Below are 144,179 nucleotides of genomic sequence, written 5' to 3'. Positions count from 1 at the left end.
CCATCCACTTACTGCTGCGAGTGTCCGGAACGAGATGGCATATGGACATGAGCTTTCTGGCTGCGTCTCTGCTGATGCCTGCTTGATCAAAGACACGAAGCATCTCCTCCGTAAACAGCTGGAAATCAGAGCAATTGGGTCCCTGTCTCTGCCAGATGGCTGTTGCCCAAGCTCGTGCCTTACCAGCTAACAAGGTTATCACAAAAGTGATCTTGCGGCGATCCATAGTGTAGGTGGTAGGCTGGAGCTCAAAGGTGAGTTGGCACTGGGTAAGGAACTCCCAGCACTCACCATGCTACCTCTGTGGTGCAGGAAGGCTGGGTTCGCGAGGTGAAGGAGACAGCATGGTGGGAGGCACTGGAGCGGGAGCAGGATCAGGAGATGCGGGCAGAGGAGTCAGCTGTGCCAGGGTTTTCCCAATTTGCTGAAGCAGTACCTCGTGGCAAGCAAGGGCCTCACATTGGCTTGCGAGCATTCGTCCATGAGCATCCATGGTCGCTCTGAAGCATGTCAAAGCTGCCATAATACCCTGAAGGTTGGCCGGGTAGACAGTTGAAGCAGCCTCTGCTGAGTCGGTCATGACGGAGTCTTTCTGTTAGGGTTTTGCTGGGAGTCGAACCCGGGTCACTGGTGTGATAATCCAGCAAACCCCCACTAGGCCACCAGGGGGATGACTCAAGTGCAGAGGCGTGAGGCGAAAGTAGAGTATCAAAAACAATTTATTTACAATATAAACAATCCACGGCCAAAAAACAAAAGTATAATCCAAAAGCTCAGAAGATATAAGGGAAAATAAAAAATATCCAAAAGTTCAAAGTCCAAAAAATGAGAAAAGAAAAGGCAAAATACAAACGCTCAGAAGATCTCAAAAATGGTAAACACAAAGTCCAAAAAGGTCCAAAAGAAAGCAAAGTACAAAAAACACAAAGACACAGGCAAGGAACATGGGACAGAGGGAACTAGCACTAATAGCATAGCATAAAGACTCAGTGACAAGGGAACAGAGGAGTATTTATACACAAACTCATAAAGGAACAGGGCGGGGCAGGAAACAGGCAATCAAGACAAACACAAAACACAGTGGCGGCCTCTAGAGGACAAAACAAACATGACAAGATAAACATAACAGCGGCCTCTAGAGGCCAAAACAGTCCCAGTCCTAACAGAGAGTAATCTTTGGTGCCATATAAACCTTAAAGTATGCAAGTTAAATTCATTAAGAATTTAAGATATTTGAGTCAATCACATGCTAATTTTTTGTTTGTTTGTTTTATTGGGGGGGGGGGTGTCAGTGTAGTTTATAAACTGATTTGGAATCCTTTCAACTGAAGAAACTGAACAGGGGAAATATTGTTTGAGACCTGAATGTCCCACAGGCAGAGTGACACAAGGAGCATGTGGTGCTTGAGTAATGATCTACCATGCCTCAGATTAAATCACTGTGATGAAAGAGAGAAAGAGAATAGCAGAGACCAGTCTAACAGAAAGGTTCAAGGAGACTAGTGTGTCTGTGACTAGTCTTCACTGAAGTAATAAAACGTAAGATCTGCCAAAAGTAATAAAATTTGGTGTGCAGCCTTTCTTCAGTCATACTGACTATAGATTGTGTCAATATCATAGAATTTGAGATCTCATTTAAGGAATCTTGGGCAGAATGGTCATGCGTGTGTGACGGCTGTGTTCTTATCGCTGCTCAGATGTGGTGATTAAAAAAATGGGCCAACGCCGGAGTACCTCACTGTGGCTTTATTTCCCGTCTGCATTCACAAAATAAACATTCGTTTCATGAGAATGACAATCGCGACTGCACTCAAATCTCCAGCAGACTAGAGCTCTGACTGGCGAAGCATATCGGTTTACTAATGCTCAAATCAAGCATACAAAACGACTTTCAGCAAAAGAAACCAGAGCCTTTCATAATAAGGAAACTTAAGAAATATGCAAAAGAAATTCACATACAGAGTTGGCTGATACAGTATAGATTTCACAGCACGGCAGTGAGAGTTCTTATATCTTTGAATCTTAACAAATTCTTTAACCTTTACATTGTGCTTTAACAATGTACCTGCATTCACAAAATAAACAGTTGCATGAGAATGGCAATCGCGACTGCACTCAAATCTACAAAGAAATGTAAAAAGAAAAGTCAAGAGAAAGCAAGCATTCGCCCCATTGCGCATAGCTAACATAACGTGTTTCCCTCCAAAAAAAAAAATACATGTATCTTAGATAAAACATTAACTTGTCACTACTACAGCGCTACTTTCCAAGGATATCAGTGATGCAACTTTTGCAGAAACATATGCATCCAAAGTTTTACAATTATATGAGCTCTTTTATTAAAAATATGAAGTTATTCACAGAGCGCTCCGACGCCCAGCTTACCTCCAGCAAACTAGAGCTCTGACTGGAGAGTACGGGAAGCGCAAGAGCTCAAAAAAAAAATATACATAGAAGTGATAGTAAATTACAATTGCAGCCACGAAGCCTCTTATTTAACCTGGAGTGAATAGGTACAACTTGAAAACCTTTATAGCACGTAAAAACCAGCAAGATAGAAAAATAGAGATTACAATATCTTAAGTATACAGTAATTTTGGATGAATTCACTTTATCTAAATAGGGTTCTTTTTAACTCCGTTACACATGCAGCTCTTCAAATCAATTAGTAATACTTCATAATGGATTATTCATTGCTAATAATACTCAAGACAAGTCTAAGTTACCTTTGCCAAGGGACTGACACAACCCCATACCATGACAGACCCTGGCTTTTGGACTTATTGCTGGTAACAGTCTGGGCGGTACCTTTTGTTTTTGGTCCAGAGCATGCAACATTCATTGCTTACGAAAAAGCCCTGGACTACTGAATAGTCTGACCACAATGCACATTTCCACTGTGTGATGGTCCATCCCAGATGCCTCCAAGCTCAAGTCGACAGCACTTCTGGACATGGTGGTGTAGTGGTTAGCACGGTCGCCTCACAGCAAGAAGGTTCCGGGTTCGAACCTAGTGGCCGGCGAGGGCCTTTCTGTGTGGAGTTTGCATATTCTCCCCATGTCTGCGTGGGTTTCCTCCGGGTGTGCCGGTTTCCCCCACAATCCAAAGACATGCAGTTAGGTTGACGTGGGGCGGCCTTGGGCTGAGGTGCCCTTGAGCAAGGTCCCTGACTGCTCCCCAGGCGCTCTGGTGTGGCTGCACACTGCTCTGGGTGTGTGTGCGCGTGTTCACTTCTTCAGATGGGTTAAATGCAGAGGATGAATTTCACTGTGCTTGAAGTGTGCATGTGACAAATAAAAAAGGTTTCTAAGGCTTCCTTTTTGCACAGTAAAGTGCACTGGTATTTGTGGATGTACCGGTAACACCATATTGTAGTTCTTGACAAAGGTTTGCCAAAGTAATCCTGAGCCCATGTGGTTACATCAGCTATAGATGACTGACGGTTCTTGATGCAGTGCCGTCTGAGGGCTCAGAGATCACGGGTGTTCAGCTAAGGCTTGTGCCCTTGCCCTTTGCATACTGGAATTGCAACCAGATTCCTTGAATCATTTAATGATATTATGCACTGTAGAAGGTGAACTATCCAAATCTCATCATCGTGGGCAGCACGGTGGTGTAGTGGTTAGCATGGTCGCCTCACAGCAAGAAGGTTCTGGGTTTGAACCTAGCGGCTGGCAAGGGCCTTTCTGTGTGGAGTTTACATGTTCTCCCCATATCTGCGTGGGTTTCCTCCGGGTACTCCAGTTTCCCCCACAATCCAAAAGACATGCAGGTTAGGTTAACATGGGACAGCCTTGGGCTGAGGCAAAGAACTAGAGACCAGAGGTTTAAGCTGTGGAACATGGTGTGGATTCGTCGCGTGGTAGTGCCAGTCTGACGGAACATGGGTTGATTACCTTTTTGATGAGGAAGGGTCCTAGGTACCTGGGAGCCAGCTTGCGGGAGACAGTTTTGAGTGGCAGATGACATGTGGAGAGCATGACTCATTGCCCTACCCGGTAAGTGGGCGCCTTAGAGTGGCGTTTGTCGGCCTGCCTCTTGGATGCGAATGAGTTTTCTCCGGGCCAATGCCCACGTCCTCCTGCAGCAGTGTATGAAGGTCTGGGCTGAGGGTACGGTGACCTCCTCTTGGTTGAGGAAGAGTGGTGATTGGTAACCTAGGGAGCACTGGAAGGGTGAGAGACCTGTGGCAGATGAAGGAAGTGTGTTAGGAGTGTACTCGATCCAAGGTAGGTACTTACTCCAAGAACTGGCATCCCTGGATGCCATGCACCTGAGTGTAACCTCCAAAGCCTGGTTCGCCCATTCTGCCTGGCTGTTGGTCTGTGGGTGGAAGCCTGAGGTGAGACTACAGGCAGCCCTGATGAGTTTGCAGAAGGCCCTACAGAACTGTGCAGTGAACTGAGGGCCCCGGTCAGAAACGATGTCGGTGGGTAGTCCATGTAGGTGGAAGATGTGGTGGACGAGTGATTCTGCGGTTTCTTTGATTGAGGGGAGCTTGGGCAGAGGAATGAAATGGACAGTCTTGGAGAAATGGTCAATGACAGTGAGGATGCATGTGTTGCCACCTGAATTGGGGAGTCCTGTGACGAAGTCCAGGGCGATGTGAGACCAAGGTCAGGAGGGGTCTTAGCAAGCCGGCAGGGGGTCGATTGGTTGTCTTGTTCTGGGAGCATGTGTTGTAGGCTGCCACAAACTCCTGGACATCCTCCTTGATGGATGGCCACCAAAAGCACTGCTGGATGAGTGCCAGGGTTCGGGCGGCTCCTGGATGACAGGCCAGCTTGGAGCCATGACCTCACTGCAGCACCTGGGTTCGCACAGGACAGGGAACAAACAAATGGTTAGGAGGAATGTTGTTGGGGTTACCTTCACCAGGGTCCTGCTCCAGGGCCTTCTGCACGAGTGTCTCAATCTCTAGAATGGCGGCTCCCACCAAGCAGCGTGGATGAAAGATGGTCTCGGGCGGCTTAGACTCCTCTTGGTGGGAAGAAAACATCCTGGACAGGGCGTCAGGTTTGCCATTCTTGGAGCCTGGGTGGTAGGAGAGCATGAAGTTGAACCGGGAGAAGAAGAGAGACCAACGGGCTTGACGGGAATTAAGGTGTTTGGTGGGCTTGAGATACTCCAGATTCTTATGGTCAGTCCAGACTAGGAAGGGGAGCTCTGACCCCTCGAGCCAGTGCCTCCACTCTTCCAAGGCTAGTTTCACAGCCAGTATTTCTCGGTCGCTGATGTCATAATTCTGTTTGGCTGGGGATAGCCAGCGGGAGAAGGAGCATGGGTGGACCTTGTCATCACTGGCCCTCTAGGATAGTATAGCTCCGACCCCTGACTCGGAAGTGTCAACTGCTTGGTATCGGGTATGGTGAGAATGAGTGTTGTGGTAAACCTGTGCTTGAGCGTGGAAAAGGCTTTCTGTGCTTCCTCCCCCCACTTGAATTGGGTCTTGGTCAAGGTCAGGGCTGAGAGAGGTCTGGCCACTGTGCTGAAGTTGCGAATAAAGCGCCTGTAGAAGTTGGCGAATCCTAGGAAGCGCTGGAGCTCTCATCTCGAAGATTGGGTGGGCCAATCGGCAACTGCCTCGAGCTTGAGGGGGTCCATCTGGATCCTTGCCAGGGAGATGATGAATCCCAGAAATGAGACAGAGCTCTGGTGAAATTCGCTCTTTTCCACCTTGACGAACAACTTGTTCTCTAGCAGGTGCTGGAGGACCTGCTGGATGTGACCCCGATGTTCCTCCAGGGAGTGGGAGAAGATCAGGATGTCATCCAGTTACATGAAAATTAAGATGTTTAGGAAGTCCCTTAAGACATCGTTAATGAGTGCCTGGAAGACTGCGGGCGCGTTGGTCAGGCCGAAAGGGACCACGAGGTACTCGCAGTGACCAGTGGTGATGTTAAAGGCCATCTTCCACTAGTCCCCCTCCCTGACCCTGATGAGATGGTATGCATTGCGTAAATCTAGCTTGGTGAATACCTTGGCTCCCTGGAGTAGTTCAAAGGCCATGGTCATGAGCGGTAGTGGGTAGCGGTTCTTGACCATGATGGCATTGAGACCCCGATAGTCAATGCAGGGGCAGAATGACTTGTCCTTTTCCACGAAGAATCCTGCCCCTGCTGGGGAAGAGGAAGAACGGATGATCCCATCTGCCAAAGATTCGGAGATGTACTTCTCCATGGCTTGCCTTTCGACAGGATGGAGAGAGTAGAGTCGTCCTTTGGGTGGCATTGTCCCGGGTAGGAGGTCGATTCCACAGTCATAGGGTCTGTGAGGAGGGAGGGACACTGCTTGGGTCTTGCTGAAAACAAGTTTGAGATCCAGATATTCCAAAGGCACGTGAGAGAGGTCAGGGAACTCACTGGCTGAAGGCTGCGGTAGTTTGGCGGGAGGCAGAGCAGAGTTCAGATGGAAAGCTAGGCAGTACTGGCTCCAGCCTAGGATGGTGTTGTCAGCCCAGTTAAGGTGGGGGTTGTGCTGCATTAACCATGGTAATTCTAGGACGATGGGTATGTGCGGGTTGTTCATGATGTGAAACTGGATGGTTTTAGTGGTTACTGGAAATCCTTAGGGTGAGCGGGGCAGTAAGGTGGGTGATGCTGGTCAAGCTGGTGCCATTGAGTGTCAGGACAGTGAGAGGGACTTCAAGAGCAAGTAGCGGGATTCCCAGAAGCTTGGCAGTGGCGGAGCAGATCAGGTTCCTTTCCACCACTGAGTCGACGAGGGCCTGGAGGTGGTGATGCTGGTTGTCACGGATAATGATGACAGGAAGTAACGGACGATTAGCAGGGGACTGGTTCCAAGTGTTGCCCACCAGGGCCCCTTGATTCACTGGTGGGCTCATCCTTTTAGCAGGCAGGCTCGGCAGATGTGTCCCAGCTGACCACAGTAGAAGCAGGCCCCCATGCTCCGCCGGCAATGTCGTTCCTCCACTGACACCTGAACCCGGTCTACCTGCATGGGTTCGACGGACATGGCGGGAGGTGGAGAGGAGATGAATCTGGGGTGGTTCTTCTCTCTCCTCCATTGCTGGATCCAAGCGTCGATGCAGTTGGCGAGGTCCATGAGGCTGGAGAGGTCTGACAGCAGTTCCCACGATACCAACTCGTCCTTGATGGCGGAGGACAAGCCATGCAGGAACGCATCGATCTGGGCATTCTTGTTCCAAACGCACGAAGCTGCCAACGTCCGGAACTCGATGGCATAATCCGAGGTAGACCGGGACCCCTGCCGCAACTCCATGAGCTCTCTGGCCACCTCCCAGCCAGACAGAGAGCAGTCGAAAGTTCGTCTCATCTCCTTGGAGAAATCCTTGAAACTGGAACAAAAGGGTGCATTGGCATCCCAGACCACAGTTCCCCACTCTCTGGCCTTCCCAGTGAGGATCGTTATTGTATATGCTACTCGGGAGCATTCTGTGGGGAAGGCTAGAGGTTACAGCTCTAGGATCAACGAACATTGAGACAAAAATGATCTGCAAGTACCTGGTTCTCCATTGTAGGGCTGAGGTGCTGGAAGTCTAGGTTTGTGGAGAAAGGCAGTGGCAGGAGCTGAAGTAGGAGACGGCTGAGCAGAGGTAGGCATGGCTTGACAATGTTGCATCTGCGTGGTGTGAAGGTTGAGTGCGTTGGACAGGGTGGCGAGGTTCTGGGTAATTTGTTGTAGGTCTTGTTGGTGGGTTCCGAGGAGAGTCCCTTGCTGCTGGATGGCCGTTCTCAGATGGGCGAGTTCCGCTGGATCCATGTTGGCCAGAACGTACTGTTAGGGCTGGTGGAGGTATGGTGAAGTTAGGATCCAAAAACAGAACACAGACAGTAATCCAATAAATAAGTTGATTTAATACAGGGAAGAAAGGGTGTGGCAAAAGATAAACAAACAGGACCAAAAACAAATAGCAAAAATAGTCCGGGCAAAATGAGAACAAACAACTTGACAAAAACATGAGACAGGCAAAGACAAAAATGCTAGCACAAAAAAACAAACAAGAAAAGACCCTTAGTGCAAGAAACCATGAACCAGAAATAACCCTTAGTGCAAAAACCATGAACCAGAAATAACCCTTAGTGCAAAAAACCAAGAACCAGAAAAATGCTAGTGCAAAAACCATGGACAAGAGAAAATCGCTAGAGAGGAAAATCATGAGGAGCAAGAGAGGCACAGAAACAGCTAGAGAAGCAAACGAGACGTTTTGGCAAAAACAGAGTCTGAGAATGGCCTTTAAATAAGCAGCAGTGAAAACCAGGAAGTGAGTACAAGGGAGAAGGAATTCCTGTCCCGGATCCGGATCGGCGCTGGCGTGAGAGATCCGTAATCTCCAGAGTAGATGTCCGGGGCAGAGCATGACAAAGTTAATTCAAAAAGATAAAATTTCATATTCTATATCCATTTCATGAAAAGTGAAATAGTTGAAGCCTTTTGTTGTTGTCGTTGTTTAAATTTTGATGATTATGGCTTGTAGCTCTTGAAAATCAGAAATCTAGTATCTCAAATTATTAAAATATTTCCTAAGCTCAATCAAAAAGGATTTACAATACAGGAATGTCCAACTTCTGAAAATAATGTTCATTTATACACTCAATACTTGGTTGGGGCTCCTTTACCACGTATTACTGCATCAATGCGGCGTGGCATGGAGGCGATCAGCCTGTGGCATTGCAGAGGTGTTATTGAAGCCCAGGTTGCTTTGATAGCAGCCTTCAGCTCATCTGTAGTTTTGGGTCAGGTGTTTACCATCTTCCTCTTGACAATACCTCATAGATTCTCTCTGGGGTTCAGGTCAGGCGAGTTGGCTGGCCAATCAAGCACAGTAATATCATGGTCAGTAAACCATTTGGTAATAGTTTTGGCACTGTGGACAGGTGCTAAGTCCTAGTGGAAAATAAAATCAGCATTTTCCAAAAAGCTTCTCAGCTGATGGAAGCATGAAGTGCTCTAAAATCTCCTGGTAGATGGTTGCATTGACTTTGGACTTGATAAAACACAGTGGACCAACACCAGCATATGATATGGCACCCCAAATCATCACGGACTGCAGAAACTTCACACTGGGCTTCAAACACCTTGGATTCTGTGCCTCTCCACTCTTCCTCCAGACTCTAGGATCTTGATTTCCAAACTGAGCAACAGTCCAGTTCTTTCTCTCCTTAGCCCAGGTAAGATGCTTCTGACGTTGTCTCTGGTTCAGGAGTGGCTTGATATTAGGAATGCAACAGTTGTAGCCCCTTTCCTGAAGATGTCTGTGTGTGGTGGCTCTTGATGCACTGACATCAGCCTCAGTCCACTCCTTGTGATGCTCTCCCAAATTCTTGAATCATTTTCTTGACAGTCATCTCAAGGCTGTGAGGATTTAGAATTTACAATTCACAAGTTATTATTCACTTTTAAGGACTTTTGAGTAGCAGTCAAACGTTTGCCTATTCCATCTGATTTCACTAAGCGCAATGGCACTCAGCGAAAATTGCACTCTGCTCAGGCAAGTCTGCACAGAAATATGCACACTGACATTAAGGATGCATATTATCAGGTTAGCATGATCACAACACTATTGTTATGTATGATGTAATGCTAAAACATTATTACTAAAATGATGCATATCTGTATATTAAAGGTCAGAAAATTTTTTGTTTCAGACTCATTTGTTATATGCTGCAATTTGGCATTCACTTGTGAGTAACCATTTACACATCGAACTGATAGCTTAATGATATTAGGTTAATTTAGTAGGCTAGCACAGATAGCACTGGCAATCGCTGCACACTCCAACAATCTCACACCAAAAGAACATTAGTGGTTAAAGTAGAAATAAGCACTTCCCTGGACATTTATGTGTATGTTTTACCAACTTTAACAGGGTATTATTTTCTGTTCTTCTTGTTGTGAATACAAGAAAGCTTTTGACAAGAAAAAAGCAAAGCATCTTTGTCTGAGCGAGTTTCCTAATCATGCAGAGGGACGAGGGATCAGCAGTGAATATCATTGTGAAATCTTCTGGAAGATCCCAAAATGTCCTTATTAAAGCAGAATTCCTCTCTGAGTTTATTGAAGGATTGCTGGACCACATTTAAGTTGTGTATCATGGCCTACTATACTTAAAGCTTCAACAATAAGCAAAAATGAGTCTTCTCAGCCAGTGTGCTAAAAAAAAAAAAAGCAGCATGAATAAAAATACTTACATGAGCCTGAATTCTTCAAAGTCTTCCTTGGATACACACATGGATTTGGAGTTAGCTAATGATCTTCTGATATGTATCCGTGTAAAACAAGTCCATTTCAGTAGTGTTTATTTAGTTTTTGTGGTTGTTCTTTTTAAGAATTGTGTACTTCAGCGGGCGGCACGGTGGTGTAGTGGTTAGCGCTGTCGCCTCACAGCAAGAAGGTCCTGGGTTCGAGCCCCGGGGCCGGCGAGGGCCTTTCTGTGTGGAGTTTGCATGTTCTCCCCGTGTCCGCGTGGGTTTCCTCCGGGTGCTCCGGTTTCCCCCACAGTCCAAAGACATGCAGGTTAGGTTAACTGGTGACTCTAAATTGACCGTAGGTGTGAATGTGAGTGTGAATGGTTGTCTGTGTCTATGTGTCAGCCCTGTGATGACCTGGCGACTTGTCCAGGGTGTACCCCGCCTTTCGCCCGTAGTCAGCTGGGATAGGCTTCAGCTTGCCTGCGACCCTGTAGAAGGATAAAGCGGCTAGAGATGATGAGATGAGATGAGATGTGTACTTCAGCTGGGATGAAAAAGATTTTTAGAAAAAAAGAATTTCTTCAATATTGTATAGTTTCTTTTCTTCAGCACAAAGCATTAATCGTGGTGCTCACAGAGAATAGAACCACTCCCAACACATAAAAGGATCAGCTCTGATTAACATTAATTATGTAGCAAATATTGTGTTCCATTAAATTTCTCTTTAAGCAAATTTGTCAAGCCATCAGGTTTATTCTTCCACCCCCAACCAACCTGTCTACTGCATATAGCCTCTGTCATTTTAGAACAGAAATGTATTCTCATGCCAAATTGATCTGACTGCCACATTTGCTTGAAGTGCTAGCTCATCCAATGACAAGGTCAAAATAAAAGTGAATGTAAGAGAAATCTCCAATGAAGAAATACCAAGGTCTGATTTGTATTGATAAACTGGCAGTGTAGGATATGGGGTAATGCAATGGCTTTCCTTATATATCACTATAATTCTCAATAATTAGGTAAGGCTAGGTAATTACAGAGAAGCCAGTAAGAGTACGCTAGATATTTAAAGTATCCAACCAAAAAATTCCCACCCCCTCCCTTTAGACCTCCCTCCAAAGCCACTCCTCCAAAACACATGAATGCACACTGCCTGATTACTGCTGGAGGATGAGTCAACAAGCAAGAATGTTGGGGGGAAGCGTAGTGCATCATTGTCATATCCAGCTACCTCATATCTCATTCACATGGAAGAAAGCACCAAACATTATCATAATGAATGTAAACAATGGATTTGATGAATCAATAAGTACTATTGTTCGTACTCACAGATGTCGACTATCTTGCTAGATTTATCAATATGTCTGCAATATGCCTGCCTAGCCTTGTGGAAGACTCCGGTGATGCGCAATGAGTGCACAGGCAGACTACGTGCAGCAGTCCTCTCAATAACTGCCGGCAACCGGCGATTTTGCCACCTACAAACGCTCCATTGTTGGCTACTCACAGTGGGTTTTCAAAGAATTGAAATTCATAAGTTTTTACTTCATAATTTATACTTCATAAAAATAAAATTTTCCCCCATCTACGGTATTTTTATAAGACATTCTTTTATTCACTCAAAAATCGGTTGTTTTGGACAGTAGGCCTAAGAATTCTGTTTGGGTATGTGGACAGCCTAGACTTGACAGATATATTGCGGTATGCGTGCACGTGCGTTATGTGTAACTGTGGTGTTCATCCGGGGCTGTTCAACACTACGTTAGGCTTACAAAAAGCTGAAAAATGTCGGGGAAGCGCCAGGCAAACATCAGCAACTTTTTCGCTGCAAAAAGGTCGAAAACACAAGGTAATAAGACTGTGACAGGTCCTCCAGTGTTTGCTGTAAACATGTAACAAACCATGCTTGGAAAGTGACTATTTCTTTTTTATTTTCTCCAGCTTCTGGGAGAAACATTGGAGCGATAACCGATCTAGGTTAACATGCAGCGCTTCGCTGTAGGGCCTATAGTATCTGGCCCCGCACATTTTTGCAAATTAATATAGCATATGGATAGTTAGCCATTCCATATGTAGTCCATTGTGTGTGTGTATCAGGGTTAAAAACGTCCTTTGCTGTATTAAAATGATGTATGTCGGTCATTTTGTTAGGCCTAACGTTACATGTTTGGACAATGATTAACTCAAGTTAGTGGTGAAGTGCTAGCTATTAACTGTGGTAAGCAGGCCTAATTATGTATGCTTTATCGTGGGCCGTCATTAAGTGTCATTTATTTGTATGCGGCCCCCGGAACAAGCATATGATGATGATATCAAATCCAATACCAGCAACCTGTTAAGACCGGGATTAATGTGATCGTCTTTTGTCACTCTTCAAAATAAATAAAACTTGATAATTTTGTGAATGTTTTTATTGTTTATGAGGTCCCTGAGCATCTTAGCATGTTGTTTTGGCTTCTTAATGTAGTTTATAATGATTTATAGCCTGTATCAGGTAGATCTAATGTCTGCTTGTATACGTATAAAGATGCCTTTTATCATGTTGGAAAATGTTTAGAAATGAATCCTTGTTAGTTTTAAAAGCTTTTAATTTTCCGGTGACCGCAAATACTAGCCTAAGGCCGATATATTAAAGTCAAAATGGCGCGAAATTGTTAAACACACCCAGACCAGAGCTTGTACAAGAAGTAAAGGGGATTACAGTGATGATGAGGACTTTGATGGCTTCTGAACAATTTCCAATATTAGATCATAAATATTTTTATGAATGCTATAAGCTGTGTGATTGTGAATATGATATTTACTAAAGTTCTGTTAGAACATTTGGGCGGCACGGTGGTGTAGTGGTTAGCGCTGTCGCCTCACAGCAAGAAGGTCCGGGTTCGAGCCCCGTGGCCGGCGAGGGCCTTTCTGTGCGGAGTTTGCATGTTCTCCCCGTGTCCGCGTGGGTTTCCTCCGGGTGCTCCGGTTTCCCCCACAGTCCAAAGACATGCAGGTTAGGTTAACTGGTGACTCTAAATTGACCGTAGGTGTGAGTGTGAATGGTTGTCTGTGTCTATGTGTCAGCCCTGCGATGACCTGGCGACTTGTCCAGGGTGTACCCCGCCTTTCGCCCATAGTCAGCTGGGATAGGCTCCAGCTTGCCTGCAACCCTGTAGAACAGGATAAAGCGGCTAGAGATAATGAGATGAGATAATAGTTTGAAATACAAATGATGTACAGTATTTGTCACTTTTTCTAAGTTCTAATGAATAACTGATTGAAATTGTATTCTTGTGTCAGTCTTTATTTTTAAAATTTATATTTTTACATATTAACACGGGCGGCACGGTGGTGTAGTGGTTAGCGCTGTCGCCTCACAGCAAGAAGGTCCTGGGTTCGAGCCCCAGGGCCGGCGAGGGCCTTTCTGTGCGGAGTTTGCATGTTCTCCCCGTGTCCGCGTGGGTTTCCTCCGGGTGCTCCGGTTTCCCCCACAGTCCAAAGACATGCAGGTTAGGTTAACTGGTGACTCTAAATTGACCGTAGGTGTGAATGTGAGTGTGAATGGTTGTCTGTGTCTATGTGTCAGCCCTGTGATGACCTGGCGACTTGTCCAGGGTGTACCCCGCCTTTCGCCCGTAGTCAGCTGGGATAGGCTCCAGCTTGCCTGCGACCCTGTAGAAGGATAAAGCGGCTAGAGATAATGAGATGAGATGAGATATTAACACACTAAATGATCTTCAGATTTTTGTATCCAAATTTTGCATTCAGGATCACTCAGAATTCACCATTTAACATCTACATTTTCAAAATTTTCCAGGGGAGGACCCCCGGACCCCCCTCTTTTTTATACATCGCGGCGGTGGCTGACGCAGCCTCCGCTCAGCTTACACTTAACCTCTGCCTACTACTCTTTGTTACTTGCCCCTTTCTCAGAAATATGTTGAGAGGGCTGGTGCAGGCAGGCAGGTAAGTACGTAGAAAAGCAGGTAGGCCATCTATTCATTCCATTCAGATCGGATGAAATGATTGGCTGGGGATTGGATTTTTTTTTCCTTTTTATTATCAGAACATTTAATTTATTCATTACTGTCAGGATGTAAGGAGAATTTCTAGAAATATAACAAAAAGTGCTTCTAAAAAATTACCTAACCTTGCTTTAGCCTTGGCTAAGTACTGAATAAGCAGCACATCTTTTGTTGTAGGATTACTGATAAAACCTCCATGTGAGAATGTGCATAGATGTCAATGCAAGTACCTTCTGGAAGTCAGATATCCCAGTATGATTCTGCAGAAGTACAACCCCGATTCCAAAAAAAGGTGGGACACTGTGTAAAACATAAATAAAAACAGAATGTGAAGATTTGCAAATCTTGGAAACCCTATATCTCATTGAAAATAGTACAAAGACAACATATCAAATATTGAAACTGAGAAATTTTATTGTTTTTTGAAAAATATATGCTCATTTTGAATTTGAAGTCTGCAACACATTTCAGAAAAATTGGGACAGGGGCAACAAAAGACTGAAAAAGTTGTGTAATGCTAAAAAAAACCTAATCTGGTTATTTGGCAACAGGTCTGTAACATGATTGGGTATAAAAAGAGCATCCCAGAGAGGCTGAGTCTCTCAGAAGTAAAGATGGGGAGGGGTTCAGCGCTCTGTGAAAGACTGCATGGGCAAACAGTGCAACAGTTTAGGAATAACATTCCTCAATGTAAAATTGCAAAGAATTTGAGGATCACATCATCTATGGTACAAAATATCATTAAAAGATTCAGAGAATCTGGGGAAATCTCTGTATGCAAGAGACAAGGCTGAAAACTGACATTGGATGCCTGTGATCTTCAGGCCCTCAGGCAACACTACATTAAAATCAGACATGTGTCTGTAGTGGAAATCACTGTATGGGCTCAGGAACACATCAGAAAACCATTGTCTATGAAAATTTATTACTGCATCCACAAATGCAAGTTTAAACCATATATAAACAATATCCAGAAACACTGCCACCACCTCTGGGCCTGAGCTCTTTTACAATGGACTGAGGCAAAGTGGAAAATTGTCCCGAGGTTTGATGAATCAAAATTAGAAATTCTTTTTAGAAATCATGGACACCACACCCTCCAGGCTAAAGAGGAGAGGGACCATCTGGCTTGATATCAGTGCACAGTTCAAAAGCCAGCATCTGTGATGGTATGAGGATGCATTAGTGCATGTGAGATGGGTAGCTTGTATGTCTGGGAAGGCATCATTAATGCTGAATGATATACACTGTACACGTTTCAGAGCAATATTCTGCCATCCAGACAAAATCTTTTTCAGGGAAGGCCTTTTTTCTTTCAGCAAGGCAATGCCAAACTGCTTTCTAAACATATTAAAACTGCATGGCTCCATAGTAAAAGAGTCTGGGTGCTAAATTGGCCTGCCTGTGGTCCAGGCCTATCTCCCATTTAAAACATTTGCCACATTATGAAGCGTAAAATATGACAACGGAGACGCCAGACTGTTGAGCAACTGAAATTGTATATCAGGCAAGAATGGGACAACATTCCTCTTTCAAAACTACAGTAATTGTTCTCCTCAGTTCCCAAATGTTTACAGAGTGTTATTAAAAGTAGAGGTGATGCAACACAGTGGTAAACATGCCCCTGTCCCAACTTTTTTGAAGTGTATTGCTGGCATCAAATTCAAAATGAACATATATTTTTCAAAAAACAATAAAATTTCTCAGTTTCAACATTTGATATGTTGTCTTTCTACTATTTTCAATAAAATATAGGGTTTCCATGATTTGCAAATTCCCGCATTCTGTTTTTATTTACAGTTTACACAGTTTCCCAACTTTTTTGGAATTGGGATTGTATCTTATAACAAACTAATACAATCCCCACAAAACACACACATATGCACACATTCTTATTGAGCTGTAACTGTGGTGTGATTAATTATTTGGACAAAGACAGTATCTTTTTTTTTTTTTTAATCGACCTCTTGGTGATAAAATTGCAGAATAAATTAGGAGGAATAGGATCCTGGATCAGTGCTCCTTTATGAACACAGGTCCTGTACAAATCAAATTTTTTTTATTCAATGCAAACCACAATAATGTAGAAAACAGATTAAGACGAGGAAGAAGACAACAGCTCGGTCAGTGACTGGCACCACACACAAAAGCTAACATTGACTCAGCCTGTCCTGGATGGATTAGTTTTCACAGCATTCGACACAATTCTGTCGTGAACTGACAGTGGAGCCAGTTCTACTGGTGAATGGTAGTGGGGGAAAAAAAGAAAAAAAAAAGCCTTCTCCCAGACACTGCATTGTCACCCTTACACACAATCTGACAGCTAGCAGATGTGTGAACAGAGTGCTATTCACTATTATCTTTCCTCATCAGCAGTTGATCTTGTTTTGCGATTCCTCCTAAATGTCTGTCTCAGCTCAATTACTAGTATGCTATGCAACTGAATATAAAAGTTCATTGTGATGGAAATTGAGATTAAGTTCAGCTTCATGTAATTAATATGGAGTTGTTAGGGATTTTTTTTAATGCCAGTGGTTTATTTCCATTCTTCTCTCAGTTGTGTGTTCGCTGATAATTAGCTTAGCCAGGGTAAGACAGCAGTTGCCACAGCTGTCTTAATTAGTCAGAGAATCGCATTCTTCAGAAGTAACACTTTGCCAACGAAAGCAGCAGAGATCAGTTCTATCTTTACACTCATTAAACACCCTCTGTGCACTTATATTAATCACCCTTAGCACACAATCACATATACAGTGGTGCTTGAAAGTTTGTGAACCCTTTAGAATTTTCTATATTTCTGCACAAATATGACCTAAAACATCATCAGATTTTCACACAAGTCCTCAGAGTAGATAAAGAGAACCCAGTTAAACAAATGAGACAAAAACATTATACTTGGTCATTTATTTATTGAGGAAAATGATCCAATATTACATATCTGTGAGTGGCAAAAGTATGTGAACCTCTAGGATTAGCACTTAATTTGAAGGTGAAATTAGAGTCAGGTGTTTTCAATCAATGGGATGACAATCAGGTGTGAGTGGGCACCCTGTTTTATTTAAAGAACAGGGATCTGTCAGAGTCTGATCTTCACAACACATGTTTGTGGAAGTGTATCATGGCACGAATAAAGGAGATTTCTGAGGACCTCAGAAAAAGTGTTGCTGATGCTCATCAGGCTGGAAAAGGTTACAAAACCATCTCTAAAGAGTTTGGACTCCACCAATCCACAGTCAGACAGATTGTGTACAAATGGAGGAAATTCAAGACCATTGTTACCCTCCCCAGGAGTGGGCGACCAACAAAGATCACTCCACGAGCAAGGCATGTAGCAGTCGGCAAGGTCACAAAGGACCCCAGGGTAACTTCTAAGCAATTGAAGGCCTCTCTCACATTGGCTAATGTTAATGTTTATGCGTCCACCATCAGGAGAACACTGAACAACAATGGTGTGCATGGCAGGGTTGCAAGGAAAAAGCCACTGCTCTCCAAAAAGAACATTGCTGCTCGTCTGCAGTTTGCTAAAGATCACGTGGACAAGCCAGAAGGCTATTGGAAAAATGTTTTGTGGACAGATGAGACCAAAATAGAACTTTTTGGTTTAAATGAGAAACGTTATGTTTGGAGAAAGGAAAACACTGCATTCCAGCATAAGAACCTTATCCCATCTGTGAAACATGGTGGTGGTAGTATCATGGTTTGGGCCTGTTTTGATGCATCTGGGCCAGAACAGCTTGCCATCATTGATGGAACAATGAATTCTGAATTATACCAGCAAATTCTAAAGGAAAATGTCAGGACATCTGTCCATGAACTGAATCTCAAGAGAAGGTGGGTCATGCAGCCAGACAACGACCCTAAGCACACAAGTCATTCTACCAAAGAATGGTTAAAGAAGAATAAAGTTAATGTTTTGGAATGGCCAAGTCAAAGTCCTGACCTTAATCCAATCGAAATGTTGTGGAAGGACCTGAAGCGAGCAGTTCATGTGAGGAAACCCACCAACATCCCAGAGTTGCAGCTGTTCTGTACAGAGGAATGGGCTAAAATTCCTCCAAGCCGGTGTGCAGGACTGATCAACAGTTACCGGAAACATTTAGTTGCAGTTATTGCTGCACAAGGGGGTCACACCAGATACTGAAAGCAAAGGTTCACATACTTTTGCCACTCACAGATATATACTATTGAATCATTTTCCACAATAAATAAATGACCAAGTATAATATTTTTGTCTCATTTGTTTAACTGGGTTCTCTTTATCTACTTTTAAGACTTGTGTGAAAATCTGATGATGTTTTCGGTCATATTTATGCAGAAATATAGAAAATTCTAAAGGGTTCACAAACTTTCAAGCACCACTGTACGTGTATATGAGGGATGTAATGTAGAGTCACTATCTGTATTCAGGTTAAAACCTATAGTAGGTGTTGATTAGTCATATATATATATATGATCATATATATGTATGATTTTGAACTGGTTCGCCATTTTCACAACTTGCATCAAGTCAACAGGAAAACACTGGGAGTGACGTCATCCAAGTGAAATATCGGAAAATATGTCACTCAGATCTGGGATGTATTTCATATGAAAAATACGAGTTTTTCAAAACAAGAAGATAAACTTCATATCTTCAAACCAATGTGTAATTTTCTTTTTATTATATAGACACATTCACAAGCAAAAAGTCCACAAGTGAATAAAAACAATTCATCAATATCCTCATGAATGAGGATGTTGGAAAATATTTTACTCAGTGTTCTGGATGTAGTATAAGTGGCATATATCCCAGTAAAACACTCGAGTGAGTGAGTGTGTGTGTGTATATATATATATATATATATATATATATATATATATATATATATATATATATATATATATATAGGTAGAAATGCCAGCATTGCCTTCATGGTATGTGAGTTCTGGTTCTGACAGTTCCTCAAACTCAACTGCATCTCTTGAGTTTATCACTGGGCTCAACTGGAGATGTGTGTGGAACTGGTAGTTGTTGTTGTTTTTGGGGGTTTGTTTGTTTGTTTGTTTGTTTGTTTGTTTGTTTGTTTGTTTGTCAGTATCCCAGTCATACATTATTATTTTGGTTTGTACAAGCCAACAATATTTTTGAACAAATATAGTTGGTTCAGTTTTATTTCTAATTCTGTATTTATTAAAATTATAAACAACCAAGTAGCCTAATTTCAAATCAGTTCAGTTGGCTCCTTTGATCTCGAAAGATCATGGTGATCTGTGCCAGGGGTCATCCATCAGTTGTCGAGTTGCAGCGCCTAGTATGACTGTATAGGCCGATGAGTGAGCCGCAAGGTCTGCTACAGTTGCTGCAGGTGAAGTTGCTTGGTCGGGTGTCAATACTGTCTGCAGTCTCCACTGTCGTCAGAGCCTCCTCTCCCCCCGCCGGGTCTCTCTCCTTTCCTTGGCTTCCCCAACAACGGCCTTGGTGGTGGACCGCCAGCCGGCGCGGTCTGAGGCCGCCGTCTCCAGGTCTACAGGGTCGAAGCCGCCTGCCCTCAGGTCATGCTTGCACACGTCCTTATAGCATAGTGCGGGTCATCCTGTGGGTCTGGAGCCTGTGGCCAGCTCACCATACAGCACGTCCTTTGGGATGCAGCCGTCGTCCATGCGGCTGACGTGGCCTAGCCAGCGCAGGCATCTCTGGGTCAGCATGGCAAACATGCTGAGCATCCCAGCCTTGGCCAGGACATCAGTATTGGTGACACAGTCCTGCCAGGTGATGCCCAGAAGTTTTCTGAGACAGCGCATGTGGAAGGTGTTCAGTCTGCGTTCTTGGCGGGAGTAGAGGGTCCATGCTTCGCTTCCATAGAGGAGAGTGCTCAGCACACAGGCCTGATACACTCTCATTTTGGTGTTGTCCCAGACTCTCTTCGCAAGATGGGCCATTGCTGTTACTGCTTTGCCAATCCGCACGCTCAGCTTGGGGTCGAGAGAGAGGTTGCTGGAGATGGTGGAGCCCAGGTAGGTGAACCTATCCACCACTTCGAGGGTGTGGTTGCTGATGGTGATGTGGGGAGCTCTGCTGATGTCCTGGCCCATGATGTTGGTCTTCTTCAGGCTTATAGTGAGCCTGAACTTGTTGCAGGGGTCTGCGAAGCAGGTGATGAGTCGCTGTAGCGCTTCCTCAGTGTGGGCGGTGAGGGCGGCATCGTCTGCGAAGAGTATCTCTCTGATGAGGACCTTCCGCACCTTCGCCTTTGCTCGGAGGTGTGCCAGGTTGAAGAGGGCCCTGTCACTCCTGATGTGGAGGAAGATGCTGTCTTCGGACTGTCGGAAGGTGTGGCGCAACAGCAGGGAGAAGAAAATGCTGAAGAGAGTTGGAGTAAGGACGCACCCCTGCTTGACACCGCTCTTGATTGGGAAGGGGTCCAAGGATGATCCGTCATACTGAACAGTGCCGCTCATGTTGTCATGGAAGGACGTGATCATCCTCAGGAGCTTGGGGGGGACATCCAATCCGGTGTAGGAGGGTGAAGAGTCCTTCTCTGCTGACCAAGTCAAACACCTTGGTCAGGTCGATGAAGGCAATGAGCAAGGGTCATCTCTGCTCACGGCACTTCTCCTGTCGCTGTCTCAGGGAGAAAACCATGTCGATGGTTGATCTGCCCGCTCTAAAGCCATACTGTGCCTCTGGGTACACCCACTCGGCAAGGAGCTGCAGTCTGTTGAGGACAATGCTGGTGAAGGCTTTGCCGACAATGCTGAGGAGCGAGATACCACGATAGTTGCTGTAATCGCTGCGGTCCCCTTTGTTCTTGTACAGCGTGATGATCTTGGCATCATGGATGTCCTGGGGTACTGTCCCTTCCTCCCAGCACTGTAGCAGAAGCTCGTGTAGGCGGCCCAAGAGGGCGCTTTCCTTGCCGGCTTTGATAACTTCAGGCGGGATGCCATCGCTGGAGCTTTACCACAGGCTAGTGAGTCGATGGCCTTGCTGAGCTCCTTGATGGTGGGTGGGGTGTCCAGCTCCTCCATGATGGACAATGGGGTGGTCTCTTCAATGGCCATGTGTGTGACGGTGTTCTCCCTGGAGTAGAGCTCCTAGGAATGCTCCGCCCACCTCTCCATCTGTTTGCTGCGGTCAGTAATGACTTGCCCAGAGGCAGATTTGAGGGGAGCAGTCTTGATGATGCCTGGACCAAAAGCTTTCTTCATGCCATCGTACATGGCTCGGACATTGCCAAGGTCTGCCAATACCTGGATGTCCTGGCACAACTTCAACCAGCACTGGTTGGTGTATCTCCTGGTGGTCCGCTGGGCATTGCTTCGGGCTGTGCGTAAAGCAGCAAGCGTCTTCGCTGAGGGCTCTCTATTGTAAGCGAGGAGAGCAGCTCGCTTGGCAGCAATGGCAGGCTCTATCTCGACAATCCCTGCCTCGAACCAGTCCTCATTCCTCCTCTCTCTCTTCCCAAAGGTGTCCATGGCAGACCGGTACACAGCGTCATGGATGTAGTTCCACTACGATGTGGCACTGTTGGTGGGGCAATCCTCGAGGGCACCGTCGGTGACTCTGGCGAAGCGCTCGCGCAGTTCAGGCATTGACGTCCTAACTGTATTGATACGGGGATGACCCTTCTGCCTGGAGTGGTGGATTTGTTTGGGGCGAAGACATACCTTGCTGACAACCAGGGAGTGGTCGGTGTTGCAGTCGGCACTGTGGTAGCTGCATGTGACGAGCACCTGGTTCAGTAGGGATCTTCTGGTAATGATGAAGTCCAACTGGTGCCAGTGATGGGACCTGGGGTGCCTCCAGGACACCCTGTGGTGAGGCTTGGTGGAGAAGAAGGTGTTGGTGAGGCAGAGGTCATGGTAGGAGCAGAGCTCAAGCAGTTGCTGGCCGTTCTCGTTGAGCTTGCCGATGCTAAAGCGACCAATGCAGCAGGGATCAGGAGCTGTGGTCTGCACCTGCTCAGGAATTGAAGTCACAGAGCAGGAACAGGTGCTCCTTTGTGGGAATCTTTTGAATCCTGGCCTCGAGCTCCTCGTAGAATGCATCCTTAGCCTCAGCTGTAGAGCAGAGTGTGGGGGCATAGACGCTAAGAATGTTCGCTGGTCCAGAGGAGGTTGCGAGGCGGAGGAAGAGGATTCATGCTGATCCCGCAGAAGGTGGTTCGATTGAGGACAGGAGCGAGTTTCGCACTGCGAAACCTACACCGTAGAGTCGGTGCTCATGTGGCTCCTGCCCCTGCCAGAAGAATGTGTAATTCTTCTCCTTGAGGCTACCATTGGAGGGGAGCCTTGTCTCCTCATCTCCTAATTTCAAATCACCGCACCCATAACCATGCAATTATTAATGATGCTTTAAATCATGGAGAGACTCATATTTATGTTAAAAAATGGATTTTCTTTGTCTTGCTGCCCTGCATATCTGACCACTCACATGTACCCACTTGAAAGTAATAACATCTTGCTTGTGCAAGTTTTGTGTTGTGTTCTGTGGGATCCCAGTGCACCCCTCTAGTCTCAACCAGATGCCATGTCAAATTCTTTGATTCGCCCTCTAAAAAAAAAAAAAGAGTAGTGTGACTCCTATTCTTATGTGTATACATCTCAGTTTATAACATGTCGTCTGTTCATTCCAGAACATGTATTCATATTTGGTTACATACATACAGTTAGGTGATATTGGGCATACCTAACAACCTGTGTCTCTCCCCCCCCCCCCACACATCTCTTCCCTCTGTCTGTCCTTCTCTGAGTTACATGTCAATCCTGAGACATCAGTGGTGCTGACCTCTTCTGCTCCTCGGACTCGCCTGATCCATCCTGATGCCCTACGTCTGGCTGGAGTTTCATCTCCTGTGTCCTGTGGAGGACGGCCCCATACGGACAGTCGAAAGTCGCACTTGTAACATGGCTCTGGACACTTACAGGAATACATTTGTCTGAGGACTACAGCTGACTTGCTAACTTTAGGACTGCAGCTGTCATTAACAGTTTGACACTCAAGTTTCCATCAATGAAAAGTTTATAACATCAGCAAAACAGACTTTATGTTAACACTATAATGATTTTCCTGGTTTAACAGTTATACTTTGTGACTATATAGGCCACAGTTATAGAAGTAAGTTATTTATAATCATGCTGTCTGTTGTTGCCCAAATGAGGATGGGTTCCCTTTTGAGTCTGGTTCCCCTCGAGGTTTCTTCATGTCGACTGAGGGAGTTTTTCCTTGCCACTGTTGCCACAGGCTTGCTCATTAGGGATAAATTAGGGATAAAATTAGCTCATCTTTTTAAAGTCTTTAAAGCTGCTTTGCAACAATGTCTGTTGTAAAAAGCGCTATTCAAATAAACTTCACTTGACTGGACATTCCTAATACAGTCACATACTGTATATATACACACTGTGTATACACATACTGTATATATAATTATGGATTTATGCCTTGCAATCCTCCAAATGTGCTTTATATCATCACACATATTGATCCAAATAATTGTGTAAAAGCAATCTGAATTATACTTTATGGGTGGGAAAATTTAAACGGTATTTACCATTTCCCCATTTCATTTGTTTTATTGTTCATTAAACAGTGATCTCTTTTGACAATGCAAAGTGTGAATGTCTTTCTGCAAAAGTAATGTGCTTCTGGAGAAGCACTGTCAGGAAAATGGAGGACATGCTTTGTAGAGCATTTGGCTTCTACTCATCAGTCAAACCAGTGTGTGCTGTAGGAGATGGATGCCCAAGCACATCATCCATGTCCATCAGCCATGTCACTTCCTATTCCACCAAAAGAACTGAGAAAACCAAGAACCTGACAGAAAGATCATATGTTTGTAGGAGAAGCAGAGTGAAAACAACAAGAAAACAGGCATATGCTGGATATCAGTACTCCATTTGCAACAAATATTTCAAAGCAAAGCTCTTTATTTATGATTGCTAAATACAGTTGAAGTAAGCTCCATGTAATATTTATCCTAGTGGAAATATATGGTCAGTAATGTAACTCCAACACCTCCAAAGTGGCCATGTTTATCAAATAGGTCACAGAAATATTCATCTCTTTAAAAATCGCCAGTAGTAAAGAAGAAAAAATATAAAACAGGATGTCAGGATTAAAACTAGCCTCTACTAAAAGAAAAACATTCATTTTGATATGTTTCATTTGCACTACTGTTGTTATAGCAGCAGGAAAGAGAATAAGAAAGAAAAGCAGACCCACCACAGGAATCTATTAGAAAACCTAACAGACCAGGAGACACCAAACAAGTATTTCATTAAAAGAGAAACCTAGAAAAACATTTACTTTCAAATGCTGTACACACAAAATGTGCCCTACATCCCAAGCATATACTGTATATTGTTTTGATATGAAATAAAAGCCTCAAACCTTTATGAAAGCAAACATTTAAGAACACATTCCAGACAGATATACATACTGTTCATTCAGGACACAATTCCTCTGTGTGATTAAATGTATCTGGGAGTGTTTTTTATTCCACTAGACAATACTGTATCACATGGGAACAAACCAGTAGGTAAAAATACCCAGCTAATGGGGTTGCACAAGTCAGTCAGTTGCACAATCTATCCAAGCCTGGATAGATTGGATAGGGTTGCATCAGGAAGGGCATCCGGTGTAAAAAAAACGATGCCAAATCAAATATGCAGATTATGATGATCTGCTGTAGTGACCCCTAATGGGAGCAGCTGAAAGAAGAAGAAGAAGGAGAAGAAGAAGAAGAAGAAGAAGAAGAAGAAGAAGAAGAGAACATATCAGTGGTCACACATTTTTGGAATTATTTCCCTTGTCAAGTGCCCATGCTGCATTTGGTTAACCCTCTTGCCAGGGTACTAAAAGGACCAAACAAGGATTTAAGGGTGGAGCTATACTGGAGACTATCTTTGTTCTAATGGCTTTAGGAGTAATATCACAAATTTTATTAGCTCATCCAGCTAACAGGCGATGAGCTTATGCCATCGTTTGTTGTCTGTCATCCATCGTCCATCGTCCATCCAGCATCGTCCACATTTCACGAAAATTGCTTCTTCTCCCTCAGTTCTTCACTGATTTTGAGTCTTTCTGGCATGAAGGTAGGGGTACCTAATGTGCATATGACTTCTACCCAGATTTTCTTAATTACAGTTATTAAAGAAGATATGGACTAATTAAGGGCGGCACGGTGGTGTAGTGGTTAGCGCTGTCGCCTCACAGCAAGAAGGTCCGGGTTCGAGCCCCGTGGCCGGTGAGGACCTTTCTTTGCGGAGTTTGCATGTTCTCCCCGTGTCCGCGTGGGTTTCCTCCGGGTGCTCTGGTTTCCCCCACAGTCCAAAGACATGCAGGTTAGGTTAACTGGTGACGCTAAATTGACCGTAGGTGTGAATGTGAGTGTGAATGGTTGTCTGTGTCTATGTGTCAGCCCTGTGATGACCTGGCGACTTGTCCAGGGTGTACCCCGCCTTTCACCCGTAGTCAGCTGGGATAGGCTCCAGCTTGCCTGCGACCCTGTAGAACAGGATAAAGCGGCTAGAGATAATGAGATGAGATGAGATGGACTAATTAAGCCTTAATGAGCAGTTCAACAACAACAACAAAAAAAAAAAATCGCTTCTTCTCGGTCAGTTCTTCGCCATTTTGGATTCTTTCTGGCAAATCAGTAGGTATTCCTGGGGTGTATACAGCTTCTGTATATAGCTTGTATATAGCTTGCAACATTTATTATGTAAGGTGGCCCACTTTACACTGCAAAAAATGATATCTTAGCAAGTGAAAATATCTTGAATAGTTGAAACGATCTAGCATTTCCTATTAGAAGAATACAAGACACCAATTCTGAGATTATGAAATCTAGTTCTACATTGCAACCAACTTATTCTAAGATGTCTTATCAAGTAAAAATATCTGTCCATGCAGCAAGATAATTTCACTAGTATTAAGTAATTTTCTCCTCAAATTCAGTTTTCAAATTTTTGCAGTGTAGATCGTTCCTTCTGGACTACACAGGGCCAGAGTGAGCTATGCCGTCATTGATGGTCTCGTTATGAAATGTTATGTTAAAAGTGACTGATGTCAAGAAAAAATCTAAAATATGATCCATGTGAAATCTTTGCATGACTTGAATGACATATGAATTAATGATTTGAAGTACAAAAGATGTATTATTCACTACCTATGCTGACTAAGTCAAGTCATAAAATAACAGAGATGTAGTATTTTCAGAATTATTATGGTATTGCTACACTCAAATATATTTGGATCACTCACAGCCATCACTGTATGCCAACAAATGCACTATGTCTCTACTTCTAGGAGCTCTGTGAGGTACAGTTTAATATAAATACATGTGAAATTGTTCATGCTCTTCTCTTGCTCCCAGCCTGCAAGCTCTATGGATAACTGACCAGGGTACGGAGATGGAACTGCACTGTCTGGCATCCATCCATTATCTGTAGCCACTTATCCTATGCAGGGTTGCAGGCAAGCTGGAGCCTATCCCAGCTGACTATGGACGAGAGGCGGGGTACACCCTGGACAAGCCGCCAGATCATCACAGGGCTGACATGTAGAGACAAACAACCATTCACACTCACATTCACAACTACAGTCAATTTAGAGCCACCAGTTAGCCAAACCTGCATGTCTTTGGACTGTGGGGGAAACCGGAGCACCCAGTGTAAACCCACACAGACATGGGGAGAACATGCAAACTCCACACAGAAAGGCCCCTGTCAGCCACTGGACTCGAACCCAGAACCTTCTTGCTGTGAGGCAACAGTGCTAACCACTACACCACCATGACTGTCTGACAGAAAAGAACAATTTGTTTCTGCAGACCTACTCACTTTTGTATGGTTGCTACCATTTTTCATGAAACACATAAAAAGAGATGGCTGAGATGTAAGGATGACTCACAGGGGGGGGAAACAGTTTCTATAAAGAACTAACTTCTGTTTGACTTTTAAACATCCACCTGTGAAATTCTGGGTTAGAAGATATCTCACTCATCAAAGGAAGACTTAAAAGCTGTGTATATTGATTGACAGTCCAGTTTCATGTGGATATGAGCATAGATGCACATATCTGTAAATCTGAGTGTCCCTGAACTGATCCAGATTAATGGAGGGACGTGCCATATTGACTTGCAGCTACATATGAGACATGGGTTTTTCTCATTATCCCAACATCGGCTGCCATACAGACACAGTGCCAGATCCATGATTACAGGGATTTAGTGGGTCAGAGGAGGTTAGATAGAGCATGTGTGTCAACAAGAAAACCTCATTCCTCTGTGAGGATTGCTTATATTTAACAAGACCTTTCTATCATGTTTTCCTGACTTTCTTTATATCATTTGTTCACTTTTTACACTGTTCCTTTATTTCTTCCTTTGTTTCCTCCATGTACTGCCCTCCCTACTGACCACTTTCTCGAAATATTCTTTGCACTAGTCTTGTCAAGATTTATCCAGCCTTGTCTTGTCTGAGAGCTGTAGCCTTGCATTTCTGCAGAGTAAAATGTGTTAACAGTGAAGATGCCTCAGTAGTGCTCTGTCTATCAAGCAGCTTGTGTGTCATGTGTGTCTCATAGTTCAGTGCATCCCAAGTTACAGAACACACTATAATGCCAACGATAACTCTATTTTCAACTCATCAGCACCAGACAGAAATAAAATATTTGTGTGTCATTCTCATTTAACTGTGTTTTAAGGAAACAGTAATGCTTGGTAACTGGCCTAGCATGATCATTAATATCAACATTGGTCAAATGTGAATATATAAATGTGCTTATTTATTCAGGGTATTTCGAGATATAGTAGAGAAAAGCTGGTGATCTGTTCTTGCTGAGAGTGTGTGAGAGATAGAGGAGGAGGCTCTGGTTTAAATAAGGGGTTTCACCAGCTACTCATTAAGCTGTAAGTTTCAGGATCATGTATGCTTTAATTACAATAATCAATACTGTTGATATGGCAGGATTGTCTTGTCTGATTATTTTCTCCCCATGGCTGCTTAGTGCTCCTAAGCAATATTTTCCCAACAAGAACAGCCTGTAAAGCCTCTAAAATAAAGCATCGTTCTGTTTAAGCTGAGGCAATCAGTGCACGATTTTCTCCAAGCTATTTCCCAATTAAAATTTACTTTCTCTCTCTCACTCACTCACTCTCTCTCTCTCACACACACACACACACACACACACATGCACCCAATCAAACTGATATATCTCTCACAATGGAGGCTTCACATTTGTTGTTATTGTTCTTCCCCCCCCCCAATATGTTATTTGCATGGGCGGCATGGTGATGTAGTGGTTAGCACTGTCGCCTCACAGTAAGAAGGTCCTGGGTTCGAGCCCAGCGGTCGACGACGGCCTTTCTGTGTGGAGTTTGCATGTTCTCTCCGTGTCTGCGTGGGTTTCCTCCGGGTGCTCTGGTTTCCCCCACAGTCCAAAGACATGGAGGTTAGGCTAATTGGTGACTCTAAATTGACCGTAGGTATGAATGGTTGTTTGTGTCTATGGCTACGTTTACACTAGACCGTATCTGTCTCGTTTTCTTCGCGGATGCACTGTCCGTTTACATTAACCCCCCTGAAAAAGCGGGGAAACGGGAATCCGCCAGCGTCCACGTATTCAATCTAGATCGTATCAGCTCCGGTGCTGTGTAAACATTGAGATACGCGAATACGCTGTGCTGAGCTCTAGCTGGCGTCTCATTGGACAACGTCACTGTGACATCCACCTTCCTGATTCGCTGGCGTTGGTCATGTGACGCGACTGCTGAAAAACGGCGCAGACTTCCGCCTTGTATCACCTTTCATTAAAGAGTATAAAAGTATGAAAATACTGCAAATACTGATGCAAATACTGCCCATTGTGTAGTTATGATTGTCTTTAGGCTTGCCATCCTTCCACTTGCAAGTAATAAGTGATATGCGCTGGGATCTCACACACAGCGGCTCAGTCCCGAATCGTGGCTTGTTCACTTCACTCGCGCGCTGTGTGAGCTGCGCAGGGCCGGAGTGCGCACCCTCCAGAGGGCACTCGCTGTTCAGGGCGGAGTGATTTGGAGCGCAGGATGCCTGCGGAGCCGAGCGTATCCGCGTATTGGTGTTGCTGTGTGCACGGCTAACGGTTTTAGTGTAAACGCGAATCGTTTTAAGAACGTTAATCTGATGATCCGCTGATTCGACGTAATGTAAACGTAGCCTATGTGTCAGCCCTATGATGACCTGGCGACTTGTCCAGGGTGTACCCCGCCTTTCGCCCATAGTCAGCTGGGATAGGATCCAGCTTGCCTGCGACCCTGTAGAACAGGATAAGCAGCTACAGATAATGGATGGATGGATGTTATTTTCATGTTCTCAACAACAAAATTTCAGCTACATGGACTTAATGAGACATGTCATTACCAGGGTTGTCTACCTCATAGTATCTAATATCTAGTAATAATGTCTCACACAGGAAATTCAAAACTTAGCATACTGATTAATCTTTCAAGTGAAGTGTGTAAAAAGGGATCATTATGAGGGCAACCAGCTGAAGTGTCCAATGTATAAATCATCTTCAGGCTAATTAAAGTATAAATCTCAGAGCTTGTTTCTAACAGTTGGAAACATACAGTACAAATAAGGAAATCTTTACTCAGTTATCATATTTATTTATTTCTCTAATGCATATATTGCAGTAATGGCAGATACTTTGATACTTTATGTTTTGCCTGACTGCAAGGTGATAAACCATTACTCGACATAAGGACTCTCATTAAGTAAGTAACGGAGAAGTGATTTTTACATTGACTGAATGTGAAATATATTCTGTAGCTCTTCATCTTCTTCACGTTCCTTCCTCTGGTCGAGGGTGGGATGTGATGAAACGCCATTCTTTCCGGTTTTGTGCTTTTCATACTGCCTATGTGTAAGTCATGCCGGTCCATTCTCTGATGTTCGTAACCCATGATATTCTGGGCCGGCCTCGACCTTGCCTGCTGTTTATCTGGCCTTCCAGTAGAGTACAATGGAGGCTGTCATCTCTAAGTATATGACCAAAGTACTTGAGTTTTCTCTCTTTAATTACTTTCAGAAGCATTTGCTTAGCACCTACACACTTCAACACATCCTCATTTGTTACTTTTTCAGTCCAAGAACTCTTATTCATATATCTGTAAGCCCACATCTCAAAGGCCTCAAGTCTTTTTTTTCATCCATCCATTATCTGTAGCCGATTATCCTGTCCTACAGGGTTGCAGGCAAGCTGGAGCCTATCCACACCCTGAATGAGTCTCCAGGTCATCGCAGGGCTGACACAAAGACACAGACAACAATTCACACTCACATTCACACCTATGATCAATTTATAGCCACCAATTAACCTAACCTGCATGTCTTTGGACTGTGGGGGAAACCAGAACACCCGAAGGAAACCCACGCAGATATGGGGAGAACATGCAAACTCCACACAGAAAGGCCCTCATTGGCTGCTGGGCTCGAACCCAGGACCTTCTTACTGTGCGGAAACAGTGCTAACTACTACACCGCCGTGCAGCCCTCTTTTTTTCCATTTGGTTATTTATTATTGTCCATGTTTCGGCTCCATATAAACGTGTAGACCAAATATAACACTTTAATAATCTCTTTCTTGTCTCTAAGCCAATTCTATGTGAAGTAAGGGTTGTCTGTATTTTGTTAAAAGACACCTCTTGCTATTTCTATTCTCCTTGCTATTTCTTTCTCACATTTGGCATCTGTGGTTATGAGCTCTTCATAAGGAAAAAAAGTATAAATATACTTTTGAAAAACTGACATAAGTATCTCATTCTCATTATCTCTAGCCGCTTTATCCTGTTCTACAGGGTCGCAGGCAAGCTGGAGCCTATCCCAGCTGACTACGGGCGAAAGGCGGGGTACACCCTGGACAAGTCGCCAGGTCATCACAGGGCTGACACATAGACACAGACAACCATTCACACTCACATTCACACCTACGGTCAATTTAGAGCCACCAATTAACCTAACCTGCATGTCTTTGGACTGTGGGGGAAACCAGAACACCCGAAGGAAACCCACGCAGATATGGGGAGAACATGCAAATGCCACAAAGAAAGGCCCTCGTTGGCCGCTGGGCTCGAACCCAGGACCTTCTTACTGTGCGGAAACAGTGCTAACCACTACACCGTCGTGCAGCCCTCTTTTTTTCCCATTTGGTTATTTATTATTGTCCATGTTTCGGCTCCATATAAACGTGTAGACCAAATATAACACTTCAATAATCTCTTTCTTGTCTCTAAGCCAATTCTATGTGAAGTAAGGGTTGTCTGTATTTTGTTAAAGACACCTCTTGCTATTTCTTTCTCACATTTGGCATCTGTGGTTATGAGCTCTTCATAAGGAAAAAAAAAAGTATAAATATACTTTTGAAAAACTGACATAAGTAGATACCTAATAATACATATATAGCACAATATAAAGCATGAAATAGACAGACTTTATCTTTAAATTCAAAAATGGTCGGTTAAATAAATCAGGTTGTTTAAAATGTTCAAAATGGGTGACAAATACTGTAATTGAATCTGTGCATGTCCTGGATGCATCTCAGAATAAATCATTGTGGCTGTGGGAGGCATGTGGTGCTGAATTCTCTCTGATCAAGACAAAACACGCTCTGCACTCCTGTTGTGTCTCTGCTCCTGTGCCACTCCGCATGATGTCAAATGTTAGTACTGTGCTACTAACATAAGACCAGTGGGGGAGCCATGGGTGCAGCCAGACACTGTGGTTTAATGCCTGTAACACAGTCATGCAGTCTGCTCCTTAAACGGTTCACAATACAGCACCACAACAGCTTCCTAGTCTTTATCTATATAGTTTTATGACCCAAGTGCTCTTCTAGCAATCACAAATTCTTTTCTACTACTGAGATTTCATTATTTGATTGTGCAATGAAGTGCTGAAAACTGAAGATGATCTCTGCTTGAGGAAAATGGTTACTTCACCATTTTACTCAGCCTGATGGAAGCCTGATTTATTTCTCTTCCTGATGTCTGCTGACACACTACTGACAGCCATGTACACAGCTGGCTGCCACTGAATCTCCCCCATGCTGGGTCTCCCCCCTGTAGCACAGTTAATCAGAGTAAACCATGATGTTCCTCTTGAGACTAGTGTACTATTTCAATCAATTTGGCTGCCATATAGGAGCCCTTAAAGGAACAACACTGGATAAATATATTTTTATTTTCAGTACTATAAAAATACTAATTAGCATCTAAATATTTTTTATATCCCTGTTAAGTGTTATATTACCACAAGGTGACCACCTTGTTAACACTTTATTTGAATTCATGACTGAACTTATACTTGATAGTATCCATACAGGTATTTTCAGTAAAGGAAACAAAAACATTCTGCAGATTTATACTGCATCATTTAATTTACATTGGCTGTCCTCCAGTTCAGACGAGTGTTGTCAGGGGACTGAATACTGAATTTAATTTAATAGGTTTTATTGATTTCTCTCAGACACTGTTCTCTTGAAAGTTATTTGTGCCGATGTTGAAAAATAAACTGTGTGGCGCCTAAAAAAATGTAATGACTGGATCATTTCTGACATATCAATGTTTCAGTGTAGGTTTCATCCTCATATAGAGCCTTTCACAGCTGACGTCATCAAAAATTGCACGTGCGCTTAAGTGGTGTTGTTCCCCAGCCATTCTGGCTGACACAGACAAAGTAGCAAGCATTTAAAATTGAATAAAAACTGTTTCCAGCATCAAAATGTCTGGTTGTTGTGTATACGGTTGTCAGAATCGATAGTCCACCGGCGGACTCAAGTTTTACAGGATTCCAACAGGATCACGACCATTTCAGAGCAACCAGCAGCATCTGTGGCTGCAAGCGATTAAATGTGTTGACTGGAATGAGGACACAATCAAAAATGCTCACGTCTACAATGCCCACTTTATATCAGATAAAGTTATCTATCTATCTATCTATCTATCTATCTATCTATCTATCTATCTATCTATCTATCTATCTATCTATCTAAGTTACAGGGACAAGGCATATGATTTTTGATAAGCTAAGGAGAGTAATAGTCTAAGTTAAATTTGAAAGGACAGTAACACAGAAGCATAATTCATGTTTGCATAACAACTATATCATAGAGCTCTGAACCACAAGCCCACAACACCAAATAATAGGCTACTTACCCTGCCATACAGGTGCAATTCATTGTGAGGACGTCGTTTTCTCATTTGTTGATTATAACCCAAGCCTCATACATGAATATTCAGCCACTTCCTAGCGTCTTCAACCCACTCATTAATAGCACACAGATCTGGAAGTCGGTCACCATTTGTCAGTCAACTCGTTGAGGTAATATTCCTGATCTTTTGTTGTTAATCCCCTTGCATAGCTTGACAAGCTGTTGATCTCTGCCATGCTTCCATTGCCAAAATGTGCACGTTCCATGCATACATCATCCTTGTGTACAAATTGTGAACGGGTCTATAACTGGTCCTGTGTCTGGGAGAAGTCAGAAACCGTGTCATTCTGCAACATGTCTAGGGGTTTTGATGGTACTGTGGAGAGGATGCATAAATGGAGGCTGGATAGCTAGACTAGCATCTCAGTTAGCCTAGGTAAGATTTGCTCCATGATCTCAGGGCATGGCATCAAACATGGCACAGTGGGGTCACATGCTAGCCATACTCTGCCATACACTTTTGCTTTTAGTGTCATTCCACCTACCAAGTCAAACCATATACATTATTCATTTGAACTGAGCATCTGTAGTTTTTTACACCTCAAAGTAATAAATGTTTATTTGGATACCTCCCCCTGGTATACATTTACACCTTCCTCACTGCATCCTCACTACTAGCATAATGCTAAATAATAAACTATTATGGAATTCATAGCACAGTGGTGTAGTGGTTAGCACTGTCACCTCACAGCAAAAAGGTCCTGGGTTTGAGCCCAGCGGCCGATGAGGGTTTTTCTGTGTGGAGTTTGCATGTTCTCCCCGTGTCTGTGTGGGTTTCCTCCGGGTGCTCCGGTTTCCCCCACAGTCCAAAGACATGCAGGTTAGGTTAACTGGTGACTCTAAATTGACCGTAGGTGTGAATGTGAGTGTGAATGGTTGTTTGTCTCTATGTGTCAGCCCTGCGATGACCTGGCGACTTGTCCAGGGTGTACCCCACCTCTCGCTTGTAGTCAGCTGGCATAGGCTCCAGCTTGCCTGCGACCCTGCACAGGATAAGCGGCTACAGATAATGGATGGATGGATGGATGGATGGATGGATGGATGGATATTATGGAATTCCTAAATATAGGACATTTATTTGCCATTCAAATAGTAATAGGTATATAATATTTGGTCAATGTATATACAGGTTACCAAAAAAGTAAGGTGAACTGAATCACAGATGAAGTTGTGAATTGACACTGTTGCAGTTGTAGCTTAAAGAAGATCCTTGGGGTTTTGTTGTTGTTGTTGTTGTTGTACATTTCTGCATACATTTTAGCTATTTGAATTTGGTGCATAAAAATCAATTCATGAATAATTCAATCCATGGCATTACACAAAATATTTTATAGGCACAGTTCTGCATTTATTTGTCTTTATATAATACCTTACACATTTTGTTCCCTTGTGTTTCATTCCATTTTATAGTACGAGCTGCATTCTTCATTCATAGTGCTCATCTAATACATTTTAAGAGTTCAGGGCAAGTATAGCAACCCATTCATAAAATTTCACATTTGTTTCTACTTCATTGGTTAAGTTATTAAATTATATACATTTAATATTTGTTTTTATGTGCTAGAGTTCAATCCTGTGCGAACAGCCTACTGAACCTACTGAGGTTCACAAATGGCACATGTCTACACTTGTTAGAAATTATCTACTGGCATGGTGTATTTTAAGGATATTATTTCATGACCCCCTGGGACTGCTGCATTTGCAGCATGTGTTTGTTTGCACCATGTGCACCTTCATTGCCATGGAGCTCCCTTTTGCTCCAAGCCTACACCTAATGCACATGTACACAGGGACCAAGACACACATTCCCAGTATCTTTGTAGGTCCTATAATATGGTAGGCTCAATCTACTATATAGGTTGGAATTGTGGTGCTAATGGTGAATTAGGAAATCTTAAGATAGATAATAAGGTATATATTCCAAAATTTCATTATTCTCATTAAAACGTGGCTGTTATGTTTTTACTGTAGTTCTTTGCACCACTACTAAAAAAAAAAATCTAAGGTCACACACAATATCAGTATTTAATCCTTCATGGCCACTATATTAATCCCTTCTTTAGACATCATTTTAATACATTATAATAAGAGCAGCACATTTTAAAAAATGCTTTTGCCTGATTTTGCCCCAACTATGTTTAATATGAATTTGATTAATAACCCTGTCACTATACCTATCAGTTACACAATACAAACTACTAATGTACAATTAGTGCACATACAGTCCCAATTTGACCCATTTGCCTTCCCCTATGCCTACCTATAAACTCAAAGTCTATTGTATATGTATGTGTATAGTCCTCTCTAAAGGTAGTGGAACAGCAAGACTAATTATACATTAACAACATTTGGATTTGAGATCAAAAGATGAGCACGAGATGATAGATCAGAATTGTAGCTTTCATTTCCTTGGTATTTACTTTTAAATTTAAATTTGTTCAAAGTTGTTCAACACCTCTAGATGTAAATATCAGGATATGAAATCTGAAATTCTGATCTATTGCCTCATATCCGTCTTTTAAACAACTTAGAACATGGCACCTTTTGTTTGAACCCACCCATTTTTCAATTGATTAAAAATATTGGAACAAATGACACGTGTTTCTTGTTACCCATGTGTGCCGTGTTAGGTTGATCATTTGAACAGTTCATACCTCCGAGTGTCTACTCTTGGTTTGAGCCATGAGTCTCACTTGTGAAGACCGCGCTTGTTAAAAAGGATAAACCAACATTCAGACCAGAGAGCTGCCTATAGGGGCAAAGCAAATTTTAAAGCTGAGCAAAAAAGGAAAAATTGATCACAGTAATTGCACAGTCATTGGGCATAGCCTGTTCTGTAAAAGAAAGAAATCACTGGTGTACTAACAACCAGACATCAAACAGGTCAACCAAGGTTAAATAACAGCAGTTGATGACAGAAACATTGTGAGAGCCGTGAAGAAAAAAAACCACAAAACAATCAATGACATCACCAACCTCAGGGCAGGGGTGACGGTATCACAATCCACATTTCGAAGAAGACCTTGAAAGCAGAAATATAGAGGCCATACCACAAACAACTAATCAGCAGAAAAAAATCAGAAGGACAGACTGGAATTAACAAAGAAATACAGAGAAGAGCCACAAAAAGTTCTGGAACCAAAATTAACCTCTACCAAAGTAGAGAAAAGGCCAAATTGTGGAGAAAGAAAGGATCTGCTCGCGATCCAAAAACATACAAGCTTATGTCAAGTGTAGTGGAAGTCATGTGATATCTTGGGCTTACATGGATGCTTTTGGAATGGGCTTAATAATCTTTATTGATGATGTAACTCATGATGGTAGCAGCAAAATGAACTCAGAAGCCTACAGACACATTCTGTCTGCTAAATTACAGTGAAAATGCATCCAAACTAATTGGGAGGAACCTGTAGAAAGACAATGACCCTAAAACACACTGCCAACACAACAAAGGATTTCAGCAGTCGAAATCTCATCTCATCTCATTATCTCTAGCCACTTTATCCTGTTCTACAGGATCACAGGCAAGCTGGAGCCTATCCCAGCTGACTACGAGCGAAAGGCGGGGTACACCCTGGACAAGTCGCCAGGTCATCACAGGGCTGACACATAGACACAGACAACCATTCACACTCACATTCACACCTACGGTCAATTTAGAGTCACCAGTTAACCTAACCTGCATGTCTTTGGACTGTGGGGGAAACCGGAGCACCCGGAGGAAACCCACGCGGTGCAGTCGAAATAAAAAAATAAAAAAAAAGTCAAAGGATTTAGGTTGTCAATCACTAGACCAGTTGAGCTGTGGTAAAAGCCTGGAAAAGCATCACTGAAGAAGAATGCAACAGTTTACTGATGTCAGTGGTTTGCCAGCTTGATGTCATGCAAGTAAAGGATATACAACCAAATATTATGTGCTGTTTATTTACTATAAGACTATACTCTGAGACTGTTGAGTACATGCTCACCTAAAATTTGGATGGTCTGCCATCCATGTTTGAAGTTGTTCAACACCTCTAGATGTAAATATCAGGATATGAAATCTGAAATTCTGATCTATTGCCTCATGCCTGTCTTTTAAACTCAAACCCAGATGTCTCCAGTGTATAGCAAAAACAAAAGAATATTAACCAAAATTCCAATAGTTTCAGAGGGGAATGTAAATGTATATCTAGATGTACATGTATATGCACATAATTACAATATGACCCTTGGTGAGCTCACTGAAGGCTTTCATCCTCGATCAGTTGAAGGAATTGGCATTTAAAACAACCTTCATCAGTAAAAATACTTAGCCACAGCATCTGAATTGTTCTCCCACCAGTTATTCTTGCATTTACATTTCTGGCCTGCAATAAAGGCTATTAATAGTCAGTGTGGATAAATGTTTCTTTATATATATATATATATATATATATATATATATATATATATATATATATATATATATATATATATATATATGCTTCCTTCTGTTAGTGATGCTTTGTGGAGAGGGATGGAAAAATCAAGAGAAGACAATCCCTTGCTTCCACCACAGTAAGAACACATACTGTATCTAGCCAGCCCTAGTTCTGCCATTATGTCAGCACGTACTCTGCTGAAGCTCCTGCTGTGTTCTCAGACTTTATTATTTTGGATTGCTTATCACAACATACACATGTGCATGCCATTTTATGCACAGTTCAAGAAAGATTCCTGCAAGTCTAATTTTTATAGTTCTGGGTTTTTGAAATGGCAATTCTCCTTTTTGTGACAGATATAATGGTTTGGATCAACATATTAGCAATGCTCTGTATTTGGATCAATACATCATCCATGCATTATCCGTACCCGCTTATCCTGTGTAGGGTTGCAGGCAAGTTGGAGCCTATCTCAGCTGACTATGGGTGAGAGGTGGGGTACACCCTGGACAAGTCGCCAGATCATCGCAGGGATGACACATAGAGACAAACAACCATTCACACTCACATTCACACCTACGGTCAATTTAGAGCCACCAATTAGCCTAACCTGCATGTCTTTGGACTGTGGGGGAAAACAGAGCACCCAGAGGAAACCCATGCAGACACGGGAAGAACATGCAAACTCCACACAGAAAGGCCCCCATCAGCCACTGGGCTCAAACCCAGAACCTTCTGGCTGTGAGGTGACAGCGCTAACCACTACACCACCATGCCACCATCAATACACCATCCATGCCTAAAATATAATACTGTCCAGTTTATTCAGTTCATGCTTGTCTTTTATTTGTTGGTTACTTGGCTATCAGGCCATAATTCTCATATCTCGTTTCCAGTGTTCCCTCCCTTGTGTTTAGGAATGCTCTACATCCACATGAAGATTCATCAGGAGTTTGAGCAGAGACATCACTTTAAGTGGGAGATCCATCACGCATTCAGACAAGAGAAGTACCAGGGTGTGAAGATTACACTGTTTACTGTAACAGATAAGTCCTTCTTCTTCTTTACCACGCAGGCTATTATTTAGTGCCTGTCATAACACTCCATCATCCAGCCACCTGGGAGTTTGAAGGCTCACACCTACACACCCACATACACACGAAAGTCCCAATCTTGTCAGGCTGTGTTTTTGAATGCTGTTCCACTGCTGCACCAGGCTAGAGTATGCATGGATATGGGGCCTTTTCACTACCAGGCGCCTGAGGGAGGAAAAAAAAAATTGAGAAAACATAGTTCCATGCCAGACTAGTTGATTGTGACTTTCTCCAGTTAGTCATTTTATAGACATACCCTCCTGTATACTGCTCAAGAACATAAACAGGGCTAAACATCTAGTGTTGCTATACACTATAGTTATGAAGGAAAATATGATCTGCTGCGAAAAGCATAAAGATGCTGAAAGAAATAAAGCGCAAGCATGTGACTTGGTTTTCCAAGGTAGAGAAACCTGACTTTGAAGGGGACTAAATTATCCATCCATCAATCCATTATCCGTAACCAGTTATCCTGTTCTACAGGGTCGCAGGCAAGCTGGATCCTATCCCAGCTGACTTTGGGTGAGAGGCTGGGTACACACTGGACAAGTCGCCAGGTCATCGCAGCGCTGACATAGAGACAAACAACCATTCACACTCACATTCACACCTACAGTCAATTTAGAGCCACCAATTAGCTTAACCTGCATGTCTTTGGACTGTGGGGGAAACCGGAGCACCCGGAGGAAACCCACGCAGACACGGGGAGAACATGCAAACTCCACACAGAAAGGCCCTCGCCGGCCGCTGAGTTCAAACCTTGGACCTTCTTCCTGTCAAGCGACAGTGCTAACCACTGTGCCACCAGGACTAAATTAGATCCTTTTTTTTATATACATACAAGTATCTTTCTCACATACATGTGAAGGTAAAGTTGAAACTATTTGTTACATGGACACAAGTGTTTTATTGGGAAATACACCACTCATATTTTTCATATGAGCTGCATCTGGGACATGGAGAACCAAAACCTTGACATACAGTATATCTCTGTCACTCGTGAGGAAGTAGATGAATTGTTTTGATTAATTTGGGTACTTTTTGTTTGTGAATGTGTCTGTCATAAAAAGAACATTACACATTGGCTTGAAGATATGAAGTTTATCTTCTCGTGTTGAAAAACTCTAATTTTTCATATGAAATACATTGCAGATCTGAGTGACATAGTGTATTTTCCAATATTTCATGCCGATGATGTCACTCCCAGTGTTTTCCCACTGACTAGATGTGCGTCATCAAAATGGCGAACCAGTTCGATATTAAAATTCTTTTGATTAACTTCCTTTTTTTTGTGGATGTATCTACCGTATATAGTATGAAGAACATTACATGGTGGCGAGAAGATATGAAGTTTGTCTTCTTGTGTTGAAAATATTTTCACTCGTTTGCTTTGCTCGCTTGTGAATATGTTCATCACTTGAAGATAAACCTCATATCTTTGCGCAACCGTGTAATATTCTCTATGTATCAGTAGCACAGCAATAAAACACATTTAGTGTAATATATTTGTGTGTTTCATTGTACTTTCATGACAAATGTTGCTTGTAAACTAGCTGGCCAAAATGATGAACAGCAAACAATCAAGTTGACGAGAAAAAAAAAACTATAAACAACCAAGCTCACACTTTTCTGATCATGAACCAGCAACAAATCAGTCAGTTATTTGTTATGTCCATCCATCCATTATCTGTAGCCGCTTATCCTGTTCTACAGGGTCGCAAGCAAGCTGGAGCCTATCCCAGCTGACTACGGGCGAAAGGCGGGGTACACCCTGGACAAGTCGCCAGGTCATCACAGGGCTGACACATAGACACAGACAACCATTCACACTCACATTCACACCTACGGTCAATTTAGAGTCACCAGTTAACCTAACCTGCATGTCTTTGGACTGTGGGGGAAACCGGAGCACCCGGAGGAAACCCACGCAGACACAGGGAGAACATGCAAACTCCACACAGAAAGGCCCTCGCCGGCCACAGGGCTCGAACCCGGACCTTCTAGCTGTGAGGCGACAGCGCTAATCACTACACCACCGTGCCGCCCCACAAAAACATTCTAGAGTCCCAAATGTTTGTTTTCCAGCACAAAATTAGCAGAAAGCACAACTTTATTCATCACACACTTGTGTGAAATTTCCTCTCTGCATTTAACCCATCTGAAGCAGTGAACACACACATGCACACACACGTGAGCAATGAGCACACACACATACCCAGAGCAGTGGGCAGCCATGCTAACAGCACCCGGGGAGCAGTTGGGAGTCAGGTGCCTCGCTCAAGGGCACCTCAGCCCAAGGCCGTCCCATATTAACCTAACCTACATGTCTTTGGACTGTGGGGGAAACTGGAACACCCGGAGGAAACCCACATAGACACAGGGAGAACATGCAAACTCCACACAGAAAGGCCCTTGCCAGCCGCTGGGTTCGAACCCAGAATCTTCTTGCTGTGAGGTGACCATGCTAACCACTACAGCACCATGTTACAGAAAAAAAATTGCGTGTATCTAAGCAGCAGAATTACATAAAAGACCACTTTTCAGATTAAAAAAGAAAACATAATGAAGGCCACTGGGTTTTGCTGCAAAATTAAAAAGCAAGTATGACAGTTGTCTCATACCAAATATCGACTTTGTTTAATTTATTATGGCTTATTGATGTTTATAGCATTTTTTAATGCTGAAACATTTCATTTCATTATTTTTAAGCCATTTTTAGTCTACGGCATTTCTTTACATGTGCCTAAGACTTTTGCCCAGTACTGTACATTACACATATATATTATTTTTGCAGGTGGCACGGTGGTGTAGTGGTTAGCGCTGTTGCCTCACAGCAAGAAGGTCCGGGTTCGAGCCCCGTGGCCGGCGAGGGCCTTTCTGTGCGGAGTTTGCATGTTCTCCCCGTGTCTGTGTGGGTTTCCTCCGGGTGCTCCGGTTTCCCCCACAGTCCAAAGACATGCAGGTTAGGTTAACTGGTGACTCTAAATTGACCGTAGGTGTGAATGTGAGTGTGAATGGTTGTCTGTGTCTATGTGTCAGCCCTGTGATGACCTGGCGACTTGTCCAGGGTGTACCCCGCCTTTCGCCCGTAGTCAGCTGGGATAGGCTCCAGCTTGCCTGCGACCCTGTAGAACAGGATAAAGCGGCTAGAGATAATGAGTAATGAGATGATATTATCTTTGCTTTACAAGATCCAATACAGACTTTGTTTGTTTACAATTTTTCTTAACCAATCAAGTCTTGGTTATATGATGTGTTTGATTGCTGTCTCCTGATAGAGCTGCTACCTGTACCTGACAAATTATTAGACATAACACATGATTAATACACATGATTAATTTTAAAATTACTACAATTGTATTATTATAAGGTACATTGATCAGTTGTACCATGAAAACCACTGACAGGTGAAGTGAATAGCATTGATTATCTCATTACAATGCTACCTGTCAAGGGGTGGCAGCAAGTGAACACTCAGTTCTTAAAGTCTATAGTGTTGGAAGCAGGAAAAATGAGCGACTTTAACATGAGCCGAACTGTGATGTTCAGACAACTGTACGACAGAGAGTTCAAAGTATTGACTTGGCCTCCAAATTCCACAGATCTCAATCTGATCGAGCATTTGTAGGATGTGCTAGACAAATAAGTCCACACCACGGAGGCCCCTGTTCACAACTTACAGGATCTGTTTGTGTCTTGGTGCCAGATACCCCAGCATACCTTCAGAGGACTTGTGGAGTCCATGTCTCAACGGAGTCAGAGCTGTTTTGGTGGCACAAGGAGGACCTACACAATATTAGGCAGGTGGCTTTAATTTTACGGCTGGATATGGTATATTGGATACAAATGTATTACAGCAGAAGGTCCTCTGTTAGCTGTTCGCACTGAATCTGAAATTAGATCATTGGTGAGATGCTACAGTGCATGTCCACTGTAATTATATTCATTCTGATCCAGTTTCAATTTGCAACATCAAGGACAATCAAATCAGGATTCTGAAGGGTGATCTGCTTAAAAACACAGCGTTTTTGTCATAATGAACAGATCGATGTGCACCTGTGTCCCTTTGTTTTTGTGTGTGTTTGTGAGTGACTGTGTTTCAAAGAACCAGCATGCTGAATAAGAATGTAAAGTGAGGGCACACGACCTCTGCTTTGCACATGAAACAGTGGCTAATATAGAGACATCAAAGAAAGCTTTCAATCGAATGGGATCTGCATTGGGTCATGTTGCTTCCATAATTAAAGTTGACACACTGCTCGATTCACTGCCCTTTCAACATTGTCGGCTGTAGATGAACATTTTCAAGCAAATGCCTGGCTTTGTAAACTAATATCAGGACATCAGCATTTGATCACTACACCATCACTGTATTTACATGCTGCCTTTTGGAACAGGGTTTTTTAGTTGTGTCGATTTTATGCAGTGTTGTCATAACAAGGTTCAAGTGCCTCTTCCTAATTTTCATGAATAATATTCAGATACATATGTATCTGCACATTCAATGAGAGTGAGGGTGGAATAAATAGATGGGATGGGTCACTTATGATTGTCAGATGATCATTTTTTTCTATCCATGTAGTCCCTGATTCCAGAAAAGAGCCTTTAGTACGCACACACACACACACACACACACACACACACACACACACACACACACACACACACACACACACACTTCATTAATCCCCACATAAAATATTCTTTCTAATATTACAACATAATTCTTCCTTAGACAGTGGCGGAACTAGACTTTTTTCCTTGGGGGGGCAAGGGGGTGGCCAGGACTATTTCAGGGGGGTCAATGGTTCCTACTACTACACACACAAATATGCACGAGCACTCACGATTAATGTTAGCGATTGTGTGCTGTATATCTGTTTTTTATCTTATGTGTTTAAATTATGCATTATTGTTATTATTATTATTATTATTTATTCTTACATGGTGTTGCACCTGTTCTTGTCTTGTGTTCTTGGCCATGTCATGACTTCTAATTATTTTTGTCTTTTTGTTATATATACAGACACACCTTTCTTTCTTTCAACATTAAAATTCCAGGGACTACAGATGAAAGAAAACTAGTCAGTGATTATTTCTAGTGCATTTACATGTTAATTAATACACATTGATCCTTCTTAAATAAATAAACTTATAAACAATACTTTCAATTTACAATCATGCTTAAGTAGCTACGTATTAAGCACACAGAAGATGTCATTTTGAGTGTAATTTGTAGTTTATTAATGTACAAAATGAATACGGTGCATTTACCAACACCCTGACACCATTGACTGGAACTAAAATGCACATAGTAACTCAAGTCACACAGTTACTCAGTTACTGACACACTGAGTCAGTTACACAGTCACACAGTTACTCACACACACAGGTACATATAGTCAGTTGTTCACACAGCCAGTAGTCCATCAAACCATCAACTTTCCACAAAAAAAAATAAAAATAAATAAATTGCCTTAAATAAATAAATTGCCATCTTTTCTGTCTGCCAACTCCACACCCCCTTAATGCGTGACCATAAGCTACCATACCAGCAACGCCGAGTAGGTCCAACTTAAAGTCAATAAACTAAGAACCCAAATCATCACACATATCTACCGTCTCTCTGTAATCCGTGGCTAGCCTCTACAAATGACGCAAAAGATGCCACTGTTTATTAAGAACGTGCAGAAGGCATCTAGCTTCTAGCAGTAGCACAGTGCTCCGTACACTCTTTCCCTAGCAGAATGGGCGTTTTTTGCACTTACAACAAGAAGGTTGAGTGCCAAGGTAATAAACACACTCCCTGTACTTCCTTCAAAAGAGGGTCTAGTCTTCAAAATACGCCATGACTTACTTAATTCTGAACATTGTTCATACTGCTAAAGGTCACTTCACATCACACACCTAGTTTTGACTACATCTGCATTTTCACCTTTTCTATTGCCAAATAGAAGAATTGCCAAATCATTCTGATTTATGAAACGAAAATCGATTGGCCAGAAGATCCACTGACTGATCTTATTGAACTCGTGAACTTATTTTGTGATAAACTGCGGTCGTGTACTCACCGATATAGGTCAGTCTTAAAATCCATCTGGCTGAGGAGCAGCTGCCTTTTCTGTTCAATGGTTCCTTCTTCTTCTTTTTCTTCTTTCCCACGTCTTCTATTGTAAATTGGATTGCAACGCCTTGTGGTAGCTTGCATTGCGCCATCTACTGTACAGGAGGAACCTAGCAGTCACAGACTTCAATACAACTGGCTTTTCTCGTGCGGTGCCGTAACATGTCAATCATCTGGGGGGGGCACCTGGGGTAGCCAATCAGATTCCAGGGGAGGCTAGTGCCCCCCCAGCCACCCCTGTAGCTCCGCCCCTATCCTGAGATCATGATCATTATACCAATTTAGTTGTATCTAATCTCTCTCTCTCTCTCGCACACACACTGATTATATGTGCCTTTTCTGTTGCTGCTTTATGCCCATTAATGTTCATTTAAATGTTTATTTAAAATAGGTCTGAGGTCTGTGTTTAAAGACGTCAGTAAATCTGTTATTCTACCGAGCGCTGGTACAGAAAAAGGGTTAATACATGCTTTGTTTGGTCATGATGCAGGGCTCGTTCAAAGGGCTCAAGGTATGGTGTATCATTGCAAAGGTTAAACAGATCCTTATATAAATGATGTGAGAATGCAATACTGTATATTTCAGAGATCTAAATTTATGCGATTTGTGTTATTTATTACCAATAGCCACAATAATCCTAACTGTTTCCTATTTAAACTCCATCCATCCCATCCATTATCTGTAGCTGCTTATCCTGTATAGGGTCGCAGGCAAGCTGGAGCCTATCCCAGCTGACTCTGGACGAGAGGCGGGGTACACCCTGGACAAGTTGCCAGATCATCACAGGACTGACACACAGAGACAAACAACCATTCACACTCACATTCACACCTACAGTCAATTTAGAGCCACCAATTAGCTTAACCTGCATGTCTTTGGACTGTGGGGGAAACCGGAGCACCCGGAGGAAACCCACACAGACACAGGGAGAACATGCAAATTCCACACAGAAAGGCCCCCCATTGGCCACTGGGCTCAAACCCAGAACCTTCTTGCTGTGAGGCGACAGTGCTAACTACTACACCACCATGCCACCCCCATTTAAACTCACTAGGCTCTACCGATCAGGATTTGAAGTTATTGTTTCATCATTGTTGCCCTTCTATTGATGAAAATGGGTGACTATTGCAGACTTAGGCAGGAAGGTTAAAATATACCCCAAGGTATTTATTAATAAATAATCCTATTTATTGCATAGACTACAGTAAAAACTGTATGCTGACAAGACCAGAGATTAATGGTATCACTAAAATCACAGATGCATACTTTATTCACTCCTTTGGGAAAACATCTCTATTGGATTTTATGCATAGTGACATTTTTTATTGAATTATAAAATTACTAAACGAATTTTGTCTTGCCAAGAACCTAATAAATGAGTGCAGTCACAGGTATCTGCTGTAAGGGCATGGGTTCCTACCGATTACTGTGCATCTATCAAATTATGGACAAATTGATACATTGCAGTTGAAATTTCCACTTCCAAGTTTCTTGCAATGCCAACCAGATAGCAAATAAATTTCTATGCCTGTACCAACTACATTTATATTCTGATGTCATGAAACGTGTCTGTAATCATAAAGATAATTGGGCAGCACAGTGGTGTAGTAGTTAGCACTGTTGCCTCACCACAAGAAGGTTCTGGGTTCGAGCCCTGTGGGCGACGGGGGGCCTTTCTGTGTGGAGTTTGCATGTTTTCCCCGTGTCTGCGTGGGTTTCCTCTGGTTTGCCCCACAGTCCAAAGACATCCAGGTTGGGTTAATTGGTGACTCTAAATTGACTGTAGGTGTGAATGTGAGTGTGAATGGTTGTTTGTCTCTATGTGTCAAGCCTGCGATGATCTGGCGACTTGTCCAGGGTGTACCCCGCCTCTCGCCCATCGTCAGCTGAGATAGGCTCCAGCTTGTCCACGACCCTGCACAGGATAAGCACTTACGGATAATGGATGGATGGGCATAAAGATAATACATCAATAGCATAATAATACTTATCATTACCTCTGAGTATGAAAAAGCAAAAGAGAAAATCTTTTATCTGTCCTGCTGCATTGCGCATCATGAGCTCTGCAGTGTGGAGAAGACCTGCTTTTCATAGAACATGAAGAGAAGCAGCAGTGAATTTAAATAGGGGAATCTACACAATTCACATTTTTATATTTGTCCTTCAGCTTCTCTGGTTATGCATTGAGCCAGTCCCACCTGTCCACCCACGTCAGGGGCAGGCGTACTCAGTACATTAACTGAACGGAAAGTGTGTTCTTTCCCTGTGACAGATCAGAGGGGGGAATAACTTTTCCTGAAGACATGGTGTTCCCACAACAGTGCACTGCTGATGGCAAGAGCAGAGAGTTCTCAAGAGCACTTGAGAATGTTTACTGCACACCTTTGAAGAGACTGTCACATTGTGCATGGTGCACTTGGTTAATTTTATCTGAGTAAATCGATCCTGGCTACTGAATTAAATATTCAACGATTTGGTTAGATTTGTAGTTGGATGTTCTTTATATATCTCTATAGTTATTAAGAGATGAAGACAAACTTTCCACATATTGAATGCTTTGAACTGAGCAAAGCAGACTAGACTGTCGTCTATGAGCGCTTAACTGTCATCATAATCCTGTTTACTCATCTCATCTCATTATCTCTAGCCGCTTTATCCTGTTCTACAGGGTCACAGGCAAGCTGGAGCCTATCCCAGCTGACTACGGGCGAAAGGCGGGGTACACCCTGGACAAGTCACCAGGTCATCACAGGGCTGACACATAGACACAGACAACCATTCACACTCACATTCACACCTACGGTCAATTTAGAGTCACCAGTTAACCTAACCTGCATGTCTTTGGACTGTGGGGGAAACCGGAGCACCCGGAGGAAACCCACACGGACACGGGGAGAACATGCAAACTCCACACAGAAAGGCCCTCGCCGGCCACGGGGCTCGAACCCGGACCTTCTTGCTGTGAGGCGACAGCGCTAACCACTACACCACCGTGCCGCCCTTCCTGTTTACTCTTCAGTAATAATCTCATGTAATTTTATAGAAATATAATTAATTTCTTTTGAATACACTTCCATTTAAAAGTCTCTGTGTGTCATGTGTCATACCTTTCTCTATTTTATGAGCAATAGAAAATATATCTATGGAACTAGACACACAAATGTTTTCACATGCTTGGACATCCTCTGAATGGCAGGTGTATGTGCACACATGTGAAGTAAAGATAAGCAATAGATGTCATGTGACAGAGAATAAATAGATCTCTTGCTGCATGTTTAAAGGGTCAGTCACTTGTAATGTGTGTTTTATACTTTTGTTACTTTCAGATCGATATATTAATGTAACGCCTGTATAGGAGGATTACATTACTAACTACTTATTAACTGAGCACAAGGTCGGGAAAATATCAGACTTGAGAGTACGGACTGAGCTGTAGGTGAAGTCCATACAAAAAGACCGAGCAAGCGAGGTTAATAAGGAGTTTATTATATGGCTTTTTTATTTCTAAGATTAAAATAGACTATTATAATGAGGCATGACGCTGCTTTCAGTCACATCATATTTGTAACGTAGATGAGTCACGTATGCAGAATAAACGGCTTGCGGTTTCAAACCTCAATTTCTGTTAACAGTTAGCAGTTTCTGAATGCTCTTCGTTGCTTATTTGTTGAATAACTCGGTGACTCTTGTTTGTCTTTTGTGTTTCGGCCATTTTTTATTCCATTTTGATTTCCAATTAATCTTTTTTTGTCGTTTTGTTTTTGTTTTTGTTTGTTTCTTGCAACATTGAAAGCCGGCGCCTTGGAAAGAAAGTCTGTAATCGCCCACAGGCATTACAGGAAAATACTGCCCACCAAGGAACCAATCAGTGTGCACAATTTTACCGGAAGTGGCGCATGCCATATAATAAATATAAATTAATAACCAATCAATATAAATGGTTAATACAGCAGGTATTACATCAGTTAACTAAGCAATAAAGCATTAACAGGTTTATTAGTGCTTCATTTGGTTTTCTTAGATTATTCCATGTGCTACCAGGTAGCATGTGAAAACATTACTAATATTTGAGAAATATTGTTTGAGAAATACTGATGTGAACGTGGACTCGATCTGAATATTCTGTTTGCATATAGGCATTACTTTAGTGTAATTTAGTGAGCATTTTCTTTTCTTTTCTTTTCTTTTCTTTTTATGTGACATACAATAAGTACTTGCTCTGGGAAATAGAGTTATGTACTGGAACCATGCAACTAAGAGCAGTCCTTTGTGTGTTATTATCTCAGTTCTTTGTGTTGAGACAGTGGCTTGAAGGCATGGATATGAAGCCATTAAATAAATAATTATTAAGCTAACATTGCCAAATAACTACTCTATTTACTGCACAGTATAGGCACACTCATTAGCTATGAATCAGTGTCTCATATGTGCTTCTCTACATGAAATGTTGCCAGTGATCATGTTATTGAAAATCATGACACAGTGAAATGTGGAAGAAAAAAGTCATCAGATTGCAGTGCTGAATGAACCAGAGTATCCATCCATCCATCCTACGGTATATCTGTAGCCGTTTATCCTGTTCTACAGGGTCACAGGCAACCTATCCCAGCCGACTATGAGCGAGAGGTGGGGTACACCCTGGACAAGTTGCCAGGTTATCGCAGGGCTGACACAGAGACAAACAACCATACACACTTGCATTCACACCTACGGTTAATTTAGAGCCACCAATTAACCTAACCTGCATGTCTTTGGAACCAGAGTATGTTTCAGCTTATTATAGCTGTGTATGTCAAATGCGAAACCAACTCACTTCTTTGTATTACTGTTATTAATTTTTTTTTTTTTTTACCAGCTAGACTAGACCACTCTAGCACTAGTACAAACCAGCAATGGTCTCTCATCTTTTACGTTATGAATCCATGCACATTCGCTGAATGCTTTTGATCACTGTGCATTTAACTAATTGCACATTTTGCAAATCGCCCATGATAAGAGCTCTGCACAGTGATTAAAATGGAAATATTAAATTGAGTGCAACCTGCACAACTTCCTGGCACATCTTCTACCATGTGCAGTGGTGTGTGATATGAATGTGATTTTTCATGTGAGGTTCATGATATCGTAACTGTGTGCTCTTCAGAAAAATGGATAAGGACATAAAATATATATTAAATGGCTTATTTTGATCCAAAGAATACATAAGCAAAATTGGACCAAGCAAAAAAAAAAAACAAAAAAACAGGAGTCAGTGAATCTGTAGGTGTTTCAGTCTCTTTCACTTCTCTTTTCTTTTTAGAAGAAGAAGCCAAGCAAAGAAGCCTTTATTTGTCACATGTACACTCAAGCACAGATTTACACACACAGTGAAGTTTAACCTCTGCATTTAATCCATCTGAAGCAGTGAACACACACATGCACACAGAAGTGAGCAACAAGCAAACACATACCCAGAGCAGTGGGCAGCTAGGCTACAGCGCCTGGGGAGCAGTTGGTGGTTAGGTGCCTTGCTCAAGGGCATTTCAGCCCAACCTCAGGCCATGGCTGCCCTATGTTCACCTAACCGCATGTCTTTGGACTGTGGGGGAAACTGGAGCATCCAGAGGAAACCCACACAGACACAGGGAGAACGTGCAAACTCCACACAGGAAAGCCCCCGTTGGCTGCTGGGCTTGAACCCAGAACCTTCTTGCAGTGAGACGACAGTGCTAACCACTACACCACCGTGCCGCCTTATTTACTCATACTCATCTACACTATAACTTAACTCATTTATCAGCAGTAAAATTTCATTTCCTGTTTGTCTTCCAATGCAAATGGATGCTTAGTCATTTTCTGTCCTTCAGCCTGCCTCATACAGCAGACGAAGGCACAAATTGAAATCATACCCAAACATTTGTCTTCCATTCACTGCATATTCAAAACGCCAAGTGAAAATCTCATTCTTGATGATATAATAGAACAAACATTAAGATTGATTGATTTCGTTCTGCACTACTCAGATTCAATTTTTATATTATTATTATTTTAGTTTCCAAATATGGGAGTTTAGTGATGTCTACATCTATCAAAGACACTTTTGGATGTTTAATTAAATCAGTGTATTATTGCATTACACAACCCAACATATGAACATATGAAAAACTGAGCATCTGCAAATACCGGTACAATATATTTTTATCCAGTTGAGCATTATTTCCACACCTGTTACCTCAAAGCTTGATCTCAGCCTATCACTCGTTACTCTAATAGAACTGTTTCTGCTTTTAGTTCACTTCTGGTCAAGTGGCAAAAGAAATTGCTGTTTAAACAGCTTTGAAAAAAATACTTGTCTGTAATCTAGTATAATTTATTACACTTATTTATCTGTATTGTTTCTTGTCTATAAATCTCTTTATTCAAGCAATGAAATAGAGAAAATCAGCATATGAAGCTCATGTAATCTGAAATCTAGACAGAAAAAAAAGGAAAAGCTTTGCGCTTTGAGCTCTTCTATGAGATACTATTTGTGGCTCCACTTCCATCTGGAAAGAGGCTTCCAGAGAAGCAGCTGCATGCCTATTGATATCTCATTATACCCCAAAACATGAGGAGAACTGTCATCTTTGTCAGTATTTAAGTCCACTTAAATTTGCATTGCATTACAGGGCTCGAAATTCATATATTTTTTCACCAGCCAGCCAGACTAGTTACCTTCCAGAGTAACTCGCCAAACAGAAAATCAACTCGCCAAAATTTGTTCATGTATGAATTTTACTTCTGTCAAAAATAACACAAGAGAGAGTAGTTACCATTGTTCATGACTAATGTGCATTTATTTCAAGACCCGAGTATTTTGATACTGGTTTTTTTTTTTTTTTGCACACTTTACAAATTGGCATTTGCTGTTCCACGTCCTCCTCACGATATCCAAAAAAATGCCGGATGACTGATCCCTTACTAGTTCTTCTAGGAACCAATTCATCCGCTTCCATTTTTTAATTTGTCGCTGAAATTGACAGAGCTTACACGGTAGCCTATGCAACACCAGCGATTGCACGAACTGAGTCAGCGCAGTAAACCAAAACTAGGAAATCTTCCCGCAAGTTCCTTTCAGCACCGAGATGTCGCCCGGGATTGGTTGGCGAGTGCGTGACGTTATTGTTTTTTTTACCCTTAGGCAGCCTCTCACGTTACTGCCTGAGGGACAGGGAGAAAACCACTGGAAAAGGTTTTAAACAAATGCAACAAACACGAAACAAACACAAGTCGGCAGATGACCATAAAATACTCGATAGTTACGATATAATAATTTTATGTATCTCACACAGAATTTTCGGAGATATATCGAGTATATTCGATATATTGCACAGCCCTAGTCTGAATCTTCGCTTCATATATATTTTTTATTTTCAACTAGCCAGCCAGGCTGCCTAGTGACAGGAATTACCCGCCAAATGACAAATTAAGTCGCCTCGGGCGACTGGACCACCTCGAATTTCGAGCCCTGCATTAATTATGCACCTTAGTTGCCATTTCTTTTATTATTTAAAGGGTTAAGACACTGAGATGCATCGTACTTAGAAGTTGTTGTTGGATTTTCATTATATAGCTGCCATCTCTATGAGGCATCATGATCCCTTTGTGAAAATGTGTAAATACAGCGATTCTGTCTTCAGTTTTGTGTTCATAAAACAAACAAAAAAAATGTTTGTATAAATGACAAAGTTGCATGCAATCAGGGCTATATGCCATACACATTATCTGTATCTTCACTCCATTGGATGTATCTCAAATGTATGTTGACTGACACCCTTGAGCAGAACCACCTTTCAAAATTACAGAATGTTATTTTGTTTAATCTTATTTAACCTGTGACGTTCTCTCAGCCTTTATGGAGACTTGGAATTCTTTATTGTAAACTACACACTGTTCCACCTGCCTCTCTCTATCATTCTGTTTGCCTATGTGTGAGATAAATGAGATTACTGGTGCTGGACAGTAAGACTGCAAGCACTGAGGGATGAGAAAGCAATAAAGTGCTGCTACTGCTCATCTTCTGCCAGCCAGACTAACAAGCCAGCCCTGTTTAGGCAGGAATCCATTTACCTGATGCAATCACACGGAGCAAGAACTGGAGCTGAACAGGGCATCCGGTCTCTCTCACTCTCTTTCGCATTCTCTTTCTCTCATCCTCCCTTTCTTTTTTTCTGTCTACCCCCCTCCTTCTCTTCCCACAGCCTTACAAAATCTCACATGAAAAAATATGCTAAAGAGATCAGCATCCATCTCCTCATTTCATAGCCATCAGAATGATGTAATGCCACTGCTTGCACCCCATGGTTACCTGTTGACCTTCAGCATTCCATCACCTGTGTGGTGCATGAATGTACATGTGCTGTAATATTACAGGCAAAATAGTGTGGAAGCAAACAATTTTCACCAGATGCATATTTTAAAAATAACAACAAAAACAGTACAGGATTAAACCAAAGAAGTCAGACCATAAAATCCATTGCTCACTTCATACAAAGTAATATACACCGATCAGCCATCACATTAAAACCACTGAGAGGTGAAGTGAATAACATTGATTATCTCATTACAGTGGCACCTGTCAATGGGTGGGATATATTAGGCAGCAAGAGAACAGTCAGTTCTTGAAGTTGATGTGTTGGAAGCAGGAAAAATGGGCAAGCGTAAGGATTTGAGCGATTTTGACAAGTGACAAATTGTGATAGCTGGATGACTGGGTTTGAGCATCTCCAAAATGGCACATCTTGTGAGGTGTTCCCAGTGGTTAGTACCTACCAAAAGTGGTCCAAGGAAGGACAACCAGTGAGCCGGCGACAGGGTCATGGGTGTCAAAGGCTCATTGATTCTCATGGGGCACAAAGGCTAGCCCATATGGTCCAATGGCTCAAAAGAGTACAAACTGCTGAAAAAGTTAATACTGACACCTTTCTGTTTTAGCCAGCATTAACTTTTTCAGCAGTTTGTGCTACAGTAGCTCTTCTGTGAGATTGGACCATATGTACGTTACTGCTGCAGCTAAAACTCTTATGGTTAATGTGTCATGTCAACAACAGAATCAGCTTCAAACTCCATTTCCCAGAATGCAATTCTGCCTACAAACACCCTTGACACTGATTCCACACACCTGGACTCAATCACCACCACTCACTATATAAGCGCACTCACTACACAAGGACTTTGCAAAGTATTCATTCATCACTGTTCCACATCTGACATGGCAAGCCTTTTTATTTTCATGTTTACTAGTTCTGGTTTTGGCCCACATTTGTTTTCTCATTTTGTCATTCTTGCCTTGCTCTTTGAAAACCTGTTTGTACATCGCCTGACCTCGTGCCTGTTTCCGGACTCTGACTTTTGTTTTGTGATTTGGATTTGTTTTCACCTCAACTGTTGCCAGCTCTGCCACCTCACATTATGTAAATAAACCTATTTTCTGTACATTACTTCTTTTGAAAAATACATATTTATGTTTCTTTCTATAAAGTTACTGCTGTTTCCAGGCTGCAGTGTTCATGTAAGTGAATATGCACAGATACTGTGAGCAATAACAGATTGTATTCAAGAAAGAAATTTACAGAGAATATAATTAACATCCTCCAGTTGCCAGACAAAGAGAAACAGTAAGCAACATGCTGTAAAGTTTGTGGAGAGATGGTGAATGAACATTCTCCATAATGTACATGTTTTCATAATAACATTTCCATACAGGGCGGCACGGTGGTGTAGTGGTTAGCGCTGTCGCCTCACAGCAAGAAGGTCCGGGTTTGAGCCCCGTGGCCGGCGAGGGCCTTTCTGTGTGGAGTTTGCATGTTCTCCCCGTGTCTGCGTGGGTTTCCCCCGGGTGCTCCGGTTTCCCCCACAGTCCAAAGACATGCAGGTTAGGTTAACTGGTGACTCTAAATTGACCGTAGGTGTGAATGTGAGTGTGAATGGTTGTCTGTGTCTATAGCTGTGTTCACATATATACCGGTACGATAGTGGTATAACTGTATCGATACAAAGTATACCGGTACAGTTTAGTGCATCTGTCCACACTAGCGAGAAATGCGCGTGCGCGAAATGTTTCCGTGGTTACCGAGTAACTTCCTTCCGAGAATATGGCGGATGAAACAACGTGTGTGTGCTTTTTGTTGTCTATGTACAGTCTGTATTTCTGGTGGTCATTTATTCAGTCGAATTGTATAAAACACACGAGGCAGTTGAGAAAGAAACAAATGAATCTCCGTTCTTCACTATTTTATTCAGCGAAGACATCGATTGAGGTGTGTGACTTTGCGCATGCGCACTATATTTGTATTGATACAGAACCGCTTCATCTTTCCACACTACAGCGAAGCGCTACAGTACCGATACTGTACCGGTACGAAACCCATACATTTGTGGGTTTCGTACCAATACAGTTATACCGCTACAGTACCGGTATAGTTGCTAGTGTGGACAGGTGTTGCGGTACGAAAGTAGTATCGTATCGGTACAAAATCCCTAGTGTGGACAGGATATAAGTGTCAGTGTGAGTGTGAATGGTTGTCTGTGTCTATGTGTCAGCCCTGTGATGACCTGGCAACTTGTCCAGAGTGTCCTTTCGCCCGTAGTTAGCTGGGATAGGCTCCAGCTTGCCTGCAACCCTGTAGAAGGATAAAGTGGCTAGAGATAATGAGATGAGATGTTTCCATACATATATTCATAATATATTACACGTTTATATTATATTGCTCCACACACCAGTGTTCTTGAGGTGCATATATCAATATGTCAGCTGGGCTACCAACTCTCACGCAATGAGCATGAGACACACGCACTTGACTGTCTTCACATGCTCACACACCATACCTCCGATTTCTCACGCTGAAAAAAATCTAGTTTATCTATCTGATCTAGGCTACCCATTGCATCGTACCAACCACTTGCAATTGATCAGTTACGCCTTACGCACGGCTAAACAGGCAGAGAGGTGTTCCCTTCTGTACACACTCCCCTATGGTAGGTGGCGCCATAGACATATAAACATATTCTATGCAGAAGGCGGCGTCTCATACGTCATCCTCGCCACCATATTGGATGTGGCAAAGTGGAGATTCTTCAGCCGTCTCTGGTATAGCGTCTAGACAGTAGCTGAGAATAAAGATGCCTCATTCATGTGCTGCGTTTAACTGTACCAACAGGTTTACCATCCAAACGAGATCACATGGGATTACCTTTCACAGGTGAGACTGGAAAAATACTTTTCATTGTATTTGGTCATTATAACGTAATTTTACGAACAGATTTTCCTGACTTTGCGGCTAATATGAAGGATTTTGACAAAACAGGTCAGACAGTCAGGATCAGAGAGGGAGCTGTTCCTTCAGTCTTCAGTTTCCCAGCTCATCTCTACCGGGTAGGTGTATAGTTATAAGCAGTGAGAATTAGATAATACAGTGCCACACTATGATGAACATTTTTGAACGTATGATGAATGTTTTTAACCTTTCTGAATGTGAAGGAATCAGTGATGTATTTTGTTTTGGTATGACGTTAGAACCTGGCCGAACTCAGTTTGGCGGTCATTCAGCTCAGTTTATTCAACGAGAGTAGGTCTGTGTGGTGACTCAATAAATAAAACAGTACATTTTTATTTTCATTCACTATTTCCAGTTTTTCCACTATTTCCATCATTTATCATATTCAGTCTTGTAGGTTGGTTATTGTGGCCTCAGGTTTTGGTAGCTTGCTACGGTATGCTGACAGATTAGCTTACTTGAGCTATCTATCGCGTATCTGTCGCTAGTTTGCAGTGTACAGGGTATTTCACACACTATTTATAACCATCACATTAAAAGTTATATGTGTCGTTTTGATGCCTGTTTGTTTCCCAAATATATACGTGTGTGTCTTAATGGGTGAATAAAAGGCATTGAGTTGAATATTATTGTAGAAAGGGGCTTTATGAAGTTCAGTCCATTTACTTGCATTGGTTTACGGGGAAGATTTGCCACATCCAATATGGCGGACACTCTGACGTATCCCAGCAACGGGGCCACCAGCTCAATGCGGCGTCTATGTTTATATGTCTATGGGTGGCGCATCTAATGATGCTGCACTCGCCAGAAGTTGGATAATTGCCTACCATCAATTTAGAGGAAGAGGAGAGAGAAGAAGGTATCCGAGTTGAAGATGAGTGTCTCAGACAGGTTTGTACATATGCATGCCAATGTGTGGTGTTACTGGCGTAATTATGAACTTATATAAAGTTTATTAATCGTTTTAGCCTATACAGTAAGTGTTGTGAGAATATTTAATGCCATATCGAGAGCTGTGTACTAGGCATGCTAAATCATGATAGGCCTCCTGCCGTGCCACAGCCTCTATCTTCCCCAACAAGCAGCACAGGAGAGCACCTACTTAGCACACGTTTATTAAGGCGCATTTTTAGTTTGTTTACTGTATGTTATCATACTTTATGACTTTATTTGAAGCCATACTGGAAATGTTGTAAAATAAAGCAAGTAAGAGATAATATTACAAATGCAAGAACAGCCATTAGCCACCATACCTATTGTTTATTTACAGGGTATTTATTTTTAATTATTTATGATGTATGTAATTGCTCAGTTAAAGTAAATAAAGCATGGTCACCTGTAATATCAAAGAACTTGAACTTCTTGTGAATAATTAAAAAAAAAAGACAGAGAACAATATACCGAGGAGACAGGGTTTCAAAGAGGGCAAGACAGGTAGAGAATATTTGTCAGATAACAGGCCCTGATGAATGCTCTATTACTAATAAGAAACATAGATAAGAAATAAATTAATAAGAAGTATATTAATATAGCTTATTTAAGTATGACCAAAATTTTTAAGCCCAACTTTGTGTGCACTTTCCCACCTATGGCCAAAGTTCGGCTTTTTGTGTTTCAATACTGTTCAAACTTAATCATTTTAATGTTTCTTGTAGCACATGCACATTTTACTTACTGTTTAAGCATTTTTATTTGTTCTTTTGCTGTTGATATTTTTCCCCATGCCAATCTTCTGCTGAACCCAGTGGTGGGGAAAGCCCATGCATAATGAATAGTCAGTGAGGGACAATCTTATTTTTTGCAACAGTTATTAAAAACTTAACATTTAGTTTCAATTCAGAAGGTGTTTAGGCTTGGCTGATGAAATATTTTCAAACATGAACTTGCCTTTAAATCTGAAACACAGGTCTATAGGGCTACAGGACCATTGGCAGTCATCTGTAGTTTTCTAGTGTGGGGGCTTTTAAGCCAAAACTTGGTGCTTTTGTTGGCCACAAGCTGAAGGCCTGGCAAGTCAGGGTGTGTAAGAATGTAGGTATGGCACAGCAGGCCACTCCAAAAATCCACCAGAATGCAGGAACATCTACTAAATCCAAAATCTCAACACCCCCCCCCCCCCCTTCATTGTCCATCTCCAGCTGGACGACCCACAGACAAAACACCAGAATGCAGGGAGACAAGTGAATATCAAACTGAATACAAAATTCCCACTTACTGCGTGGTGTGCGGAAAAATTTTGCCGTCGACCCCCCCCCCAAAATCTCACGCCAAGGAATTTTGAAAAGTTGGCAGCCCTGATGTCAGTGAACTTGTGGTTTTATTCTTAGTACTGGATAACTGTTCTATGGGAATTCTGTTGTTCAATACATTGCTTATACTGTACATTAGGGATTTGAAAACTTCAATGTAAGTCTTACCATATAGAGTCCATAATGTACTGTGGCCTTGTCTTTTTTAAATTAGGTCTGACTACTGTACTCTTGTCTCCCAAAAAAGGGTTCTACTTGGACAGGAAAGCACCCTAACACTTTCAAAGAGCTATTATTGACGACTTTTCCCCCAAAATGACTGAGTTGCCCAACACGCTTAACTGAATTTTAGCAAGCTAATGTAGCTAGCTGATGTTTGCATGGAAAGTTGACTAGCTTAGTTAGCTAATGTTCCTTCAAGTATGGCTAGACAAGAACAGTTATTAACTTTTAAAACTAAGAAATATCTTTTGCACTGATAGTTAGACATGGCATGTCTTGGCACATAATGTAAAATTAACTTTTTTTAAATTAGTATTTTATCCATAGAAATCCATTTATTTGGTTCTGTAGAAAGGGGGTCTCAGAATGGCCATCAAGTGACTTCATATCACTCTATACAGGAGAGAGAGAGAGAGAATGGATGTGTGTGATTTGGTGTATTTGAAAAGTGTGCTCTTTACTGGTAGCTCAATATAGTCTTCATTGCTTAAGGGGATAGAAGTGAACTCACTCTTTGATCATGAACCCCTCAAACACACTGTGTTTAATCTAGCTGCAGTGCTGACGGACCAACAGATGGTGAACCGGGACAGATTATCCATGCTTTCCACAGAAATGAAGCCTTTTTTTGTGAGCCTCAGCATGTAGCTTTCCATGTTTTCCGTACTACTTTGTAATAGTGTTGATTATAGTATGTCAGTCCACGTGCAGTGAACCAACACTATCTATCCATCCATTCATCCATTATCTGTAGCTGTTTATCCTGTACAGAGTCACAGGCAAGCTGGAGCCTATCCCAGCTGACTATGGGCAAGAGGCAGGGTACACCCTGGACAAGTCGACAGAGCATCACAGGGCTGACACACAGAGACAAACAACCATTCACACTCACACCTACGGTCAATTTAGAGCCACCAATTAGCCTAACCTGCATGTCTTTGAACTGTGGGGGAAACCGGAGCACCCGGAGGAAACCCACGCAGACACCGGGAGAACATGCAAACTCCACACAGAAAGGCCCTCGTCGGCCACTGGGCTCGAACCCAGGACCTTCTTGCTGTGAGGCAACAGTGCTAACCACTACACCACTGTGCCGCCCTGAACCAACACTTATTATCGGTAAAACTGATCTTCCAGAAATACTTTCATGTGTTCTATTTTAGGCAGTAACACATGTATTGAAGGAGTCCTCAATCTCATCCTTTCAGTCTCATACTTGCATCTCTTCCTCTCACACCTTCCATGTTGTTAATTTCTTTCACATCTGGATATTATGATAATTTTGACAAGATGGCTCCATGCCTAGTTCAGCTCACCTCATGCAGCTGTAGCACGTGAGACTTAGACTTAGACGAAACTTTATTTATCCCCGAAGGGCAATGAGAAGGGTGAAGAGCGGTACATTAAAAAAGCAAGAAAATAAAATCACAAAAAGAATAAAATCACAAAAATGGGTAGGGGAAAAAAGCATATTATGTACAATATACAATGGCAGGCCTGTTGCCAGTAACAAAGTAAAAGAAAAAAAATAAATAAATAAAAAGGCAGCAGATAAAATATGACAAATAAATAAAATGACGTGTGGATAAAATTAAAATGACAATATGATTAGAGTGGCATTGTAGTTAAAGTGACAAGGTGATATTGTAATATTGCACATCAGGACATGTGATATTGCACTAGAGTATTGTACAGAAGACTTAAGTTATTGTAACTGTCCTTAGATTTCTTAGAGTTCAGGAGGAGAATAACACTTGGAACAAAGGTTGCTCTCCTCCTCTGGGTCTTACAGGCCGGACAGCGGAACCTGCGACCAGATGGCAGCTGCTCAAATGCCGGGAACAAAGCATGAGTTGAGTCCTTAAGAATTCGACGAGCCAGGCCGCTAGCCTGCTGTTCGTACACAGTATTCAGGTGGCGAGCAGGAAGTCCAATAATCTTAGAACACACCTTGACAATTCGTATTATGCAGGCGGTTCCTATCCTGTACAGTAATGGAGTAATACCAACAGCATATAGAAAAAGCTAAAACACTTTCAATGAATGTATAATAGAATGTCAACAAGATGTTCTGACTGACAGAAAAAGAGTTCAGTTTCCTTAGTAGGTACATCCTCTGGTGGCACTTCCTCAGGATCCCTTCTGTGTTGGAAGAGAACCTCAGTTGGCAGTCCAGAATGGTTTATATTCCTCAACTGTCTCGACCGGAAAACCGTGGACCATAGTGGTGACAGCCGCCGCTAGTTCCCTTTGGCTGCTGGAGGAGGTCACCACCATCTCCTTAGTTTTACTAACATTCAACTCCAGGCAGGAAGAGTCACACCACTCTACGAACTGCTGAAGAGCAGGTCCATGATGGAGGGAAGGGCTGGACAGGAGGGACAGGAGAACTGTGTCATCAGCAAACTTAACCAGGTGACAGTTGGGGTGCGTTGATCTGCACTCATCAGTGTACAGAATGAAGAGCAGCGGAGAAAGCACACAGCCTTGTGGGGAGCCAGTGGAGGTGGTGAGGAGATCAGACAGGTTATTGTTAATCCGGATACGCTGGGTTCGGTTGGTTAGAAAGTCCAGGATCCAGAGGATGAGCTGGCTGCTCATGTTGAAGTTCCGGTGGAGTCTCTCTGCCAGAATATGCGGTTGCAGGGTATTAAAGGCCGAGGAGAAATCTGCAAACAGGAGTCTGGCGGCGGTATTGGGAAGCTCCAGGTGTCTGTGGATAGTGTCGATGATGAAGGCTTTGGCATCGTCGACACCTTTATGGCTTTGATATGCAAATTGGAGCAGATCAAGTTGTGAATTGGTCAGAGAGAGAATGTATTGCCTGACAAGCCTCTCCATAGCCTTCATCACCTGGGAGGTGAGGGCCACTGGGGGCAGATCATTCAGGGCCATGGGGGGGCTTCTCTTGGGAATGGGGACAATTGTTGAGTGTTTCCAACATTTGGGGACAGTTACTGTGTTGATGGAGGTCTGAAACAGTTTCTGGAAAACACTCCCTAACTGGTCCGCACAGTATCTAAGGAATGAGCCAGCGATGATGCTTCCTTTCACCTTCCCCATACTCACACAAGCCAAGGTCTGAGCTCTGACCTGCTGTCTCCTCCAGTCAGAGCCCAGATTTTCTATGAGTCAGAGATGATGTCATAGTATGATTGGAGGATGAGTGGTGTTTTGTTTACTCCCCACAGGAGTTCATATTCTCTGTATCTCACTGGCCTCCAGCCCATATGCCTGTTCGTTGACCCATGCTACCCAGCTGGATGCTCTGTGATCTGATCCTCCAGCTAGAAAAGGCAAAGCCAGAGGTGCTCCAAAAGGAATCATAAGAAGGCACTCTGGAAATACATGAGTGTAGTAAGCATGCCTATATGTGAACATGCACATGTGTGTACACACACACACACACACACACACACATACAAACCCCTGCAGTTTATTTCAGGCTGAGCTCAGCTGGATAATGATTGTTCTCTTTTACAATTTTATGTGAAGCTGGATGAGTTGCAGAACAAGATAGTAAACAGCATGTAAACTTTATATTTGTCTGAATAGAGCTTTATTTATAATAGACATTTCTATTACTCACTCTTAACTGATAAAGCCAAGTTTGAAATGCAATTATACAGAGAAACACATACATATCCTGTTAATCAATCATTAGTTGTTATTATTAAACTAAACAATTTTACAACTGGGTAACAATGCAAATTCCACAATGATGATAAACCAGTTGACTATCTTTTGCTAATTTCCTACTAACTTACAGTCTTACCTATTCAACAAGAAAAAAAGCTAAACCACCATCAGCCCAAATTCTTTTACTCTTTGTTTATACCGTCATATTTTTATTCCTTCTTTGTTGATTGGCTGCCAGGTCCTGTCGGTCACTGTGTCATCAAACCTCTTTTGTACCTCAAGTTGGAACAAAATAGCCTTTGAGCACATTGCTAATTGTGAGTTATTTATTACAGCATTATCTTGGTGGCTTATATGAATTTAAACATCCTATTATAAAGTGTTTTTGTCCCCTAGCCAGGGGGTTTTATGTATACAATGTAGTGTTGTTGTTGTTGTTGGTTTTTTTAGAAATACCAATGTTTGTTTGTTTGTTTTGTTTGTTTTTTGTTTGTTTGTTTTGTCTTGTAAGCTTTATTTTCCACTGTTAATTGTTCTGTGGGGTATGCTGTATGTGATGTGTGTGTGGGTATAGGTGAATTGGATACGCAATGCTGCTTTTCACATATGAAGTTCCTAACAGAAAAATAAAGTTCTTTGAATGTAATTGAATTGAATGTTTCAATTCAATTTCAATAAATATTTGAATATTTGCCCACTTGAAGTTTTCTACATTTTGTAGTTTTACAACTTGGAATTTTAATGGACTCAATTGGGATTTTACTATTTGATTTACACAATAACATTTGAACGTGAAAAATATTTTTAACTGTGACAGGGTAATGAAACAAAAACCACATTTGTTGGATGCCTAAGTAGGTTTTCAACCCCTGAGTCAATACTTAATAGAACCAAGTTTGGCTACAGATCTGGATCATGATAATTTTGTCAAATCTGCTTAGCAAACTTGCTCAAGTTCTCTCAGATTGGATAGAGGCCATTGGTGAACTGCAGTTTTTATGTCTTGTCAAAGATTCTCAAATAGATTGATGTCTGGGCTTTGACTAGACCATTCTAACATTCAGTTTCTTGGTTTTGAACCGCTCCAGTGTAGCTTTGTATGCACAGGTTCATTATTCTGTTGGAAGGTGAACCTACATCCTAGTCTCAAGTGTCTTTCAAACTGAAACAATTTTTCCTCTAGGATTGTATTTGGTGGGTGGCATGTGGTGTAGTGGTTAGCACTGTTGCCTCACAGCAAGATGATCCTGAATTCGAGCCCAGCGGCCGACGGGGGCCTTTCTGTGTGGAGTTTGCATGTTCTCCCCATGTCTGCATGGTTTCCTCCCCGTGTCTGCGTGGGTTTCCTCTGGGTGCTCCGGTTTCCCCCACAGTCCAAACACATGCAGGTTAAGCTAATTGGTGGCTCTAAATTGACCGTAGGTGTGAATGTGAGTGTGAATGGTTGTTTGTCTCTATGGCTACATTTACATTAGACCGTATCTGTCTTGTTTTCTTCGCGGATGCACTGTCCATTTACATTAAACCACCTGGAAAAGCCGGGAAACGGGAATCCGCCAGCGTCCACGTATTCAATCTAGATCGTATCTGGTCCGGTGCTGTGTAAACATTGAGATACGCGAATACGCTGTGCTGAGCTCTAGCTGGCGTCCTCATTGGACAACGTCACTGTGACAGCCACCTTCCTGATTCGCTGGTGTTGGTCATGTGACGCGACTGCTGAAAAACGGCGCGCACTTCCGCCTTGTATTACCTTTCATTAAAGAGTATAAAAGTATGAAAATACTGCAAATACTGATGCAAATACTGCCCATTGTGTAGTTATGATTGTCTTTAGGCTTGCCATCCTTCCACTTGCAAGTAGTAAGTGATATGCGCTGGGATCACACACACAGCGGCTCAGTCCCGAATCGTGGCTTGTGCACTTCACTCGCGCGCTGTGTGAGCTGCGCAGGGCTGGAGTGCACACCCTCCAGAGGGCACTCGCTGTTCAGGGCGGAGTGATTTGGAGCGCAGGATGCCTGCGGAGCCGAGCGTATCCGTGTATTGGTGTTGCTGTGTGCACGGCTAACGGTTTTAGTGTAAACGCGAATCGTTTTAAGAACGTTAATCTGATGATCCGCTGATTCAACATAATGTAAACGTAGCCTATGTGTCGGCCCTGCAATGATCTGGTGACTTGTCCAGGGTGTACCCCACCTCTCACCCATAGTCAGCTGGGATAGGTTCCAGCTTGCCTGCGACCCTACACAGGATAAGCGGCTACAGATAATGGATGGATGGATTGTATTTGGCTCCATTCATATTGCCCTCACGACCACTCTCCCAATCCCTGCCAGCAATAAGCATCCCTTCAACATGATGCTACCACCACCATGCTTCACTGTGGGGATGGTGTTTTCAGGATGCTGTATAGTGTAATGCTTGGGCCAAATGTAGTGCTTTGTACCAAGGCCAAAAAGTTCAATTTTTAGACCAGAAAACCTTTTTCCACATTTGCTGAGTCTCCAGCATGCCTTTAGGTCACATCTAATGGGATTTTAAGTGGCTGACTATTCTTCCACAAAGACTGCAATATGATTGAGCTGTAGAGCTCTCTGATGACTTCAGAGTTACCCATGACTTCTCAGGCCCTGTCCACACGGCAATGGATTCAGGTGACGCCGATACAATTGCTTATCGTTTAGGCCTGGCGTCCACACAGCACCGGCGTTTTGGGTGCCCAAAATGCAATCTTTTTGAGAACGGGTCCCAGAGTGGAAAGATCTGGCAACGTTGCCATTGTGAAGTCGTCTGGATGAGTAGAACGGATTTGTTTACGATGATGTCACAACCAGATGACTGTGAGTGCTTCACGCCGGGTAGAAATGTAACGAACTCGATGCGAGTTGTCAACAAATCCTATAACTTGGTTCATGAAACGCGCTTACAAAATATTTTCACTGTGAATATTTATTGTGTAATGGTGCAAAGTGAGAGAGAGAGAGAGAGAGAGAGAGAGAGAGAGAGAGAGACTCTGCCCTTAGGGCAGAGTCAATCCCGCCAGCAAAAATAGGGAAAAAAGGAGCGATCTCACCTCTTCAGATGTTGGTTTACAGTAAGTCCTACAATACATTCCTCAAAAAGGGCATAGAAGAGCAAATTAATCCATCAACGTGTAGCATTCAATTTATTCCGGACCATTAAAGACGCCGCCTTCCGCGTAGAATCATACGTCATCCTCGCCGCCATATTGGATAGGTCAAAGCGGAGAATAAAGATTAGCTGCGTTTAACTGTACCGTCCAAACGAGATCACATGGGATTACCTTTCACAGGTGAGACTGGAAAAATACTTTTCATTGTATTTGGTCATTATAATGTAATTTTACAAACAGATTTTCCTGACTTTGTGGCTAATATGAAGTCTCGCGCATAATAGTTTATGCGCATGCGTCCTTACTTCTATTGTTCTGGTGTCTCTGAAGGGACCGTCTTACAGCGCCCCTAGAGGTGTGGCATGTGTATTGCATCGTTTTCAGCAAGCGTTGTGTTGCCATATGGACCTGATATTTTACTGATCGTTGCCCATTTGGACGCGATATTTTTTTAAATAACATCTTGTTGCCGTTGTCGTGTGGATGTAGCCTCAGTTGTTTCTCTGACGAACATCCTCCTTACCTGGTCACTGACTTTTGGACTATTATAAGCAAAGCCACAATTATGCCATATTTGTTTCATTTTATTTTAACACTGGAATTAATTGTGCATCAAAATGTTCAAAAGTTGGATTTATTAATGCAATTTTATTTATTTTAAATGGAAATGAGATGAAAGATTATGTTCTGTAGATATTCAGTCAATGCACAATCAGCACATTCTACTCAGGTAAATATAAGTTTTATTTATATTTTTATTAACTCTGTAATGTTCTAAGTTATCCAGTTCCATCTGTTAAGGTTAGGGTTAAACCAAAGCCTCTTGATGTCTTTAGTTTGTGCATATTCTAGGTAAAGTTCAAATGCAGGTACATACTGTATTGGCGCTTCATGATGTTTACAGCTGTGATGCTGTGTGAACTTAGTGATCCACTGATTGGAGAAAATGATGCTTCATAGTCATTAATTTAATTAGAAAACTGAACTGTGTGTGTGAGAGACGCTTGACTCATGAGTTAAGTTTAGATAAGAGACATGACATAACTCGATACTATTATCTCAGTGCAACAGTAATTGCAGTGCAGTCTAAGTTGATAGCTCTATTACAGACAAGGAGTAATTTTGTAAATGAAGAGTTAATAAGGAGTGTGCTTTATATCTGACTTAGAGGGGAATGCAGTGCTCTGTCAAGGTCTGGCAAAATACACATAATACTAACATAAAACCGAGATGATGAAGAGATGCGGTGAAGAAATATTGAAAGAAATATATACGAAGAAATTAAGGTCACAAGGAGTCTTGTATCTGAAGAGCAGAGAAATTAAGAAAAGGAATGGTGTCAGCATTTCTCTTAACATGACAACCAAATGTAATTTGACACATGCAGATATAAATTGACAGGACTTCTGGAGCTGAGAGACTGTGTGACAAGAATAGATGTTAAGAAAGCAAATCAATAACAAAAGCAGTTGCCTCTAGAGGATTGTCCCAATCACCAGCACAAAGTGCCCCTGGGCTGCTGGCACATCCTGAAAACACTCACATATAAGAGGACAATTAGTTTAATGCTGGGTATTGTGTAAATGCATTGTCTGCTGAATCAGAGACAACTCACTGGCTGATATGTGTCTCCTGCTCAAGAGGAGTTCCATTAAAGGTGTGTGAATATTAATGGATAATTTCCCTTTGTGGTTTTGTAACATGACGCAGCTTAACATCGCAATGAAAAGAATCCAACCTTCTGAGGAAAGCTACACTGATGTGTAAATTGAGCTTGTGGGATCAAATAACTTTCCCATCATTGAAGACATGTTTTTTTCTTCCAGAACACACCCTATTCTTATGTGTAATATATGCAAAATTTTAAATATGAGCATATTAATAACTCCTAATTACCAAGAAAATCCAATAATCTGTAAAATAAATTAGCACTAATGAGACAGACTAATATGGAAGACAGCGCTAACAGAACTCTTTGTTCTTTTAGAAGCTGGTGAGGTTAAGACTTCTGCAGAATGTGTAGAGTGATGGGTGTGAGTTAAAAGCAGAAGTGAAAGTCTGCATGTGTCACCATGGAGACGAGTGTCCAAGGAACAGTGACAGTGTACCCTCCAATGTAACCCTCCCACTTGCTGGTGCACACACACACATTACTACCTATCCAAGGGGGATGGGCTCTATCACTTTAACATCAGGCCCGAAATATCCACTGGCATCTGATCATCAAATCATATAATAACCAGGAGGAGGAGTGGAATGCCGGAGATGAAGCGGTTACATTATTGATGAAACGGTGTAATGCACTAGAAAAGCATGAGCTGTATTTTCCCCACATGACCACACAGTATATTGAGCAGTGCAATGCTACCTTGCTAGAGGCTGCATTGCCTCTGGCTCTCATTAACTCCCTGAATGCTCTCTGATAAAGGTCTGGGAAAGGCATAAATGGCAGAAAGATGACTCAGCCCAGAGTACCGATTATGTCCTGTGTAATAACACAACCCGTTCTCTGGGAGAAATAGATGTAATACCACCCAGTCTTCTGTCAGGACAGGAAATATCTTGATGCAGCCTTAATTACTTTCTTCATAAAATCATAGAAGGTTTTGCATTGAACAACAGGTGACTTATAACCCCTTCGGACATAATGTGTACAATTGTACACATGAAGTTCCATAGCATTTTTCTTTGTGTCCAAAGGGGTTATAGAGGTTCCAAATCCTCTCAATTATCTCTGAACACACAAACTGCCATGCATATATTAGCTTTCGGCAGCACGGTGGTGTAGTGGTTAGCACTGTCGCCTCACAGCAAGAAGGTCCTGGGTTCAAGCCCAGCGGCTGATGAGGGCCTTTCTATGTGGGGTTTGCATGTTCTCCCTGTGTCTGTGTGGGTTTCCTCCAGGTGCTCTGGTTTCCCCAACAGTCCAAAGACATGCAGGTTAGGCTAATTGGTGGCTCTAAATTGACCGTAGGTGTGAGTGTGAATGGTTGTTTCTCTCTATGTTTCAGCCCAGTGATGACCTGGCGACTTGTCCAGGGTGCGCCCTGCCTCTCGCCCATAGTCAGCTGGGATAGGCTCCAGCTTGCCTGCGACCCTGCACAGGATAAGCGATTATGGATAATGGATGGATACTAGTTTTCTTAATTGTATTTATTTGGGTTTTTAAGACTGATAGAGAACACTGTTTTCCTCTGATTTGCAGTTTTAAATTAAATTCATCTAGTTTTGAAAATGAGGCTGCACTGATTTGTTGGAGTCACTGTAGCTTCTTTTTGGAGCTGTAGCAGCTTGGATTGATCATGAAGGTACTATTTGAACCCCCCCCCCCCCTTCCCCCCCAACTCACAGGAATCTGGTTCTTTTTATAGGACCTCTATTTTTTATTTTTTAAAATATCAACCGCTTAAACCCCAGGACCAATTGGTGGTTCCAGACTTATACTCCTCACTCTTGTAATTACATTCATTCATCTTCATCAGATGTATGCTGTACAGTCGTTCTTCCTCAGAAAAAGAACAGTTCAAAGAAATCACTGAATGCCCAATATTGCCATGACATTTATGTTCATGACAAGTGTATGTAAACTTCTGACCTCATCAACAATATAACCTTTCCTAATAGTTTCCCAGTCTCTCATAATAGTAGATGCAAAATCATATGCTTTAGTGCAAGAGTGTGTGGGGTGAAATAACTGTTTTAAAAAATGCACAGTTGGCAAGCAAAGTACTTGAACATAAGTTTGTTTTAGATAATGACTCAGCCTGGTCAGGAAGGAAGAAATAAAATATGATGGGGTGTGCTGTGATTTGTCTTGTAGCCAGCACTGCTGTCTGAACTGTGCTGCTACAGGAATTTAATCAACACCTGCTGACCAATCAGAATCAAGAATTCAACTGCTCTGTTGGATGATGAATTATAATCTACCTAGTCAGAAATCCGGTACCTAGACAGCAAGTGGGGTTTCTGACACACTCAGGCTCATATCTATTACCATATTCTGATGGGATTTGAAGGTATTTCTATGCTTTAAGTGAGACATCCGAATACATGAATGCCACCTGAAAGTTATGATGTAATCATTCACTTGTTCTCATAAAAATAGTTAAAATATAATTGTAATAAAGTGACTTATTTCATGGCCAGTGTTTCTTGCAGCACTGGCTCACACCCCAGCAGAATACCAACACAGTATGCTATATTCCTCCACCTCAGCATTTCCTTTATTTTTTTAAATACTTTGTACAACTCTGCATTTTTGAGACTTTTTCCCAGCTCAGTCTCACTCTGGCTCTCGGATTCTCCCACAGACTGGGCTGGACATACCAGGTTATAGCCAAATCCAGTATGAAACATGATCCCATTGATTGATACAGATCATGAGGTTCAGTGTGTGTGTGTGTGTGTGTGTGTGAGAGAGAGAGAGAGAGAGAGAGAGAGAGAGAGAGAGAGAGAGAGAGAGAGATTTATAGGCTTCTAGGTTTCCCTTGGTCTGATGGTTGTGTTGATGGATTGGATGTTTTGGTCAGGCTGACACACAGGCCAGCTCACAGCAAGACTTCATTGTGTGCTGCATTGCAGTGGAAAAGAGAAATTCAGACATTAGTAGACTGCATGTGCACTTAGTCGCATACCAACTTGTGTGTGTGTGTGTGTGTGTGTGTGTGTGTGTGTGTGTGTGTGTGTGTGTGTGGTCCTCGCTCCTGTAAGATCATGTATCTTAATCAGAATGCACATGCTGCTGCTCTTTGCCCCATACCGTCTGGCTGATATACTTAACTACTTATAGCGGAGCCCCATAATTAAGAGAATATGGTAATGCATTGACCTGATTTTTGATTACTTTTGACCTTACAATGTCCATACGTACATAAGAACATACATACGAGAAACGAACGATGAACATGTACCACCCCAGGTTACCTGACCGTAAGTGCAAGCAACGTATCTCATAAACACTAGACCACTGGACAATGAAATTAGTATCTTTATTTACAAAAGACAGGTGTTTTTTTCCAGTGCTTATTTTTAATTTGCTTTTTTTTTTAAAGGTCCCATGGCATGGTGGTTTGTTGATGCTTTAAACGGGCTCGTGGAGGCTTCTGGATGTTATATCCGCAGCCTTTGTCGAAATGAACCCTCGGCACGTAAATATAGCCTCCTGGGAGAAAGCCCCATTTCAGTGCTTTTCCCAGTGCGTCGTTTTGCTAATGAGAAGCAGGAGGCGGGGAAGGGTAGAGGGTGGGGGCGGGCCATGGGGGGAGGGGCTTGACCAAGCTGCGTACACACATACTCGCTACTATCAGCGCCTGTAGCCACGCTGCTAAGACAAAACCCCGTTCTCCCTCGGACTCCTTTTGTAAACTCAACGTGACACAGAGAACAGAGAGTGAGAGTGTTCGGAGTGGTAGTTTACGAATGTATAATACCCTAGGCTTGAACACACACTCCATAACCAAAGAGGATAGAAGCAGCAACTACAGCAACATATCACTTATCCAACAGAAGACATGCATTGCGGAGCAATAGTCAAACATAAGCTCATAAGTTACAGTCAATTTCCAGACTAAACTCAGTTTAACAGAGCATGCTGCATGCTCTTTAGTTTTGTAGCGCAGATTACCTGGCTAACTGCAGGAAGCGGTTAGCTGCACAGCTAATGTAGCCATTGCTAGGCTAACGCACCGATTTTAAAACACGGCAAAATGACCAGTTATACACTTACTTGTTCGGTGTTTGTTGCTGATGTGGCAGGGATGCTTGGTACTGACCCAGGCTTCAGTGACAGTTGATGTGCAAAACCTGCCCTGTACTGTCCCAAGTTGTGGAAACATTCCTCAGGAAAATGCTTCCGACAAACATACACCGTCTTAGGTAGACTCGACGGCGTATTATTGAAGTAAATAAAATTAAGCCACTGCGTCTTCAGGGGCTCTCCCGTCGGCAGTAAAAACAGACTCTTTTCTGTGTTGTCACATCCATGTACAGCGCAATTTCCATGTTTCGCTCGCTTAGGTGATGCCATGTTGTTGTGTCCTCTATGGTCTCCTCACTACAACTGGGCGGGGCAATCCATACAGTGGGTGGGAATCCAGAGGGGGGGCATGGGGATCATCTCCCTTGCTGACGTAGTAAAGGGAAGAGCTTATCAACGCGCCGTTTTGACGCGCCATTCTCAAATGTTGGGCATAGTTTGGTTTACACATTATGAAATTTCTAGCCACTGGGGTGACTTAAGAAGGTCAGAGGAACTCATTTTAACATTAAAAAACCTCAGAAAGTGAAAATTTCATGCCATGGGACCTTTAAAAAACGTGGCTAACACATTTAACAGAAAATATTTGCGACAGTTTCATATAAAACTAGTTAAAACACTTTTATTAGTCCACTCGCTTATTAGACAGTTAACAGTTTTTGGCTTGTAAGGGTAACAGACGGATGTAAGTGCAGGAAGAGTTTTATTGAAAACACACTAGCAAACAAATCCAAAATGGAGACAAAGGCAGAGGCGAAAAACAGGCAGTGGTCAAGCGAGGTACAGACAGGATATCAGAGGTAATACAATACTCACAGTCCAAAAACACAAACAGGGTCAAAACCAGAACAGCGATACAAAATGCAAGGCTTTCGCAAGGTCTCTGTGTTACTGAGAGTCCTGATATGTATGCACTGTGATTGAATGCTAATCAATAACAGGTGCATGCTAATTAGTCCTAATGGCATATGCATACTTTGCAATCTGCGGCTGCATGTTCTGACTTCCAAAGCGCATGGACATGATGTAAACAGACAGTTGTTTGACATATCAAGTTTGAGATTCAATCGTAACTATATAGTAATGATGTAACGTGAAAGCGCTGGTTCAACGTTGTCCACCAGGCACCCAGCAGAGTCACACTATAATAAATGTCGTGGTATTGTTTCTGGCACATGGCGTGCGGTGTCAAAGAAAGGAATAAATATGTATTCATAACTGCAATGCAAATCTCAGTATTGGTATCACTGTCAAGAGAATGCAGCAATTTATTGACGCAAAATACACTACACGATTTCGATGGTTCATATGCTATAATATTATTATTCTATTAGGTTGATTTTGGGGGCGGCACGGTGGTGTAGTGGTTAGCGCTGTCACCTCACAGCAAGAAGGTCTGTGTTCGAGCCCTGTGGCCAGCGAGGGCCTTTCTGTGCAGAGTTTGCATGTTCTCCCCGTGTCCGCGTGGGTTTCCTCCGGGTGCTCCGGTTTCCCCCAAAGACATGCAGGTTAGGTTAACTGGTGACTCTAAATTGACCGTAGGTGTGAATGTGAGTGTGAATGGTTGTCTGTGTCTATGTGTCAGCCCTGTGATGACCTGGCGACTTGTCCAGGGTGTACCCCGCCTTTCGCCCGTAGTCAGCTAGGATAGGCTCCAGCTTGCCTGCGACCCTGTAGAAGGATAAAGCGGCTAGAGATAATGAGATGAGATGAGGTTGATTTTGTCCATCCATCCAGTATCTCCAGCTGCTTATCCTGTTCTACAGGGTCACGGGCAAGCTGGAGCCTATCCCAGCTGACTATGGGCGAGAGGCAGGGTACACCCTGGACAAGTCGTCAGATCATCGCAGGGCTGACACAGAGACAAACAACCATTCACACTCACAGTCAAGTAAGAGCCACCAATTAGCCTAACCTGCATGCCTTTGGACTGTGGAGGAAACCCACACAGACACGGAGAGAACATGCAAACTCCACACAGAAAGGCCCTCACTGGCCGCTGGGCTTGAACCCAGGACCTTCTTGCTGTGAGGCAACAGTGCTAACCACTACACCACCGTGCCGCCAGGTTGATTTGGTGCCCTTGCAAATATTTTGCTCATACACTCATCAGGAACTGCATAAATATCTATATTAGTAGAAGAACAGAACACAAATTTTTAGCAAATTTATAACACACACAGCCCTGTGATGACCTGGCGACTTGTCCAGGGTGTACCCCGCCTTTCGCCCGTAGTCAGCTGGGATAGGCTCCAGCTTGCCTGCGACCCTGTAGAACAGGATAAAGCGGCTAGAGATAATGAGATGAGATGAGATAACACACACACACACACATCCTTGTTCTTCTATCTTTGTGGAGACACTCATTGACATAATGCAATAACGCATTCCCCTTACCATAACCTTAACCACCACAACTAAATGCAGAACCACAACCCTTACCCTAACCCTTACTGTGGCAGCGGGGGCATGGTCGAGTGCCAGTTTATGAATGGAGGGCAAGGCAGGAGAAGGTGAGTGGCAAAACGATCACACCTGTGTCTTATAAATGGTGTGTGTGTGTGTGTGTGTTGCAGTGACAGGTGAGGGCTTAAATGTAGAGAGGATGCAGAGGGGGGAGAGCTTCCCCATGTGCCATGTTTATGTGTGTGCATGTATGAGAGGAAAGTGTTGATGCTGAAAAGCTTAAATAAAAAAGATTGCCCTACAAAAAACCTCCTGCCAAAGTGCTTCAGTGTTCCGCCCCATTCCAGAGACTTTTACAATCACCTAAACCTCATTCTAAGATGAACCCTCAAACTAAGTATTAACCCTCAAACAGCCCTTTGAAGAAGTGAGCACAAGTCAAAATGTCCTATTTATATATATATATATATATATATATATATATATATATATATATATATATATATATATATAAATAATATACCGGTCCTTAATATGTAGCAAATATAAGCAGACGCACACACACAAAGAGACACTGACACGTTATTTTGTTTGAATAAGCACCTGATCCATGCTGTACAAATGTCTCAGAGCTCGACCGATTCTAGTAAAGCATTCACCCAGTTGAAGGTGGTGTTTAGAAGAGATGTGCTACAACCTTCCTCCTCTGAGCTGCTACACTCTGAATTAATACATAATACAGGTTCATTCTTCGAGGCAATTGGCCAAAATATGATCAATATGTTCTCTGTCTTAATATCATACATAACAGGGTGACTACTACAGTGGGAAATTGATTGCTACCTTGCGGAGTCAATACCTACTGGGATACTTCCTGTTCGGGACAAAATGTAGATTTGATCAGACACATAATATAATATAATATAATATAATATAATATAATATAATATAATATAATATAATATAATATAATATAATATAATACTCTAATAAATATATTTTTCTAAAGCTGTATGAAGTGAAACCAGCTGATCTTTAAAATAAGTAGATGTTGAAAACAACATTGATTTCATGGAAGTATCTGTGAGTTTCTTTAATTTGTTACATGTCATTGCAACAATTAGCAATGATAAGAATGATGTGATTAATGTTCACTAACGTAATCATAAATAACAATTTTTAAAAATCACTCATTCTAAGAGTATGGAGTTGTTCAACAAAACAAGTTTTCTTTTGGTTTCCACAATGTACAGTTTATTACAGAAACAAATAATAAACAACCCCTGCAGTGATACATAACCATCCTAGTGGTGATGTTAATACATTTACAGTGGTGCTTGAAAGTTTGTGAACCCTTTAGAATTTTCTATATTTCTGCATAAATATGACCTAAAACATCATCAGATTTTCACACAAGTCCTAAAAGTAGATAAAGAGAACCCAGTTAAACAAATGAGACAAAAATATTATACTTGGTCATTTATTTATTGGCTATGTACCCAAATCCTTTAAACTAGCAGTTATCAAACCCCTGATTAAAAAACTTGACCTTGATCCCTGTCAGCTGTCCAATTATCGGCCAATATCAAACCTCCCCTTTATCTCCAAGATCCTTGAAAAAGCTGTGGCATAGCAGTTATGCTCATATTTACATAGGAATAACATCCATTAAATGTATCAGTCAGGATTTAGACCTCATCATAGCACAGAAACAGCTTTGGTTAAAGTAGTAAACGACCTACTGTTGGCGTCTGATCAGGGCTGTGTCTCGCTGCTTGTGTTGCTTGACCTTAGTGCAGCATTTGATACCATTGATCATTCTATTCTTCTGGATAGACTAGAAAATGTTCTGGGAGTTAAGGGAATGGCCCTCTCCTGGTTCAGGTCTTATTTAACTGGTCGCTATCAGTATGTTGATGTAAATGGTGATTTTTCTAGACACACTGAGGCAAAGTTTGGTATTCCACAAGGTTCTGTCTTGGGTCCACTACTTTTTTCTTTATACCTCTGGGTGATATTATTCATAAACATTGTATTAGTTTCCACTGTTATGCTGATGACACACTGTTGTATGTTTCTGCAAAACCTGATGAGAGACACCAGCTTAATAGAATTGAGGAATGTGTGAAGGACATTAGACACTGGATGCTTATTAATTTCCTTCTGCTTAACTCTGACAAGACTGAAGTACTTGTATTAGGACCACATGCAGCTAGAAGTAAGTTTTCTGATTACACAGTGACTCTGGATGGCCTTTCTGTTTCTTCACGTGCAGCAGTAAAAGACCTTGGAGTGATTATTGACCCCAGTCTTTCATTCGAAACTCACATTGATAACATTACCCGGATAGCTTTCTTTCATCTCAGAAATATTGCTAAGATAAGAAATTTAATGTCACTACATGACTAGTTCATGCTTTCGTTACCTCCAGGTTGGATTATTGTAATGCCTTACTGTCTGGATGTTCCAATAAGTGCATAAACAAGCTCCAGTTAGTTCAAAATGCAGCACAAGAGTCCTTACTAGAACTAGAAAATATGACCACATCACCCCTGTCTTATCCACACTGCACTGGCTCCCAATCAACCCTTACGAAAATCTATCATGGTTTACTATGGTTTTATCATGTTTTTTATGTAGTAACCATGATTCTACCATGGTATCTCAAGGTTATTCTAAGTACTATGAACCAACCATAGTATTACTATGGTTCATCCATGGTAGTAACCATGGTTCTACTATGGTATTTCATGGTGATTCTAAGTACTATGAACCAACCATAGCATTACTGTGGTTTATCCATAGTACTGCAGTAGCTGTGGTAGCATCATAGTTGTATGTGTAATAGGTCATAGTAACTACGAAATTAGTTTAAAAAGGGATAGTATGGTTTTTAAAAGGATGCACTAACTGTAGTATTACCATGCTTTCGTCCAACAGTCAATGCTGTAGAGAAGGATCTCGATTAACAGCCCAGATACATTAACATTTACTTAGAACCTAAAAATTTAAGTGAACATTGAGGTAAAATGCACCATGGTTTTCATGGTTACCCAAAAAACCATGAATAACTATAAACCATGGTAAAACCATGGTTAGTTTTCATAGTAAAACCATGGTTAATTTTCATAAGGGAAATTTTGTATTAATTATAAAATACTATGATTGACCTTTAAAGCACTGAATGGTCTCGCACCACAGTACCTGAGTGAACTTCTGGTCCTTTATGACCCACCACGCCTACTTAGATCAAAAGGTGCAGGCTATCTGCTGGTACCTCGTATAGTGAAGGCTACATCAGGGGGCAGAGCCTTTTCTTACAAAGGCCCACAGTTATGGAACAACCTTCCAAGTAATGTTCGGGAATCAGACACAGTCTCAACATTTAAGTCTAGGCTGAAAACATATCTGTTTAGTCAAGCCTTTTGTTAATGGTGTTTGAGGTAAAGGAGTAGATCTGGAGGGTCCTCAGACATAGTGTTTTGGTAAACTGGGATGTATGGATGCTATCAGTCCCCCACTCGCTTGCTCACTCAAGTTTGTTGACAGCGTAGTGGCTGGCTGCTTTATGTCCCGGGGCTCCCTTATGCCTGTGTTACCTTCTGGCTCTCCCCTTTTAGTTATGCTGTCATAGTTAGTTTTGCCGGAGTCTCTGCTTGTACTTAGTGTAATATGTACACTGTTCCTACTTATTCAGGTGATACTGGGCATACCTAACAACCTGTGTTTTCTCTCTCTCTCTCCCCCCCAGTCTGTCCCTCTGAGTTGCATATCGGTCCTGGGATCGAGATGCTGACCTCTTCTGCTCCTCGGACCTGCCTGATCCATCCTGGTGCCCTGTGTCTGGTTGGAGTCTCCTTGTATCGCTCCTGTGGAGGACGGCCCCATATGGACAGTTGAAAGTCACACTTGGAAGACGCTCTGGACTCGTATAGTAATGCTTTTATGGCTGAGGACTACAGTTGACTTGCTAACTTTAGGACTGCAGTTATCATGAACAGTTTTGCACTCAAGTTTCCATCAATGAAGAGTTTATAACATCAACGAAACTGACTTCATGTTAAAACTGTTAATGTTATAGTCATGTTGTCTGTTGTTGCCCAAATGAGGATGGGTTCCCTTTTGAGTCTGGTTCCTCTCGAGGTTTCTTCCTCATGTCGTCTGAGGGAGTTTTTCCTTGCCACCGTCGCCACAGGCTTGCTCATTGGGGATAGATTAGGGATAAAATTAGCTCATGTTTTAAGTCGTTTAAATTCTGTAAAGTTGCTTTGCGACAATGTTTATTGTTAAAAGCGCTATGCAAATAAACTTGATTTATTGAGGAAAATTATCCAATATTACATATCTGTGAGTGGCAAAAGTATGTGAATCTTTGCTTTCAGTATCTGGTGTGACCCCCTTGTGCAGCAATAACTGCAACTAAATGTTTCCAGTAACTGTTGATCAGTCCTGCACACCGGCTTGGAGGAATTTTAGTCCATTCCTCTGTACAGAACAGCTTCAACTCTGGGATGTTGGTGGGTTTCCTCACATGAACTTCTCGCTTCAGGTCTTTCCACAACATTTCGATTGGATTAAGGTCAGAATTTTGATTTGGCCATTCCAAGACATTAACTTTATTCTTCTTTAACCATTCTTTGGTAGAACAACTTGTGTGCTTAGGGTTGTTGTCTTGCTGCATGACCCACCTTCTCTTGAGATTCAGTTCATGGACAGATGTCCTGACATTTTCCTTTAGAATTTGCTGGTATAATTCAGAATTCATTGTTCCATCAATGATGGCAAGCCATCCTGGCCCAGATGCAGCAAAACAGGCCCAAACCATGATACTACCACCACCATGTTTCACAGATGGGATAAGGTTCTTATGCTGGAATGCAGTGTTTTCCTTTCTCCAAACATAACGCTTCTCATTTAAACCAAAAAGTTCTATTTTGGTCTCATCCATCCACAAAACATTTTTCCAATAGCCTTCTAGCTTGTCCACATAATCTTTAGCAAACTGCAGATGAGCAGCAATGTTCTTTTTGGAGAGCAGTGGCTTTTTCCTTGCAACCCTGCCATGCACACCGTTGTTGTTCAGTGTTCTCCTGATGGTGGACTCATGAACATTAACATTAGCCAATGTGAGAGAGGCCTTCAGTTGCTTAGAAGTTACCCTGGGGTCCTTTGTGACCTCGTCGACTATCATACGCCTTGCTCTTGGAGTGATTTTTGTTGGTCGACCACTCCTGGGGAGGGTAATGATGGTCTTGAATTTCTTCCATTTGTACACAATCTGTCTGACTGTGGATTGGTGGAGTCCAAACTCTTTAGAGATGGTTTTGTAAACTTTTCCAGCCTGATGAGCATCAACAACGCTTTTTCTGAGATCCTCAGAAATCTCCCTTGTTTATGCCATGATACACTTCCACAAACATGTGTTGTGAAGCTCAGACTTTGATAGATCCCTGTTCTTTAAATAAAACAGGGTGCTCACTCACACCTGATTGTTATCCCATTGATTGAAAACACCTGACTCTAATTTCACCTTCAAATTAACTGCTAACCCAAGAGGTTCACATACTTTTGCCACTCACAGATATGTAATATTGGATCATTTTCCTCAATAAATAAATGAGCAAGTGTAATATTTTTGTCTTATTTGTTTAACTGGGTTCTCTTAATCTACTTTTAGGACTTGTGTGAAAATCTGATGATGTTTTAGGCCATATTTATGCAGAAATATAGAAATTCTAAAGGGTTCACAAACTTTCAAGCACCACTGTACATGCTCCATATAGTTCTTATCTGATACATCATTTATTTCTCTCCTAACAATGTTGTCTTTGGCATTGTCCAGCCTGCAGGAAATTACCCCAGGTTTGTTTTAAAAAAACAGTTTGATACTTTGAAGTTTATTGTGTTAGCTCGATGAATTGTCAGCATAGGAATGCTGCCTAATTGTCAGTGCCTCTGTTCTTTTAAAAAGGTGAACATGCATATCATACCATTATCTATAAGTTCTTTAACAAATCCGTCCAACCATTATCTATAACCACTTATCCTGTGCAGGGTCGCAGGCAAGCTGGAGCCTATCCCAGCTGACTATGGGTGAGAGGCGGGGTACACCCTGGACAAGTCACCAGGTCATTGCAGGGCTGACACATAGAGACAAACAACCATTCACACTCACATTCACATCTACGATTAATTTATACTGTGGGGGAAACCGGAGCACCCGGAGGAAACCCACGCAGACATGGGGAGAACATGAAAACTCTACACAGAAAGGCCCCTGTTGGCCACTGGGCTCAAACCCAGAACCTTCTTGCTGTGAGGCAACAGTGCTAACCACTACACCACCATGCCACCCTCTTTGTCAAATCATTTTTTTAAAAAATACTTGCACGTCCCTTCCCACTGTTTACCTGATGCCAGTGGGAATTGGTTCCAGCTCACCCACAACCCACAATGGCTAAGCGGTGTAGAAAATGAATGAGTGAATGAATTAATGAATGAATGAATTTGCACATCCACTGACCTTTCTGGAGAATGTTCTTTTCACTTTAATTGAGTTTAAGTCTCTGTAGCTGTTGGTAAGGAATGAAATATTTGCTTTGGATATGAAGAGTTTTTCTGCAAATGTAGCTAGAATGAGAGGTTTATAATGGATGATGATATTCACAAAAGGATTTCCTTATTTAACTGTTGTGTCCAAAATATATTACGCTAAAGCCAGGATTTTTAACAATCTATGAATATATCAGAGTTTTATTACATTTTAATAAAGAGAAAATAAATAGTTGGACCTCTTCAAGTGTTCATATAGCAATGCGAAAAATATTTGAAACAGTGTACATGGCTAGTAAACTGCTTAAATACCTTTTCTCAGTCTAATTCAAAAAAATCATGAGAAGGCCCCCATTTCAGGGTCCATCACAAGCCTCTTATCTTATCTTGCCTGGTATACATAAACAGTATTTTAAAGCTTTCAGTCTATCTTCATTAGCAGTTGTATCAGTTGTATCTGTTACTAGTTTGAGTGGTTCTGCAGAACAATTAGATTCTTTCCTACAATTTTCCATGATAAAATCAACTCTATTTACAACTGTTTCTCTGACACTATCTCTTCCCCTTTCGAAATTTCTGTACCATCCTCTCTACATTTGCCATCTTCTTTCACTCTACCTACTCCTTTATCTGTTGCTGAGCCAAGTAAAAACTCAAACTCGTCTTACCATCAATTAGGCTCTGCCCCCCCCCCAATAAATAAATAAATAAATAAATAAATAACTGACATCCATTATTGCTGAGCCCATTTCTCATCTGATTAATGGAGCCCTTATCTCTGGTGTTGTCCCCCGTCGTTTTAAAACTGCAGCACTCCCTGCAATACTACAAAAACCTGGTCTTGATCTGTCTGATTGTAGTAACTATAGACCGATCTATAATCTAGCATACATTGCAAAACTTCTTGAAAGGGTTTTGGCCACTAATAATCTTTACAAACTTTTTCAGTCTGGTTTTACTCATCTCACAGTACAGAGACTGTGTTTCTTAGGGTAGTTAATGACCTCATCTCCTCTGCTGATGCTAGGGCTCTTAATATACACCTTCTTCTTGACCTTAGCTTTGTTTTTGACACTGTTTGCCATGCACTGCTTCTGTCCCATCTCTCTGCTATTGGTATTTCTGGTTCTGCCTTTTCCTGGTTAAAATCCTATCTCCCAGATTTATTTCCTTCACCAAGTATGAGTCTTCCAATGGCATCTATCAGTTGTGGCATCCCACAGGGTTCTGTCTTATTTCCTCTTCTGTTCATTATCTACGTGCTACCCCTGAACCCAATTCTATAAAATATAATTGTCTCATAAATTATATAAAATTATATTCTCCCCACCATTTACACACACACACACACACACACACACACACATATTTTTTTTTTCAGTCAAATTTTGTTCCCGATTTCTATTTTATGACTTCTATATTATTGAGTCAGTACAAAAACTTTTTAAAGTTCCAAACATTCGTTTTCCAGCATAAAATTAAATGTTACAGGAAAAAAAAATTGTATATGAGCAGCATATTACATAAGAGACCACTTTTTAGATTAAAAAAAAAGAAAACATAATGAAGGTTACTGGGTTTTGCTGCAAAATTAAGAAGCAAGTATGACAGTCAAAGTGTCCAGAAGAACTGTGGCTGGTTCTGTAAGATGCTCAGTAAAACCTACAGCTCATTGTCTTATAAAACTGCCCTCATTGTACCTGAGACTACTATATTTTTTTCAAGCAAAAGGGTCGTATCACACCAAATATTGACTTTCATTCATTTATTATGGCTTACTGCTGTTTATAGTATATTTTTAAATGTTTAAATATTTCATTTCATTATTTTTAAGCCATTTTTGGTCTACAGCATTTCTTTACATGTGTCGAAGACTTTTGCACAGTATTGTGTGTGCATATCATTTTTTAAAATATATTACCTTATTTATTTTGTCCTTAGAGTCTTTTATTCCCCCATGAATACTATTTATGTGAACTCACCACAAAGCCAACATCTCCATTAGGCTACTCCATCAGTTTACCACATGAAACCGATAAAATGATAATAAGGACAATCCCCACATAACAAATGTCTATAATGTCTCCTCATGAATGGTATAACTCATTCATTCATCTTTAGTAACCACTTTATCTTGATTTGGTTGGGCGTGAAATGGGAACACACATTGGATGGAACTCCAATCCATCACAACACAGTATGCACACACATTCACACACTCACTCACACCTAGGGGCAGTTTAGTAGTGCCAATCTGCCTGTCAGCATGTTTTTCAAAGGTGGGAGGAAACCAGAAACCCTGGAAGAAACCCACAGAGAGAACATGTGAAATACCACACAGACAGTAACCTGAGCTCAGGATTGAACTGGGATCCTGGAGCTATGAGGTGGCAATGCTGCCTACTGCACTGCAAAATATAATCATAAATAATAATAATAATAATAATAATAATAATAATAATAATAAATGAGAGTCATCCAAATAAAAGTGATTTACATAAAGAAGACAATTTTTATTATATACATACAGATCTCTCAGTATAATAACCATATATATTTATATAATACCAGTACGTCAAAAATAATAATCATCATATTTAAAAAACTAAGCAGATAAACTACTCTTTACTTTTTAAAAACATAAAAGTTTTATATATTAATATTGGTTCTGTCTCATATAATTTGTCAACAAAAATAAAAAAGATCACAGGTCAAAGAGGTTACAAAGTAGCTTGTACTGTATGTAATACTGATTTATACTGGCGGATCAATGGTTGGCACACAGGACTTCTGATCTAGGCCTAATAAATAAAGGGCTACCAAAAATCACTTACGCAAGTATACAACTGTGTGCTGTCCAGTTCTCCCACATGAAGCATTATTCTCATATAAAATATAATATGCATATGTTTTGTGTGCATTTGTTCTATTTTCTATCAGAGCAGAAGTTCACAGAAACACCTGGGCAGAAGCAAGGCATGATGGTACTTAGTATGGAAAGAGTGGGAGACTGTTTTTTGTTTGTTTGTTTGTTTGTTTGTTTGTTTGTTTGTTTGTTTGTTTGTTTGTTTGTTTGAATGCTTTCTATATATTAAATATTTGCCCCCCTGGAATGGTCCATTTATCTTGACTGAGAGGGGAAGGGGCATTTTAAAGTTGACGTTGTGCTTCCAAAAAAGCATCTTGTTCATTTCGCACTTCATCTTCCACAGGGTTCATCAGCAGTCACTTGTTGATAGATAAGAGCAATGTTTTGTTTGTACCATCTCCACTTTTAATAATGTGATTTATAATGTTGTAATAATGAACTTATGGTTGCCATAAAGCTCTTAACAGAAGCAAGGCAGTGATTGCTATGATAATACTTTTTTTCTTTCAATTTCCTCTGATACACAGCAAGTCCAATTAAATTTACAAGTGGCTCCAATTAGAAATACTTCTTTACTGTTCATATGAAGTTGTGCATGGCGTCTGTAAACAGGAAGGGTGTTAGCCTCTGAGTCCCATTTCACATGTTTACACTCATTTTCAACTGCGTTCATTTCAAGGAGGTAGGTCTACTTTGTTGGCAACAGAGGGAGCATCTCCCATTACAGAATTCTAGTTAGGGGTTCTAGCCTTCTCCCTCCTAATGAAACCCCTTTTCCAGTTTTGTTGTTGTTGTTGCTGTTGTTGTCGTTGTTGTTGTTGTTGTTGTAGTTGCTGTACAGAGCTCTAACAGGGGAAACAGGACACCTGAAACCAGCATGAGGTGGAAAAGACACAAGACACTGACTGCTGCACAATATTGTGCACTCTCTCTCTCTCCCAGTGCAAAAGACAGCGGCGATCTGGGCTCCTGCAAAGCCAGGAACCCAGTGTCGTATTCCAGTCAAGGCAATGGTCAGGAGGCATCAAAGCTGCAGAGGGAAATCAGTGCACTGTTTAGCATGACAAGAATTTTTTCTCTCTCTGTGAGTGTGTGTGGTGTGTGCATGTGCAGAAAAGACCATCATTTATCAGATTCAGAAAGGGACATCATTTCTCAGATTTATGACAGTATATAACCGTTAAATCTTACCTGTCCCAAAGCTTGACACTTCTACAGGAGGTGGTGCAGCAGCCAGCAGATAGCAGAGCTGTGTATGAAAAAATATGTCAACAGTACAATACTGACAAATCAACAGTACACAATACTAGTGGTGGTGGTGGTGGTGGTGGTAGTAAAATGGTGCATAAAACAATTAGTCATGAGTCCAGAATATTGCACAAAATTAATATAAAATTAACACAAGAGGGATATTTCAATTTACATAGAATTGTATATATTCACTAAGTAGGGAAATGGCTTACTGATTAAGCTTTTGTATATGTACAGTAAGACCTACACTCAGGGCGGGCTGGTATAAATGGGACAGCAGCACTAAGGAAATGCGTAAAAGTAAGGCTTAATTTTTGGCACCTATGCCATATTATTGGTTCTTAACAAATCTTAAAGTGGATTGTTTTTACTTTTATAGAGCCAATAGAATAGCTATTGAATAAAATGTATTTCAGACATTTTACCTTGCTGTGAACTTGACCCTATTTGGCTTGATTCCAAAATCTAATCAGTTCGTCTGCTCATTATAAAGATAATGCCAGAGAAATCCTACAAAAAAATAGTACAAGTCCATTATGTTTACCATGTTTGCTACAGCATTATTAGAGAATTGGCATAGTCAACTAGCAATAATTAATGGATTTGCCTACCTTTCAAAGAGTGTTCTTAGGTATATGTGTAATAATTGTATGCCTATAATGTATTATACCCCATGCTTCAACACTAAATCATAAAGGTCTCATAATAGTAATACCAAGTTCCTGATAATACCAAGTTACTGATAGGTAGTAGCATTTTTAGCACTCCAGTGACGTGTTATTACTGACTCCACTATAACCCATATATCGTTTTGCATTTGTTGGTTTACTTGGCAGCTGAAGACTGTGCACTGCAGTGTTTAACCCAGAATGCATGTAGCGGAATATCACCAAACATGGCAGCATGTTCTGCTCTCATTAAGCTCACTCACAACTATTTTCTTTCTTTCTTTCTCCCCCATACTAACTTTATTCCTTTATCCCTGCAGAACTTGAAAGCTACAGTGGGTCCAAACCTCTGATACCACTAGTCCTTCTATTTTCCATTCATTTCTAATTTACAACAATTTTCATAACAAATTATATTATTGACAGCATCTTGAGTGAAAAGTGGAATCTTTGAAATCTTCTTCTTCTTCTGGCTACTCCCGATTAGGGGTCGCCACAGCGGATCTTTCGTCTCCATTGCTCCCTGTCTTCCGCATCCTTCTCTACCACACCTGCCACTTTCATGTCCTCTCTCACCACATCCATGTATCTCCTCTTTGGCCTTCCCCATTTTCGTTTGCCTGGCAGCTCCATCCTCAACATTCTCCTTCTAACATGCTCTGCATCTCTTCTCAGGATGTGCCCATACCATCTCAGTCTCATCTCTCTTAGCTTAATTCCCAAGCTGTCCACATGTGCTGTCCCTCTGATGTGCTCATGCCTTATCCTGTCCAACCTTGTCACTCCCATTGCAAACCTTAACATCCTCAACTCCGCCACCTCCAACTTTGCCTCCTGTCTCTTCATTAAGGGTATGGTCTCCAATCCATACATCATAGCTGGTCTCACTACCGTCTTATACAGCTTACCTTTCACTTTTGCTGGGACTTTGAAATATTTACATGAATTTCAGAGTTTCTTAGTATTTGGTTTGTCCCCGTTTTGCTTTAGTGACAGTGTGCACTCCAGCTGGCATGGACCTCACTGTCAGAATGCAGGCACTTACGGATGTATGCGCAGGGGAGAGCGGGGCACAAACTGGTAACGAAGCCAAATCATGAGACAGAAAGCATAGTCAAAGAGCCGGCAAGGGTCGGTCGATCAGTAAACAGGGCAATAGAGACAAGACAGGTAACGTAAACAAAGAGATAAAGTGAGGGTCAGAAATACGAGAGGCAGGCTGAGAATGAAAGGCTTCGTATGAACTGGAGAAACACAGAACGATACTTTGCACTGAAGGTGTGCGTGTGAGGAGCTTAAATAGCGTGACTGATGATTAGTGAATGGACGACAACTGATGTTAATAGGCCGGTGACGGGGGCGCTGTGCTTTCTGGGAGTTGTAGTTCTGAGTGTCCATGTTTGTAGTCTGGCTAGTGCTATGGGGTGCCATGTGTCACCGGGCCCATTTCATGGACGAAAGGCATTTCATCCATCACAGAATGCATTTCGTCATCGCTAAATGCATTTCGTTGGACGAAATGGATTTCGTCCATCACAGAATGCATTTCGTCATCACAAAATGCATTTCGTCGGACGAAATGCATTTCGTCCATCACGAAATGCATTTCGTCGGACTAAATGCATTTCGTCCATCACAGAATGCATTTCGTCATCACTAAATGCATTTCGTCGGACGAAATGCATTTCGTCCATCACGAAATGCATTTCGTCCATCACGAAATGCATTTCGTCCATCACGGAATGCATTTCGTCCATCACGGAATGCATTTCGTCCATCACGGAATGCATTTCGTCCCACGAAATACATTTCATCCATCACGAAATGCATTTCGCCGGACGAATGCATTATGATAGATCACGAAATGCATTTCGTCCATCACAGAATGCATTTCGTCCATCACAAAATGCATTTCGTCGGAAGAAATGCATTTCGTCCATCACAAAATGCATTTCGTCAGACGAAATGCATTTCGTCCATCACGAAATGCATTTCGTCCAACGAAATGCATTTTGTGATGGACGAAATGCATTCTGTGATGGACGAAATGCATTTCGTGATCTACCATACTGCATTCTGTGCACAAAATGCATTTTGTGATGGACGAAATTCATTTCGTGATGGACGAAATGCATTTCGTGATGGACGAAATGCATTCTGTGATTGACGAAATTCATTTCATGATCTACCATATTGCATTCTGTGGACGAAATGCATTTCATGATGGACAAAATTCATTTCGTGATGGATGAAATGCATTTCGTGATGGACAAAATGCATTTTGTGATGGACGAAATGCATTTTGTGGGACGAAATGCATTTTGTGATGACGAAATGCATTCTGTGAAGGACGAAATGCATTTTGTCCAACGAAATGCATTTCGTGATGGACGAAATGCATTTCGTCCCACGAAATGCATTTTGTGATGACAAAATGCATTTCGTCCACGAAATGGGCCCGGTGACACATGGCACCCCATATAGTGCTGTTGTTCTCAATGGCTTTACTGACACCCACAAGTGTGTGCAAAATCTTACAATACATTTTAAATCAAATCCATGGGAGTGTTGTCTGAACACATGCGTGCTTCAGTGGAAGAGATTAGGCATGAGGAAAATCTGACGTTTTGTACAATGCAGTTAATATTGCCAATATCGCAATTATGCTTACATTTAAATAGGGACCTAGAAATAGTGAAGGATCCTGAGCATTTACTTTCAAGGATGGATCCAGACCAATGCAACCAATCCACATGCATCAGTCAGAAGTGTATGTGCATCATTTGGCATCGGTCATGGTGTATTTGTTTACTGCTAGCTGGCTACAATCCCGATTCCAAAAAAGTTAGGACAAAGTACAAATTGTAAATAAAAACGGAATGCAATAATTTACAAATCTCTAAAACTGATATTGTATTCACAATAGAATATAGACAACATATCAAATGTCAAAAGTGAGACATTTTGAAATTTCATGCCAAATATTGGCTCATTTGAAATTTCATGACAGCAACACATCTCAAAAAAATTGGGACAGGGGCAATAAGAGGCTGGAAAAGTTAAAGGTACAAAAAAGGAACAGCTGGAGGACCAAATTGCAACTCATTAGGTCAATTGGCAATATGTCATTTACATGACTGGGTATAAAAAGAGCATCTTGGAGTGGCAGCGGCTCTCAGAAGTAAAGATGGGAAGAGGATCACCAATCCCCCTATTTCTGCGCCGACAAATAGTGGAGCAATATCAGAAAGGAGTTCGACAGTGTAAAATTGCAAAGAGTTTGAACATATCATCATCTACAGTGCATAATATCATCAAAAGATTCAGAGAATCTGGAAGAATTTCTGTGCATAAGGGTCAAGACCGGAAAACCATACTGGGTGCCCCTGATCTTCGGGCCCTTAGACGGCACTGCATCACATACAGGCATGCTTCTGTATTGGAAATCACAAAATGGGCTCAGGAATATTTCCAGAGAACATTATCTGTGAACACAATTCACCGTGCCATCCGCCGTTGCCAGCTAAACTCTATAGTTCAAAGAAGAAGCCATATCTAAACATGATCCAGAAGCGCAGACGTCTTCTCTGGGCCAAGGCTCATTTAAAATGGACTGTGGCAAAGTGGAAAACTGATCTGTGGTCAGACGAATCAAAATTTGAAGTTCTTTATGGAAATCAGGGACGCCGTGTCATTCAGACTAAAGAGGAGAAGGACGACCCAAGTTGTTATCAGCGCTCAGTTCAGAAGCCTGCATCTCTGATGGTATGGGGTTGCATTAGTGCATGTGGCATGGGCAGCTTACACATCTGGAAAGACACCATCAATGCTGAAAGGTATATCCAGGTTCTAGAGCAACATATGTTCCCATCCAGACGACGTCTCTTTCAGGGAAGACCTTGCATTTTCCAATATGACAATGCCAAACCACATACTGCATCAATTACAGCATCATAGGCTGCGTAGAAGAAGGGTCCGGGTACTGAACTGGCCAGCCTGCAGTCCAGATCTTTCACCGATAGAAAACATTTGGCACATCATAAAACAGAAGATACGACAAAAAAGACCTAAGACAGTTGAGCAACTAGAATCCTACATTAGACAAGAATGGGTTAACATTCCTGTCCCTAAACTTGAGCAACTTGTCTCCTCAGTCCCCAAACGTTTACAGACTGTTGTAAAGAGAAAAGGGGATGTCTCACAGTGGTAAACATGGCCTTGTCCCAACTTTTTTGAGATGTGTTGTTGTCATGAAATTTAAAATCACCTAATTTTTCTCTTTAAATGACACATTTTCTCACTTTAAACATTTGATATGTCATCTATGTTCTATTCTGAATAAAATATGGAATTTTGAAACTTCCACATCATTGCATTCCATTTTTATTTACAGTTTGTACTTTGTCCCAACTTTTTTGGAATCGGGGTTGTACATGGGCTATAGCCACGCTCAACCAACAGACCAGTGGCTCAGGATTTGACCACCTGTGGTAAGCAGTGATGCTTCCCTGACCTAATTACCTGTATTCTCACGATGCTTTGTATAGTGTGACCTGAGAAAAAGAATCTAGGTCAAACCAATAAAATGTTCCAGAAAGAGGTCGTTTTACCACTAGCCTGATCATGCAACAACAGCAGAACAATCATTGACAATGGCGATGAAAACGCTGAAACTGAATTTGAAATGAGGGAAACTTGGAACATTTTCCATCAAGAAAGACAAGAAACAGTAAGCTATATAACAGTTTATAATATCAGGCTTATGAATACCTAGCTAATTTGTTACATTGTTATTAAATGTGATTTATGCATGCAATATAAAAGCATTGCTGAAACAGTATGATATTAATAAATGAAGCATCTGAAGCATCATCGTACATGGTGTGTTGACTTGATAATATATATTAGCATATCTTAAAAACAAAAATCCATAGCAATCAGGTAAAATTAGTGAAAATATTTCTGCAAATGTGCATCTGTCAGATTCTCGGGCTGGAAACGTCCCTGACTTTCTTTGTTTGAAGTATTTCGACATTCTTAAACCTTCTGTTTATTTCCTACTTAATTATTTTAAAAATGCCAGATTTTCAATGTATTCTCAGAATTTTGTAAGTATTTCAGGTTCTTCACACATTATAGCACTTTGTACACACACACACACACATACACACACACACACACACACACACACACACGATCTTCAGGCATGATCCAGAGTGTATGGTAATGAAAAGCACCTGTCGTTCAAGTGACACTTCTGCACACTGATGATGACAAGATTGATTTCTCTCTCTCTCTCTCTCTCTCTCTCTCTGTGTTTCTTCACCACATACAGTACACAAACATATTATTCAACCTACAATACGCATTCAAAATATGTTCTTTCTAATCATACTTTAGTATAGAGCCCAAGAGCTACTTCTGAAGAAAAGAAAAACAAGAAGTTGATTGTTTTGTTTTTGCAGATATAGTTACTCTGCATAAGACTCATTAATGATTCATGAGCATCTCAAGAACCTGCTTTCATAAAGAAACCACCTCTTTTTGAACAAGGGCAGCCACCCACACATCATACACTGCCGACAATGTCATAATCCTCTTCCTCATCCAGGTCTATTAGAGTACTGTAGTTTCAGTATTGATGCAGTCAACACATGCACCCACAAACAGCAATGAGTTTGCATAAAACAACATTTCTTTGCGCAGTCATATATTTTCTTTGTGCGTCCACAGAGCCTTGGTGGAAATGGCCTTTTATATTCCCGCTGGTCCTTTCACTGTGTCTGTGTTTGATGTAAAGCCAAGCTGGGAGAGAATATGTGCAATATCTGTCTTTATTAAGGCTTATATAGCAAGGCTTCTCAACACCAGTGCTGAAGTTCCACTGCTCTGCAGCTTCAAGGTTTCCTCGCTCCCACAACACCTGATTCAGCTCATCAACTACGTATTATTAAGTCCTTCATAAATTAGGATGGGTGTGTTGGGAGCAGGGGATATCTGGAAACTGTACAGGGCAGTAGATCCCCAGAACGTAATATAAAAAACATTGTTGTACAATTTCTCATCATACACACAAAAACAATTCTGCATTGACATGTCCCTGAAGAATGCATTGGTTAAAGGCTCAAACTATGAACAATCACAGTCTCTGTGAGCCCATGTTCAAGCTAGTTTTTTTTTTTGTTTGTTTGTTTTATTGGTAATTTAGGTCTTACATAACTTAAAATCCTGTGCTATATCAATTAATTAAATAGTGCAATATGTTCTGCTGTTCTATTTAGAAGAGGCCTCTTCAACACACAAAGCAGATTACCATTCTTGACCTAAATGACTCCATCAGTCGTCCCATAGATATTGAACTGGAAAAAAGAATGAATAAAGCCCAGTTTACACCAGATGCAGTAAAACTGTCCAATACTTTCCCATGTTAAGAATAGTAACCTTTCTATGTCCTTCTACAGTACCTGACACTTTTACCTTAAACTCCCAGGACCTGTTGGCAAGTCCAGACTTTGACTCCTCACTCTCGTAATGTCATACCTTTCCTGTTAAGCCAGTCTCTCACTGGGCTGCGACAGCTTGCGACAAATTGCGAACGTCATTCGCGAAAGAGTTTAAAAAGTGTCTTGAAACATTCGCGGGGCTTCTCAATTTCCTCGCATGAGTCGCAAAGTGTCACTCCTTCGTCACTGAAATTTTGAACATGTTCAAAAAATAAGTGCGACAACATTTCTCTCAAAATAACCGCAAATGCGTCGCTGGTGTTGCAAAGCCGTCACAAACCCTTCTCAAGTCAGTTTCCGTGAGATAGGAAGTGCGAGTGTATCTCACTGGGCTGCGACAGCCTGCGACTAGTTGGAGACACAACAATTGCGATAAAATATGCGTATATCAATTTAGTGTGATTCCAAGTGAAAACTGTCACTAATTCGCATATTTTATCACAATTGTTGTGTCTCCAACTAGTCGCAGGCTGTCGCAGCCCAGTGAGATACTACCCTTACTCTTTCTGTAGATACTGAATAATTTTCAGCAGTGTCTGAGTAATAGTTTAATGTGAATAACTGAATAATAATCTGGGACTTTCAGGGGTTAATTAAGTACTATACCATTACTCCTCCACACCAGCAGAGGTCATGGTACCTAATGTTCTAACGCAACCTCTGCCAAACCCTCATGATTCATTTCCTGGATGTTTCTCAGGATGAATATTTAATGGCTAGTTTTCAAGGATGCCATGTCATCAAATCCCAACAAAGGACTCTTCCAAAGTCGACAATCCTTCGAATTCTACCAAGGACAGAGTCCTCCATTCAGAGAATTTTCAGGGATGCATGTATGTATCCTCACTGTTCTTAAAGCACCCAAAATCCTACGCATATCTACATGGCAAGACCTTTTCAATGACATACAGTACTGTGCAAAGGTCTTAGGCACCCTATTTTTTTCACACAAACTTTGTTATATTCCTATTTTATGACTTCTACATTATTGAGTCAGTACAAAAATATTTTAGAGTCCAAACGTTCATTTTCCAGCACAAAATTAAATGTGACAGAAAAAAAGTTTGTGTCTGAGCAGCATATTACATAAGAGACCACTTTTCAGATTAAAAAAGAAAACATAATGAAGGCTACTGGGTTTTGCTGCAAAATTAAGAAGCAAGTGTGACAGTCAAAGTGTCCAGAAGAACTGTGGCTGGTTCTGTAAGATGCTCAGTAAAACCTACAGCTCATTTCCTTATAAAACTGCACTCATTGTACCTGAAACTACTATTTTTTTTTTTTAAGCAAAGGGTCGTCTCATACCAAATACTGTCTTTGTTTCATTTATTATGGCTTACTGCTGCTTATGGTATTTTTTTAATGTTGAAACATTAAATTTCATTTTTAAGCCATTTTTGGTCTACAACATTTTTTACATGTACCTAAGACTTTTGCACAGTACTGTACACCTGCCTAACCTCTGAAGGACCCCACTTGAAAGGACCCGTCAGGCCAGAGATACATCCTTGACTTTGAGAAATATTGATTTTATCCCAAGGTCAAGAAGATGCCAAGGTCACTCATTCATTGTGAAGTCTTGCCAAGCATTGTGATATCCTACTGACCGTTTATGCTTTGTACAACCCTCTGCCTGTTTAATTTGTTTACTCTTTTGGATTGTCCTTTGGCAGGATTGTTGACTTCTCATGCTCTGACTGATGACTGCTGAAATTAGTTTATGATTTCAACGTGTACGCTCAAACTTTGTATTAAAGCACCTCTCTATCTGAGTCTGGTGTGTTACACAAGGTGTTAGTCTTTAATTCTATCAGAGGTGTTCCACTTGTAGAGTATCTCTGGTGTGAGCGATACTCTAAAATCACTTAGAGTCAAAAACAGAATGTGCTTCAGTAAGAATACTTTTTGGTATAGTAAAATTACAAAATGGAAAATGACAAATAGAGAAATAAAAGGTTTTTTTAATAAGTATTTCCAATTTATCAGAAATATTGCCCATCCCTGCCTAAGAACATCACTTTAAAGTGACAATCCAGCAGCAAAACACAAGAGGTAACAGAGGTCGAGTTAAGCATGTGGAGATAAATAACGGTGTTTAATACTGGGCCTGCCTGCAGTAGGTGCTACATGTGTTGTTAGCTCTAATGAAACACCCCTGATCTCACATTGAGTGTGCCTTATTCTGAACTTATTCTGAAGTTTCTCAGAAAACTTCACACCTACCCACATGCACCCCAGGGTACTGACATATGTAGCAGTATGTTTGATCAGATTTCAAGCAGTAGAGCAATAGATTATTCAGTAGCATGTTATATTGAGATAGAACAAGCCTGTTTTGCCAGATGGAAACTGAACACTAATAGTCTTTAATCAACTTTGTGTGTGCGCGTGCATGCGTGCGTGCGAGTGAGCTGAGTGTATTACAATGTTTGAGTCCAAATCTTAACCATTTTTATCCTTTATTCCTCCTTGCTGTCTACAATCTCTATAATGAGAAGTCTCGTTCTTTTCCTCCACTGTCTCCACTCCTATAATCTGTCCTGTTGTCTCCAGGTGCTCCAGACTCCTCCTGTTCTCATCAGAGACAGTAGCGGGCTTCCCTGCTGACCTTCACAAGGGCATCCACTGGGTCACTCAATAAACAAACACATAAGCTCTTCTACACTGTAAATAAAAAGGGCTTAGACATGTCTTATTTAAATATCCCTGAACGTAACACTTAGAAGACAAGTCTTGGGTATTTAAAAATACCTGGAAGACATGTCTAGGGTATTTAGCAATGCCTGGAAGACATGTCTTGTGTCTAATGATAGACACCGGTGTCTTTATACTGTAATAGACATGCGTGTTTTCTTGCACCCTCCATATACACCTATGGCTTCCTAGAAGACACTGAAATATTATTTAAATACCCCGGTGTTTCATGTAAATACCCTAGACATGTCTTAGTATTTTTTACGGTGTAGCTGTGCAGAACCCTATCTTAGATCTTCCCACAGGGCGGAGGGACTGAAAACGCAGGAATATTCTTGTGGGAGGGTAAATAACCAAGCAGAAACACCAAACATTGTTACTTATTCCCATGGATTCCTGTGAGTCAGATCTTTCTTCCTTCCAGAAAGCCATGCTATTGCTAACTCTCGCTCATTATTTCAGCAAATGTTAGTTAGCAAGGCTGAGTAAACTAGTGAATTTGAAACTGATAAATTGCCAAACTTGCTTGCGTACTATTAAAAATTAGGAAGATAATTATTCTGTATGAGGCTAATGATATGCTAATACTAGCTAATGTTAGATAAGTACTACAAGTGCTTATCCAGTAACTGAACAGGCAATGCATGCATGCTTTCAAGTCAGAATAACAAAGATTTCCCATCCTACCAAACATGAGGCAAGGTGGAGAAAATGGAGAAATACAGTACATAGAATGCATGCATGTAAAAGCCTGTTTAGCTTTGACCAATATTCTGGCTAATTTTGTAGTTTGTTGCTTTTAAATTAAATTTTTTTTTCAACAGAGCAAAGAAAAGAAGAAAGACATATCCTTTATCAATGAAAACACAATATACCTAGGACATCAAAGAGAAAACACACATCCAGACTGATAATCAGAAGCATATCACACACATCATTATACAACATGGTAAGGTCTGTTCATAAAAGATCACAGGGCTTTTAGGGGACAAAGAACAAAGAAATGATGGACACATCTGTTATCGCACACATGCTTCAGCATGACCCGTGCTGAGATTGAAAGCTTTAATGAAAAATAATTACGTAAAAGCACCCTACGGTATAGCCCCCGAACAAGATACATTTCTTAAATGCTTCTTCTTTTGTTGTTTTTCTTGTTAACAAGCACTCCAGCAGCAACAGTCAAGGGTGCAATAACAGGTTAAATGTGTGCGTGCATATTAATGTATTAAATATCTTCAGCAAAATAACAGAGGGCATTTGGCTTCAAAGTGAATATGCTAATGGGAGAGGAGAAGCAGCTGTTGGCCTACTTTACAGGCCAAAGCTAGAAGAAATTCCTGATTGCTCTCTGTAGAATACTTAGCACCCTGCCTATGGAGGAAAAAACTGAAAACTTTAAAACTAGACGGCCTTTCGATTTCATAAAATCAGTGAAATTTAGTTCCCTCTGAAATTTGGTCATTGTGATAAATGTTTATTTCTGTAATGTCTTTTAAAAAAATCAGGCCATTCTGTGGCTGGGAAAGTTATTTAATTTGAGGGGGATTCCCAAGCAAATAATGTGCATGAAATCACTTGCTTTGCACAGTCAAACAGACAAAGCAAGTCCATGTGCGCATGCGCAGGTTTACCTTCTTCTTCTTCTTCTTTTCCTTCTTCTTTTGGGTTTTACGGTAGCTAGCATCCAGTGTTACATTACTGCAGTGTTGCATTATTACAGGTTTACCTTGACCCTGCACTGACAGTTACATCATTTTGTCGCTAAACGAACAGCTGATCACACTGAGGTGCTCGCTGACCGCCGATATTTATTAGTTCAGTCCTGCGTTTCCTTTCCTTCACAACATAACTTATTTTCCTTCACAACATAACTTCTTTTCTTCTCTGTAGTCAATCTTTCACGTTTCACTCGCGTCCTCCATTTTTCTCTCCTGTTTCACATTTGTATCCCACAATGGCTTGCATGAACGGGGAAAGCCCACCACGTGATGCATGACATAGTATCTTGTAATGTGTCATGGTGAAGCAGGGAAAAAATAGCAGAGAATTTAGGGCCATGTGGCCCTAAATTCATTAATCGTTCTATTTTTAAAACCACTAATAAAATTGGAAGTCTGTGATTCGATTTCAGTAGCTTTCGGTCCACAAAACAAAAGTAACTGGGTGTCAGGGAAAATTCTTTTTATGACCTAAACCTGAAAAATCTGAAAGGCAGTCTACCTTTAAACTTCCCCAGAACCTGCCTGTACCACCATCCTCCAGACTCCTCTGGCTTTCCCATGATGCCTCACTTAATGAGTTTCCTTCCACATATCTAGAAACTTTCTCCAAGCAGTAAAAGTGAAACGCTGTCTATTTATTGCTCTTTAATATTGTAACACCGTATATATTTTTTGCTTTCTGTTTGAGATATTTTAGTTTAACTCAACAGTACACAAATAAATCAATGCAAATTAGGAATTGAAAATACCAAATCGAAAATAGGATGATCAGAGAGTATTTTCTGTAAACTCTAATGATTTGAAGTTCATGGTTGAGTGTCTGCTCACAGACTTAGACTTTCTTATAAAGAGCTTTAACTGTCAGAACAATGATATATTTTCACCTGAAATTGCCCAGTATCTGTAATAACAGAGAAGGATGGGAGATGTTTTGCTGTGGAGAGACTGTTATTACTCTCAGTTTGGTCCAAAAACAGGATTAAGAAACACAAACACTACACCATTAGAGGGAGGACTTGTGATCTGACTAATCCAGCTTCAGGACCAGCATTTGCAGTGTTTCTCTACTCCATCACAGCAACATCTGATCAAACCGCGTGTTTGTTTTTTTTTTTTTTTTTTCTGAAATAGTTGGCCACATTTCAAAGGTGGGATTTCATGACAAAAAGAAATTCATTAAGAAAGTAAATTATAATTCTTTATCTCACTCACTCAAAGCGCACATTCCTAAAGCCAACGCATGAGCAGCCCTGAACCATAAGCAACGGGATTTAGAATAAAATTCATTTGTCGTTCCTGCTCGAATGACATGGCTGAAGTGGATGCCACTTTACAACTGAAGCTGAGGGCTACTGTGAGGGGAAAATTGACTCTTGAGGACTCTCAGCTGATCTAACCTGCTGAGAAAAGCTGAGTTACAAACGTGTTCATCAATATGGAATGGTACTACACTCTGCAGATAATTGTGAAGTGTAAGTGTAAAGTGTATGGGGGGAGGGTGTGTAGTAGTTATCAGTACTGTGTGATGTGGTGTTGAGGAAGAGGTGCACACATACCCGTAAGTTACAGAGAAAGAAAATGAGAAATAGAGGGCATATAAGTTCATGTTACACAACATGGAGACACTAATACTATTCATTTCTCCTTTTTTTCAGCTAAAACAGAGGTGAGACCAACGCTGAATAAAATTTGCCCAGCACAAAAAGCCTTTCTCACTGAAAGGAGAATGGACAAGTGACGTGGAAGATGCATTTGTTTCTACAAATAGAAGTGGTTACTTTCTCTTCATGTCAAATTTATGTAGGTGAATTTATGAATTCTCAAACCTTGGTCTTGTGAGCCAACAGAAAACAAAAAGGCAAGACTGTGGTCTCTTTAACGTAATGGAGCTGCTATTTATTAAGTTACAGTCACACCAGACTTTTGCTTGCTATTTTTGTAATGAGACCACATTGAAAATCTGGGACTTTTTTTTTCACTGAAAATTAGAAATAAACATAAGGTTTTAACATTTTGAAATAAAGAAAGTAAATGTTCAAGATCTTGGACATTTAATATTCAAGACTGTACACTATTTCTGCGTCCCTATTTAAATATAAGCAAATTTATGATATTGACCATGTTAAAGGAAATCTCCAGGATTTTTTTAACCTGGGCCCTGTTTTCCCATCTCTTTGGGTCCAAATATTTACTAGTGTCAGTAAAACAGGTGGGTTGAGTGGAGACAGATGTAAGTGCAGAAGAGTGTCTTTATTATAAACAAATCCATCAGGTTTACAGTCCAAAACGGTAAGCAGAATCATTAACAGTGAAAAGGGTCGGGTGAGTCACAAACAGGCTATATCAGGCAAGACACAAAGCAGAAACCAGAAATACAGAACATGAGTCAAAAACCCAGGATGACAAGATACTAACACGGCTTGGTAATGGTCACTAGGAAACTCAATACTTCGCACCATATAGGTGTAGGTGTGTGTGTGAAAGTTCGGTGTACGCCCAAATGCACGTGGATATGACAACTAGGGACAAAAATGATTGAAGTCGGGCCAATATTGAGTTAGAATGCTACACCGCAATGTGCAACTGCAATATGGCTATACAGTGTAATTCTTTGGGGCAATCATCCAAGTCAAAGTAAACTGCATTTACAAGCTCTTAATGTTATTGTAAGTGTCTGATAACACAGAAAGGTGTGATACAGCGATACACCTGTATCTATTTACCTTAATAACTGTAAAGAAATTGTAGAAAATGACTGTTTCTACAGTCATTGTTTTACCTTTCTCTTTTTCTGGTCTCTGACAAACACTCCATTCAGTGCCTGTAGCTGATTATTGCATGGGGGCTGTTTTCTGATGAGCTCACATTATGAGTCTGTATGTGGCAAAAACAAGCAGTTTACTTTGATGTGGATGATTTCCCCGTAGAGTTATGTTGTATAGCCATTTTGCGGTTGCAGATTATAACATTCCAACTCAATACTGGACCGATTTCAATTATTTTTGTCCCTAGAAAATATCTGGACCCAAAGAGATGGGAAAATGGGACCCAGGTTTAAAAAAAATCCTGGCATTTTCCTTTAACTGCTTTGTATAAAAAGTCAGATTTTCCTCATGCCTAATCAGTCCTGTTGAAGCATGCTTTCAAATGGCACTCCAATGGATTTGATCTAAAATGGATCAAGGTTTTGCACAAACTTGTGGAGTCCATGCCACCTCAAGTGCACACTGTCATTAAATCAAAAAGGGAACATACCGAACTTTAAGAAACTCTGAAATTCATTTAAATATTTCAAGAATTCTACTTTTCACGCAAGCTGTTGTCAATAATATAATTTGTAATGAGATTTGTTGTATTAAATTAGAAACAAATGCAAAATTTAAACAGTTTCACTAATGGTTGCAGACTTTTGGACCGCACTGTCTATCAGGGGAAAAAACAACAACAATAACGTTACCACTACATTAGCAAAATCACAGTGAATGTGGGACAAAAACACAAGGAATATGTTCTGGTCTATCCAGAATAGAAAGCTGTTATTTACTTCCACACTGGCTTCAGCTTTGTAAAATGATGTTCAAGTGTGTTCCACATATCAGTTAATTTCAACCCGACAGATAAAACCCAGAAGAGTTAGTGCAAATCTACTTGTGAAATTAACTTTTTTTATTGTGTACTGATGCCCAGATGTACAAATCTACAATAATAATAATAATAATAATAATAGCCGGCATGGTGGTGTAGTGGTTAGCACTGTTGCCTCAAAGCAAGAAGGTCCTGGGTTCGAGCCCCGTGGCCGACAGGGGCCTTTCTGTGTGAAGTTTGCATGTTCTCCCCGTGTCTGTGTGGGTTTCCTCCAGGTGCTCCGGTTTCCCCCACAGTCCAAAGACATGCAGGTTAGGTTAACTGGTGGCTCTAAATTGACCGTAGGTGTGAATGTGAGTGTGAATGGTTGTCTCTATGTGTCAGCCCTGTGATGACCTGGCGACTTGTCCAGGGTGTACCCCACCTCTCACCCATAGTCAGCTGGGATAGGCTCCAGCTTGCCTGCGACCCTGCACAGGATAAATGGTTATGGATAATGGATGGATGGATAATAATAATAATAATAATAATAATAATAATAATTAGCAGGGGTGGAAATGTAGCTAGCAGCAGCTTCCAGTAACTATCATAATTAGCTAGGCAGCAACTCAAATTCAAGTTGGGAAATATTAGTCATTATAAGATATTATACTTCTGATTATTTCATTTAAAAACAATTATGTAGCATTAGTCATAAATATAAGACCAGCAAACTTACAGAGATTGAATGATGTTTCAAGGCAAAACAGTGTGTGGTTGCTTATAACAGTTTTACAACCCCGATTCCAAAAAAGTTGGGACAAAGTACAAATTGTAAATAAAAACGGAATGCAATGATGTGGAAGTTTCAAAATTCCATATTTTATTCAGAATAGAACATAGATGACATATCAAATGTTTCAACTGAGAAAATGTATCATTTAAAGAGAAAAATTAGGTGATTTTAAATTTCATGACAACAACACATCTCAAAAAAGTTGGGACAAGGCCATGTTTACCACTGTGAGACATCCCCTTTTCTCTTTACAACAGTCTGTAAACGTCTGGGGACTGAGGAGACAAGTTGCTCAAGTTTAGGGATAGGAATGTTAACCCATTCTTGTCTAATGTAGGATTCTAGTTGCTCAACTGTCTTAGGTCTTTTTTTGTCGTATCTTCCGTTTTATGATGCGCCAAATGTTTTCTATGGGTGAAAGATCTGGACTGCAGGCTGGTCAGTTCAGTACCCGGACCCTTCTTCTACGCAGCCATGATGCTGTAATTGATGCAGTATGTGGTTTGGCATTGTCATGTTGGAAAATGCAAGGTCTTCCCTGAAGAGACGTCATCTGGATGGGAGCATATGTTGCTCTAGAACCTGGATATACCTTTCAGCATTGATGGTGTCTTTCCAGATGTGTAAGCTGCCCATGCCATACGCACTAATGCAACCCCATACCATCAGAGATGCAGGCTTCTGAACTGAGCGCTGATAACAACTTGGGTCGTCCTTCTCCTCTTTAGTCCGAATGACACGGCGTCCCTGATTTCCATAAAGAACTTCAAATTTTGATTCGTCTGACCACAGAACAGTTTTCCACTTTGCCACAGTCCATTTTAAATGAGCCTTGGCCCAGAGAAGACATCTGCGCTGCTGAATCATGTTTAGATACGGCTTCTTCTTTGAACTATAGAGTTTTAGCTGGCAACGGTGGATGGCACGGTGAATTGTGTTCACAGATAATGTTCTCTGGAAATATTCCTCAGCCCATTTTGTGATTTCCAATACAGAAGCATGCCTGTATGTGATGCAGTGCCATCTAAGGGCCCGAAGATCAGGGGCACCCAGTATGGTTTTCCGGCCTTGACCCTTACGCACAGAGATTCTTCCAGATTCTCTGAATCTTTTGACGATATTATGCACTGTAGATGATGATATGTTCAAACTCTTTGCAATTTTACACTGTCGAACTCCTTTCTGATATTGCTCCACTATTTGTCAGCGCAGAATTAGGGGGATTGGTGATCCTCTTCCCATCTTTACTTCTGAGAGCCGCTGCCACTCCAAGATGCTCTTTTTATACCCAGTCATGCTAATGACCTATTGCCAATTGACCTAATGAGTTGCAATTTGGTCCTCCAGCTGTTCCTTTTTTGTACCTTTAACTTTTCCAGCCTCTTATTGCCCCTGTCCCAACTTTTTTGAGATGTGTTGCTGTCATGAAATTTCAAATGAGCCAATATTTGGCATGAAATTTCAAAATGTCTCACTTTCGACATTTGATATGTTGTGTATGTTCTATTGTGAATACAATATCAGTTTTTGAGATTTGTAAATTATTGCATTCCGTTTTTATTTACAATTTGTACTTTGTCCCAACTTTTTTGGAATCAGGGTTGTAGATAAGTAATACAATTTCTCAATTTTAAGACTCAGATGCATCTTTAATACTAAGCACATATAAAAGTAGCAACTTTCTTACTTTCACTTGAATACAGTTTTGGCTAGATTCTTCCACTTTTATCCACGTAAGATTTTGACTCGTTATCCATACTTCCACTTGAGTACAATTTTTCACTCAAGTATAATTTTTCTTTTTCCTCAAATCAGTTCATAAAATGTGAATGTCTTTCACGACAGTTTTAAACTAGTGTTTTGTTTTGTGCAGTATAACATGGACATGGGCCAAATTACAGATCAGACATGCACTCATGCTAATTTTATAACAATTATATGAAGCTTCAGCTTGAACACTCAACTGATTGCTTAAATACAAACCTTGCTGCAGACTGCAGTAAATTATCAGTTGAATCAATACATGTGTTATGAGTAATGTTGTGAGGATGGAGCTGTTCCATCTGCCTACTAGGATTTATGTGTTAACTGTTGGCACCAATGCTTATAACTTACTAATATCTTCCTATCTTTACGATGGACACACATCCCTATCAAGCCTATAAAAAACACGACGCATTGCAGATGCAGCCACACAGAATGGAGAAGAAACTCCAAGCACTGGGACAGTGAAGGATATAATATAGACTTTCACAGTCAGACGATCCCACTGCTTCTTACAGAGATGTTTGTACTCCTGCAACCACCTTAACTACACTGTAATTGCTGCAGATTTCTGTTGCTTTGAATCATTTATGAACATAAAGTAAAAGGGGATCATTTGGGAGACTGCTGTATTTGAAATTCAGTCTGCATATGATGAAGTCAAAGTCATGCACACAAATGATGACGTACAGTAAGATAAACTGTTTAAGCTGATGTTTATGCTGGGATTTCATAAAGAAATGCAGATAGCCTCCTGTGTACTCCGTCCTGCCACAGTGACAACTGCTCTATTTTGTGCTTGTTTCTTCTGTCCGACGCAGCTCTCATCTGCATACAAATTTCATTTCTTTTAATTGCCTTGGCAATAACCTGGCTCTGCTCCTCAATTTCCTTCAGCCAAATGCCTCCTTCCTCAGCAGACAGTGTGGTGGATGGAGGTGCTGACTCGTCCTTCCAGCTGAGATATGCACTGTGCCTCAGGACCTCTGGGCCTCTGGGTAGATATTGCAAAGGTTTCTATACAGCACACCTGAGTTTAATAAGAATGATCATTGTCTGCTGTGAACCCATGGATGTGGTCTATTCGTAAAATTGTAAGATATTAAAGGATATCAATCTTTTTTTTCTTCAAAAATTCAAACACACACACACACACACACACACACACACGCCCGCGCACAAGTAAGTCAAAAAGTGCTAAGACAGATGTTATAATTTCAAAAGGAATTAAAAAGAATTCAAAGAAGGAATACAAAGAAGGAATTCTCCGATGGAAACATCGCTTGAAGAAGTGTTTAGACTTAAATGGAGGATATGTAGAGAAATAGCTTTGTTATTTTCATGAATAAGGATTATTTTCATTTGTATTAGAACTTTATGACTAACCCTCATATATACAGTTAGGTCCATATATATTTGGACACTGACACAAATTTTGTTTTTTTACCTGTTTACTGAAACATATTCAAGTTATAGTTATATAATGGACATGGACATAAAGTCCAGACTTTCAGCTTTCATTTGAGAGTATCCACATTAAAATTGGATGAAGGGTTTAGGAGTTTCAGCTCCTTAACATGCGCCACCCTGTTTTTAAAGGGACCAAAAGTAATTGGACAATTGACTCAAAGGCTATTTAATGGGCAGGTGTGGGCAATTCCTTCGTTATGTCATTCTCAATTAAGCAGATAAAAGGCCTGGAGTTGATTTGAGGTGTGGTGCTTGCATTTGGAAGATTCTGCTGTGAAGAAAACATGCGGTCAAAGGAGCTCTCCATGCAGGTGAAACAAGCCATCCTTAAGCTGCGAAAACAGAAAAAAACCCATCCGAGAAATTGCTACAATATTAGGAGTGGCAAAATCTACAGTTTGGTACATCCTGAGAAAGAAAGAAAGCACTGGTGAACTCATCAATGCAAAAGGACCTGGACACCCACAGAAGACAACAGTGGTGGATGATCGCAGAATAATTTCCATGGTGAAGAGAAACCCCTTCACAACAGCCAACCAAGTGAACAACACTCTCCAGGAAGTAGGCGTATCAATATCCAAATCTACCATAAAGAGAAGACTGCATGAAAGTAAATACAGAGGGTTCACTGCACGGTGCAAGCCACTCATAAGCCTCAAGAATAAAAAGGCTAGATTGGACTTTGCTAAAAAACATCTAAAAAAGCCAGCACAGTTCTGGAAGAACATTCTTTGGACAGATGAAACCAAGATCAACCTCTACCAGAATGATGGAAAGAAAAAAGTATGGCGAAGGCGTGTTACAGCTCACGATCCAAAGCATACCACATCATCTGTAAAACACGGCGGAGGCAGTGTGATGGCTTGGGCATGCATGGCTGCCAGTGGCACTGGGTCACTAGTGTTTATTGATGATGTGACACAGGACAGAAGCAGCCGGATGAATTCTGAGGTATTCAGAGACATACTGTGTGCTCAAATCCAGGCAAATGCAGCCAAACTGATTGGTCGGCGTTTCATAATACAGATGGACAATGACCCAAAACATAAAGCCAAAGCAACCCAGGAGTTTATTAAAGCAAAGAAGTGGAATATTCTTGAATGGCCAAGTCAGTCACCTGATCTCAACCCAATTGATCTCAACCCATTTCACTTGTTAAAGACTAAACTTCAGACAGAAAGGCCCACAAACAAACAGCAACTGAAAACCGCTGCAGTAAAGGCCTGGCAGAGCATTAAAAAGGAGGAAACACAGCGTCTGGTGATGTCCATGAGTTCAAGACTTCAGGCAGTCATTGCCAACAAAGGGTTTTCAACCAAGTATTAGAAATGAACATTTCATTTACAATTATTTAATTTGTCCAATTATTTTTGAGCCCCTGAAATGAAGGGATTGTGTTTTAAAAAATGCTTTAGTTCCTCACATTTTTATGCAATCATTTTGTTCAACCCACTGAATTAAAGCTGAAAGTCTGAACTTCAACTGCATCTGAATTGTTTTGTTCAAAATTCATTGTGGTAATGTACAGTAGAGGTCTGCACGGGTCGGATTTTTCAGTCCCGCTCCCGTCTGCGCCCGCATTGTGCAGTCCCACTCCCGCCTGCGCCCGCAAAGAATTATGATTTTCAGTCCCGCTCCCGCCCGCGCCCACAAAAAAATTATGATTTTCAGTCCCGCTCCCGCCCGCGCCTGCCATATTTTGTCCCGCTCCCGCCCTCGCCCTCAAATCCCGCATGATGCAGACGTTCGCGTTATTTCTCAGGAAAGTTCTTGTCTTGACACAGCGTGATGGTGCCCCGCCCCCTACTTTGAGTGGATTTGAGCATAAATATCTACAGCTCACGTTTGCTATTGTTTACCTTGTTTCTGAATTCAGCATGTAGTATCTCTAATAATAATAATTAGTGCTGTCAAACAATTAAAATATTTAATCACAAATTTTTATCACATGAAAAACCACTGTAATTCTCTGATCAGCATAAAAAAGTGAATGGGCTTGCTTTGTACCAATTTTTTTTTTTATTGCAAAGCAGAGCTAGTAAAAGAAATGAATTGATTTACTGCTTGCGTTAGTCTACAACTTTAATCAGAGAGACATGTTACACAGTGACGGTAGGCTTGACTCAATGCTATCCCAGAAATCCTTCCTGTAATATGCAAATTTAGCCGCCTCTGATTGGACAGCCAAATTTGCATATTACAGGAAGGATTTCTGGGATAGCATTGAGTCAAGCCTACCGTCACTGTGTAACCTGTCTTTCTGATTAAAGTTGTAGACTAACGCAACAAGTAAATCAATTCACTCATGGTTTTCTTGCTAACTGGGTGTGAACTGCGAGTTATTAGAGTGATCAAAGAATTTCTCCTTAGGGTGATCAATGGCAAGTTTAAGATGCCATTTCTCACTCAATCTGGCAATCTGACTTTCTCTGCAAATTTAGGCATCTTAAAATGTTTTTATTAATGCCAAATAAAATATCCAGCACAAATGATATATAATAGACATAAATTAGTAATTTATACATTTTATTTCAAGCACGTTTTTAGTTATCGGGACTGCAGCTTATCACCGCTCCCACCCGCGCGCGCATATGTGCACTTCCGGTCCCGCCCGTGCCCGCAATGAGCTTTCAAAATTTGGCCCACGCCGCACTGCTTTGCGGCGGGTCCCGCAGGAGTGCAGGGCTCTAATGTACAGAGCCAAAATTAGAAAAATGTTGTCTCTGTCCAAATATTTATGGACCTAACTGTATATAAGACAGAGAGAGAGAGAGAGAGAGAGAGAGAGAGATATTACACGGTGGCGCAAAGATATTAAGTTTATCTTCAAGTGGTGAACATATTTCACCAATGCACTTTGCGCACTCATGAAATATGTTTCAACACAAGACAATAAATTTCATATCTTTGTGCCATCGTGTAATATTCTTTTTATTATATGCACAAAAAACATGCACTCAAAAAAAATGCAAGTTAATCAAAAGAATTAATCAATATCCTCACGAGTGAGGATATCGAAAAATATGATACTCACTGTCCCGGATGTAGTTTGTATGAAAAATATGAGTGCCATATTTCCCAGTAAAACCCTCATATATATATATATATATATATATATATATATATATATATATATATATATATATATATATATATATATATATACAGACACACACACACACACAAGTGTACTGCGGTTTTGTAGAGATCTTTGTGTGGGTGACTTTCAGCTGAAACGGAACAATTGGAATACCTTCAGCTTGCACATACCGGTATATTGCAAATATACAGTGTGTGCATTATGCCTTTATGCACCAAAATACATCTACAAAATGTTTACTAAAATGATATGTCCAGTATACAGCCTTGCAAAAGTATTCATCCCCCTTGGTGTTTGTCCTGTTTTGTTGCATTACAAGCTGGAATTAAAATGGATTTTTTTGGGGGGAGGAGCACCATTTGATTTACACAACATGCCTGACACTTTAAAGGTGCACATTGTTTTTTTATTGTGACACAATTAATAATTAAGATGAAAAAACAGAAATCTGGAGTGTGCACAAGTATCCCCCCCCCCCCCCAAGTCAATACTTTATTGAGCCACCTTTTGCTACAATTAAAGTCTCTTGGGGTATGTCTCTATTAGTTTAGCACATCTAGCCACTGGGATTTTTGTCCATTCCTCAAGGGAAAACTACTCCAACTCCTTCAAGTTAGATGGGTTGCATTATTGTACAGCAATCTTCAAGTAATGCCACAGTTTCTCAACTGGATTGAGGTCTGGGCTTTGACTAGGCCATTCCAAGACATTTAAATGGTTCCCTTTAAACCACTCCAGTGTAGCTTCAGCAGTATGTTTAGGGTCATTGTCCTGCTGGAATGTGAACCTTCATCCCAGTCTCAAACCTCTGGCTGACTCAAACAGGTTTTCCTCCAGAATTGTCCTGTATTTAGTGCCATCCATCTTTCCTTCAGTCCTGACCATCTTTCCTGTCCTTGTAGATGAAAAACATCCCCACAGCATGATGCTGCCACCATCATGCTTCATTGTAGGGATGGTGTTCTCAGGGTGTTGGGTTTGCACCACACATGGCATTTCCCATGATGGCCAAAAAGTTCAATTTTAGTCTTATTTGACCAGAGAATCTTCTTCCATGTGTTTGGGGAGTCTGCCACATGCTGTTGGGCAAACTCCAAACGTGATTTTTTAAGCAATGACTTTTTTCTGGCCACTCTTCCATAAAGCCCCACTCTGTGGAGTGTATGGCTTAAAGTGGTCCTATGGACAGATACTCCCATCTCTACTGTGTATCTTTGCAGCTTCCTCAGCATTATCATTGGTGTCTTTGTTGCATCTCTGATTAATGCCCTCCTTGCCCGGTCTTTGAGTTTTGGTGGGTGGCCTTCTCTTGTCAGGTTTGTAGTGGTGCCATATTCTTTCCATTTTGCTATAATGAATTTAATGGTGCTCCCTGGGATATTCAAAGTTTGGGATATTTTTTTAATAACCCAACCCTGATCTATACTTCTCCACAACATTGTCTCTGATCTGTTTGGAGTGCTCCTTGGTTTTCATACTGCTTGCTTAGTAGTGTAGCAGAGCAGAGTTGATTTATACAGACATCATGGGACAGATCATGTGACACTTTGATTGCATACAGGTGGATCTTAATCACCTAATTATGTGACTTATGAAGTGAATTGGTTGGACCAGCTCTTATTTAGGGGTTTCATATAGAGCAAAAGGTGGCTCTATAAAGTATTGACTTGAGGGAGTTGAATACTTATGCACACTCCAGATTTCTGGGGGTTTTTTTCATCTTAATTATTGTTTGTGTCACAATAAAAAAAAAATGTGCACCTTTAAAGTGGTAGGCACATTGTGGTTGTGTAAATCAAATGGTGCTAACCCCCCAAAATCCATTTTAATTCCAGCTTGTAATGCAACAAAACAGGACAAACACCAAGGGGGATGAATACTTTTGCAAGGCACTGTACATGTCTTTCCACATAAACATACTTTAATTAACTTTAACATTAGTCCTAAACATGTCAATCATTTTTCCTTATCTTAATTCTTATGTCCAAGGTATCTTGCACTTCTTTTTCTGCACATTATTCTCCACTCACTGAAGACATCTTATGCCACATTCACAACCCGCCATAAGTGTTTTGGACACGCACAGGTCGCAGGGTTTGGTAGCACGCAGCCATGCCGCAGGGTCGTGGTGAACCCGGGGGAAAGTTTGGGGGAGGAGTACGGGCAAAGTACTTGTCAAGTACAGGTTGCACGCCTGACTTCCTCGAGGCGTGGGAAAAATTGTGCCATTAGCCCATGGAAAGCGTATGTCTGATGCACATGATCAGTGTGTGTCAGTGAGTGTGGAGTGCGTGTGACTTGCATTTTACCAGTTTCCTGCACTAGGAGTACGGGCCGCACTTGTGAAGCATGTGTGACGCACATGATTAGCACATGACAATCACTCATGAGTTGCGTCTGACGCAAGCCAGGAGTGGGTATAAAACCAGTGTGTCTGCAGCATTCTGCATCTGTCTTTCGGCTGAAGAACAATATCGCTTCATGCTGCTCCTCAGCTTCTATCATCTGCCTACAAGGGTCCAACTCCTTCAGTCGTTGTGGCGGTATGGCGACAGCCATCTTCTTCCCTTCTACAATGCTACAAGTTACATGATCGGTTCCTTGGTTCCTCCCCAATATATATACCCAGAGTCTTCGTGTCGCGTGCAGGTCGCATGCAGGTCGCGTGCAGGTCGCATGCGCTCCATGCATGCCACACATGGGGTAGAAAGTGAGATGTACTTCTGTCTTGGGGCCCACACAAATAGCAAGTGTGGAGTACTTGTGTAGTACTTCTGAGACACGTCACTCGTACAATGACCGTGCGTCACTTGTGCGTCTTACTGTCATCGCAAAGCCCCTACTAGCCGTACTGCTAACTTGGTTCAGAAGCACAAAAGGAGTACGGGTCCCATACATAGTGTATGCATTCTTGATTTTTTGCAAGACCTGTAGAATTTGCATGTGCAGGACCAAAAGTCTCCACGCCCAGTCTGCGACCTTCTACGGCGCTGAACACACGCAAATGTCACGCAAGTCTCAAGCACAGTTTTGCCAAATTTTTTACCATAGACCACCTGTAGTAGTACATACGGCAGGTTGTGAGTGAGCCTTTAGCTAATGTGAGACAGCAGTGAAGTCCTTTATTGTATTACCAGTTACATTTTAATGGCTTTGGAATGAAGCTTAAGTGACAAACACCAATCATAAGTCTTTTACTTCTTTCCTTTTACACATATAGCATATGGTGCAGTCCTAACTTATAGATGTGCATGTCTGTGGTCCCTTTCTAGGAGCTGCATGATGTTCAAGTCCTCCTTCAGCGTGTACATGTACAGTATACTAGTGCATCTCAAACAATTAGAATATCGTGAAAAAGTTCAACATTTTCCATCAGTAATTTAAGAAAGTGACAATTTAATATATTCTGGATTCATTACACTTAAATGTTTCAAGCATTTCTCATCTCATCTCATTATCTCTAGCCGCTTTATCCTGTTCTACAGGGTCGCAGGCAAGCTGGAGCCTATCCCAGCTGACTACGGGCGAAAGGTGGGGTACACCCTGGACAAGTCGCCAGGTCATCACAGGGCTGACACATAGACACAGACAACCATTCACACTCACATTCACACCTACGGTCAATTTAGAGTCACCAGTTAACCTAACCTGCATGTCTTTGGACTGGGGGGGGAAACCGGAGCACCCAGAGGAAACCCACGCGGACACGGGGAGAACATGCAAACTCCGCACAGAAAGGCCCTTGCCGGCCACAGGGCTCGAACCCGGACCTTCTTGCTGTGAGGCGACAGCGCTAACCACTACACCACCGTGCCGCCCTGTTTCAAGCATTTTTCTATTTTAATTTTAAAATAATGGCCTACAGCGCAAAAAAAAAAAACATATCTCAAAATATGAGAGTATTTCATTTCAAATGTGAGTAAAACAGTATAAATTCCATGTGTCGCTCAGTCTAGTTCAGTAAATGCAACCACAATCATGGGGAAGACTGGTGACTTGACAGTTGACCAGAAGACTATCATCGACACCCTCCACAAGGAGGGTAAACCACAGAAGGTCACTGCTGAAAAGGCTGGCTGGAAAAGGTGCACAAGTAACAGGGATAAGTGCAGCCTTGAGAGGGCTGTCAAGAAAAGTCAATTCAAGAACTTGGGAGAGCTTCACAAAGAGTGGACTGAGACTGGTGTCAGTGCATCAAGAGACACCACACACAGACATCTTCAGGAAAGGGGCTACAACTGTCACAGTCCTAATATCAAGCCACTCCAGAACCAGAGACAACATCAGAAGTGTCTTACCTGGGCTAAGGTGAGAAAGAACTGGACTGTTGCTTGGTGGTCCAAAGTCCTCTTTTCAGATGAAAGTAAATTTTGCATTTCATTTGGAAACCAAGGTCCTAGAGTCTGGAGGAAGAGTGGAGCGACACAGAATCCAAGGTGTTTGAAGTCCAGTGTGAAGTTTCTGCAGTCTGTGATGATTTGGGGTGCCAGGTCATCTGCTGGTGTTGGTCCACTGTGTTTTATCAAGTCCAAAATCAATGCAGCCATCTACCAGGAGATTTTAGAGTACTTCATGCTTCCATCTGCTGACAAGCTTTATGGAGATGCCGATTTCCTTTTCCAAAACTACTACCAAATGGTTTGCTGATCATGATATTACTGTGGGTGGCACGGTGGTGTAGTGGTTAGCACTGTCGCCTCACAGCAGGAAGGTCCTGGGTTTGAACCCAGCGGCCAACGAAGGCCTTGCTGTGTGGAGTTTGCATGTTCTCCCCATGACTGCGTGGGTTTCCTCCGGGTGCTCCAGTTTCCCCCATAGTCCAAAGACATGCAGGTTAGGCTAATTGGTGGCTCTAAATTGACCATAGGTGTGAATGGTTGTTTGTCTCTATGTGTTAGCCCTGCGATGACCTGGTGACTTGTACAATTTGTACCCCGCCCATAGTCAGCTGGGATAGGCTCCAGCTTGCCTGCAACCCTGTACAGAATAAGCGGTTACAGATAACAGATGGATGGATGGATGATATTACTGTGCTAGATTGGCCAGCCAACTTGCCTGACCTGAACTCCATGGAGAATCTATGGAGTATTGTCAAGAGGAAGATGAGAAACACCCAACCCAAAAATACAGATGAGCTGAAGCCCGCTATCAAAGTAACCTGGGTTTCAGTAACACCTCAGCAGTGCCACAGGCTGATCACCTCCATGCCACACCGCACTGATGCAGTAACTCGTGGTAAAGGAGCCCCAAGCTCCTTTGTAAATCTTTTTTTGATTGATGTTAGGAAATATTCCAATTGAGATCATGGATTTTTATTATTCATGCCATAATCATCAAAATAAAAAAAGGCTTGAAATATTTCACTTTACATGTAATGAATAGCAAATATATGAAAGTTTACCTTTTGTAATTAAATGACAAAAAATAACTTTTTCACAATATCCTAACTGTTTGAGATGCACTAGTATGTATCACTCACTGCACACATACTGAGGCCAAAAGTAGTGCACAGAGCTGAGACATGACTTCTGTTTTTTCTGCCTATGTCCAGAATTGTGTGCCTTGCTATCAAGGGAAAATCAAGAGCAAAAATACAGCAAAAATACCACCAGTCTCTGTCCTTCCCTGCATTACTCTAAATATTTCTGTGACTCTTTTATCAAAAGGTAACAACAATATCTTCATTTCAACACAAAAATCTGCAATTAAATAAAAAGAAGAGTGCACATGCCTAAAGCTCTGCATTGCTGTTTCCAACTAAGTTTCACTAGCTAAGCTAATGTTTGTCTTTGCCTCAGACCCATGGCACACAGAGCATCTGACTAATACTCTTTTCTGGCTACAACCTTCAGAATGTTCAGAAGGCTGCAATCTGATTGGTTGCCCACACTTCCATGTACATGAACTGAAAAGGCCTCTTTCTGTGAAAGCAGGTGATTCTTGACTGCATTTAATTATTAAATATAATAGAGACTAAGTTATTAGTTATTACCATAACTATTTTACTTTAGTCGTAAGGAAAGTTCACAACCAAGCTAGCTAATATTCATGTAAGCTAATGAGATTCTGACTTAAAAAATAACAAGAAACAAATTTTTATGTCTTATCATGTCCAGAGAAGACACACTATATGGCTAAAAGTATGTGGACACCTGACCATCACACCCATATATGGTTCTTCCCTAAACTCTTGCCACAAAATTGGAAGGACACAACTGTCTAGAATGTCTCTGTATGCTATCGCATGACAGTATCAAAAGTCAAAGTCCTTCCCGCACCATGCATGGCGCGTTTGGCGTCGCCGATCTCCATTTTGTAGCCCTCGGCCTCTCGCCTATACTACATAGCTACGGTTACAGTGGGGGGCTAGTCCTCTGGTAACCACGAGAGTTACCAGAGGACTAGCCCCCCACTGTAACCCGAGCTATGTAATATAGGCAAGAGGACAGTACCAGAGGATACTACCAGAGGACAGTATCCCTTCATTGGAATCAAGGGGGCCAAACCTGTTCCAACATGACAGTTCCCCTGTGCACAAAGTAAGTTCTATAAAGACATAGTCTGCCAATATTGGGGTGGAAGAACTCAAGTTGCCTGCACAGTGCTCTGACATCAACCCCACTGAACACCTTTGGGATGAACTGGAATGCCAACTGCACTCCAGGCCTCCTCATTCGACATCAGTGCACAACTTCATGAATGCTCTTGTGGCTGAATGAGCACAAATCCCCATGGCCATGCTCCAAAATCTAGTGGAAAGCAAAAGGGGACAAAGTCTGGAATGGGATGTTCAGAAAGCACAAATGGGTGTGATTGGTCAGGTGTCCACAAACCTTTAATCACTGGGTATTAAAGATTAGCCACATTTACCATATGTGATATTTCACACACACACACACACACACACACACACACACACACACACACACACACACACACACACACACCTAATAACACAACCACAATCAGAGGTCTATGCTCATAATCCCATGAAGAATATCACAGCAAGAGATTAAAGTCATCAATCTCAACAACATCCCTTCAAGGCAGGAAACAGAATGCCATTGGGTACAGCTACAGTTGTACACATATAGAATAGTCATGCATACAGTGCACATGGCACAGCACAAAGCACTAATGTATGACTCATCAGTACACTCGCCATCATATGCATAGCTGGTTTAAATTGACAAGGACTTGCCCAGTGTGAATATACAGTATTCCTTATAATGTCTCCCATGCAGACTGCATTACTCTAGACTTGCACTAGATGATCCCTATGTTCTTGGTATCCTTGTCAAACAGGATGACTTTCTTTGCACAAGCTGCTATGCTCATTTCATCTGTCCACCCATGCATATACTTTCAGTATGTGTTGCCTTCTCTTAAGTAATGCCTTGACTTTCTAGGTTGCTGATTTTTGGAGGTGAGTGAGAGCAGTGTCCGATGTATCTCATTGCTAGTGATTTTGAGTGGGTGAATATATATTTTTGCAGCAGTAAAGAGCTGAGTATTCTGGAAGTCTGGCCTTTATTCCACATGGAAGCAAAACCAGCTCCCACACACAAGTCATGTAAGCTACCTCATAAACTGCCTTGTGTATATAAAAAAAAAAAAGCTTTTAAAAAATATAGGCGAGTCAAATAAGAGCGTACATATATAATGTCTGGTCATGCAGAATAAATGGCCTTATAGTATACGATTTAATGTAGCCCCTAGTGTAAGAGGATGTAAGAACAGATTAAGTAAGAGACCGGCTGCTGATTTGACCACAGGCCTTCTTGCTGTGTTGCTCCACTGACTGATCACAATCCACATGCACACCAAGCAGGTACTCTTGGGTTCTGGGTAAAGATCTGACCAACAATTCCTCTCTCCCTTGCTCATCCATCAGTCCTGGCTGTGATCCTCTCAATGTGAACTCTTATCTCTCCCATAAAAGCTCCTTGGTTTTAGCATGGCCATATTCTGACTAAATGTAAAACGCAGGCCTTCCACTGACACACTGGAATATCTTCCAGGGAAAATGCAAAACATATTCTATGATCAGTAATCAAAACAGATGAAGCGGATCATTTAAATAGGCCATTAGGAGATGAGGAAAAGACTAAGATTTGACCAATATACAGTAAGCAGTTAAACAAGTAACATACATCAGCACAATTATACAGGCCTGTGTCAGTTGTAGACACTGGCTACACTACACAACATAATGATCTAATATTCATAGATTGGATGCATTTATGCAAATAATTTAGCATCATTACTTCAACAGCTTAATTCTCTTGATTTTGTAAAGGAAGGATGCTTTTTGTCTTTATATGAAAACACTATATACTACACATAATCACCTGGGTATGGCATTATCTGCCATATTTGTGAAACTGTCTAAACTAAAACCTGTCCCATAAATGAAAATTGTCAACATAACATATTGCATAAACACTTTATAAGCTGTTCATGAATGTTTCATTACAGATTACTGTTTTACACAACACTGATATGTATTACTAATTTTTTTTCTTTTTTTTTTTTTGTTTTAGTGTTCTGCCTAATGGCAGGTCCAAGTTTCTAGGGAAGAATTACAGTAGTGGCTTCCCATTGCCTTCTACTGGATTATTTATAGAGGTTTCTCCTCTCAACCATTCACATGGATGCCTATGGACAATTTAGAGTAGCCAGTTACTCTAACTGCATGTCTCTGGACTGTAGGGGAAACCAAAGCACCCACAGAAAACCCACATAGACACGAGGAAAACATGCAAACTTCACACAGAAAGGCCCCCGTTGGCCACTGGGCTCAAGCCTGGAACCTTCTTGCTGTAAGGCGACAGTACTAACCATTGCACCACCATGCTGCCCTCGTTTACTAACACTAAGTATTAATTTGTAAACAGACGAAATGAGACCTGGCTTGGCGTCTTTACCTAACCAGGACCTTTACCTGATTGAAATGTGTTATTTAGATCTCTGAAATGTAAAACAGTCTCCTTCCACTCGTGGCATTTCACTATCTACTGAAATTGGGTGGGGAAGGAATCCTGTCACCTGTCACGTCTCTTCATTAAAGCCAAATGATTAACTTTTCAGATAATAAAGTGACATTAAAAGCCACATTCATCAGCAATTCATTCAATATATACGAATTTGATACAATACCATACAGTGAAGAAACATACAATTGAGCAACACTCACACTTCATTAAAGCTTTATTATTAATAGCATCTTGAAGTGATGTTTATTGTTCAGAGAGTAAAATGACTGCAGAACTACATTCATAATGTAGTGCTGTCAAATCCCTTAAATACATTTACATTTAAATAACTTAAAATATTTATTATTCAAATGCATTTGAATATTAATTAGCCTATAATTTCGCATTACTACAAACTTAACAAACATTCATATTAGCATAGTACTTTGGATTTGCATTGACTTAAAGGTGAAAAATCACACGGAGGCAATAAGATAATTGTTTTAATTTATCTTTTTTCATTTTAATTTTTTTTTTGTTTGTTTTTACCAAGAGTAACATTTGTAACTATAATATTTGATTAAATGGCTAAAAATTTGCCATCAATCCTTTATGCATGAACAGATTTATATTTTCTACTGAGTGCCCTTCCAATACACAATTAAACAGAAAATGTTTGATTCCAATTAGTGCTTGCTGACAATTGTTCGATATGTACAGTACCAGTCAAGAGTTTGGACACATTATCTAGTTCCATGTTTTTTCTTTATTTTTATTAACTAAAAGACACTTTATGTCTTAAAATAATGACGGCTGTCATTTCTCTTTACTTAGTTGAGCGGTTCTTGACATACAGTAATATGGATTACTATAGTTGTGGAATAGGGCTATTTACTGTATTTTTATTATTTACTTATTACTGTTTGATCTCAAACACATTAAGAAGGCAAGAAATTGCACTAATTAACGTTTGATGAGGCACACCTATTAATTGAAAAGCATTCCAGGTGACTCCCTCATGAAGCTGGTTAAGATAATGCCAATAGTGTACAAAGCTTCATCAAGGTAAACAGTGACTACTTTGAAGAATCTAAAATATAAAACATATTTTGTTTATTAACACTTTTTTTTACCACATAATTCCATATACTGTATGTTCCAGATGTTATTTCATGGTTTTGATGTCTTCAGTATTGTTCTCCAATGTAGAAAATAGGCAAAATACAGAAAAAACTGTGAATGAGTAAGGGTGTACAAACTTTTGTCTGGTACTGTACATGAAATATCACCTTTAGGACCAATTTATTTGTTTGCTGTATATTCAAATAGGACATGTTTTGTTGGCTTACTTTGAATTTAATTAGAAAATCGTACAAAACTATTCAAAGCATTCCATTAATGAATGTTTTTGTACAGTGGTGCTTGAAAGTTTGTGAACCCTTTAGAATTTTCTATATTTCTGCATAAATATGACCTAAAACATTTATCAGATTTTCACACAAGTCCTAAAAGTAGATAAACAGAACCCAGTTAAACAAATGAGACAAAAATATTATACTTGGTCATTTATTTATTGAGGAAAATGATCCGATATTACATATCTGTGAGTGGCAAAAGTATGTGAACCTCTAGGATTAGCAGTTAATTTGAAGGTGAAATTAGAGTCAGGTGTTTTCAATCAATGGGATGACAATCAGGTGTGAGTGGGCACCCTGTTTTATTTAAAGAACAGGGATCTATCAAAGTCTGATCTTCACAACACGTTTGTGGAAGTGTATCATGGCACGAACAAAGGAGATTTCTGAGGACCTCAGAAAAAGCATTGTTGATGCTCATCAGGCTGGAAAAGGTTACAAAACCATCTCTAAAGAGTTTGGACTCCACCAATCCACAGTCAGACAGATTGTGTACAAATGGAGGAAATTCAAGTCCATTGTTACCCTCCCCAGGAGTGGTCGACCAACAAAGATCACTCCAAGAGTAAGGTGTGTAATAGTTGGCGAGGTCACAAAGGACCCCGGGGTAACTTCTAAGCAACTGAAGGCCTCTCTCACATTGACTAATGTTCATGTTCATGAATCCACCACCAGGAGAACACTGAACAACAATGGTGTGCATGACAGAGTTGCAAGGAGAAAGCCACTGCTCTCCAAAAAGAACATTGCTGCTCATCTGCAGTTTGCTAAAGATCATGTGGACAAGCCAGAAGGCTATTGGAAAAATGTTTTGTGGACGGAGGAGACCAAAATAGAACTTTTGGTTTAAATGAGAAGCGTTATGTTTGGAGAAAGGAAAACACTGCATTCCAGCATAAGAACCTTATCCCATCTGTGAAACATGGTGGTGGTAATATCATGGTTTGGGCCTGTTTTGCTGCATCTGGGCCAGGACGGCTTGCCATCATTGATGGAACAATGAATTCTGAATTATACCAGTGAATTCTAAAGGAAAATGTCAGGACATCTGTCCATGAACTGAATCTCAAGAGAAGGTGGGTCATGCAGCAAGACAACGACTCTAAGCACACAAGTCGTTCTACCAAAGAATGGTTAAAGAAGAATAAAGTTAATGTTTTGGAACGGCCAAGTCAAAGTCCTGACCTTAATCCAATGGAAATGTTGTGGAAGGACCTGAAGCGATCAGTTCATATGAGGAAACCCACCAACATCCCAGAGTTGAAGCTGTTCTGGATGGAGGAATGGGCTAAAATTCCTCTAAGCTGGTGTGCAGGACTGATCAACAGTTACCGCAAACATTTAGTTGCAGTTATTGCTGCACAAGGGGGTCACACCAGATACTGAAAGCAAAGGTTCACATACTTTTGCCACTCACAGATATGTAATATTGGATCATTTTCCTCAATAAATAAATGATCAAGTATAATATTTTTGTCTCATTTGTTTAACTGGGTTCTCTTTATCTACTTTTAGGACTTGTGTGAAAATCTGATGATGTTTTAGGTCATATTTATGCAGAAATATAGAAAATTCTAAAGGGTTCACAAACTTTCAAGCACCACTGTAGAATTATAATTGTTAATTATTTCACAATATGGTATTGAAAGAAAAAGAAAGAAAGCACAACTTTATTCATAACACACTTGTGAAATTTCCTCTCTGCATTTAACCCGTCTGAAGCAGTGAACACACACATGCACAATGAGCACACACACATACCCAAAGCAGTGGGCAGCCATGCTAACAGCACCCGGGGAGCAGTCGGGAGTTTGGTGCCTTGCTCAAGGGCACCTCAGCCCAAGGCCGTCCCATATTAACCTAACCTGCATGTCTTTGCACTGTGGGGGAAACCGGAGCACCCGGAGGAAACCCACATAGACACAGGGAGAACATGCAAACTCCACACAGAAAGGCCCTCGCCGGCCACTGGGTTCGAACCCAGAACCTTCTTGCTGTGAGGCGACCATGCTAACCACTATACCACCATGCCACCCAACATATCTGTTGAAACATATCTGCAAATAAATGTTTCTTTATATGTCTTCCTGGTAATAGCATATTTACTGTTCATATACCGTAGTAATCACTGGCTTTAATGAATACACCCTTGCACAAGTCAGGTGATGTGATTCAAGGTATATTGAAGGCATGAAGGTGTTAGATAGACAGCCTTTATATCAAGTGTTATGCCATAAAAATTAACCCCACAGTATTCAAGATAACTGCTTCCTTTGATGAAGCAATAAGGCCTTGAATCAAATGCGTACTCCTGAGCTAATGAATAATCAATGACCACTGAAGCATGTATCCATTCTTTATGAGCTTCTTTTATAAGGTTCATTCTCCATGGTGCATGCAGACATTTTGTGTGTACTACACCCAGCACACTGTACATGCTGCAAAGCTGGGAACGGGCAACAGCGAACAACACCATAAATCATTTTGAATTTTTAATGAATTAATGAACAAAAGGAAAAATCTTATAATCTAAATATGAAGATACATTTAAGATCAGTCAGTGGTCTGGGTCACAAGAGCTTGTTAAATTTAATTTAGCACAAGAAAACATCTCTTCTGGTAACTGATCCATAACTGCTATACAATGCACACAGCAAGACCTCCTTCTCACAAATGGATTTCTCCATCAACACGCAGAAAATAATCCTACTTCATATTTCCTAGTGAAATATACACTGTAAGAAGTGATTTTGGAGAGTGGTAAATATAATCTATGCAAACCAGATAAAATTTACTCGATTATTGCAGTCAGCCAAGGAATTATAAAGTAATGGGTAAATTATACATATGCTACCTATTCGTTAACAGTAACAACTGTTACATGGAAAAATACGGTAAAATATACCCCAAAGCCGTAAGTCCTGTGCTTCAAATTGCGCATGCGTCAGACCGCGCGTTTGAGTGAGCGGGACAGGGAACTCTCGGACTGCCATCTTTCTCTCACCGGCTGTTAGTTAGTGAGTTATAAAACAGGTTCATTACTTGAAATGTTGTGTGAAGCTGTTGTACTGCACTTTATTTTGTGTTTTTTGATCATTTGGTGCATCATTGCTGCATATAAACAAGGCGGTTCAGTTATTTGTTGTATAAATGCACCTGGACTGCAGATTTGGTCAGTCCAGAAACAACATTTGAAGCTGTTAGTTAGTGAGTTATAAAACAGGTTCATTACTTGAAATGTTGTGTGTACTGCACTTTATTCTGTGGGTTTTTTTTTTGATGATTTTATGGATTAAAAACGTTGAGATGAACCATCTGAAAGTTTTTATTTGGGGGGGTACATTTTACCTTCTCCGAATAAGTAATGGTTACTAAGTGATATTAATTACCTTTGATTAGTAATTATCAGGTATTACCTACTAGCAAACAAGAGATAATTTTACCCAATTTCAGTGAGAAAGTAGCTGTTGAATAGATACATAAATGTGAGGTAAATTTTACCCAATTTATTTGAGCATTTCATAGCTTTTTATTTCAGTTATTTTATACTCGATATATGGAATTAAATCTACCCCAAACAAGTCAATGCAAATTGTTACCTCAGATTTATTGGGTAAATTCTATAGGTTACTTTTTTCAGTGTAAGTGCAAACAGGTCTTGTTACATGTCACACTAGCAATGCAAATGCTGTAGCATTACTTTTTATTTACACTAGGCATTGTCAGGCCATTTGATTGGTAGACACTTTGAGATTTGCCTGAAGGAGACCCTAAGGAACATATACACAGGCCCGTTTGAAGCCAGTTCTGGTTCGTACAGTTATATTTAGCTGGAGTGTGGTCAAGGTCACAATCGTGTCCTTTGTGTGAGAGAGAGAGATGCAACCCAGTCTCTAGCTCTCCCTGGGGTTCAGAGAACAGTGTAAGGGAGATATGATCTAGGCAGACCTAGCACTGACTCTGACCAAGAGGTTACGGTGATTAAATACTAAAATGATGATAACATGATGTGCAGGCAAATACCTTTGCATAGGAAGCAGATATGATTTCAAGTCTGAATTTGAAATGTGATTTCAAAATCATCTGCAAAACTAATATCAGTGATGTATATTTTAATATGCAACTAAAATTCTAGCACAGTCATAAACACTAGGCCTGACATGCCCAGAAAGCTGCAACAGCATTGAGTCTAGAGTAAGGCTTACAACTGGATTCATGATAAAGTCTGAATAAACAATAAGTCATGGTTGCTTCATTTTTCTTCTACAGCATAATACATATTGTATACTGACAGAAACTGGGGTACAGTAGGAGTCCATTTCTGTCCCCCAAGGTACAATCTACACTAATGTACCCGCTGGGGCTCATTATTGGACCTCAAGGCAACTATGCCCTTACAGAAAAACCACATGAACTTCACATGTGATTTCTCACATGTGAAATATGTGGAAAATGTGTTTTGCACATGGGAAACATGTTATTTGCACATGGGAAACGTGGTTTTGGCCCAATTTTATGTGAATCACATGTGGGAATGTTTTACACATGTGGTAACATGTTTTCCACATGTGCTCTACATGGTAACACATGTTACAAAATCTGATACCATGTATTCCACATGTGGTAACGTGAAATACATGGGAAATTCATGTGTTTTTTCTGTAAGGGTGTGTACCTTTTTAGGGCCAAAAAGGTACATATATGTTCCCAAGCAGTATATAAAGGGTACAGTACCTTAGAGGGTACTGCCTCAGTGACAAGCCATTGTACCCCAAAGGTACTTTGATAAGGTACTTTATTTTCTGAGAGTGAATAAACTAGTGCTGAAATAAAAATGTGCAATGGTCAGATGTCCACAAACCTTTGCCCTTATAGCGTATATTGAATATTATACAACAGTTAGTTCCGGTCCACTATATTTCCTATAACTGAATCAGAATGTTTCACTGTGTGTATCACTCCGCTTGTCTGTGTTCGTCACATAAAAGTTCACTGCCTATTTCAAAACAGTTCCTACAGTAATGTGAGCGACATCATCAGCAGACATGGCAAAAGATACTTTTCAGGAAGAGAACTTTTGGCTTAAAATATGAAAGTGCATCAATTGAAGATGAAAAGGAAGAATGGACGCCATGTTTAAGGAAGCACCTTTAACAGGAATGTACAAATTAGCTAGCGAGCAAAGGAAAAATAAACAGAACATTTGGTCAAATTGTGTCTGAAATGTCACTTACTCAGTCTTTATTTGTTGCTTATAGAACTGTTGTATAATTGCAGCAACATGTTGGTGGTGCAAAAGAAAAAAAATCCCAGTTGAAAACCTTACATGCTCAATATCGCAGGAAATAGTGTCAATCACTTTTATTTACTAATCCATCTTGACTGGCCATGGCAAATGGCAATTTGCTGTCCACTCTTATTTGAAACTCCATTAGACCAAAAAGAGATATAAAATTGCTCTTGTAGATTACTATGCCATCTTTGGCAGAGCCAGCTCGGAAACTGTTAATGCGTGACTGACTAGCCTCACTGGGGAGCATCTTCTGGAAATGCACTTCTGAGAAATCTCAAGATGAAAGAAGTGAGAGAGTGTTTGGTGGGTAAAGTGTCTAGGGATCTAGGAACGTCATTCAGTGTCTTTTGGGAACAGTAATAAGATCTGCAGGTGGCATGGTTGGTTAGCACTGTCACCTTGCAGAGTAAGAAGGTACTGGGTTCGAGCCCAGTGGCTGACGGGGGCCTTTCTGTGTGGAGTTTGTATGTTCTCCCTGTGTCTGCATGGGTTTCCTCTGGCTGCTCTGGTTTCTCCCAAAGACATACGGTTAGGTTAACTGGCTACTCTAAATTGTCCATAGGTGTGTGTGAATGATTGAGAGGAGAAAACCTCTATAATAATCCAGTAGAAGGCAATGGGAAACCACTACTGTAATTCTTCCCTAGAGACTTTGAAGGCTGAAGCCATCAGAGTGGCCACATCACTGCAGTGATGTGCTAGATAGAATAAGATCTGAAAATTTATTACAACTCATATGAGGAATGATGAAAAGTCAAATGAGAAAGAAAGAAAATAACACTAATATAAATACATTTTAAATGTTAACATTTTTCTTTGGTTTGGCCTGAAACACAGTCATTGTAGTATAAACAGGGAAACTGGAAATATATTCAAATAGTCAGATATTCTGTCTTTAGTCTTGTGATAGTTACAGATACAATAGTAGAAGGCCACTTGGTAGAGTACAAACCTCTGCCAAGCCACATTGTCGGATTTGCATCAAAATCTAATCAATTGTTGCTTGGCCCATGGTCCATCTTTCCTCAAAATTTCTTCAAAATCTGTTCACTACTTTTTGAGTTACGTTGGGAACCGACAAAAAAAATCCTGGATCCACATGCCTACCCGGATTTGCATCAAAATCTAATCAGTTGTTCCTTGGCCCATGGTCCACCTTTCCTCAAATTTCATCAAAATTTGTTCACTACTTTTTGAGTTATTTTGGGAACAAACAAACAAACAAGCAAACAGGGCAAAAACATAACCTCCTCCAACACAGTTGGCGGAGGTAATAAACACCGTACCCCTGCATGCAAGACATACAGTAGTACTTTGCATTCACTACTTTATGTCTGACCTCTGCATGCTTAGTGCCCTTAGTGACCATAGAAAGATTTTTTTTCCCCAGCCCCATTTTTGCTAGCAACACATCAAAGTACTGTACTTGGTTTGCATAAACTTCTTGGCTAATGTAGCACACGGCTGCAAATTCTCAGATTAGACATTTTCCTATCATCCCTGAGTTTCAGTTAGTGCAGGAAAGCTTATTAAAACAGTGTTTTCAAATGTATTCCTACTGGTGTGGGCAAGGCATTAGACTGCTATCTCAATTTCTATGTTCAACATGACAAATTTTAACAGATACTTTCAGGTCCCACTGGACACAGTCAAAAACCATCTTCCATCATAGCGAGAACCCTCTCATTAGACATTAGACATATCTGTCGCTGCAGAGCATCTGGGAATGCCTTCCAGCTAAATACAATCAGGTGTTAATTAACTGCAGTTATTTGTCTCTGAAATGCAACGTAAGGTAAACAGCACTGCTTCAGGAAGTGTCCCATGGCCTTGGCTAGCTCCGTAAATCAGCACTTTCCCTGCTCAGAAAATCATTAGCAGCCTCCTGCTGGAGAGAATGCCTGCTACACACCAACAGAAGCAGCTGATATTTTTTCTTTGCACACATTCATTATCACATTTACTAAGAGACAAAGGCAAATCAAGATAAAGCCAGAAGCTCTAGATCATTCAATGGCACCAGACAGGAAGCTGCTTTATACTTTAATGTGATTTTGTCAGCAATGTGTAGTCACATTACCATGCATACAGTATAAAGTGGTATGAATTATATTTCAGTCATGTAGAACTACTAACTGTTCTGTTGATGTTTCAAATTATTTATTGCACTTTTTGCATTCCACTGGTATCAAGTTTTGTCGACATTATTCAACCCTATGTATGAGAGCATAAGGAAACATTTGTTCTCTATTCACTTATGACTTTTTTTTTCCCTGAAACACACAGCTTCTGGACTAACCAAAAACATGGACAAACATAGCACAGGACACCTAATATAGCTTGCAGCAATGGTTGGCCATACTGATAACCATGATGATGGCCAACAGTCAATGGATGCTGTTGGGTTTTACCCCTTTAGTGTGTATCTGTTTTTGAGATCCACATATTACTGGATATAGGTTTGTGCAGCAAAGCTTGACTGTGAAAACCTAATGTGAGATATGTGTGCCTCACATTCAGTTTGATAATATTCATTACACTGCAGACATTCCCATAATGGGAGCTTGAGTCTCCTGAGGTACGATTGTAAGGGGGTGGTGTTGTATGAAAATAAAACAGGACTAGAGAAAGAAAGAGAATGGAGGGATGACCCTGTTTCTTATCACTGCAACTGCTGAAGCACTATTTCTGCTACAGTCTTCAATTTGCCACGCCACTCACCTGGAAACATATGGCAAAAACAGTGGTGTCCACTCCTGGTCCTTCTGGGTCGTATTGTCCTCAGGTTTTTGTTGTGCCTCTGTACTTTATGGTGTGTAATTGCTTACAGTTCCCTCTGTTGAGCTCCAGTGCATAAAAGGCTTCCAAGAAATATTAGCACAGGTAGCAGCTAAAGCCTGTTCAAACCATGGCCCTTGAGAACCATGACTGGACACCACCGACCTTTACCAGCCCTGCTCTACCTCCTCAAGGCCCCCATGTGAGCTGAGTGAGCCAAAACTAAATGCAAAAACTAAATGCAGACCATTGCATAATATACAAGATGACTTAATGCCTGGCTATAGGGCATTATATTTGAAACTGATTCCCTCCATGGTGACCATGTAGTGTACAGAAACGGGCCTCCATGTGTGGGTGTTACAGCAGGCTCCAGTCAGACCCACCATTCATACCACTGTAGATGCTCCGGTGATGTGGTGACAGCTCCTCTGCTCCTGACCTTCTTTGTGCCACTTCTCGCCCAGGGCTGCCAAACTTGCCATGATCTGGACTGCCACTGTACTGGTGCCTTAGCATCTCAGGGCTTCCTGCAATCACACGACCCTTCTGCAGATGTTCGGGAGTCCCTGACAGTATCTGTTTAGGCTCTGGACTGCCACATAGACTCCCGATGCTTGTCCTGTGCTTCTGAAAGAGGTCAGGGCTACCAGGAGGCTGAGAAGACACTGGCAAGTGCTTTGAAAACTGCTCTGGACTGCCTCTTTTACCAAGCTTTTCGGGACTGAGACCTCGCATGCCCTTGTGGTCAGGACTAGAGAAGGAGCCGCAGCGAGGCCGGCACACTTGAGGAAAGGTGTTGGTGCCATACTCTGGACTTGTGCTCCTTCTGCGACTGAGCTGCTCTGGAACTGGCATCTCCTCCCCTGCCCGGGGTTTGTGCACATGCTCAAGACTGCCTCCGGCTGGACCAGCCAGCAGCTGCTGCTTGTGTGTCAGATGATCAGGGCTGTCAGTGCTGCCTGCGCTGGAGGTGCTACTCCCATCCCCAACGTCCCTCAGCAACCCTGGCCCAGGTGCGCTAGCATGTGACAGGCTGCTCTGGCTGTCAATAGAGTTCCTGCAGCCTGCTGGAGCTCCAGTGCTCAGCGAGCCTCCTGCGCCTCCAGAGCCCTTTTCCTCATCCAGCATGAGACACAGCTCCCTCAGCTCCAGGTTTTCTTTCAGCACCTCCTCCTGCTTCTGCTCCAGCTCCTTCAGCTTCTGCAGGTACAGGGTCACCTCCTTACGCATAATGCCTGCACTGTAGCGGCCAAGGCGCTGCCACTCCCTTGACACCTTCTTCCCCTTCTGCCGATCATCGTCCAAGAAGCAGCAAAGGTCACGCAACTCCTGGTTATCCTCTTGCAGTTTCTGATTCACCTCCTGTAATAACAAGAAACAGAATGACTAATCATCCATATAAAATAAAGGGCAATCCCTGTGTGATACTGAAGCCATTATGAGTGTTATAACTATGCTGCAACAAACAGAAGGTGTGATACACGCAGTGCATGCTGAAAAGAGGAATTAATATTCTGCTATTCTCCAGACCTTTCTTCTTATGTTCATAAAACAGCACTGAGTAGCATCAGTACATTGTAATAAGTACAAAAAAAAAAAGCATGACTCATTGTGACTATAAAACCAAAGTCAGCATTAATACTATAAGGACAAGAAGACGAACTGCATGAATTCCTGCAATGCTTGTGGCAGTGGTAGCCCAGTGGTTAAAGATACATTTGTGGCCAGAAGGTGGTGAATTTAAATCCCAGAACTGCCAGTGAGAGTCACTCTTACGTCACTGTTAGATCCGATGCAAGTCACTTTGAATACAAGTTATACCATCTAGTATCATTTCATCCCAAATACTGTTTAATTTCTCCACACTAAGATCATTTCTCCACTCCTTGCTTTTTTTTCCTTGCTCCAGCAGTAAATCTTGGGGGGGGGGGTCTAGACACGCTATACTGCAACATCCACGAACCAGCTCTGAAATGCATTGCCCCAGCACATAATGGCAGTGAAAGAACATTTGACCTTTAGGTTAGGCCACCATCCAAGACTGCTGTGGCCCCTGGCATAACCACTAAGCCGATGCTTTTCAAACATCTATGTCCTGCATCTCTGGAATGCTAAGTAATCTGAGATCCAGGCACTGACTCATCTCTGCTCAGCTCTACATCTTTCGTGGTCCCAAAACTTCTTGACAGAAAATGAATGAGGATAGCATCTTATCCAACATATTATTCAAGACATCCATGAACGAAGCAAGATTAAATTAACAAATGCAGGTTTTTTTCTTTTACATTCCTATAAGGCACCATTTATATGTAAATTCATTACTATATATGTTAATTTGATTTATCAGGTTAATTTAGCGTTGTAATAGTTAATTATAACACTGCAGGCGTTTTTCTGTGCACATATACCATTACCATATTGCTTTCGGCAAATATGGACAAGTTTTTGTTTGTTTTTTATTATTATTATTGGTACTTTGAGAAGCTTATACAGCCCAGTCGCAGTGGCAGGGTTTTACCTTCAGTCCCCGGATCTCGTTCAGGTGCTGCTGGAGCCTGCGGTTCACCTCTCGGATCAGGTTTCCATGCTCCACTATGGCGCTCATCTTTTCAGCCTCGGCTTTGCGCAGCCGCCGCACCAGCTCGTCTTTACTCCACTTCAGGAGCTCCTGGTCTGTGACTTTGGACAAATCCTCGGTACAGCTCTCCGAGCTCTTGGCTGCACCTGACTGCAGCTGGGCTTGAGCCGGCTTCTCCATCACCTTCACCAACTCAGTGGCGCACAGAAAGCCGCCGGACTGTGGGTACGAGACGCAAGTCGCCCAGTGCAGACGCTCTGCAGAAATGCGCTTGGATCCGAATCAGGAGACTCTCATAGTGAGACTCCCAGCGCTATGCATCCGGTCCTTTTAACCTGCAGCCGCAACCTGAGAGTGCCGGCAAGAACTCGTCCTCCTCCTTCTGCTCCTCCTCAAGCTGGCTAAAGCCCGTCTCTAAGGAAGAGATCGTGGTCCTTCCCTCTGGATTCACCGGTCATGTCTCCATCTCAGCGCTGGGGATGAGAGCTAAACCCGCCATGGAGGACCAACACTGACCACTACAGCATCACGCATCCGTAACGCAGGGCAGCAAACCGGTGCACAAGCCCAGTCTCTCTCTCTCTCTCTCTCTCTCTCCTCTCTCTCTCTCTCACACACACACACACGCGCAAAAGTACACGCACAAGTCTTGTACGCCCACTTCATCTTAATAGAAAATGGCCAGGACTTTTTGTTGTCGAGCGCCATCTGCTGTTCATATTGCGCATAAAATTGAATTTTTCAGTTCACTTACGCTTGAAATTATCTCATCTCATCTCATTATCTGTAGCCGCTTTATCCTGTTCTACAGGGTCGCAGGCAAGCTGGAGCCTATCCCAGCTGACTACGGGCGAAAGGCAGGGTACACCCTGGACAAGTCGCCAGGTCATCACAGGGCTGACACATAGACACAGACAACCATTCACACTCACATTCACACCTACGGTCAATTTAGAGTCACCAGTTAACCTAACCTGCATGTCTTTGGACTGTGGGGGAAACCGGAGCACCTGGAGGAAACCCACGCGGACACGGGGAGAACATGCAAACTCCACACAGAAAGGCCCTCGCCGGCCACGGGGCTCGAACCCGGACCTTCTTGCTGTGAAGCGACAGCACTAACCACTACGCCACACCCGCTTGAAATTTTTTTTTTTTTAATCATGCAAAGATCAAGATGAGGATATGATATACACTACATATAGACAACAGTAGAAGGTCCGGGTTCGAGCCCCGTGGCCGGCGAGGGCCTTTCTGTGTGGAGTTTGCATGTTCTCCCCGTGTCTGCATGGGTTTCCTCCGGGTGCTCCAGTTTCCCCCACAGTCCAAAGACATGCAGGTTAGGTTAACTGGTGACTCTAAATTGACCGTAGGTGTGAATGGTTGTCTGTGTGTCAGCCCTGTGATGACCTGGCGACTTGTCCAGAGTGTATACACCACCTCTCACCCATAGTCAGCTGGGATAGGCTCCAGCTTGCCTGTGACCCTGTAGAACAGGATAAGCAGCTACAGATAATGTATTATCATCTCATCTCATCATCTCATGCCGCTTTATCCTGTTCTACAGGGTTGCAGAGCCTATCCCAGCTGACTACAGGCAAAAGGCAGGGTACACCCTGGACAAGTCGCCAGGTCATCACAGGGCTGACACACAGAGACAACCACTCACTTTCACACCTATGGTCAATTTAGAGTCACCAGTTAACCTAACCTGCATGTCTTTGGGGGAAACCGGAGCACCCGGAGGAAACCCACGCGGACACCATGCAAACTCCACACAGAAAGGCCCTCGCCGGCCACGGGGCTCGAACCCGGACCTTCTTGCTGTGAGGCGACAGCGCTAACCACTACACCACCGTGCCGCCTGTATTATTATTAAAGTAAATAAAGAGCTCTTAAATTAAATTCAAATTCTCTCTCTCTCCTGTACTTTTTAAACTATAATTTAAATACGAATAAAACATTCATTTTCCAGTTTAATTAATAAACCCAAATAAGATATTATATAAATACAGTTCGGATTCACTGTGGGTTGATCCCGAAATAAAGACAGATATAATTTAATCAAGTTTTCCAGTGTGATTTCAGTGCCAAGATCAAAGCCTGAGAGCCTCTTTATGTTATTTCCAAAAATATTCACTGGATATGAGCAATTGCACGCTCTGATTGGCTACTCAACTACTAAGCTAACATTTTCATTGGATTTAGTCCGGAAGTGCGGAAGTGAGTAAGTGATGTGGTTTGGAACGCAGCTTGTCTCCGCCTTTTTTGCTTTCTTCATCCTTTATTTCCTGGTGTCCTGACGAGCAGGTGTGCTGTTGGTAGCTGCGAGTTTGACCGAGCGTGAGTGACCTATGTAATTATATCACTTATCTTAATTTTTTTAGGTATACCTAATCGTCTTTGAAAGAACAGGATTGCTTCATGCAAAACATAAATTTCTAGGGCATGTTATTAATCTTGCAAGTCTGAAGTCGGAAATAACCAAGTAAACACTAATTTGTAACAGGTGCATGAACATATGACATGAAGTGTGTTTCTGAATATTTTCTCAGACTGAAGCTGTTGATATAGCATTCAAGTTTGAACTTCTGGCCATTTTGAGGGGTTGGAGATCACAATGAATTTGCGGTTTTGCCTTCTATTCATGGCTTCTCTCTGGCTTGGAAGATGTTGGGAAGCACCTGGGTTTTGTCATGATTATGACTGTCCAGTTTATACTCTCGTAAAAGCATATGAGGTAGGATATACCACTGAATGTTGTCTACTGATGTTTTAATTAATATTTGTGATATATATCTCCACGTTCACTGGATATGAGCAATTGCATGCTCTGATTGGCTACTCAACTACTAAGCTATCAGCTCATATACCCTGAGTAGAGAAAACAAAATGGCAGAGCATGTTGCTGAACCAACCGAGGGCGAAATAGAAACTCTATCCGAAAACAACCAAAAAAAAAGCAACAAAATATGGAATGAAAGTATTTGATGGTAAGAACGTGTCTGTTCTTATTTTTCGAGTATTATTATTATTATTATTATTATTATAGCAGGTGGCACGGTGGTGTAGTGGTTAGCGCTGTCGCCTCACAGCAAGAAGGTCTGGGTTCGAGCCCCGTGGCCGACGAGGGCCTTTCTGTGCGGAGTTTGCATGTTCTCCCCGTGTCCGTGTGGGTTTCCTTCGGGTGCTCCGGTTTCCCCCACAGTCCAAAGACATGCAGGTTAGGTTAACTGGTGACTCTAAATTGACCGTAGGTGTGAATGGTTGTCTGTGTCTGTGTCAGCCCTGTGATGACCTGGTGACTTGTCCAGGGTGTACCCCGCCTTTCGCCCGTAGTCAGCTGGGATAGGCTCCAGCTTGCCTGCGACCCTGTAGAACAGGATAAAGCGGCTAGAGATGATGAGATTATTATAGCATTTTTCACAAATTGCTCCTGTCATTATATTCTTCATCTTTAAGCATTAAAATTTGTTGACTTTTTTTTAAATACTGGTTCAAAAGCTGTTTCTCAAAATCTATTGAATGTGGATATAATAAAAGAATTATTCCACTCAATCTCGTTGCACATGGCTTATAGCCCACTCAGTGCTACGCACCTTGTCAGCTATCAGCTCATGTACGATTTGATTTCATGGAATAATTGTTTTTTTTATATAAAAGCCATCCATTTACTTTGGACATTGCTGAATGATTTAGAGTTTTGAGGAGCGTTCTTATGCTGCAAGTCGGTGGATTACAACAGATGTTGAAAGCACCAAAGAAGATAGTATCCGAGGGGGTATTTGGAAACTCTATGAATTCATGCAAGGGGAAAACGAGGAAGGTAAGCACAATTATGAAGTATAAGAGATGTTTGTGACAGTGCAGTTTTAAAGCTTGTAATATTTGTTTTGTAGGAAGGAAAATTACTATGACCAGGCCGGTATTGGTGTCAGTCAAGAATCAGGGTAATGTGTCGATATCCTTGTTCATCAGCGCAGATGTTGTCCTCCCTCAACCTAATGATAAGACCATCAAGAATAAAAACATGCCTGCGGCAACAGTGTATGTTAGGTAAGACCAGCTACTGTTGTATATTGTTCCTGGTGTCAAGGAAGCTGGTGACAAGTTGTCTACACCAGACATAATATTGGCACATTTGGGTGAAGTTTACAGATAAGGTTTGAGGACTGTTTAATCTGTTTGTGAATTCCATCCTGAAACAAAGGGCAACAGTATCTTTGTTTCTTTGATTGTGTTTCACTAAGTGTTATTTACTTGTACATTACCAGTTAAAAGTTTGGACACAGCATTTAATTCAATTATTTTTCTTTATTTTTATTAATTAAGACACTTTGTCTTAAAGTAATGATGGATGTTGTTTCTCTTTAAAATGGATTACTACAGTTGTGGGATAGGGCTATTTACTGTTCTTATTGTTTATTTATTTACTTTATTTTCAAATTAAATTAGATTAACTTTTAAATTAATTTACTTTTGACGAAGCACACCTGTTAATTGAAAAGCATTCCAAGTGACTCCCTCATGAAGCTGGTTAAGATCATGCCAATAGTGTACAAAGCATCATCAAGGTAAATGGTGACTACTTTGAAGAATCTAAAACATGAAACATTTTGGTTTTTTAACGCTTTTTTTTAAAAACCATATAATTCCATATATATGTTATTTCATAGCTTTTGTCTTCAGTAATATTCGACAATGTCGAAAATGGTCAGAATACCAAAAAGCCCATGAATGAGTAGGCGTGTCCAAACTTTTGACCGGTATGATACATAAAGCTATATTAGAAAATGGTATTCCATGGCAAAATAATCTTTTAATTCTCCTAAAAAAATTTGCAGATTAAAAGAAATATTTAATATCTAAAAGTGCTACATGTGGTGTTTTTAATCTCATTAACAGACATAATACACTAAAACATACATTGGCTATATTTTCAGAATTCTTTCTAAATGTTGGTTCTTCTATCTGACCTCTGTATTTGCACACTGTTTTATATCCCACAACTGCTTCATAGTAACATCCTGCAGACCACTTTTCAGGGTTGACCCTTCATTGATCCCATTATATTAATAAATGTTTTCTTTTTCTGACCATATTCAAATGATTGTTTAAATCACTCGGTCTAATGCTTTTACATGATTGCTTTTATATCCATCAGGGAATTTGATGGATTTGCATCTGAGACTGATGCCTTGGAGAATATGGAGACACTGAAAGCGGACCTGCAGGCTGCAGGGAAACCATTTGATGACACAAGGTTTGAGGCGGTTGGGTATGATGGTCCATTTGTCTTGATCAACAGGCACAATGAAATATGGATCTATGCTGACTAACAGCTATGAAGCACAGATATCACATCACTGTTCCAACTAAACAATCTCTTTAACTGAACCTTTCTTTCATGTGCTACTTTAACTTTGTACTTAGAAACCATTTAGTAAAGTACTTGCATAAGTAAAGTTTGTGAATGAAATGGTCATCTTTTTAAATCACTACTACCAAAGAGTTTCCTTAAAGTTCAAACAAAGGTATTTGCATTACTTATTTTTCCAAACTAGCACACAGTAACATGCATAATGAACAATGTTGGTTACCGTAACTAATGTGTAAATGGTTAACTACTAATTTCTTTATATTTCCAGCAATCAACTATAAAATTAAAAACACTGACCAGGAAAGTGAATTACATTGATTGTTATAATGGCACCTGTCAAGGGGTGGGATATATTAGGCAGCAAGAGAACAGTCAGTTCTCAAAGTTGACATATTGGAAACAGGAAAAATGGGCAAGCGTAAGGATTTGAGTGACTTTGAGTGACAGGCTTGCTCATTGGGGATAGATTAGGGATAAAATTAGCTCATGTTTTAAGTCGTTCAAATTCTGTAAAGCTGCTTTGCAACAATGTTTATTGTTAAAAGCGCTATACAAATAAACTTGATTTGATTTGACTTTGACAAGGGCCAAATTGTGATGGCTGGATGACTGGGTCTGAGCATCTCCAAAATGGCACATCTTGTGAGGTGTTCCTGGTATGCAGTGGTTAGTACCTACCAAAAGTGGTCCAAGGAAGGGCAACCGGTGAACCAGCAACAGGGTCATGGGTGTCGAAGGCTCATTGATTCACATGGGGCACGAAGGCTAGCTCGTATGGTCCAATCCCACAGAAGAACTACTGTAGCACATGCTGCTGAAAAAGTTAATGTTGACACCTTTCTGTTTTAGCCAGAAATGTTAAAACGATATTAACTATATTTTTATTACTTACTGTTTGATCTCAAATACATTAAGAAAGCAAGAGATTCCACTCAAGATTATTCTCAAAATTAACTTTTGACGAGGCACACCTGTTAACTGAAAAACATCCTAGGTGACTACCTCATGAAGCTGGTTAAGATAATGCCAATAGTGTACAGTACATAGCATCAAGATAAACGGTTACTACTTTGTAGAATCTAAAATATGAAACATATTTTTCCTGGTGTTAAGGTAGCTGGTGACAAGTTGTCTGCAGCAGTATCACCAACAGACGTAATATTAGCCAGAGGGGAGAGTACAATATGCACAATTGGCTATTTCACTTCAGGGACTGTACTTCACATACAGTCAGAGGGTTATTTGTTTAAATCACATCAGAATTCAGCTTTATTTTGTTACAGCCTGTGGTGACTAAAACTCAAGTTCTTATGAAATGATAATTCCTCACTTCAGATTAATTGGTGCCAAATGTTTCTGCATGGGACCTACAGATCCAGTCAGGCCTGTTCAGCTTGGCAGTCAAAAGTCTATTCCTACAGTAAACCAGTCAGTAAAGATTTTAAGCCTGTTGTAAAGAAAATCATATTAAATCATGTCTTTTTTTTTTTTTCAAATCTTTGAAGAAATGTGTTGATCCACTGCAAGGAATAATAAGCAGTTGAATTTTCAGTTGTAGCTACACTAACTTATGGTGCTTGACATTGATGAAATGTGTTGCATTTAAATAAAGATTTAGACTGTATTCTAACAAATATATTCTCAATCCACTTAACAGTGACCTAAATAAGTATTTTTGCAGTAAAGGCCAGTTTATTGAATCACAAGATCAGATTTTTTTTAAAGTTACCTTTTCTTGTTAATTTTTTTTTTTTTAAATAATGGATGTTTTTAACAAATGGACAGAAAATGTAGACATGATTATAGTTTGGAGTTTCACATGGTATTTTAAATTTAGTTACCAATAAAACTTTCCTGCTGAAACAAAAGTCTTTCTTTCTTGAAAAGTATGAGTACCTTGACCAAAATAAATGCTTCAGAATGATAGGTATGAGGACAATGCAGACAGGTCGATCTACATCAAGTCTAACCTGAAATGCAATTTCTAAACTGACTTGCCTATTGGTCATCCTTCAGTATCAAGGCATTCATCACCACACTGATGAACTTGCTAAGACTTCATTTGCTTGTGTGTGCATTATGCTCTGGGTGTTCCAGGCAAGGCAAGTTTATTTATATAGCACATTTCATACACAATGGCAGTTCAATGTGCTTTACAGAAGCAAAAACAAAAACAGTAAACAATAGAGAAATAAAATTACATAAAATAATTATTTTTAATCTAAAACAATTAATTAAAAGAATTAAAAGAAAATAAGAATTAAACAACAGTAGAACTAAAATAATAAAATGCCAAAAGGAGAAAAAGAAACCAGCGGAATAAAATAGAATAAAATTAAAGTAAATTTAAAACATGCAGAGAAAGTAAAGATTATAAAAAATGTAAAAATATTAATTATTTAACAGAAAGCATCTGAAAACAGCTTGGTCTTTAACCTAGATTTGAAGCTGCCAACAGCAGGAGCATTTTTAATGTCCTCTGGCAGTTGGTTCCATAGATGTACTGCATAGTAGCTAAAAGCTGCTTCACCACACTTGGTTTTAACAACTGGTTTTAATAGTAAATTTTTCTGTTGCGATCTGGTAGATCTGATTGGGTTAGGCCGCTGCAACATATCAGAGAGGTAATTGGGCCCTGTACCATTTAGATATTTATACACCAGCAGCAATGCTTTAAAGTCAATTCTGTAGCTTACTGGAAGCCAGTGAAGGGACCTTAGAATTGGGGTAATGTGCTCTGTTCTTTTTGTTCGTGTGAGAACCCTAGCTGCTGCATTTTGAACCAGCTGAAGTCGTTTGATGGTCTTTTTTGGCAGGCCTGTGAAAAGGCCATTGCAGTTATCAACCCTACTAGAGATGAAGGCATGTATTAGTTTTTCCAGATCATTTTTTGACATAAGTCCTCTTAGTTTGGAAATGTTTTTTAGGTGATAAAATGCCGTTTTAGTGATTGCTTTCATGTGACTGTCAAAGTTTAGCTCGCTGTCAATGAAAACAAGATTTTTAACCATTTCTTTAGTTTTAATCCCTTTTGTGTCAAGAATACTGGTAATCCTGAGTCTTTCATCTTTTTTTCCAAATAGAATTACTTCTGTTTTATGTGTTCAACTGAAGAAAATTTTGTGACATCCAGCTATTGATTTGATCGATGCACTGGTAGAGACATTCAAGGGGGGCATAGTCATTTGGTGATAGAGCAAAATAAATTTGGGTATCATCTGCATAGCAGTGATACAAAATTGAATTTTTATTGATAATTTGCCCAAGTGGGAGCATATAAAGGGTGTCCTCCTGTAATCTAAAGACATGCGGATTAGTTCAAATGGCTACTCTAAATTGCCCATAGTTATGCATGAGAATATACCGGCTAGTGGCCTAGTGGTAGCGTGTCCGCCTCTCGATCGGGAGTTCTATTCACGGTCGGGTCATACCAAAGACCATCATAAGAATGGTACCTACTACCATCTGGCAAGGTATGCTGCAATACAGATGTGAGTGGGGAGTTAAATTCTCGTGGTTACCAGAGGACTAGCCCTCCACTGTAACCCTAGCTATGTAATAGGCGAGAGGCCGAGGGCTGTGGAAACAGAGATTGGTGCTGTCACAGGCGCGGGAAGGACTTTAACTTTTATGCATGTGAATGCCTCTCTCTATGTTAGCCCTATGATAGATTGGCGACCTGCCCAGGGTGTACCCCAGCTCTCACCCAGAGTAAGCTGGAACTGGCTCCAGTTTCCCCCGTGACCCGCAATGGAAATTGATGATGATGATACATCCATTATCCGTAACTGCTTATCCTGTACAGGGTCACAGGCAAGCTGAAGCCTATACCAGCTGACTATAGGCGAGAGGCGGGGTACACCCTGGACAAGTCGCCAAATCATCGCAGGGTTGACACACAGAAACAAACAACCATTCACACCTACGGCCAATTTAGAGCCACCAGTTAGCCTAACCTGCATGTCTTTGGACTGTGGGGGAAACTGAAGCACCCGGAGGAAACCCGCGTAGACACGGGGAGGCCCCTGTCGACCGCTGGGCTTTAACCCAGGACCTTCTTGCTGTGATGCAACAGTGCTAAGCACCACACCACTATGCCTCCCTAATAATTCTTATCTCATCTCATTATCTCTAGCCGCTTTATCCTGTTCTACAGGGTCGCAGGCAAGCTGGAGCCTATCCCAGCTGACTACGGGCAAAAGGCGGGGTACACCCTGGACAAGTCGCCAGGTCATCACAGGGCTGACACATAGACACAGACAACCATTCACACTCTCATTCACACCTACGGTCAATTTAGAGCCACCAGTTAGCCTAATCTGCATGTCTTTGGACTGTGGGGGAAACCGGAGCACCCGGAGGAAACCCACGTAGACACGGGGAGGCCCCCTGTCGACCACTGGGCTTTAACCCAGGACCTTCTTGCTGTGATGCAACAGTGCTAAGCACCACACCACTGTGCCTCCCTAATAATAATAATAATTATTATTATTATTATTATTATTATCAACATTCTTAGGGATGCATTACGCCAAGTCTCAATGTGTTTACAAAATAAAATAATTGTAAAATTAATTAAAAGTTGTATGAGTTTTAATCTGTAGGCTTTGCAAAAGAGGAAAGTCTTTAGTTGAGATTTAAATGCTTCAGGTGTAGTGGCTTGTCTAAAAATAATATGGAAGACTGTTCCATATTGGAGCAGCAGCACTAAATGCTCTGTCACCATATGTGGGAAGTCTAGTTCTGGGAATTATTAAATTGTTACTAGATGCAGACCACAGAGCATGTGCTGGCTTGTATTCATGTAAAAGATCCATGATGTAATCAGGAGCCATGCTATTTATAGCTTTGTATGTTGTTAACAAGATGTTCTGTAAAATCCTTTCTTCTACTGGCAGCCAGTGAAGCTGTCTTAAGACTGGTGTAATATGTTGGGGATTCTTGAGATGATTCGGGCTGCTGTATTCTGTAGACGCTGTAGTTTCATGATCTCTGTTATCAGGAGGCCATAGAGAATGGCGTTGCATTAGTCGACTTTCGATGATGTTAATTCATGAGCTTCACATTCATGATCAGAAAGGTATTTTCTGATTCTCCCAATGGTCTTTAGGGACTGGTATGGTGACTGGCATACTGTATTGACATGAGTCTTAAATGTTAGATGACGGTCAAATATGATCCCAAGGTCTCTCGCCTCTGAAGTGGGTTTGATCTTTAGATTGCCAATCATCAGAAATTCGACGTTGTTGGGTGAAATAGAAAACCGGGAGATAAAATGAATAACCTCAGTCTTCAACAGATTACAAATCAACATGTTTTGCTTCATCCATTCCATAACGTCTCACAAACAAAGTTGAAGTTCATTGATACTATCTTGTTGTTGGCTGCCCTTGAAAGATATATGCAATGCTCAGCGTAAATGAGTACACCCCCTTTTGAAAAGTAACATTTTAAACAATATCTCAATGAACACAATTTCCAAAATGTTGACAAGACAAAGTTTAATATAACATCTGTTTAACTTATAACATGAAAGTAAGGTTAGTAATATAACTTAGATTACACATTTTTCAGTTTTACTTCAAATTAGGGTGGTGCAAAAATAAGTACACCCCACAACAAAAACTACTACATCCAGTACTTTGTATGGCCTCCATGATTTTTAATGACAGCACCAAGCCTGCTAGGCATGGAATTAACAAGTTGGTGACATTTTGCAACATCAATCTTTTTCCATTCTTCAACAATGACCTCTTTTAGTGACTGGATGCTGGATGGAGAGTGATGCTCAACTTGTCTCTTCAGAATTCCCCCAAAGAAAATAATTTCTTTGCACCACAAAGGTGAAGGCGGCAAGATGATCAGCAAAGCTTTACTTATCAGTCAGAATACTGTAGCAAAAGTGGTACAAAAATTTAAGAAAGATGGAACTGCAACCATCTCACAGAGACATCCAGGTCATCCACGGAAGTTAACACCTTGACAGGAGCGTCTTCTGATGAGAAGGGTTGAAGAAAATCAGCATGCAAGATCACTGCGGTTATCTAAAGAAGTAGAAAGCCAAACTGGGGTGACTATTTCCCGTGACACAATACGGCGTACACTGCAGAGGAATGGCATGCATGGATGCTGTCCATGAAAGAAGCCTCTCCTAAAGTCCAGGCACAAAAAAGCCCGCCTAGAGTTTGACAGGACCCATGCTGACAAAGATGAAGACTACTGGGACTCTATACTCTGGAGTGATGAGACCAAGATAAATGTTTTTGGAACTGATGGCTTCAAAACTGTATGGCATCGCAAAGGTGAGGAATACAAAGAAAGTATACATGTCAACCTTTGGTCAATCAAACCTGTATAACCAACCTCCAAAATCCGTATTTCCCTTATAAAATCCGTATAAGATGCAAATTAAAATAATTTATCTAAAATTTGAATGATAATTAACAATGATATATCCCAGTTACTTTTTATTCAATATTAATAAACATAAACCATCAGAATGAATACAAAGTGTTATCAGCGTAGTTACGAAGGAAATACTTCGTTGTTTGGAGACAGGTTTCACCGAGCGGTTATTATGCACGAGACTTCATATTAGCCACAAAGTCAGGAAAATCTGTTCGTAAAATTACGTTATAATGACCAAATACAATGAAAAGTATTTTTCCAGTCTCACCTGTAAAAGGTAATCCCATGTGATCTCGTTTGGATGGTAAACCTGTTGGTACAGTTAAACGCAGCACATGAATGAGACATCTTTATTCTCGGCTACTGTCTAGACGTTATACCAGAGACGGTTGAAGAATCTCCACTTTGCCACATCCAATATGGCGGCAAGGATGACTTATGATTCTACGCAGAAGGCGGCGTCCATGTTTATATGTCTATGACTTCATGGTTGGCGGGATTCTCGCAATGCGGTGTGCGCATGATCAAAAGTGGAACGAAGTCTCGCTACCACAAGATAACGCGCGATTTCATAAGACTCTTTACTGGCTGTCTGTGGTGTACAGTACATTTGTAAATGTTATGCGCTCTTTTATCATCGTGGGAATTGATTATAGCTCTAAATAAATATTGAATTTTTTTTAAAGAATACGTATAACTTTATTTATATGCCCGTATACTACATTTATTGAATCAAATCCGTATAAAATACGGACATTCCGTATAGGTTGACATGTATGAGAAAGATGCATGGTGCCTACAGTGAAACATGGTGGTGGCAGTGTCCGTATGTGGGGCTGCATGAGTGCTGCTGGTGTCGGGGAGCTGCATTTCATAGATGGCACCATGAATTCACAGATGTATTGCTCTATACTGAAAAAGATGCTACCATTACTCCATGCCCTTGGTTGTCGTGCACTTTTCCAACATGACTAAACACACATCTAAGGCCACTGTTGGATTTCTGAAGAAGAACAGGGTGAAAGTGATTCAGTGGCCAAGTATGTCTCCTGATCTGAACCCAATCAAACACCTATGGGGAATTCTGAAGAGACAAGTTGAGCATCACTCTCCATCCAGCATCCAGTCACTAAAAGAGGTCATTGTTGAAGAATGGAAAAAGATTGATGTTGCAAAATGACACCAACTTGTTCATTCCATGCCTAGAAGACTTGGTGCTGTCATTAAAAATCATGGAGGCCATACAAAGTACTAGATGTAGTAGTTTTTGTTGTGGGGTGTACTCATTTTTGCACCACCCTAATTTGAGTAAAACTGAAAAAAATGTGTAATCTAAGTTATATTATTAACCTTACTTTTTCCCATTATAAGTTAAACAGATGTTATATTAAACTTTGTCTTGTCAACATTTTGGAAATTGTGTTCATTGAGATATTGTTTAAAATGTTACTTTTTAAAGGGGGTGTACTCATTTACGCTGAGCACTGTATAATTGAGAGTCGTCAGCATAAAACATCACATTCAAGGAGTGCCCGGAGATGACGTCTTCAAGTGGCGGTAGGTGCAAGGAGTCAAGGAGAGACCCCAAAACGGAGCATTGCAGTACACTGTAGGATAAAAGTGGATAGAAAATGAATGAGTGTTAAATCATGGAATCTCCACTGAATATTGAGTTACAAATGTAAACACTTGTCTCATCTCATTATCTCTAGCCACTTTATCCTTCTACAGGGTCGCAGGCAAGCTGGAGCCTATCCCAGCTGACTATGGGCGAAAGGCGGGGTACACCCTGGACAAGTCGCCAGGTCATCACAGGGCTGACACATAGACACAGACAACCATTCACACCTACGGTCAATTTAGAGTCACCAGTTAACCTAACCTGCATGTCTTTGGGGGAAACCGGAGCACCCGGAGGAAACCCACGCGGACACGGGGAGAACATGCAAACTCCACACAGAAAGGCCCTTGCCGGCCCCGGGGCTCGAACCCAGGACCTTCTTGCTGTGAGGCGACAGCGCTAACCACTACACCACTGTGCCGCCCCTAAACGCTTGTCTGTGTTTGAAAATGTTATCAGCTGTCATTTTGGGTGTAGAACTGGCTGAAGCTGAGTGGCCAGATCTATGGATACGAATAAGTATGTTTCTCTATGTTCATATGTATACTCCTTGCTGAGAGGGAAAATAGGTCAGGCCACTAGAGACTGTGTGTCACCGTGACTGATCTGCAGTCAGCCTAATTAGTCCTCACTTCTCTCCCTCTGGCAAAGCAGGGGAATGTGATGACCCTGCACTTTGCTTCTACTGCAGCTCCACATCTCCCCTTTTTGCTCTTAGAACTGCAAAATGGGACACTGGCTCATCTGGATAGAACGTTTCAGGGCCATCTACCACCTATCTTTATTTATCTCTTCATTTATTCTGGACATGAGCACTTTTACAGAGCAGGTGAGGCTATTTTAAACTGGATAAGATGTAGAGAAGACAGGGTTTTTTTGTTTTGCTTTTGGTCAGGTAATTTCTTTTACAAGAGGAGGAGACGGATAGATACTAAACTGAACCTTTCCTTGATGCTGGGGTGGCCCTCGCCAAATGTGTACCTTTTTATGATGTATCTTTCCTCTGGAAAGGGAGTATAGTGGACATGAAGGTCCATCAATTACCCTTATCATTTACAGTAATGCTTTAAAGGTACACTTCAAGCACCTTCCTGAAAAGACACACTAAAGACACAAAAGACATATGCTTGAGGGTACCGCCTCAGACACAAGGAAAGGAACAGTTTAGTACCTTTTCCTTTGAGATTGTAGAACATTAACAGCTTTCGTATGAAGCTTTAAAACATCCTACTACAGATTTGTAACATCATCCAATAAAGCAATAACAAAATCCTGAAAATATAGTCAAAGCCTTCTGTCCTTTCCCCCATAGATAGTTCTAATAAAAATCTGTCGTGTCTAAAAGCAAAAAAATTGTCATTAAAAATCTTTTATGTGACCAGTTCATGACTGATTATTATTCCTTATTAATGGATATTTATGGAAGTAAATATACACAAAAGTACTATATTTTCCTGTACAGTAGATGGCGCTGCTGGCTTTCACTGTTCTGAATTAGTCCATAAAACTACTTCTTAAATGTGTTTTGAAGTTCATGTCATTTTACATTTCAAGGTAGCTGGTGTTATTGTGTCTAATTTGGAAGTCAATGCAACAGAAAAACTTTACATTCCTATTTAGTTGGGATTTAGGTGCGTTCCTAATTTAAGCATTGACCAGGCAGTGTTGGGTTGTCATACTGTTTGAACTCTGCATTTGGTTACCCAAGCATGTGGGCAGTAGCTCACTTCACTCATGTACAGGAACAACACTATATCCTTCTCACAATGGGAAGCTGGCCACTCGGTGGTTTCCTCACATCCTGACTCATAGTCTCCATGGTTACACCTCTATAGCAAAGAAGCTGGCCACATTCGTCAGAAACATAATTATACCTTTATGAACGTGTATCTGTAATAGCCCCAAGATGTGTTCTTATGACTCACACAGAACATAGAGTGCTGTTCACATATCATTTGTTTCAATCAGGCTCATGGTTATGAGTTATATTTCTAACCTGCTCTGAAAGGAAGCTTTTCGTTGCCGGGCTGCAAAGCTGGTGAACACAGTCATCTTTAAATCACTTTTTGAAACAAGAATAACCTGCAAGACTTGTGAATGAATCCATCCCTGCTGAAAAATCCAGCTTAAGCTGACCAGTTGCCAGAACGCAGGCTGAGCTGGTCAAACTGTTTTCCAGATGGAAAGTGCTGGAAATCAGAAAATAACTTCTTGCATTAGTTGCAATAATTCAGGTATTTTTTAAGATGGGGGGGGACAGAACAGTAACGGAATTTATTGGTTAATTCAGTCAAGTAATAGGGAATCTGGAAAATAACCAGGTGCCAAAGATGGTCTACCAGTTTGAGCAGCTCAGCCTATGTTTGGCATCTGGTCTCTTGTGAGCAGGGGTTTAAGGTATAGTTTGTATAGTTTTGTAATATCTTTACAAGCACTGTTTGATAGGATTTATTAAAGTTGCCACAGTTTCGCATGTTGTCACAGTTGTGTGCCCTGAAAGGTTAAGAATTTAAATTTGGACTTTTTTGCTGTTGTCAAAGTTGTTTAGTAGACGTTATGGGAATTGATGTTAACAGTACTCATATGGCATTCTGACTGAAAAGTTAAAGTAAGAGCACAACAGCAAACCAAAAAAAAGCACTTAAACCACTCTGCCTTGTCCATGTTTACTCGATCACCACATTTCCCTCTCCATGTTGGTGCTTATCCACCTGACCTTCCTTTTTTTTTGTCCTGTTCTATTCTCTCTCTCTCTCTCTCTTTCTCTCACTCACACACACACACACACACACACACACACACACACACACATTTTATATATATATATATATATATATATATATATATATATATATAAAACATTTTTATATGTGTGTGTGTGTGTATATATATATATATATATATATATATATATATATAATGTGTGTGTGTGTGTGTGTCACGGTGGTGTAGTGGTTAGCGCTGTCTCCTCACAGCAAGAAGGGTCGGGTTCGAGGGCCTTTCTGTGCAGAGTTTGCATGTTCTCCCCGTGTCCGCG

General features: G+C 41.2%; 2 protein-coding genes and 1 non-coding gene across 4 annotated transcripts; 1 reads left to right on the top strand and 2 right to left on the bottom strand.

Moving 5' to 3' along the window:
* Positions 1-82,961: 82,961 nt before the first annotated feature.
* ccdc85a (coiled-coil domain containing 85A) lies at positions 82,962-127,913 on the bottom strand. Its single transcript, XM_060926060.1, has 4 exons — positions 127,674-127,913; positions 125,539-126,517; positions 84,349-84,406; positions 82,962-84,187 (listed from the first exon to the last, which is right to left on the bottom strand). Exons 1-4 carry the CDS (start codon positions 127,911-127,913, stop codon positions 84,172-84,174), a joined length of 1,293 nt encoding a protein of 430 aa, XP_060782043.1. The 3' UTR covers positions 82,962-84,171.
* LOC132889838 (small nucleolar RNA snR37) lies at positions 86,899-87,304 on the bottom strand. The gene has a single exon (XR_009655114.1). It is a non-coding gene; the product is annotated as a small nucleolar RNA snR37 (small nucleolar RNA).
* Positions 127,914-129,997: 2,084 nt separating the features above from the next.
* soul2 (heme-binding protein soul2) lies at positions 129,998-133,198 on the top strand. 2 transcript variants are annotated; one of them, XM_060926055.1, is made up of 5 exons: positions 129,998-130,076; positions 130,289-130,473; positions 131,433-131,559; positions 131,633-131,789; positions 132,898-133,198. In XM_060926055.1, exons 2-5 carry the CDS (start codon positions 130,354-130,356, stop codon positions 133,070-133,072), a joined length of 579 nt encoding a protein of 192 aa, XP_060782038.1. In that variant the 5' UTR covers positions 129,998-130,076; positions 130,289-130,353; the 3' UTR covers positions 133,073-133,198. The 2 variants fall into 2 exon arrangements, with proteins under 2 accessions (XP_060782038.1, XP_060782039.1); XM_060926056.1 differs by having other exon boundaries at positions 130,036-130,089.
* Positions 133,199-144,179: the final 10,981 nt, after the last annotated feature.

Source organism: Neoarius graeffei, chromosome 7 (genome assembly GCF_027579695.1).
Source record: "Neoarius graeffei isolate fNeoGra1 chromosome 7, fNeoGra1.pri, whole genome shotgun sequence".
In the NCBI taxonomy this organism is placed as follows: Eukaryota; Metazoa; Chordata; class Actinopteri; order Siluriformes; family Ariidae; genus Neoarius; species Neoarius graeffei.
The sequence above is the reverse complement of the archived record's forward strand: the minus strand, read 5'-3'. Positions and strand labels throughout refer to the sequence as shown.

Bases quoted from the DNA above. Each gene is read 5' to 3' on its own strand.
- ccdc85a (XM_060926060.1), bottom strand. From the start codon at position 127,913: ATGGAGAAGCCGGCTCAAGCCCAGCTGCAGTCAGGTGCAGCCAAGAGC. The intron at 126,518-127,673 runs GTAAAACCCTGC...TTGTTATTACAG, and splicing joins ACGAGATCCGGGGACTGAAG to GAGGTGAATCAGAAACTGCA. The intron at 84,407-125,538 runs GTGGGTCTGACT...TTTCATACACAG, and splicing joins CATCTACAGTGGTATGAATG to CTCTGCTATCTGCTGGCTGC.
- soul2 (XM_060926055.1), top strand. From the start codon at position 130,354: ATGAATTTGCGGTTTTGCCTTCTATTCATGGCTTCTCTCTGGCTTGGA. The intron at 130,474-131,432 runs GTAGGATATACC...TGAATGATTTAG, and splicing joins CTCTCGTAAAAGCATATGAG to AGTTTTGAGGAGCGTTCTTA. The intron at 131,790-132,897 runs GTAAGACCAGCT...TATATCCATCAG, and splicing joins GCGGCAACAGTGTATGTTAG to GGAATTTGATGGATTTGCAT.